Below are 116,604 nucleotides of genomic sequence, written 5' to 3'. Positions count from 1 at the left end.
CATTGCCCATTGCCAGTTTTATCTTTCACAGAAATTTATAATATAAATGATCGTGGAATTGAATTACATGGGGTTTTGGGTTTTAAGAAAAGATATCACTGCCTCTCTGGATGTCTTGAGCACGTTGAGAGGTAGAATGATAGGGGCAGGGAAGCATTCTTTGAAAATTGAGAATTTCATGATGATAATTTCTTATTCTATTTTCTTGGTTCTAATCTATGATGATATTGAAACTTGTTTATCTTGTTTTCTCGTTATAGTGTCCACAAAAATTCTTTCAGCGACACAATTAAAACCCAAAATACCACAGGGTTTTAACTAGTCATAAACCTGAGATTTGGTGATCCCATGGCTTATAACCGTTCGATTTTATCTCAGGGACTGAAAAACCCATTGATGAGACATTCATCTGACTGGGGAGTGCATTGACAGTAGCATCGGCACAACATTTATAAGAGACCAAGCCCTATCAGACGCCAAAATCTGCGGTAGCTACTTCATATCTTTTTTTTTTAAATTGGGTATTTGATTTTTTTTTTTGAACAATAAAGAGAGGAAATTCATGCATGCATGTATACAGAAGAAGACGTATCCAAGTTAAATTCACAAATTCTTTCAAAAAAAAAAAAGAAAGCATAAGATAAAATGTATTGTGATAAAATATCTGCCGTCAACTATTTTTATCGAACAGAATCGAACAACTGATCGAGGCAAGCCCATTAAGATAATAGCGATGGGCAGATATAGGTGTAGTAATGTCCAAATGGGGCCGCCTTCCAAGTCCAATATTTCAACTTACAAGTAAAGATGGGTCAACTTAGGCCCTCTTTTATTATGATTTTTGGATTAGGCTGGGCTCACAGCAGAGGCTTAATGATGACCAAAAAACCAAAAAAAAGAAAAATCTCAGGCTATTAATGTTACGAGCCTAGGGCCAAAAAAAAACTTATTCAAGAGTCAAGACACTATCATTTATCAACATGCTATTAAATTATAAATTAGAATTTGTTGCCCATGTTGTATATAGTATTGATATTGAGAAGGGAAACCTCAAATTTTTTTATGATCCAATTTTTCATCATTTTTTTTATTTGAATTTCATGATCACATAATCAATTAATATTCCCAATATAATCAATTATATTTGCATATCAAATAATGCTAGCACATCATCTCACATCAATTATATCAAATAATGTAGTCTATAGTTTTATGATAAAATAGTGCTAAATATTCCATATTAGTTATTTCATCAAAATCATCTAAAAAACCATATAAATTGAAAAGAATCAAGTACACATATTGAAGTTCTTCAATAAAACTTTTGAAATTATATTTATACGTATTACCACAAAATCCGAGCATTCAAAATTAATATTAGAAATGAATATGCTTGCATGTCAAGCATGCAATCCCTCCACCCACTATCCACTCTCTTGTATTCAAAATTGTTTCCTCAATTTACCAATAAGCTCGACTTTAGATAGCACTTTTTCTTATTTCAGCTTAAAGTTGACATCTCAATTTGTTCTGATAAGTTTTGATTCAATTCGATCTTTTAAGATTGATTTTTTTTTTTTTTATAATCAAATTTCAAATCGAGTTAAATAATAATAATAAAAAATTAAAATCAAGTTTTCGATAAATCCGACTTAACTTGATATATATTAAAATTTATTTTTTAGTTATATATTATATATTTATATTAAAAATAATATTTTATATTTAAAAGTAATATTTTATTAATTTTAAATTAGATCATATCAAATACGATTTATACAATATCATATTAAATCAAATTCAAATATAAAAAAAAATTTTAAAAATCTTTAAATTTAATCAAATTCAAATATTATAAATATAAAATTAAATCAAATTTAAAACGAATAAAACTCACCTCAATCCACCCCATTATTTTTCCTGTTCCAACCACTTCGTTGATATGTTCTTATTAGTAATAAACACATCACGTGAACAGTCCATCACCCACATGTATTATTTTTCCCAATAACATGACGTGAAAAAGGCTTTCTTTTCCTATTACTTTTTTTTTTTTTATATATATCGACCATTCGACATCAATTACAATCCCTTTCAATACAATCTTATAGTTACAAGTTAAGTCAATTGGAACAATAAATATATTATAGTTCACCAAAATTTTATATGAAACCTAAAATCATCCCCGCACCCATAAATAGGGCATCTATGCGCCATTTATATTTGAGATTCATTCAACAATTGTGAAAATAGTAGTAAATGAATTGTAGTTAATTCGCTATTGATGTAGAAAGTTATAGTTGGCCAAATTTTGAAGAATTTGCTTTGAATGGATGATGAGTTACGGTGAAAAATGATTTATCTAAGATATTAAGTATTTAATTTAAAATAATTATTAATAAAATAAAAAAGTTTAATTTAAATATAAAATTATAAAATATTTAATATTTAATAGCTGTAAAATAATATTACTTTAACATGATAAATCCTGAATTTCAAAATAATTTCTCATTGAAACAAACTGTAATGAACAAATTAATATTCAAGTTTAGGACCAGTTTGGCAGTACTGATAACTTCGTATATTGACTTCGACGCTAATAAATTTTAATGTGAAGGTTGTGATAGACCCAGCTGATGTATCAATTTTGTAATTGATGTAACGTGCAATAAAAGTATAATCGAACGAGAGGAATTGATATAGTAAAAATTTTAAACTTGAACTTGATTGTAAATTTAATTTAAATTTGATTAAATTTTAATTTTTAAATTTAAATTTAATTTAAAATAAAAATTAATTATTCGATTAAATTTAATTATTTACTAAAAAATTTTAATTCTTACATTCAACTTCAAACTCAATTATTTATATATAAATTTGAGTTTAAATTCAAATTAATAAATATATAAAGATAAAAAAAACTTTATTAAAGTTCACACTTAATTTTATCAATTTATCAATTTTAATTTTTTATTAAAATTTTTATTATATTAATTGAAAAAAATCACAAATTTTACTTGAAAAATTTTATCTTACTTTTGTCCTTTAATTTATAATTATTTGATAAATTTGTGCTAACTATTCAATATTAAGTATATGATCAAAATCACCTAAAAATTCATAAATTAATATTTATAACGCATTGGGCGTGCACTTATTGGGGTTCTTTGAAAAAACATGTAAAGTTATATTTATATGTGGCAGCCACTAATCCAAGCTTGCGAAATTAATATTAAAAATCAGAAACGAATAAGCTTGCAGTTGCTGGACCTCCAACACTTCCCGCTCTCCAGTCCCTTGGATTCAAAATTGGTTCCGCAATTTGTCAGTAGGCTCGATTCTACCTATCATGTGAAAGAACATCACTGGACACCACGTGCAATCTTACTCTTATACGCTAAGTAAATCTCAAATATAAATTTATAATGAAACAGTTGTAGATATTAAATTTTATTTTTTAATATTAAAATTAATTAATAATTAAATATATTAATAAAAAATAAAAAAAGAGATAGAAGTGATAATGATGCCTTACATGATATCACTGGCCACCCATCCCACTGCCCATACCCATACCCTATCTAGTTCTCTCACCAAAACCCTATAACTACCCTTACAGTCATTCCCATATCCTGCAAACTTTGTTTACCCCTTGCTTTTTAGAGCCGTGGCCCCAAAAAGGCAAGCCTTTTTAAAGCATCAAACCTCTCATAGGCATAAAGAAAAAAAAAAAAAAACCTTCATTTAGCCACTACTAGGAACCTGACCACCATACATCATTTCCCATTGAACTCTCCACCCTTCCAAAAACCAAAAAAAAAAAAAAAAAACAACAACAATCCTCCCCATGTGAGGAACACAGTGCCAAGCTCCCCGTAAAAATAAATGAAACACATTAGTTTTGATTTTTTTTTAAAAAAGAGAAGAAACAGAAAATTTTAAACTTCAATCTACATTGATTGGGGTTACTTTTGGTGAAAATAAGACTAGATCTGAAAAGATTTCCTTTAAAAAAGCTTCTGAAAGTTTTTTTGGATTTTTTAGTGATCCACAATCGACCATTGAAGACGATGACCAACATAGCTATCGGTCGATTCGTCTAGAGGGAGAAGCTATGAGAAAATGAGAAAGGTAGAGAGAGAGATGAGTGAAAATTTTTTTTAGTTTTTATAAAAGGCTAAAACTCAAAACGTTGTCATTTAGGGAAATGGTTGAAACATCGTTTTGAGCCAAAAAGATTTGCGCATCTACTCGTGGTCCGTGCAACCCGATATTCGACCCGCTTCTACTTTAGCTTTAGATCGATCAAATTGAATTGGTATTGAACCATCAGAAACCTAATTTGAACCGTCGAACTAATCAGATCGACCCAGACCAACGTTGATCGATTTAGTTCAGATATTTTATATTTTTTTATTCTTTTTAAAATTTTTAATTTTTTTTATATATTATTATTTTTGTTATTTTGAGCTTTATTATTAATATTTATGCATGATAAAATTTTAAATTTATTAGAATAAATATTTGATTTTTTTAATAATAATAAAAATGAAAACAATAAATAATAATAATAATAATAATAAATAATGATAATAAGAATAAAATAATATTTTTTTATTTTCCTTGCCTAGATGTTGAAGGGAATAAAAACCTCAAATCTTAAAATATAATTCAGCCTAGATGTCGGGAAATTAAAAAAAAAAATTTTAAAAATAATAAATTGATAATAAAAAAAATAATTTTTCGTAAAAAAAAAAATATATGAAAAATTTTAATTAATTTTTAAAAATTATAAAAATCGAACTTACTCCCAAAATCAACTTAAATATTGAGGATTTTTAAAGATATTTTTATTTTTTTTAATTAAAAAATCTAAACCATAAAATCCTAACCTTTGAACCAAAACTCTAAAATCTCAAACCCTAAAATTAAAAATCCTAAACCTTAAATTCTCCAAACCTAAAATCAAAACCCTAAGCACCTAAAACCTCAAACTTCCAAATCTCAAACCCTGAAACTAAAAACCTAAACCTCAAACCTCAAACTCCAAAATCAAAACCCTAAAATCTAAAATCCCAAACCTTAAAATTTAAAACCTAAGAATTCTAAATTCTAAAAATCTTAAATTTGGCACATAATCTCAAATCATCACCTGAAAGTCATTAAATCTTAAAACTTCGATCTAAACTTATATTTAAAACCATTTTGAAACTCTAAAGATACATGTAAAAATCTCAAGTAGAATAATTTATTCTCGAATATCGTCTAGATGATGAGGTATTTAGAAAATTTTATTCCATTAAGTTTTTTAAGTGGGTCCTTAATTCGTTTTAACAATGGGGTTAATAACTTATTGATAATAAAAGTATACTAATAAAATGAAATATTAAATATAAATAATCACACCTAAACTCTACTTAGATATTGAAGAGTCAAGATGATTTCATTATATTTAGGAATCCATTTTTTAAATTGCATTTTGCACTTGCTTTGCATATTTATGCCTTTAATTTTTATTCACTATATGATAGTTCCATCATTTACTTTTTCACACAAATTTTTTACTTTAAACGCATGAATTTATAAAATAAAACAAAATTAGCATTTTGAATAAAATAATTATTAATTATTTATCTAGATATTAGAGAGTCACTAATAATTATTTACTAAAAAAATATTATTTTCATTTTACAAAATATTGTATTAAATTTTAAGTGAAAAGAGTTATTTTAAAATTTGCTTAGATGTTGAAGAATTTTAAGATAATTTTTAAGCTTAAAGATTTCTTCAATATTCCTAAGTAAAATAGTTAAATTTATTTTTTTAATAAAAGAAACTAATATTAAATTTCAAAATAAAATCATTTCATCCAACACTAAAAATAACATATGATTAATTGGTACCAATTTATGGATGTTATGGAGGTATCAATCATTTCCTATACGTAACCGACTATTGAGCCCAACTTGATTTTTCATAGATCAAACTTTATCTTTTTTATAAACTTTAAACTTAATTTTATAATTTTATTAAGAAGATAAATTTTTGGGTGATCAATCACATCTTAAAAAAATATTAATGACAACTCTTTTTTTTTTTTTAATTTTAAAATTCTTACATCTAGCGGTTCTAAAATTATTACGATAACAATTACATACTTCATTAATAAAATATTAATTATTAATTTTAATAATTTAAATTTTAAATATAAAAATATAAATTATGTTAGTCGACTAAAATTTTATACAGAACTTAAAATCATCCCCACACCCATAAACAGGGGATCCCTACGCAATTTATATTAAAAGATTAAACAACTGTGGAAAATGCTGTAAACGATTAACTCACCATTGATATAGAAAAAGCTACAGTAGGCATAAAATTGAAGCATTCGCTGTGAATAGATTATTAGCTAAGGATAGAAAATGATTCATTCAGTCAATAATCATTTGGATTATTAGTAAAGTATTAAATTTTTTATTTTAATGATTATGATTCAAATTTTAATAATTTTAAATAAAAATAATTTATTTAACAAATCTCTGATTTCGATATAATAAATTTCTATTGGACCAAATTGTTATTCAAGTTTAGAACAGTTCGGCAATACTGACAACTTTGTATATTGACTTCGACGGTAATAATTATTAGTCTGAAGATTCTGATGAGGAAATATAGACCCAGATGCAATGTGTACACAATGCCTTATGGTTTCCTTGACACGGGGCACATGCGCTGCCATGTTTATAGCTGGTGCTACGGTCTGCTTTAAAAACCTATGCAAGAAAAAATCATGGAAATGATTTAGGGTATTCTTATTGATCTACTAACGTTCGACGGTCATTCGTGGAACCAAACTCATAAATGATAATTTGCACATAAGCAAGAAAGTACGTTTTAGTTTTTTTTTTATTATTTAAAGTTGTTGTAGGATTTAATTTCAAATTTTATTTGTGTTAGTTTGGTTTAAATTTATATTGAATTTATTTGATTATATTTTAATTTATTAGATAGTTTATTTATTTAATTATTCAATGATTATAGATATAATATTTGATTAATATTATAATTTTAAAAAAAAATTCTATTAACATGTTATACTTGACGTAGTTTTTGTTGTTAAATTTTGTGAAAAAAGTTTGTACAAATGAAAATAAAAAATTTACAATTTATGGCCTACATGTTAAAAAGAAGTTACATAGTATATGTTTAATAATTACTTTGCGTCACTCTAAGGAAGGATTTGACTATATACTTAAAAGCTGTCTATTAAGGGATTAATTCAAAGAGTTGTTATGAACGGAGCAGATGAAACGTTATTGAATCTCACCAAACCATACTCGAGTCAAATAATAATGTCAGAGCAGGATTTTAATGTTTAAAACGAGCAGGAAAGATAATGCCAGATAAAAAGAAATACTGGAAACCAAAAATTAGTGAAGATGAAGTTCCACAAAAGCACGATGGAATTTTGTAGACTTTTGCCACAACAAACCCATAATCTTTCCACCGACTTGAATGATGTTTTAATGTGGCATATATAATTGCCAGTAGGACTTGGGAATTTTTTGGTTTTCTGGCTCGTGAAAGCGTGTTGACTTGGCTCCAACCTTGACACTTGGTACGCACTGATCATGGTGAAATAATCCTAAACAAAATTCAATTCTCGACGCTTCCTCCACTATTTATGAGCTTCCATATATACACCTCGGCAAAGACTGCAAGTCAACTTGTACATGATTTTAATTTTAAATAACCGTCACCTACTACAGCCCACTTGTCCTGAAGTTCTAGTCCCAACTATCAGGTTGCAATAATATATATTGGATCGTCCTTGTCTTCCAATTAATGGCTTTGTCTACAAGCAAAATAAATTACCAGAATATCAGTTTCACTTATACATATTAGGCTTAACTAAGACCAAACAAGTAAAGAAAAAGGAACCCAAGGAAAGGCAAAATAATACCTACATTAAATATTACTGTTAGAAACAAAGACAAGATAAAAGAGTTAAAAACTATTACTATCAAATACTAGAAGAAGTTACTAAGAAATAACGTTTTCAAAAGCCCTTAACTTCAAAGCATTTAAACCTATTGTTGCATTTCTTGTTATTAGCCCCTTCTAGGCTACTCAAGTATATAAGGTGTGAATTCCCAGTTGCATTTACAGCTGACAAATTAATTATATAACCAAGCAAAATTTCATCAACCTTCCAACCATACCAATGCTTTATTCTACAAAAAGAAACGAGTTTCGGGAGCTTCTCCTATTCGAATGCCTTTTCCTATTGGCTGTTATGGTGAGTTGCAGCCCTCCAGAGGAGCCTGTCAAATGTTCCTCAAAAAATTCGAACTGCACAATCACAAACTCTTATGGCACTTTTGCGGATCGAGCCGTTTGCCGAGCAGGCAACGTGGCATACCCAACCACGGAACAAGAGCTCGTTTCGATTATATCAGCAGCAACCAAAGCCAAAAGGAAAATGAAAGTGGTAACACGTTTCTCTCATAGCATTCCCAAATTGGTCTGCCCCGACGGCCAAGACGGGTTGCTTATTAGCACGAAATACCTCAACCATGTAGTAAAAATCGATGCGGCGGCAATGACATTTACTGTGGAGAGCGGTGTCACGTTGAGGCAACTGATTCAAGAAGCCGCCAAGGCTGGCTTAGCATTACCGTATGCACCGTATTGGTGGGGACTAACCATTGGAGGCCTTTTAGGGACGGGAGCTCATGGGAGCTCGTTGTGGGGGAAAGGAAGCGCAGTTAATGATCATGTTATAGAGATGAGAATTGTAAGCCCCGCAGGACCCGAAGAAGGATATGCTAAGGTCAGGGTGCTGACTGATCGGGACAAAGATCTTGATGCAGCTAAGGTTTCACTCGGAGTGCTTGGTGTAATTTCACAGGTACTTAATTCTCTGCTCCCCATTTTCTTCTTGTTTTTTGTGCTTGTTTTGGCTTCATGCTGCTGCTGCCTTCTCCCCTGCTATGTCTTTTGGTTGGGGCCAGATTGAAGGCAAGTTTTTACGCATTGATTGACACTACACAACAAAAAACTACCTTAATCTGATCGATTTCCGGTCACCAACTCTAGGGATTTTCTCGGTTGGATGATATGAAGTAAACTATTCTTTCGACCAAAAGGATTTTCGGATTGCGAAATTTTTCTCTAGAAGCTTTCGATCGGTTCCTTACTGATTAATTTCCCTTCCACAACTTGTACCTGACAGTTCGGACAGAAAATTCAGGATGATTCAGCATAGTTAGTTGTCGCCTATAATTTTCTCAATAAATGGTAGTGTTTAGGAAAATAGTGAAAAAATCATTCTCACACATACCAAAAAAAAAAAAAAAAGATAGTAAAAATTTTGTAAAAGCAAATATAAAAAAACAGATTTATTAGCTGGAGAAAAGTACTTTTTTATACTATTTTCTTCGTGTCAGATTTTTGTAAAATAAATCCCAAGCTGACCTTAGACCTCCCCCAAGATATACTATATATTTAATCTGACAAACATAAATAAGATAGAAATTCGTGCTACTAGTTTTAATAATAATAATAATAATAATAATAGGCGGTCCTTTAATCGATTAAGATATTAAAAGAATAAAAGAAAACTAACTTTTTATAGAAATAAGAACTCCAATGGATACAACAAAAAGGGAAATTGCAATGGTGGAGAAATGCAACTAACTTTGATAAAAAGCCGAATTAAAAGTATAAATTAACAAAATATTTGTAATCATTTATAAAAAAAAATTTAAGAGATAAGATAATAAAAATAATTCTTGATCGGTTCGTACTTACATGAGTTCAAAAATATAAATTTTCTTTTGCTTAAAGTTTTACACACATATATATAATTATATTTTAACCAAAATTAATCATGCGTCGCGAGTGACGCGAGATCCATCAATTGCGAAAGGAAGCAGGTAAGTGGCAAAGGTGGGGAGGAGAGGAAGATTGATTCTGTTTTTTTCTTTAAACAAATAAAATTGCAAATGAAAGATTGAACTCAATATTTTGAATAAAAAATATTATACATACATTTATATATCCTTTTATTGGCATTTTGGCTTCATTATGATAAATGCTCGGCTTCGATATAAAAAAATCCAAAAATAAAATTAAAAAATGATTTTTAAAAAATAAGATTATATGATATAATTTGAATGAAAAATATATATTGACATTTCAAATACATATACAGAGGCTGGATTAAGTTATATCGTGTAATTTTTTTTTAATTTTATATATTTTTTAATAATTAATTTTAATAGATATAAAATTAATTTTTTTATTTTTTACTTATTTCTTTTATCTTTTAAATTTATTAAAACTAAGAGTTAAAAAATTTATACTGTGTAAATTGGTATGATTTCCTCAACTGTTATATGCAATATTTTTTCATTAAAAAAAAGGGTGTGACACCCTTTCCTCAACTGTTTATATGCTACAATAAGATGATCTAATTACCAGAAAATGAGCCTAAAGTGCCAGTCGTATCCACATGAATCACGATTGTAATGCATGCGGAAGTTCCACTGCCCAACAATCTAACTCCAACAAAAAATATACATTATTCCCCCACCATATAATTAAACCTAGAAAAAAACAAATTAAGCATCAGATTTTAAATTTTAAAAATTAACTACATAATTTAATTTTTTTGGGAAACAGATTTATTCAATGTACTGGTTAGGGAACCATCGAAATCAACTACAGAATTTGACAAGTATTTCCTATAAATAGTAAACTGGAAGCTGGGAGCTGGGTGGAATTGAAGCCCTAGACTAGGAACAGGAGTACCATTATTGCTCGACGTGGACATATATATATATATATTTATATAAATTGGCGAGAAAACTCATAAGTAAGCTTCTTGCAAAAGCTTTTGATGGTCCTGTTTTTTAATTGTCATGACTCAAAAACTTAGCCACCAAATTAAGCCAATGGAAAATTTTCATGTAGTAGCAGTAGTATCGAGCATGTTTTATTCAATGAAAAAACAGATTACTTAATTCCTTTTATCATTTTTCCTTTTCTTCCAACTTCTCACAAGGCAAATCAAAGAGCCTAAAAAAATGGCATAAACAGGATAAAATGATAGAAAAATAAAACAAATTGGACTATACAAATGTGGGGGATTATATATGGATCAAATATTGCAGTCTTAGGCATGGACATATGTGCACTACTTATGAATATTAATTTAGAATCATTTTCTCATCCATATATATAATTAATAACTTTTCCTTCTGATTTGGGTTTTTCTCCCTCTTCATATAGGTGACTTTCAAACTTCAACCCCTTTTCAAACGATCCATTACTTACGTGACAAAGGACGATACAGATTTGGGAGATGAAGCCATAACATTTGGCAAAATGCACGAGTTTGCTGACATATTTTGGTACCCTAGTCAACGCAAGGCTGTCTACAGAATCGACGATCGGGTCTCCTCTAATGCATCCGGAAATGGTCTCTATGATTTTACTCCATTTCGCTCCACTCCTTCACTTGCTTTGGCACTTGTCAGAAGTACCGGTTAGTTGACGATCAGCATGCACTTAATATTATTACTACTACTACTATAAATGAACTTCAACTAATATTCAACCCAATATATGTGCTTATAATGACTTCAATGAATCAGAGGAAACCCAAGAATCCTTGAGAGACGCTGATGGGAAGTGCCTCAGTGCGAACCTACTCACATCCACGCTACAAATGGGTGCCTATGGATTAACAAACAACGGTGGGAATTATGCAAAACTGAATTCTATATCTAGATATTAAATGTTGGTGTTGATGGCAAGCCATAAGTTCATAAACTGGACCCCTCCTTCAAAAGGCTAACTAGAGAGTAGATAAATAATTTGTTTGACTGCAAAATAATAGTTGCAAGTTATACATGATTGACAAATTTATTTTAGGTACATTTCATTCATTTTCGTATCTTTGTTTCTTTTTGTTTGAGGTAGGTATAATTTTTACGGGCTATCCGGTAATTGGATTCCACGACCGTCTCCAATCATCGGGGACCTGCCTGGATAGCCTAGATGACTCGGTGATCAACGCATGCGCTTGGGACCCAAGAATCAAGGGTGAGTTCTTTCAACAAACTACATTCAGCATTGGTTTGTCAGTAGTGAAAAGCTTCATTGAAGACGTGCAGACACTAGTAGCACTGGAGCCTAAAGCATTTTGTGGCTTAGAACTTTACAATGGAATCCTCATGCGTTACGTCAAGGCTTCAAGCGCTTACTTAGGCAAACAAGAAGACGCAATAGATTTTGATATCACTTATTATAGGAGCAAAGATCCCATGGCTCCTAGGCTTTACCAAGATATTTTAGACGAAATTGAACAAATCGGGCTGCTCAAATATGGAGCGTTGCCACATTGGGGGAAGAATCGGAACCTGGCATTCGATGGGGTGATCAAGAAATACAAAAATGCTGGAAAATTCTTGAAGGTTAAGAATATGTACGATCCATCTGGACTATTTTCCAGTGAGTGGACTGACCAGATTCTTGGTTTGACAAATGAAGTCACAACATTGAAGGAAGGATGTGCTCTGGAAGGTTTGTGTATTTGCTCACAAGACATTCACTGTGCTCCAAGCCAAGGCTATTTGTGTAGACCAGGAAAAATTTTTCAAAATGCAAGTGTTTGTACTCTTGTCAATCCCAAGTAGAATTTAGGTGTAGCAGGACAGAACCCTGATCATGAGACCCATAAGTTTGCTGTTAATTAGGGCTTGGCTTGATTATTTATTAATTTCAAAAAGAATATATGAAAAATAAATCTACCGATCAAATTCTCCTTTGAACCACAGGATCAAAATATAACAACTAGTTATCATAATATTTGTTAGTGTAAAGAATCATGGAATAAATTGATATATGGTAATTCAGTAATTTTTTTTTTTTTTTTTTTTAATTTCGAAGAGAAAGATTCGAGCCCAAGAATTTGTATGTTAATGCGCCATTGCTTCTAACAAGACACAAATCAGTTAAATATTTCGGAATTATGCTGCGTAAAAAGGGCAAATAAGATGTGCTAAGCAATAGCTTAGCAACATGCTCGCTGGGATGTGGCAATCGCCATATAATCAATCGCAGTGAAATTTTCTGTTGTATTCTGACTCAGCCCATGAACCTTTATGGCCAGGTTTTTATAGCTTTTTTTATTTATTTATTTATATTGGGCTCAATTCCTGTAAATTTTTAGATTAACAACATGAAATAATTTCTTATCTAATAAATTTTACTCTCTTGCTAGTAATTATATCTCTATTAGTAAAATATTGAATTTTTTTATAAAAATGTTAAATTTTTTATTTTAAGAATTAGAATTTAAATTCTATAATGTTAAATTTAAAATTTTCTCTATTCACTTTTTATATTTTATATATGCTATAACGATTTTAAAATTAAAATGTTCAAAACTAGTTACATTTTTAACATTCCATTTTTAATTAATGTTTACTTAGAGTTGAACATAAAACTTTATCACATTAAGATGGAAAAAAAATCAGTAACATGAAATTTAAATTTCCAAGTCAACTTATTGAAGGTAACTATAAAGATAGAAGAAATCATTAAAAAGATATATTTATTTATAAAAGAGATTACAATTTAAAAATAAAAAAAATTATAAATATTAAAATTTAAATTTATTAAATATCACTTATTAAATATAAATTCATAAATAAACGGATTTAAATCATAAAATCCTTTAAATATACATTTTTAATAATATAAGTACGGAGAAATCATTCAACTTTTGAGAATAATTTTTTTAAAATGTTTGGAACAGTAGATCAACTGGCCCAGCCCAACAAGTCTTTAGAAATTTCAATGGATAAATGAACAAATACCAACATGTCAAATACGTGGCTAAGCTTGATAGGTCAATCCCGCAGTGGCAGCAAAACTCGAACCGCAGACTATTCCAATTCGTTGTGGTTCTGGAACGAAGAATCACACTCGTTAGGTAGTCCGATTATAAATTCTCGTAAGAATACTCATTGGAGAAAAAAAAAAAAACAGCCAAAATTTCAACCTAATTATATTTGTCAAACCCCACTCCCAGATAGACAAAAACCCATCAAATCTAAAGTGACAAAGCCAATAAATTATCAATTGGTAAGCCCAAATTTCACTCTCTTTTATTTTATTTTCTTTTGCTAATTTTTTTTTTTTTTTGTACTTCTTTTGTTCTAAACTATCCCAAAATCTTATTATTTTTACCTCATTTTGATTAGATTTTGTCACATTTACATCTATTTTGTAGTTTACATTTGTTTGCATATTGTTTAGTGTTACAATTTTGTTATATTTTGCATGGGGATTTAAATGAATATGTAAAGTCGTATTCTTTCGCCTAAATTGGATTTTACGTTTTTGGCATTGAAAAGTTTTCAACTTTCTTTAATTTCTTTCTGGGTTGTTAGGGTTTATGTGAATTGGGTATTCCCTTTTCTGTTAACCCATTTTCTAGCCCCTGTTTCAATTTTGAGGCAGATTGATACCTGGGTTGCTACTTTATTTAATAGTTCGTTTCTTTTATTTTAAATTTTAGAATTTGATGTTCGCTTTGACGTTGGAATTCTTTGAGGGTAATTTGTTCCTTTTAACGCTTCAGTTTTATTTTAATGTCAGTAAAGCTCTGTTCGGTTGCTGAGAAATCAAAGATAATAATTTTCACTTTTTTTTCTTCCTTCTTTTGGGCTATTTTTTCAGCTCTTTATTCGATCATCTGTTTTTTTTTTTTTTTTTTGCTTTTAACTTTGTAGACTGAAATATTTTAGATGTTATCAATATTCATTTGTAACTGTAACTCACCGGAACTTGTTTTTGTAAAAGTATATACATATAATGTGGTTTCTTATGCAGTTATTTGATGAGCTGAATTGGGCCACGAACCATTCATGGCGGAGAATGCAGAAGTTGATGAGAGGGTGGATCTTGACGACAATTACATGGAGGAAGAGGATGATGATGTCGAAGAACATCTAGATGAGGACGGAGTGGATAATGTTGGTGATGGAAATGGGGAAGAAAATGATGAAGAGGAGTATGAGGACTCAAAATCTGGGGTGGATGGAAAAGATCAATCATCGGAAGTAGAAAGAAGCCACGATGAAGCGGAGCATGTGGAAGATGAAGAAAAGCCCATGGTTTCTGTTAGTGAAGAAGAAAAAGCAAAGCATGCTCAACTTCTTGCCTTGCCTCCCCATGGTTCTGAGGTTTTCATTGGGGGGCTTCCAAAGGATGCCTCAGAAGAAGGCTTGAGAGAACTTTGTGAACCAATAGGAGAAATTTTTGAGGTTGCAACATTGTGCCTGTGATCTACAAGCTCTTTTTTTTTTTTTGTTTGGTAATTTAGGATTTTCACAGTTAACAGTAAATTATTTTGCAGATACGATTAATGAAAGATAAGGAATCTGGTGAAAGCAAGGGTTATGCTTTTGTGGCATTCAAATCGAAAGAGGTTGCACAAAAGGCAATTGAAGAGTTGCATAGTAAAGAGTTCAGGGTAATTTTGATGCCTCTTGCATTTGCTTTAGATGGCTTGTTGATGCAACATATTCACCTCCATTGTTTTCTTTTTAACAATGTAGTTAGGTATTTCATTTTAATATTCATAATAATTTCTGCAGGGTAAATCAATAAGGTGTTCACTCTCTGAAACTAAGAACAGATTATTTATTGGTAATGTTCCAAAGAGCTGGACTGAGGATGAGTTCAGAAAAGTCATTGATGGTGTTGGTCCTGGAGTTGAAAATATTGAACTCATAAAGGTTGAATTTCGAACTAGATGATACTTTTATATTTAATAAGTGTGAATATCGGAAAATCCATTTACCTTTTCAATTTGTGAATTACAGGATCCTCAGATTACGAGCCGTAATCGTGGTTTTGCTTTTATCTTGTACTACAACAATGCCTGTGCTGATTATTCTAGGCAGAAAATGTCAAGTGCAAATTTTAAGCTGGATGGCAATACCCCTACCGTCACCTGGGCTGATCCAAAGAGTACACCTGATCATTCTGCTGCTTCACAGGTAGATTCTAATGGAATTATAACAACATAAAACATGAGATATATTTTGAATTGCCATCTTGAGGAACCATCATTGGGTTTCTTCTCCATCCCTCTCTACCTCCACCCCCTCCTCTTTAGGCAGGTGGGGGGGGGGGGGGGGGGGGAGGGGGGGAAGCTTTGTGAGCTGCTTGTTTGTATTTAATTGCCAAATGATGATAATTGGATGTACATAACCTCTTATAAGTACACGACTAAAGCAAAGATCTGATTTTCATGTTGTAACTGCTTGGTCTGACTATATTACATGTTTTGGAATTACCAGGTGAAGGCTTTGTATGTGAAAAACATTCCTGATAACACTTCTACTGAGAAACTGAAGGAAGTATTTCAGCGCCATGGGGAAGTAACAAAAGTGGTTATGCCACCTGGCAAGGCTGGGAAGCGGGATTTTGGGTTTATACATTATGCTGAAAGGTCAAGTGCTTTAAAGGCTGTCAAAGATACTGAGAAATATGAAATAGATGGTAATTTTCTCGTGCATTACCTCATACTCTTTTTGAAGACAAAATTATAAGTTTGATTGGTTTGGCTGGTGCTTAAATCATTCAGGCTGTATTCAAAATATTTAAGGAAAAAAAGGGTGCAATGCACTTTCTGATATACTCTCTTTATTGCATGTAATCAACTCTGGGTGAACTGATTTTGAGAGTGCTGAGATAGCCATCATTTTGGAAAATTGAGGATTCTAATTAAGATAAAGAAATTAAATTATCTAATAACATCAGAGGAATGTACTTGGAAATAGTTTGCCTTATGAAATATTTCTGGAAAAACTACCTTCCATTGATATCAGGATTTGTTTAGAGTTGGTTTCTTATATCAACATTATTAATTTTGGCATACAAAGGATCCCTTAGTTTGGTTTTCTATGAGATTTGGCTTTTGAAGTTTGTTTTATCAGCTACAAGGGTTGCCTTTTTTCTAAAAATGTCTCGACTGTCTTTGACTGTAGGCCAAGTCTTGGAGGTTGTCCTTGCCAAACCTCAGACTGATAAGAAAACTGATGCAGCATATCCTTACAGTGCTGGGCTCCACCCAAACCTTCTTCCTCATCCTGGTTATGGTGGTTTTACTGGAGCTTCATTTGGTTCTGTAAGTTCTGGTTTTGGTGTTGCTACTAGTTTTCAGCAGGTACTTTGGTTGATTTGTAATTTTCTTCTTAGATGCATGCCCTTTATTGGTAAAAGTAATGCGTAATTATGCACATGAACAGCCAGTAATATATGGAAGAGGGCCAATGCCAGCAGGGATGGCTATGGTACCCATGGTTCTACCAGATGGCCGAATAGGATATGTCCTGTAAGTTACCTCTTGTTAAAATTATAATTGTTTACTTGAATGACAACACATTTATAGAAATTGCTTCTACTCTTCTGGAATTTGGGCAGTCAGCAGCCTGGAGTGCAGATGCCAACCCCTCGCCCTCGAAGAGTTGATCGGAGCACTGGTCCAGGTGGGCCAGCAGGCCGAGGTGGAAGTAGTGGTAGTGATGATGGCAACCGCAGCAGAAGGTATCGACCCTATTAGTTTGTAAAAGTGTAGAGACATATGTTGTAGCTTTTCGGAAACAGGAGACATTATAGTTGGATGACTGATTATGTGGACGAATAACAAACTCCTTAACCACCCTCGGTCTCTCTCTTTCACTCTCTCCTCCCAAGTCCATCACCAAAAATCAAGGAGAAAAACAAAATAGAAAGAGTGAAAACAATGTTGGAATCGGGAAACTGGAGCATCATGTAAAACTTGAATGTTTTTAGGAGAGGCTTTTGAATTATTGTTTGACAAGTTTAATTGTACTTCGTGGTATTGTTTTATTGGCACATAGCACGAAACAGAAGTTGGCTTTTGTCCCAAGGGCTGTTCAGGCTCTAGTCCACAATCCAAGTTAAAAGTCTATTCCTTGTAGTTTTCTTGGTTTAATGGATGGCCGAATTGGTTTTGGGTAAATCTCAACAATTTTTTTTTTTTTTTGGTGCAGTCTTCATCTTTGTTAATCTTTTTCTTCTGCATTACCTTTTTTTGCTAGCTTGTCTTGTCTTTTCAGATCTTAAAGGAAAGAGTTCAAGACTTCAAAGTAATTTCAGTAGCGAGTATACATGGATAAAAATTATTGTCTAGAAGTTTGAATCAGATGAAAATGTTGTTTTTCTGTTTCAATTTTTGTCCAGCAGTTCAGCGGCTTTATATTACCTGAGAAAAATCCTAAGAGGTACCTTTGTTGTTTACGGCTAAGGGAAATTTTTCCATGAACATGACACATTGCAAAGTTCATTAAGTACTTCAAACGGGAACTGAACCAACTTCACGATCTAGCCTTGTTAGATAAAAGAAATTGACTCCAGAAAGATCTGAATGGACAATAATGAGGTGCCGCAATAAGCAAAATTATCATTGCATGGAAAGGATGCCATCTATTTTGGATTTATTTTCCTCCAATCGAATCGAACTACGCGAAGACAGTTAATTGATTACAGGAAGAAACATAGAAGAATCCAAATCATGTTCAGTGGCCAAACAAGAACCAAGATCGAACCATTAAACCATCGAAGTGGGTCAAGTACAGCTATCAAAGAAAAAGGCGAAACAAGAAAATTATGCAATTTTGCAAATTAAATATCAAGTTTCAGGGCCAAGATTTTAGGAATAGACTTTAATGTTTAAACTGTAATAACAGCTTGCAGATAAATTAAAGATCAAGAAGAAAAAAAAGAAAAAGAAAGTGAATTCAAGTGGTCTCTTCCAGCTCCTGAAGACGCTTTTCCAGCTCATCCAACTTAAGACTCCACTCATTCTTTATTTGCAAGGGCCTAACATTACCGTAATCAGTGCCATCCTTTTCTCTATGACTACCTTTAGATGGTGCTGATCCCTTTTTCTTTCTCTTGGCTTTCTTCTTCTGGGCGGCTGCTCTCTGCAAAGCCCAAAGCACGTCTGACCCACTTATCTCTTTCCCCTCTTCTTGCTTGAAGTTGTTGCCTCTGTTGGAGGCGGCTGGCTGACTAGATAAACGGAAATTGGCTGAGACGTTGTGAGGTTGGTGTTTGGTGGGTTTGGGTATGGGCATGGGAACCGGAAAGTATGGTCCGACAGGAGTGAGAGACGTAGCCCACCACATACTTGTTTTACCCTTTCTAATTATTTTTGGGGTCGGTCCTCTTTGTTTATGTTACATACTAATTGGGCATTTTTCATCCGTAAGCTGGGCGCGGGAATGGACCTGCAATTTTTAATGAAATTCTGTTTTCCTTTATTTTAGTAAGTTTTTATTATTACGTAAACAAAACTGTGTTAATAAGTGAGAGACGCCATTAACAGGAATTTGATTTTATCCTTAATTCCAACTAAAAAGAAAAGATTTTTAGTGTTATCCAGCGTAGCTAATCCACGAATTGGGCAATTCATACATTTCAAGCTAGTAAATGACAAACAGATTATTAACACAAAATCAAATGATAATAAGGATAAGGATTATGATAACCATAAAAACAAAGTACACAAATACTAGATGAAGTACAATTTATTAGTCTTTTTTTTTTTAAAGGATTGCTCTGTGGAGGAATTGTTAGGTTTTTGTGTTTTCCTTAACTTACAAAGAAAGGATTACTTAAAGGGTGAATTTTTTGAAAACGTACGAGTTTGAAGTTCATTCATCAATTAAAGAAGAATATTTTTCACATGACATTATGAATAAAAAACTGATCTCAAGACGTACTCTTATTCACCATCTTATCTTATTATAATTAAGACAGTCACTGATTAAAGGAAACAACTTTTTTTTTTCTTTTTTTTTTTTGTTAAATATAAATTGAAGGTTTAACGAAGAGAAATAGAAAAGAGTAATAAATATATACGAAATTTTATCAAATTGATTTGTATGAAGGAAAGATTAGGATTCGTAATAGCAATACCTAAAAAAAAAGATGAAAATAATCCTTGTTGGAAAGTTTGATGGTGAACCCAAAAGTTGAATATGTAAAGCATTTCATCAATTCTAGAAAGTTTCTATTCTACCTTCAAAAAATTTCAGAATCTGACCACAAATATCAGAATGAATTTCTAAATATAACAGTACCGTACCTATCCAACTCTCTTTCGCCTCCATGAAGCAAGGTCCAACTGGAAGACAGCTAAGAAGCCCCAATTTTCCTCTCTCTCTCTCTCTCTCTCTCTCCCTTTCCCAGACAGTAAACTCTGTCGTCTCTTTTAAGTTTTATAAATCAAATTAAGAACCTAACCATTTAGGAGACCATTGCAAACTTCAAATTGGGACATTTACCAGTTTTCTCACATGTTATATATTTTTTCTGATATAATATTTATAATATGATAAAAAATATATAATTTAAAATTTTACTAAAATATATATATATAAATTTAATAAAAATAAAAAATATATTTTTATAATTTTTATATTAATATAAATATATGAATTATTAAATCTAAATAATATTCGTGACGGTGGCTTACACAAGTTGCTGTAGCTACGGAAATTAGCTTGGTTAATCATCCCATGTCGCATTAATAGAGAATTCCTGAACTTCCAACCAATTTGAATCAAAGGTCTTTATCAAAACCAACGGTATTGTATGGCAAGTGGCAAATGATTACCACACAAAATCTATGATTTTTTTTTATAACGATAGTAATATTATGTGTGTACCTGCTTTGCTGCCACTTATCATTCTAAATAAATTATGCAAGTATCAAATTTGTCTAAATAAATTAAAATTTTCATGTGTCCTATGTTAGGCTGTTCTAGAATAGTCATCTTTTTCATCAAATGATTATAAAACAAATTACTATAAAAATGGTTACTATATTATAAGTTTACAGCAATATATATTGTAAATGCGAGATAATAACGGCCCCTTTATGAATATTATTCTAATTGTGTCTTTTTTTTTTTGGTGGGGGTAATGGAAATATACAAATGAGAGTAAATTGACTCGTTCAAATCGGGTGCGAGGTTAATTTTTTTTTTTTTTTTTTTCTGTTTTTCTTTTCAACGTATACTGATTAAATTACCGAGTAAATCATGATTCTGGTACAATACGAAATTACAAAAGAGGACACAGAGATTAGAAGAGCACAAGAATAAAATAGAAGGAACCCCACATCCCACAGCCAGGTCACGTTCATATGCTTCACAGCCAATTAATTGACAACACTGGAGAATATTAAGCATGGGGAACCTTCAACGGGTACTTGTCCATTTCATCCTTCCAAGGGTTACCCCTTGACTCACTCATGGGAGTCGACCTAAGCGCTCTCCAAATAGCACTATTGCACTTGAAACCCGATCCAAATGCAATCTGCCACACCCGGTCACCGCCCGAGACCCGACCCTTAGCCTCCGTATAAGCCAGTTCATACCACAGTGAACTACTTGAAGTGTTTCCAAATCTATGTAGAGTCATCCTTGAAGGCTCCATATGCCAATCTGTTAGCTGCAAATTTTTCTGTAATTCATCCAAAACCGCCCTTCCACCAGCATGGATACAGAAATGCTCGAAAGCAAGCTTGAAATCAGGTATATAAGGCTTAACTTTGGCTTTGAAAATCTTCTTTCGAACAAGGGTGGCAAAGAACATGAACTGTTCTGTGAATGGTAAAACAAGGGGACCCAGAGTGGTGATATTGGTTTTCAATGCGTCTCCAGCTACAGCCATTAATTCACGAGCCAATGAAACCCCAATAATTCCTTTGTCATCCTCTCTTTGGTAAACGCAGTTGTAATGTTTATCATCCGCGCCTTTATGGGTTCGAACCAAGTGAACCAGCTGATACTTGGAACGAGCCTTGTCTCGTGACTTGTTTGATAAGAGCACAGCGGCTCCACCCATGCGGAATATGCAATTGCATAGCAACATGGACCTGTCATTGCCGAAATACCAATTCAGAGTAATGTTTTCAGTGCTTACCACTATGGCATACGTGTTAGGATTGGCTTGAAGGAGGTTTTTAGCAAGCTCAATTGATATAAGGCCTGCGCTGCAGCCCATTCCTCCAAGATTGTAGCTCTTGATATCCGTACGAAGCTTGTAATGGTTGACTATCATAGCTGAGAGAGACGGGGTTGGATTAAATAAGCTACAATTTACGATAAGGATGCCAATATCCTTTGGTTTGACTCCGGTTTTCTCAAAAAGTGAGTCGAGTGCTCCGAACATGACAGCTTCAGCTTCAGATCGAGCCTCTTCCACGCACAGATTTGGTGGTGTAGATGTTATCCCTCTTGGGAAATACGTCTCATCGCCTAGCCCAGACCTGGTTGATATCCTTCTTTGAAATTGAAGCGTGTCCTCCGTGAAAGCTCCACTATCTTCGGTCATCTTCAGGAAGGAGTCAACTGACATTTTACGATCATCTTCAGGTTTGTAACATGCGAAGTCGATGAGATAAACTGGCCTGGACCGCTTCGCATAGTAGAGACCAAAGAGGAAGAATAGGATTAGTGAACCAGTTAGTCTTGTAGCAGCATCAATGCTCTCAAGTCGAAGGGCTTGGTTGGTCCATAACTCAGAAATCCGGTCCAATTTCAGACCAGTTAACTGAACCAAAGTGGCAACGAAAAGTGGTAGGATTAGAGCAAACATAAGTATGGTGGCGGGGTTACATGAATAACCATAGCCTAACTTTACATACTTAAGCTTTACAGATTGCAGGAAATCAGGCAATCTTTGCCGGATTTTGATGACGGCGGAGGAGGAGTCTTTGAATGCCATTTCCGCCGTCAGCCGCTCGTTATCCATCTCTATGCTATCCCTATCCATATTGTCTCTCTAACACTATTTTTGGGGGCTCTTAAAAAATATGGGTTTGTTGTGTTGTCTATGAGGAGCTGAACTAAAATCACCCAAACAGAAATTTGCTTATATAAAAACAAAAAGGAGTGAGAGAAAGCAAGAGAAAATTAGCTCTGAAACGCAAGGGACGGGGAAGCTAGACCACAAGAGTTAATATAACAACAACCCAAGAAAAAAAAGGAAAGAAAGCTGGAAGGAGTATGTTGAATTAATGACGGGTAGTTCCGAGAAAGGATAGATAGCTCAACCACCGTAGGAGTATAGTATGGGATTAGTATTGAGAAATCAAATAAAAAAATAAATAAAGGACTAAAGCCCTATATCTCTTTGAGTCAAAAAGTGCAAAATTCAGGTTGGAGGAAGAAGAGATGTTGGTATATTTTGTCAATGGGATTGTGGGGGAAATTGCCTGTGCCACCATGTGAGATTGCGAGGTTTCTTTCAAGAAAGCTCAAAGAGTCTTTATTAAGGTCTTTCCATTTACCATTGCATGACGTTTTGGTTATTGCCAAGAAATCATCAATGGTTTTTTTATGAACATCACGTGGCCTTCAAAGAAAGGGAGGAAATGCCTAAAAGTCAAAAGAGAGAGAAGGGTAGTAAGGGAGAAATGAGGGAATTGGCGGGTGGTTTATAGGTGACTGGCAATGAGACAACAACAAATAGAGGGGTCAAAAAAGGTTGCCGCTAACCCCTCCAAATTCCCAGCATAGAAACAGACGATTTTTGGTTCCCAACTTCAGTCTTCTTCACAAATCACAATTTTATATTATAAAAAATCCTTCGGTTACCCAAAAAAATAACACTACAGCTGCCAAAGTACTGAAAAGAAAAAACTTGAATTTAGGCACGCATTCCTTGCCCAAGAGCTCCCACTCTCTATTTCTATCTGTTTTCAATCTCAGAGAAATCCTACTGCAGATTTCCTTTCAGTACATTTTCGTCGAGATCATGACTGTAGTAATTGATGCTTTGTCGAAATTTTTAAATATCATTATAATCTTTGTAGATAGTAAATATTTATTATTACGAGTGATGTTACTTGTTCTATTAATTTTATTTATTTATTTTTTTTTGTATTTTTAACATATCATATATTTATTGGATAAATTCCAATACTAGGTGTACAATTATGAATAAATCAATTACTTCATTACAATCAAATCAATAACAGGACAAAAGTAATAGAACAAATAATATTTTCCTAATTATTACTATTTTTCAATGCCTCCACAACATTGAATTTAAATAATTAACATTAAAATTTCAAAAATCTATCAATATATCATTGATATTTTTATAAGTATTTAAACATGAATCGTCGCACAATTAAACTTATAGACATTTCATTGTCAATAATCAAAATTCAAGCTTTTGGATTCAATTACGATTTGCTTTTGAATATTGGAAATTATTGTTTTATAACAATTGGTACAATTAATCGTTAGGTCTTACTTTGCCCCCCCCCCCCCCCCCCCCCCAAAAAAAATCAATGGGTCTCAACAGAGACTTTGATGATGTTATGTTGTTACTATTGCATTCTTTAAAAAAAAAAAAAAGGCTTTTGATAGCAAAACATGACAGCCAACTGAACTTTCAATTGAAACCTCAATGAAAAATGATATAAAAACTCAAATTTAATATAACATTATAAATTATAGATTTCAAGGTGCATGTAGTCTTCAAGCAACGTAGTACTCGAACGTTGTTGTTATTTCGCCATCCAATATTCAATAATCAGTTCATGACTTCAAAATTAAGATATTACTTCTATTCATGATGACAAATCCCAAGTACACGACTTTAGTTTTCGATATTACACTTGACATCTATTTTCGATCCTCCATATCTTCTTTATTATTATTATTATTATTATTATTATTATTATTATTATTATTGTTTCTAATTTAATCTTCTTTTATTCATTTACAAACGTCCAAAAAAATATTCGATGCATGTTTATATAAAATTTCATTACTCGAATCCATTTCGTTTGATAATCTAATTTTGATTGCATAAAACCTGAGCCGAAGGAAATCAAAGGAACATTTGTAACGATTAATGCTTGATATTTAGAATTCTTGAAGAAAAAATTTAGATTTATAGAATTATAAATTATTAGTATGTTGATTAGGAAGAAGGTTGAATGCAATGAGTAACACCTGTTTTAATTCACGTCGTCGAATGAGTAATAAGGTTCTCTGTCCTAGATTGAACTCAAAAAGTGAAAAAGTACAAAGTTTGCGTGGCAGCTAGCAGTCTGCGAGGACGACGGGTTGTCAGGAAATAGTCATTTTCCGGGCTACACACAGGCCCATCCGTAATTAAATCCATCAAACCCCTAACGATGAACTAATTCAATCAATGAATGATTGGATATCGAGGGGGTTCAACCACCTTTTTCTGAATTATATTCTAATCAGTAAATTCCCAATCTGATTGTAAAACAATTAGTTGCCAAAATGCTACATCAAATCTTGTCACTGGCTATCCTTCCAACTGAATTTTAGACCTTCCATCTAATCATAATTCATAGGATATAGGACGTGGCATATTCTTGGACCACACATATTTGATCAAGACCGAACGCTTTGTATGACAACAAAAAACCATTTTTTATTAAAAAGTTGTTCGTCTCAAGCGGGACATTTTCCCTATCACTTGCTTTTGTGCTGCCAAGACCACCATATGGAAATTACCAGCTTTATTCATCTCATGTTTCACCCGACCTGGTAGCAACCCTTCAATAATCCTCCTAGTAAAGGCATTACAAAGCGCTTTGTATCAAGCAAAGCTTAGCTGCGGAGGTGGTGGTGGATGATGGCCAAGCCTTCACAACAATTTCCATTTACAAGAAACGGTGGGTTCAGCAAAGAAAAATACTGAAGAGACCCAAGACAAAGTATCAATCTAGATATACTCCAAATGCGAGACCTAAAGTCTTTGCTTTTTAAGTTTTGTACATTATTTTTGTCTCCACGATTTTTAAACTCCGACCATTTAGCACATCTCAGAAGAAATTATAACTTGGAAATACAAGTAATCAAATGGCAGCAGTTCCCAAAGCTCAATTATGTTTATGTCCTAGAAAGTAACAAACTGATGGACAGAATATAAACATATAAACAAGTTTTTTCATGATGAATAATAATGGACCATTGGACTATTAACTTATGAAACCTGAAATGCCCTTTTAGACATTTTGGGCTCTGAATGTAAGGTATATTGTAAATCAGTAATTTTTATATCAAATAATCAAACTATTTAAAATTTTTTTAACTTTAATAAATGATTCAGTTTACCTAGTTAATTTTAGGCTAAACCAATAAAAGGAACTTAATTGGAGACTGGGAAATCTATTAGTTTTTTTTTTTCTTTTTTAAATTATAATTTTTGTTTACAAGACCACAAAATTATCATTATACTTACTCACTTTTCATCATTTTATCATTATACTATGTTACCCATTTTTTCCCATCATATTTATCAATCATTTACTATTATATTATCCATTATTTCTGAACCATATGAAATTAACCTGCTAAGTTCACACCTTTCAATTTTTAAAAGTATAGTTAGAGTGAAGTGTTACAAAGATAATCACATATGTAAAAGTGTAAGAATTTTGTTACGCTTGATTAATAATTTAATTATAAAAATTTTCTTTCTTTTGTTTAACGAGAGTGGAGCTTATTTAACTATGTGACAATTGAGATATAATACAAGTTACAAATTTGAGGATAGTTAGTGATTACTTTATGATTATTAAAATTTATATCAGATGTTTCATTTTAAACCATAATAGTTTAATAAAACGAACATGTTCTCCAAATACAGCATTTGATAGAGCATTTTTCCATCAAATGAACAGCAACCTATTTGCAAAATTTCAATGGATTTGGTTACTTCCTAAAGAAATAAAAATGAACCCCCTTTATGTAAGGAAAAGGACAATGAACCATTGCCTCACGTTTTGAGGTATCTAATTCACATATCTTCCCCAAAGGAGAACCAACAATATACACGATCAACTCTAAGAAATAAACCAGCAGTTCAACCCAAATGCTCGTCACAACAGTAACATAAAGTGGGGGGAGGAGGGGACAGAGATCACCTTTACTCAGCAATTTCTTCAGATTTCCAGACTATATCTTTCAATCCCGATGCAAAATTTTTGTAGAACTGTCATTAAAAGAAGAATTAATGTACGAAATTTAACTTGCAAAATCTTCACAATAAAGATATCAGATAAGAAAGAAAATCATTCAATCATCCATTTATATTGCAATAAAATAGGGGAAGGAAAAGACACAATTGGACATCTTATTAAACACAAAAAGACATTCAAATCGATATTTGGCTCAGACAAGAAAGATCCCAGATAATATGGGTTACTAAATAATGGGATTCAAAATATTTTCTCACGAACAAAGCTAGAATTAAATGCAACTACTATACATGTATACCTTGTGAAACTCCAACGTGTCTCCACCGGTTTTCCGAAGCTCCACCATATGTAAGGAGGGAGCCACCTCAAACACCTGAGTTTGAAGAGCAATGAGTTTTCCATGTTTCACTGATGGTATAATCTAAGAATGGATGCTGAGAATTGGAAAACCTTTTGCATTGCTTGGCTACATCTAGAAAATTTCTATTGATTTTAAGCCCTTCAATTGGTTAGCTTTTGGGCAGAGGGAGTATTATTTAAGATTAAAAACCATGTGCTAATAATTTAATACAACAGCATACATTCGAGGGGAATCAGTTCTGGAGCTTAGATCTTAAATCCTTTCAAGAGAAGTTCAGAAATGTTACTTAGGTCAAACCTGGTGCAAGACCGGCTTGAGACTTAACATATTTGAGTAAAATCATAATCCAGCATTGCCAGTCATACGATTACATTATTCAAAATGATGCAGACTCTAAATAAGAAATATGTAACTAATGTGCCTTCATTCAATCAACAGCATTGTATTTTAAAGAAATTAAAAAGGTGCTTGAATGGTTAGGATTAAGTACCTCAGTAGCTACAGAAAGTTGGCCCTTTCTCCCACTTTTGTCACCTTTCAACTTCATCTATGACAATGTGAATATAACAAATACATGAGAGTTGAAACAGAATTTACAAACATATGAACTAGCAGTTTTGCTTAAGCAAAAATCCATATCATATCATCGAAAATCAGAGCAAACACACCAGCTTGTGCAACATAGATGAAGATAAACCAAACCTTGTAGTTTTGCTTGTGAACATTAAAGCCCAAAGGCTTTGCGGCTTCCTCGATTTTGGAGATAATTTCATTAGGAGGAAATTGGGAAGCAAAACTGGTTTCCCGCTTCGCAAGACCCTATAGTTTCAATTCACACCAACAAAGAAAAAAAAGAAAAGACTCAGCTAAGAAAGAATTTCTTTCATAATTATAACTTGGAAAGTGGAGATCCATGTTAAAAACATTTGATACAAGGAATTGTTCAATTGTTCAATTAACACAACATTTAATATAGGGAAAGCTAAAGGGTTCTTAATTACATACCGTCTGCTTCTCAAACAAATTGTCAAGACTAAAGCTTTGCGACCTAGAGATAAGCTCAAAAGCATTCATGGACACGGGTTTCTCTTTCCTTTCTGTTACAAGGTGTTCCTGCAAAATAAACAAACGATGAGTAGTGTCAGATGAGCTTCGTTCTTATTTTATTCTTTCATTTTGAGTAGATAGTCTGCAAAGCAATAGACACAAACCAAATGCACTCGTTTAACACTCCATTTTGTCTGGGGATTTTTTGAAATTCATTAGGTTTCAAATTTTAATTTTGATTGTGCAATAAGTGAATTTTAGACCCAAAAATTAAGTCTTAAATTTTATTTGTATTTTAATATTTTAGATTAATTTTTTGTTTAATTTTTATTTTTTTAGTCAAAAGAGTCAAAGTCAATTGGTAAAAAATTAAAAATAAAAGGTAAAAATAATTAAAATAAAATGTAAAATTTTGCATGAAAAATATTGGATTCAATTCAACTCTTGAATTCTATATCAGATTTTAACTTTAATCGTTGAATAATTTTGAAAAAACTTGGGACTTAATCTATTGAAAAAGGAAAGATTATACAGAGAATAAAATTTGGAGAAAAATCCTAGATTTGGTTGAATTAATTTCTTCCAAATCGAAAGAGATTCAATCACTATATAAGGATCTTGAATCTAAGATCAAAAGGAGAGACCTCACAACAATTAACTTCAAAATCAGAGGTCGTTGAAAAGAGAGAAAATTTGAACAAAATTTTGAATCAATAAGGAAGAAGCAATTATCTTTGATAAGATTTAGGTAAGATAATACGTAATTAATTTGGTATCGATTTTGGGTATAAAGGGATGTTAATAACTTTCCTGTGCATAATCAACTCTTGAACCTTGATTCTAATGATATAGGCCCAAACCTATTCGTTTTAGGGACATTAGCTTAGGTTTAAGATAACCTTAAAGATGATAGATTCACATAAGTAGCTAATCACACCTAGGTAAAAAAAAAATGATGACGACTCCATGATTTTTTTGCGACTAATGGTAGTTTCTCTTAATCTAAACGTTATGACAGAGGGTCGGCCAAAAATTTTGGACAACAAAAAACAGTCTATCATCTCACATTGTAAAGTGGTTGTAAGAGGTATGCTTATAATAGACCTCTTTTGCCAGAGAAACAAAAAGACAGCAATACAAAATGTGTTACCATTGAGTCATTAAAAACAGCATCTATGTCATCAAGATTTACATCCTCTTCCTGCTCAAATTGTGGTGGCTTGTACCCTTTCTTGAACCATTCATCTTGTAAAATTTCTGGAATAGTTATACGCTGCAACAAATAACATGCAGAGTTTCAATGGAAATGCACACTTTATTATAAGAAAGAGAGAAAAAAGATGAAGTTAATTGCTCCGTATGCCTATTACCATTTAAGAATATAACCAATGCCAAGGCTGAAGATAGAAAGTGATCAATAAGTTTCAAAGCATGAAAGGATTTAGGAACTTACAGTAAGAGGGTTTGGATCAAGAATGCGCTTTATCAATTTCCTTGCACCAGATGAAAACCATGAAGGACAAGCGAAATCAGCCTTCCAGATCTGAATTATATCAACATGAACCAACAGTTTTAATGAAGTTCTCATCTAAAAAGAGAAGTCAAATATGGGACAACTCACTTTTTTATACAAGGCTATAAGGTTTGGCTCATCGAAAGGCAAATAACCAGCCATAAGTACAAAGAGTATAACTCCGCAAGACCAAATATCAGATGCTGTACCATCATAACCTTGATCTTTGAGCACCTGATAAGAAAGATGTCAGATACCAGAGTGACGAAAAAGTTGCTGCATTACAGCTCACTATCTCAATAAAGTCATGAGTGAATACCTCTGGAGCAACATAATTTGGAGTCCCACAGGCCGTGTGAAGTAACCCATCCTCCTACACTTAGAAGAATGTTAAAAAGGTTTGCATCCATATTAAAGAAAAAGAAAGATTACACTACTAAACGTGGAGTTTTTCCTTTTTCTTTTCTGCCATTCTTGATAGTTAGCATTTATAGAATCTCAATTGCCAGCTAAAAGCCTCGACCAACTGTTTCAAGCATTTTCCCAGCATATATGGTTAACTACATGGATATTGTGTCACTATATATTTTCAATCATGTCTAGTCTTTCCCTCCCTCTTTTGACATGGATATTTTCCATTAAATCAAAACTTTGCTTAAAAATAAAGGATTAGACAGTGTATTTGTAAAAATGATGACCCATTTAGCTGAAGAATTATATTCTGAATTCAATGGTCAAGGGTAAACCTATCTGTCATACAGCATCGTTGATTGTATATTATGAATGCAATGCCCCTACATAATGGCTGGCATCCCACATGCCTTTCCTATTTCCAAGCTATCCTTAGAATGTGCGTTATATGCAATCACATTTATAACTTTCGGTATAAAACACTATTATAAGTCCAGATTTCAATTTCAAAAACCATAATGGCCAATAAAAAAAATTCATAAAACCATCTTAGTCAATAACTAGACAGTACATGCTCACCCGAACTTGCTGTGAGAAAGCACTCAATCCAAAATCTGAAATTTTAAGAATACCATAGGAGTCCAGAAGAAGATTCTCAGGCTGCAAAAAAGGAAATTGGATGATTACATATAAATTAGGATGTAGAACCCACATTGAAGAAACTTCTCCAATTTCCAAAGTCAAAAACTTTGAAACAACTGATGAATCAGTTAATAAAGAGAAACTTCAAACCTTCAAATCTCTATGGTAGACGCCTCTACTATGGCAGTAATCAACAGCATTAATAAGCTGATGGAAATAGCTTCTAGCCTCATCCTCTTTAAGTCTTCCGCGCTTGGCCTACAACAAATATCAAAGATTTTTAGTACCATAAACAATACACCACCTACTATTGTTTTATTATACATCCAAACAAAAACTCCATGAGCGGTTATAGAGTTTTTTTTTTTTTAAACATGTTCATTAAACTATAAATATCCGCAAGTAAATTAACGACAGTTCCTTACAATTTTGTCGAAAAGCTCGCCTCCATCAACAAACTCGATCACGATATAAATCTTTGTCTTGCTTGCCATAACCTATGCACAATTCATTCGAAGCAAAGAATTTTCAATTAAATATATTATTATCAGCGATACTTAACTGAATAAACAATACAATACAATCCAGGGATTAGTTTTTTGACCTCAAATATCTTAATAACATTGGGATGCTTGATAAGCTTCATAGTTGATATTTCTCTTTTTATCTGCCCCAACAAAATCATCATTAAAGGAAAAAAAAAAAAACTCAAAAATGTTAATGCTTGAATAGTTTATTAAACGGTCAAAACAAATTAACCAAAGACTTTGAAACAAAATATAATCATAACCGAGATTCGATAATCCCGACGCTTGAGCAGTGGACCCACATTAAACATGGGTGTCAGCGGTGGTCCCACTTTTTGTAATAAGCAAAAATGTTAGGTCGACGTTCATTGATGGCCGAGATCTCTTTCAATGCAATTCTTTTAATGTTGTTTATGTGCATGGAGGAGACTGAAGGGGAAGTTTTTACCTGTTCGACCATGCGGTGACGAAGAACTTGGTCACGGTCCAGGATTTTAATGGCCACACATTCGCCGGTCTCAACATTCTTAGCGAACTTTACCTTTGCAAAACTTCCTTCACCTAAGGTTCTTCCAAGTTCGTACTTACCTACACGCGTCCTCGTAGTCTGAAACTGCGCCGTCTTCTTCTTCTTCGTGCTCATTCTCCCGCCTTCAACCGTCCGATCAGATTACCAGATTTCAACTTTTCTTGATTATATTTTTCTTCTGTTTGTTGGCAGTAAATTGAAATTTCAGGTGACGCAGAATTGGCGAGAGAAAAGAGAGGGAAAAGTGGGACAAAAAGATAGGAAGAGAAAGGAAATAGGAGGCGTGATGAAGGAAAGGATAGGAAGTATTTGAATGGTGGCATACGTTCATTGTTGTGGGGAATGGGGTCCACGAGAAGATGTGTGTACCCGGAAATATCCCGTGTTTCTTCCGTAGCTCCCCTTGAATTTACCGATCCCTCCCTTTTAAATCTTACGTCATATCTTATCCAGCTTTTCATTTTTTTTATTAAGATAAAGATTCAAGTAAATAGAGAGTAAGTTGTACATTTGCTCCCGAAAAGCGTGTTTGAGAGAACCAGGCCAAGACAAGAATCCCCTCCCAAGCTTTCTTAAAGAATATCTATTCATGGCGGTATATCCCAAATTTCCTGTGTTTAGTATTGAATGAAAATATTCTTGGTGCATTTAATGGAATAATTTCCACTACTTTTTACCCTAAGTATTGTACTCTTTAATTTAATATATAATTATTTGTTTTATTTTAATATTTCATTAATTTATTTATTCATGAATTCGTAAATCTGATTTTTTAAATTTATCTAATAATTATATATCATGTTAGAAGGTTCAAATATTTTGAACAAAATCGATGAGCAAGTCAAATAGCATGATTCTTATACTATATAATGATTAATAATTCTATTTGATACAATCAACAACAATCTACTAGTAAAATGTTAAATTTTTAATTTTGTAATTATTATTTAATTTTTAATAACTTCAAATAATAATAAATAAGATAATTTTTACAAATTTAAATTTATACCATTTGTTGTCTACTCTATAAATTATGACTCAATTGGCCACGAAAAAGCTTATCATAAATAAGATACAGAGCTTAGCATTGGAGTTGTGGAGGGTAACGTAGTAATTGAAGAAGAAATAAGGATGGGGTGAAGGGCATTCATGATAGAGTGACTGAAATTAGCAAAATTGATCATCAATAATTGAGAACGTCCAAAAGACCTAAACCACAAAGATGAAGTCTAAAATTATTCGAATGAAAAGGGAGAGTTTGAGATGGAGGTTGCTTCTTCGAAGGTTTTAAAATGGCCTCTCTCTTTCTCTCTCTCTCTCTGCATGCACGTGTAGCACAAGAGCCTTATCTTGTAACTTTCAATTGACGTGGAACAATGGAACTCCGTCCACAAAGGAATCGAGTGGGGCAGCTTTTTGGTTATGCACCTACCCATTATCTGCTCACATGTTTGGTCTCCCTAAGTTACTTTGTTGTCCGTCTAATTGTTTTTATTACTTTTTTTCGTTTTAATCATGTGATTTGTACTCATCCAACGTCATTCATTATTATTAATTATTTAGGCCACCATTAATTAATGAATTTGTATAATACTTTATTAGAAAAATGGGTGCTACTGTCAAAATTAGGTCAAAGAGAGAATCGAAATCAAATTTCTGATTAATGAAATATTAGTAATGTATTTCAAACCAGATTTTATGAAACGTGACCTTTAACTAATAAGAGATTGTAAAAATTTTGAAAAAAATAATTTTTTAAGTGTTTGAGTAAAAATTTTGAAATATTTTGAAATGCAGGTACTTTAAAATGCCTTATTGTAAATGTGTGTATTTATAATTATTTTGTTGATATAAATATTTTTTTAACAAAATTAGGTTATTAAAATTTCATGAGATAAAAATAATTATAATAGAAAATAACAATATTAAAAATAAAAAACATATATAATAAATAATATAGATATTATTAGAATTCTAAAAAATTATACTATTAATAATGTAAAATATATTAAAGTTAAATAAAATGATATTTTATTTTGGAGTTTTTATTTTATAATTGATGAGAAAAGATTTGAAAATTTTTTGAAAATCCACCTTTCTAAACAAAATATTAAGAAAAAAATTAAAGTTCTTAAATTTCCTCCTAAAATCTCTCATAAGTTTTGAAAATTTTCGTAACTTATATTCAATTAAATAAATTTATTTTTAGATTTTCAGAAAATGTAGGCTTCATCAACTGCAATCCGACCAAGGTAGATGACTATCTTAAAGAGCCCAAATCCGCTCCAAGGTAAAATAGGCCTGAGAGGTAAGATTATAGCTTTGGGCTTATGGGCTATTCAGGACATTTGTCATAACCATAGCGGATGCTAGAATATTCAAAACAGACTAGTCTTACCACCAGTCATGATTGAGTCGTTTAGGAGCTTATGTTCATTTCCCTTGCAGAAACTATCATCCTCCCCCTTCTCTCTTCTTTGGATACGTTTTCTTATGTTCGTTTCCCCTGCAGAAAGCCAACCCGTCTCAAAATTTTGAACACGCAGCGACAAACCAACAAGAGGTTTTTTTTTTTTTTTTTTGTGGGTGAGATATTGCAGCCCCATATATGGATTACAACCCAATACTTTTCAGTTTAGAAGAAAAACGAATAGTAGATGTGAGGCAAGACTACAAAGACCCTGGGATGAACCGGAGCCACTCAAGGGATCTTCTTCCCCCGCTATATATATAAACTGTTTAGTTTATAACTATCAGAAAGTGAACGCCCACTTTGCCACTGAAATTAAAATACTACACTACTAAATATGCATTGGATATGTCCCCACGATGAAATTAATTTTGTCACGTTAGCTCAAAATCTGGCATATATTACAAGTAGCAAGGTTTCCTAGAGTCAAGCCTGTAAGGAAACTTCATTTTCAATGCCTGGCTGGATATAATCTAACAAATAAAATCAGTTTCAACAATACGTGACTGTACCATATGTAGCTGCTTTTACTTTAATTAATTGATCACGCGTTTATTTTACAGGTGTTTCCTTTGGTTGCCCTGGAACTGTTTAAATACAATAAAATTTCTCTGCAACCAAACAATGCACCTGTCCATTTACAAGACGCAAATTGAATCTACCCCAGATACATCCATGCATCAGTAGGAGTGATAAAAGCTGAAACGCAATCATTATCTTCTTTACATTTTTTTCTGTTACTTGCTATCCTCAAACAACGACTTTGATAAAAAGGCGGGCCTGATTGGTACTTCAATTAATCTTACCTGGACAGGTATAGCCTAAATTCAGGTTCGAAGTCATGGGAATCTTGCGCTCCTAGCTTTATTTAGTCTTCTTTTTCCAGCTCTTTGTTCTTCCTCTGCCATACCTTCTCAGCAGGTTTTCAGCACATCCAAACAACAACTAGTAACATCCAAAGGATCTACTTCTTCTTCTTCTTCTATCATCGATTTAACCTTGGTAGGTTAAACTAACAAGTTTTTCAGTTCTCGTGTAGTTAGCTGGGCTATATAAGTCTAATTCGTTGTGTTTTATGGGAATTCAGGGCCAAAAGAGAGAGGTTTTGTCTGTGGGTTTGTTGCTAGGGGTGCTGATAAAGAAGAGATATTTGAGACCAAGATGAAGGAACCGAAGAAGATTGTGAACATATACATGGCTTGCTTATGGTCCTTTTTATTGAGTTTGACAGGAGGTCTGATGTTGGCATGGTGGGAACATAAATATCATCCAACAAATAGGCAGCTGTGGATGGTGCCCTTTGGTCTTATTCTGTTTACTACTCCACTCATCATTTGGTTCGCCATTTTCGTTTCTGATATCTGCAGTTTTTCAGAGGAAGTAAGGCCGCCAAATAGCTCAGTTCATGACCCAGAAAAGATGATCAAGCAAGTTATTTCAACTTCCTATTGATTGTTTCTATAAAGCTTTAAATTTTTCTTTTCTTTTTTTTTGGATAAAACTTTACAAGAATTACAAGCAATATCAGATCGCCCTTCTGCGTCATCTTTGTACAGTTTTAGATTACTTGTTATAATTGCTTCATGTGAATTATTAACAATTCTTTTGATACAGTCAACTGAGTACCATTGGCAGCGGTAGTTGCTTGGTAATCAGATTGCATACTTAAAGAGTTTAGATTAATTAGTTGGGAGTGCATTTCTTTGAGAAGGCTCTTTGGATTGGCTTGATTAAAGCATATTCTATATAGATTAAATGATGATATATATTCCAGGCAAAGACAGCTAAGTTCTTTTTTTTAAATGAGCACAGATTAAAAATCTAAAGCATGAAGTAATGATAGGTATCAACATGGAGGGGTCTTTTATGATTAAACAATGAATGGTGTAGGAGAAATCAATGAGAATCAAGAATATGATGAAGAAACCAAAGGCAAACTATGATTAGAATGTTGCCTTCCCCAGTTCTAGTCAGTATCTGCCGTTCATTTTACCTATATCATTCTGTGCATTATTAATATCAAAGTTAATTAGCTTTGGAAACCAACAGGCATCAACATGTCGTAATAATGACAAAACAATAATAAAGGTAGAATGTGTGCTGAAACCCCTAGTTTTTAATTCGGGGAGATAAATCTTTCTTCTTTATTTATTTATTTATTTTTGATAAAAAAAAAGGCGATAAACCTTCTTAGTGAAAGCAAGATTGTAATAAAATAGTATCCAAGCTTCAAAGAAAAAGAACGAAACAATTAAAGAATTACAGACCACACGCCCAACTTCACGCCAGCCTTTTTTTTTTTTTTTTAAATTAAAGAAAACCCCACGGCCGAATGCTTCTTGTGGGCTGGAACAGTTGACATTGGGTCCTCCAATCGAGCCATCTATATTTATTTTCCATTATTTGTCGGCTACTCGGCCGGCTTTTTGATTTTTGACAAAATGTCGAGTTGGTTCAACGACAACAGAGCCTTCAAGCATGAAACATGCATGGGGTTGAGGAACAAAAGTTGGCAGGGATTTTTTTTATGTTTAAAATCTTATTTCCATTCCATAGGAACTAGGGAAATTCGCTTCATTCTTGTCATGCTTCACCTATAAAAATCTCATTTCAAAAAGCTTTAGCACCGTCGGGAAACTGGTTCTAATGAAATATACCATCGATAAATGAATTTTCAGAGATCGGCAATACGCTTCTGGTCGGCATATTATCACCTTGCAGCAAGATGACCGTCTTTACCGTCAACCTTCATTAACAAAGAAACATGATCTAAGCCAACAACCACATTAAATTCTTAATTTCAGCGATTAAATTCAAATCTTAACAGCTTCAAATATTAAAAAAAAAAAATGATCCAAAACATTTATTTACGTTCCCTTAAAGCCAGCATCAAAACAAAATCGAATCAAACATAACGTCAGTTGCATCCTTTCAAACCGAACAAGTAAACATAAAAGAACCAGAATGCAATATGATACACAGGCAGTCACTTTGAATGCCAGAATTGAGATAGACCGTAATCTCAATAAAAACTCAAGCTTCAACATCTGAACGTGTTGGAAAATCTAAGCCACCAAGTGCTGGTATGTTGTGTAAATCATCTTGTGAGAACAATGGGAAGAACCACAAACTTTTCTTCGTGCCAAACACCTTAAACAAGGAAAATTGATCATTAGAAAAGTTGGAATATGCTTTCCCTTTGCCACCCATTTCCATCAAAATACATGAGATCATTTTATAGCATGATACAGCAATAACTATTGAAATGACTTGTCAGATGGGGAACAAAGGGGCATCAAGAGACTTCCTCAAATCTGCCTTTCCGAGCATGTAACTTTCATGTTAATCACTTAAGTTTTTAATTATACCAGATTATGAACCCTAGATACATCTCCAATGTTATAGATAAGTTAGTCGTCTTTCCACATATTAGTGTCCATAGATAAATAAAACAAGAAGCTAAGAGAGTATGCAAAGCAAGTACAACCTGCTCAAAATTCATTTTCCTGCCCAAGTCATATTTCCACCTGACTGTTCCTTTCTTCTCATGGACCTGAAATTTCAGAAAGGTAATATATAATAAATTAACAATCACATAAAGCCCTCACCATAAAAAGAACACACAGCCCATCCAAATGATAATACCATTACTCAACAGTGGTTGCTTCATATAGATTCTCGACAGCAGGAAGATAATACGTTAAATCATTATCCACCACTCTACCAAATGTCCAAGCAGTATAGCAAAGACACATTAACAAAATTGAAAATGGCTGTAAGAATATTAGTTGTATGTTATACCTCTACTGATGTTGTGTTGCTTGATAAAAGAGATGCATGCATGACTAGGAAACAAAGAAGACTCAGAGCAAAAGCCAAATTGAGAACTGCATCAAGGTAAAGAATCTGTAAGAAACATTAAAACAATGAGAATGCCAAACAAATATGTTGAGCTGAAAAATGATATATCAACTTGAGTTGACAACTTACCAAAGGCCAAAAAGACTAATGCTAAATTGGAAGGAGTGGAGGAGTGATTCTTGGCATCAGCAAAGAAATTGATAAAACTCGGCAGCAACACTACGGTATCCATTGTTGTCTCTAAAAATGTATACAGCTTTTATTGGGAAAAATAAATGTCAGGAAATATAGGAAAGAGGAAGTTAAAATTTTAAGGACATGGATGAACATTTACACGCATATTCTTAACTGTGATAGTAACTATATGTAAATGCACCTAGTTCTGCCCAAGGAGGACAGGAAGCAAAAACAAACCCATCCAGAAAACACAAAACATAAATTAATTGATAAGCAAGTTTGAGTCAAAGATTCGAAAAAGTTCAAGCCATGAGTTAACATTGAATATTTTCATATATCAGTAGCAGCAATTACGTAACTAAATCACTAGTGATCTAAGCATATCTTTGACCATAATAACGACAAATAATGGTTAACTTGGAGTTAAAAGGGTTGCAAAAATCGTGGCCTGGCAGAATTCTTTTTTGGACATTTCAAGAGATTACGGAAGCAAACTTTGAATAACCATTCAAACCATTCCTCCTTAGGCTTATTAAGAGTTAAATGAGAATGTTATATTTAATTACAGTCATACTTGCAAATCATGAGCTATGCTTTTCAAACACAAAATTGATAAGTCAAGTTTAACAGATCTTTCAGTCAAAATCCAGTTATGGTGAATGAATCCAAAGCACTTTTATTGTGACAGATGCAGTGGTAAGACCTCCAAACTAATTTAAAATAACTTGACAACTTTTAAACCCCTCAACTCCATTGCTAACCGAAAACTGAGAAAAAAAAAAAAGATTGAGATAATTATTAAAGTCTTATTCCATAACCACAAATTCACTAAGGGGAATGGAATGTTACCAAGAAAAGAAGAAAAAACTTGTAGTTGCGTGCTCCAACACAATTCACCACCCAGACACAATGGTGGTCCATCTTGAGAACACATCTTTGACCTACAGAAAAACAATGTAAAGGAAGTCATGTTTCATACTACCCACTTGACTCATTCTCAATTATGCCAACTAAAATCAGCAGCAATGTTCCAGAGACACAAATAATATCAGAGATGTAAAAAGTAAAAGATAATTTTGAGACTCTACAAGAAAAAGATGGCCACAGACCTAATAATCACCACTCCCCTCAATATGTTAAAATCTTCATTCTTCTCCTTGAATTAAGGTATGAGCAATTATTTTCCAATGTCGACCAAATCCAACCTCGTCCATACATATTTGCTTCATGTTCCTAACCCTAGCTACCCCTAATTTCAAAAATTCCATTCTTCATTAACAGTTAGGTATTAGCCTTTTTCAATCTAAGTTGTTCTCAAAATAAGTTTAAATCTTAGTCGTTTCTACCATTCTTATTCTTTTGAAATTCCATGGTACAAAATTTGTCCTTTAAGATAAATGGATATAATAAATCGAAAAGCAAACTGAAAGAGATTTAAATTTGAACGTACAAACAGAACAATGATGGCACCGCGGCGGCTTCCCATTCTGGCAATGGATGCAATAACCACCACGTGATCTTCTCTCAAATCCATCATCCACCGCTGCCAAAGAACTACCAACCCCCAAATTCTCCTCCGCGGAAACCGCTCTCCAATTTTCAGGTACAGAACCAGGGTCCTTAAACACAACTCTAAAATAACTCCATAATAAAAGTATAAGCTGCAAACAAAATAATAATAATGAAATAAAATTTAAGTTGCCAAACAAACAGTAAAACTAACTAACAAATTTACCAGAACGTGGAATATAATGACGATGGCGAAGGATAAAAAGGAGTGGAATCCACCGCGGAGTAACTGTGGGCCACAGGTGAGGAAAACGACGGCGTAGTAAGAAATGCCGATAATTCCGGCGACAAGGAGGATCATGAAGTAGCCGAGGACTCTGAGGCCAGAGCAAAGCTTGAATAAATTTATTTCCATCCGGAGATTGAATCGGCGGGTTATCCCGATTTGGGGAATTATTGGGAGAGGTCTTCGAGTTCGCGCCGGAAATAGACGTTTCCAGATGTCGGGAGCCAGGGTTTAAGGTTGGGATGGTTGGTGTTTTTAGATGGGGTTTTCGGTCTTCTGGTCTTTGTTTTCGTGGAGGTGTGTTCCGCGTGGAGCGGTAACTTTAGTGGCGGGATGGGGGTTGATTGGGAATTGGAATTAGGGCGTCGCATTGTTAATTGGTTGGTGGTTACCTCGAACTCGGATGGCTTGACTCGGAGTGAGTCGAAATAACAAGCCAGATGGACGTTCAATTATTCAGTTGTTTCATTTTTATTAAATTTCATTGATAAAATATTCCGAGCTTTGTCTGAATTTCTTTTAATGATTTAAGAGCATACTTATTACCTAGATCTAAATTTTGTTGAAGAATAAATGTATGTTCTAATGCAATCGTTAATTGCCCTCATTACACTAGATGAATTTATTTAATTACATATTACAAAATTACCCTTATTTAACATCTCTTCCTATTTTCATTAATTTTAAAAGGTTTAATAATTATGTAACATAAATATTTTAATTATAAATCAATAATTTAAAATATATATGTAATAAACTTTAATGTGTAGTGCGGATTTTATATTAATAAATATATATTTTAAATTATTGTAATTAAAAAATTAAAGATAATTTCCTTTAAATTAAGCAAACAAATACTTCATAAGAAAATGAATAATCCGCCGAAACTTTTCTCAAGCCATATAATATATCTTAATGTCACCCCAAAAACCATAATTTTTTATTGGTTTAAAATGAATGGATGTCATACAGGATTAAATATATTAAAACACTTTAATTTCATATTAAAAAATATATATATATTTAAATTTATAAAATATTTTTTATAAAATAAAAATTTTAAATTAAAATAAATAATATATCATAAATTAAGTATGAATCTTCTCACGTATATCCACCGGCAGCAGCAGGAGGCGGGAGGGGGGAGGGGGGAGGGAGGAGGATGGAATAAGCAGTGCCCACCTTCAAAACAACATATGTAGTCACTTGGTGTGTGATTTTCTGACGCCGCTGCGCCATGAACTTATGTCAGAAGATATGTCATCCATACATATTTATATATATACATTTTTTTTTTATAAATATTAATTAAAATTCATTCATTTGTCTTGTCCCGTCTTGTGTTGGATGACATCCAAAACAATAGGCGATCACATCACAAATTGACCACCCTCCTTCCATTTAGATATTTTGTATTCTTCAAATTACAATCAAGATCTACTGCTTTTCCCAACTTGAATGCTTCTTCCTTATTCTTGAAGCTCCATAAACGGTTTCAATTTGCTTCATTTGCAATTAAAGTTAGAAGTAATAATCAACACAATTATGATCATTACTCATTGGCTTCGTATGTAATTTCACTTTTGAATTATATTTCTTTTAATAATTTATTTATTAAAAATTACAATTAAGTTTTTAAATCTTGTTTTTATCAAACAATTTCGTCATTAAATAAAATGTTAACATGATAAATGTTGATCAATATAAATAAATATGTCAGTGTTGTTATATTATTATTTTTAACATATTAATTTATTTTTAATAAAATAAAATATAAAATAATAAAATTAGAATACTTAATCATGAATATTTTTATAAATATTAAATCATAAAAAGTAATATAAATCTACATTAACCCTTATTTATATTGTCTTGATTAAATTTATATGCGTAATTTTTGTAATAAGAATATTTACTAATTAACTTATTAAAAAAACCTCAGATCTATAAGCTCTTAAAAGTTAAAGCAATCAACAGATCCAAGAAAAGTACGTCAACGTCGGTCAAGAGATGCGAACCCAAAGCAAAGCAAAAGCCCAAAGAAACTAACAAAACCCAACTGACACAGGCAACCGTGCAAAAAACCAGTAAACTAGCACCTAAAAAAATCTCTTTCAGGTGAGTTTTGTCTTATTAACACAACACAACACAACACAACAGGACAGACCAAATCTAAGCCTCTCTTCTTCTTAAATGTATATTTTTCAGTTTATTATTATAATGTTTACTTCCCATATCTCAAATTCCACAATCATCGTCACTATCTGAAAAACCCCACTTCAAAAATTAAAGAAAATTAAAAAAAAAAATCCTCCAGTCACCTGCTCAAGCAAGGTAAAACTAGTGCATACCCTTTATTTCTTTTCATATTTTTAACATTTAGGGATATTCGATTTAGGGTTTTTTTTGGGGAAAATTCCTCAGGGTGATTAGAGTTAGGGTTTCTTTTTGGAGTAAAGTGAAGTAAAAACTCACACAAGATGCAGCAGCCACCGCAAATGATTCCTGTGATGCCTTCATTTCCACCTACTAATATCACTACTGAACAGATTCAGAAGGTATTTGTTTATATTATTTTTTTCCTTTTATTTTCGTTTAGTGTCGGTATATATTGAATTTAATGCTCGTATTTATAGTTATGGCGTTATTGAGAAGGAGATGGTGACCTGGAGCTGTTCATTTTTTTTTTTTTTGGGTTAATTTTTAATTATGGTCGAAACCTCTCTCTCTCTCTCTCTCTCTCTCTCTCTCTCTCTTTCATTTTCATGAGATAGAAGAAAAAATGAGACCCTTTTCTTGTGGATGTTTACGAACATACTGTATATGAGATGGTAGAGTTGTGCTTTTCTGTGAATTGATTGCGTCTATATTGATAATTACTTGGAATAGAACAATGATGCCGATAATGTTATAGGAGGTTGATGTTGGTTTTAAGAAGTTATGATAACAGTGATGGATAACTAGAGAGATGAATGAAAGTTATTGGCACTGGAGGGGGGATCTAATTATTCTTTTTTGTTAGATGCAATGGGGTTGATTAAATTGGTTTTTTTGTCTGTCATTTAAGTATCTGTTGTCGAAAGCAAGAGACTTCTGCCATGTTGAATGGTGAGATACATCTGGCACATTGGGTGATTGTGCTTGATTTTGGGAAGAATCAACAGTCTGATTACCCCTGTCGATTTGATTGTTAGTGTTTTATCTCTAGAATTTTATTTTTTTTTTGTTTCTTTCTGTCTTTAATGAAGTGTGTAAATGAGTTTTTTGGAAGTCATCTAACACCTTTTAGAAATTAATCTATGATGTCCACCCTTATCATAGCTTTTCTTTGCTTTTGGAGTTTTAAGGTCTGTACTGTCAGGATAAAGTAATCTCTCTTTCAATTTTTGAGTTCAACGTTATTTTCCTTTCTAAATGTTTACACTGAATGAGAAGTCATTTTTATCATGTTAATTAAACTGGTAATTTGCTGCTATTATTTAACTGGGCACCACCAGGGAACTTTAAATTACATTTTTTACTGGGAAAGGTAATATAACTTCTAATTCTTTAATGCTGTGAAATATCTTATTTGGAATATTGACATGAAAATTAAAATCGATCTCTTGGAAATTTTACTGGCATTTATATTGATCCATATTGAGGTTTTGCATATTTTATAAAAAAACATTGTTCTTTCTGATAGTAAATAGATTTTCAGAATATATCATATCTATAATCACTCAATTCCCTTTTGATTACCTTGTTTGGAAATGGCTTCGAGTTGGAGTAGCAAGACTGGTTAAACTGTCTACATGGCTCCAAACAATGATAAGTTATGGCTATTGCAGCAGAGGCTTGAATAGTGGTTAACCGGTAAAGGGCCTATGAGGCTGATTTCCTAAAGCAGTCCAAGTAGCTTTTCATCAGGTCCTTGCTTGAGTTAAATTAATTAAAGCAAGTGAAAAAGGAAGTCCTTGTATGCTTATGCCTCACCAGATTTATTTTACCTTGCATATAGAAAATCTTTATTTTATATGGAGACAGGTGATAGATTAAATCTTCTGGTTTCACTTTAGATCATTTGTTCTTATCCTTGAAAGAGTAATGCTTCTTTTAGAGGAAGAACATTAGTTATCTTATGCTGTAAATATTAAGCATCAATTTTATTAAAGAATTTATTGATATTGCCTTCTATTCCCAGAAAGTCTAATGGTTATGGCTTATGAGATGCAAGACCGGTGGTTAATTTAGCAAAACTATTGGCTGAGTTTTAGAAGGTTCTAAGCATAAGATTTGGGCTTTATATGCTAATTCTCATTGATGATTACAGTTTTTGTTTTGAACTAAGCCAAAAACTTAATAGCTATCATTTGTTCTATTGAAGGGCTCTATACTCTTGAAATCCTACTATCCTTTTTATTCAGCAACTTCCTATTTGATGGGCTATCATTTCCTGGGTCAACATCCATTTTGGGAACCCAAGGTTGCAAAAAACTTGAGAAGAATTTAAGAAGTGCTTAAATGAAAAAACTTTTGATATTGGGTGACAAGCTATCTTTGAGTAAAGTGTGTACCGTCGATTTGTAATAGATGGCTTTATTGTTTCTTTTTTTTTTTTTTCATGATTCTAGGAGAGATGTTTTAAGAGAAGAGCATAAATCTTTGCCCCTGTTGCCATCTGTTGTGCATATTCACAGCATTTGTCACTTAATGCTAAAGAATAGAATTATGATAATAGAGGCATTAAGCTGTTCTTGTGGTTTTTTTTTTTTTTAATTCTTATTGCAGTGCCTTGATGAGAACAAGAAGCTGATTTTGGCAATTTTGGACAATCAGAATCTTGGAAAACTCAATGAATGCGCCCAGTAAGTGATAAATTTCTCTTTTTCTTTTATCTACCTTTAGCGGTGCATGCAGCATTTTAAATTTACATTTGAGGTTTAGAACATGTGTTTCCTTCAAGTTTGAACTGGCTTGTCTAAACTGTTAGACGCATTAGCTTGTCAGAACTGTTGCCAGACTTTGTATCAGTAACAGCTGTTTCTACTTTGAGATTGTGGCTTTTGTAGCTAGAACTAAAGTATCTAATGTTACTGTCAATTAATTATTAATTTTTCCTTCATCCTAGATAACTGTATATGTTTCTAGTTGAAATTGGGACCAGAATTGAGAAGTCTCTAGATCCAAGTGAGATAAAGTCTTTCCTTTGTGGATATATTTGAGGTTTCTAAATGCATATAAAGATGGAACAATCCTAACTCCAAACCTAATTTGAGGAGCTAGTTTAGTGTTTGGCTTCCATTGTTCTTACTGCTTTGGGTGGCATAGACAGCTAATGATCACCATATTATTTATCATCGTGGATGTGATTAGCTTGTGGCAATAAGCCTTGTGGTGTACTTGTCTGTTTTTGGTCCCTGCATAATTCAAGCATTGTATATCTGGAGGAGGCATAATAACATGTTTTCTTTTGATTAGCAGAAGCTACAAACTTTCAGTTGTTTTATCTTGGTTTCTCTTCATAATATGCTGCCAAGGATTTATGATAGAAACCAAGTTTATTGTACCAGTATGTCTACTGTTTATTGACATTAGCACATGGTGTGGTGTCACTGATAATGCAGTGGGGTTTCCCTTTCCTACTCTCCACCCCTCCCCCATTTAGTCAATTATCTTTGTGGGTTATTGATCAAGATTGTACCAAGGAGGTGAATTTTAGAAGCCAGAGAGGAGGTTATCAACCTATTAAGCTTGTTAATTGATACAATAGAAATATTTAAATGTTAATACTGAATTGTTACAATTTCATTTTGTTCCCATAAAGTACTGTCAGTTTTTTCTTCCCATACGTGTGTTTGGTTTTGCACATCCACACATGCACATGTGCTTACATGTATGACATTTGGGCAGCATGCATATAAGGTTTTGATGATTTAGGTATCAAGCTCAGCTGCAAAAGAATTTGATGTACTTAGCTGCAATCGCTGATGCACAACCACAAACGTCAACAATGCCTCCTCAGGTTAGTGTTAATAATAAATTGTTTCTTCTAGTCTATCTGCTGTTACACTGCTTGCTCACATGTTTACCGACAACTGCAGATGGCACCACATCCTGCAATGCAACCAGGAGGATATTTTATACAACATCCTCAGGCTGCCGCAATGGCACAGCAACCTGGTATTTTCCCCCAAAAGGTGCCATTGCAATTCAATAGCCCACATCAAATACAGGATCCACAGCAGCATCAACAAGCCATGCAAGGTCAAATTGGAATCAGACCTGGAGGGCCCAATAATGGCATGCATCCTATGCACACTGATGCTACTCTTGGAGGTGGCACCAGTAGTGGTCCCCCTTTACCTTCAGGCCCAAACGGTGGACGTGGTGGAAGCAAGCAAGAGGGCTCTGAAGCTGGTGCTGATGGACAGGGCAGCACCGCTGGTGGGCACAGTGGTGGTGATGGACTGGAGGAGGCAAAGTGACTGCCTTAATCGGTTGTTTTGATTGGTTACTTGTGGCTGTTGATGGTTGGTGCCTCTTACAATTGGAGTTGTATTTCTCTGGTGATCTTTTGAGAGACGGTGTTAGAATTAAAATTTTCTTGTTGCTCTTTAATTTAACAGTTTAGGTAGGTAACTTTTGTTGAGGTTCTTGGCATGCCAATGAATTAAAAAAACAGGCGGTTAGACGATGATGGTTTACTTGTAAAAGGAGGTTTAAAGCATGTAGTCACTACCTCCAGTGCTGTAATTTTGTACCTATTAAAGCTTTGCAGCGTGTATCTGAATTGTGATCCGATTTAAGTTCCCTTAGTTGTTACTGGCAATGGTTGTGTTTAAAACCCTATGTAAATCAAGGTGTGGTCGAAATGGAACCTACCACGAGAGCTCTTAATGTCAAAAATGACTGGTCAAGTTCCAAAGTCATGTTAAGGAGCTGTAAGCAGTTGGCTTCTCATTTACAAGCAGGGGACCATGAGATGAGGCTAAGGCAATGGTTGCGCGAAGATGATGTTTCTAATCTCTATAGTTTCTAGGTGAAGGAAGTGTGCCAGAACTGTTAGCTTTACTTACCTTTTAATCATCTGAGTTGGGAGAAAATTCAATTTCCATTACTAGAAGAAATAAATGGCGCCCAACTTAGAGGAAGGAAAGGTAAAAAGAAACTAATAACAAGAGAGCAGAGGAAAAGAAAGAAATTTGTCTTCTCAAGGATCTAAAAATAACGAGAAAAGGAAATATCCATGAACATGATCATGATTCTCCTGGAACCTTTGGGTGAGAGTCTTGTATTAACTATAAGTTTGGAGATCAATCTGAAGCTGTTTTTATTAGCATTAATAAGTTGAACAAACAAAAAATCTTCCAAATGTTTGATTCAATTAGCTGGTGTATGATTTCCTGTCCATGGAACAGAGTTTAAATTTCCTTTCTTTTTTTTTTTTCAGATTAGAAAAGTTTAACAAAAAAAGGATTCGAAAGCTGTTTTTGTTAAACTCAGTAGTTTCGAATCCTTACTGAAAAAGGCTGCATCTACAAGCTCCAAACTGTATATCATCCAACCACCAAGCCATGATCAATTATGACTTTTTAATTCCTTGCATTCAATCTTTCATGCAATGGAAATAAAAAGATTTAGGCATTTCTTCAGCCGGTAGATACTCAATAACTTGATGTTGCCATTTTATCTTGTAAGATCCGAATCATAATTACAAAAAAAAAAAAAAAGGAGAACGAAAAGACGTGAGAAAATTTAAACATATTCTTTAAGTATCAGCTCTCAATCGTTGAAAATACAATTCCAATTGCTAAAAGACTTTATAAACGTTACAAAATCTGTCTCAATCTTTGGCACAAAAGAAAAGTACGAAAAGCAAAGGCCAGACCAGACTTCCCATGATCCAATCCCAACTCAAGGTCTTTTCTTTGTCCCTTTTTCTTCCCTCTTCAATACTTTGAACCTGGATTTTTCAAACGCACGATTTTTTCCGGTCTTTCTCAAACACCCATTTCTTGTAGTAAACACGCAATTTATCTCATCAATTCTTTTCGAAGATCCTATCTTTTATCTCACAATTTGATCAAACAAATCCTTCCTTTCTTTTTTTCTTTTCTTGGGTGAATAGATTAATATCTTTTGTCGTTTGCTATTGTCTTTTAAAGAAGGGTGATTTGCTAATCGTTGGTAGTTAAATTCCCTATCTTTCTTAAACAACCGACAGTTGCCTTTTTAGTATCAAAATTAAACCAAACCAAAACTTGCTCAATTTTTTTTTTTTCTCTTCAAGATTCAACCAAGAAAAGGAAAACCAAAATCGCCATGAAAGAGGACCAACGCCCTCCTCTTCACCTTCAAAACCACCAAAGAAACAAGCTTTCCATCACCAAACTCTTCACTCATACCAGCGCCTACGTTATCCTCGTCTTGCTCAGCTACACATTGGGTTACGTTTCTCACTCCTATCCTCCCCAACAACAACAACGACTACAACTACAGCTTTCCCAACTAACTCCTCCTCCTCCTTCAGTACTCCAATTCGCCAACTTACCCACCCAACTCGACAACTTTCGGGTCACCGCTCACTGCTCTAACTCGCCTCTCCCTCCCAACCTGGTCTTCCCAACGATTCTTGACCGAGTCTTCAATGGCTGCTCTCCTTACACCAATTTCCCGCCACCTCACCTTCGCTCCTTCCTTAAGCAAAAAAGAATCAAAGGCTGGGGATCCTACGGTGCCGTTTTTGAACACTTGATCAAACGAGTCAAACCCCGAGTTATCATCGAAGTAGGCACTTTTTTGGGTGCGTCGGCTCTGCACATGGTCAACGTGACCCGTAAACTCAGCCTACAAACACAGATACTCTGCCTCGACGACTTTCGTGGATGGCCAGGCTTCAGAGACCGTTTCAAAGACATTAAAATGATAAACGGCGACGTTCTGTTGCTTCAACAGTTTATGCAAAATGTCGTTTATTTCAACGCCACCGGGTCGGTTTTACCCGTTCCATTCTCAACAGGGTCGGGTCTTGAGAAGTTTTGTAAGTGGGGAATAACCGCGGATTTAATTGAGATCGATGCGGGTCATGATTTCATATCCGCTTGGGGAGATATAAACCGGGCGTTTCGGATCTTAAGACCCGGTGGGATAATTTTTGGGCACGATTATTTTACGGCGGCAGATAACCGTGGAGTAAGAAGAGCAGTAAATTTGTTTGCACAGATGAATAATCTCAGGATCCAAACAGATGATCAACATTGGGTCATTGATACTGCTTTAGCAAAACAGATTTGATAGCAAAGATAGGGTTTTTTTTTTTTTCCCTTAGAAGGGAAATAATTTTATTAGGTTTATCAACGGTAAATTGTAAAAAATTTTGTGATGGAACTTTGGTTTTTTTGTTGATTGTGTAATAATGGCATTTTCCATAGAGTTGATAATAGAAATTTTAAACAAAGATTAACGGAAGAACAAAGAAATGATTTTGGCAGGGGATTTTTTTTTACATTGGTTGTTGGTGCATCCTTGGAACTTAATTTTTGTTTGAAGTCTCTCATATATTAATGTTTGATTAAGAACCATAATTAGTCTCCATGATTATCTTGGCCAAAAAGCTTGACGTCGAAACTCATATCTATTGATTGGTTGTTAGTTGTTGCTTCTTGCTGGTTGGAAGGCAAAGTTCATAGATTTCTCTCAATCTTGTTGGATAAAGTAATATCATTTTATGATAGCAATATAGCAATTTCTTATTTGGACTAAAAACCAATCATTGAATAGTATTATAAAAGCTTTCTTTGTTTTGTAATCGTGTTGTTATTGCCAGAGTCTGATATTTTTATCAAACTATATATAGGGTTTAGACTAACAATCTAATATTATATATATAAAGTTTTTATCTAAAGTTGATAGAAAGTTGACAGAGTTAATTTGAATTTGAAAATTTTATCTAATTAATTAGAATGGTTCTTAATTTGATTACAATAATAAAATCAGCAATTTCAATTTAAATTAATTTGCAAGATTCATTCAAATCAATTATAATTAATTTAATTTAATTTAAAATTTTAATAATTTAGATCTAAAGATCCCAATATGAATATCAAACTTTAAACTGATTCAAATTTCTTTGGATCCAAAATAACTCGATCAAATCTGCCTCACCTCTAGTCTCATTTTGTAGTAGGAAGTCATCAGATTGATGGCGGTGAAATAGTAGTAGGAAGGTAGTAACCTTGTAGCAAGGTCCTCATTGTAAAAAAAACTTTTGACATTGAAGAACCAGAAACAACTTGTAATTAATACATAGTGAAGTTGGAGGTGCAAGTTTAGTGGAAATATCCAAAGATCAAACTTCAGAAAAGAAAAGGATGGAAAAATCTCATGACTTGGAACTTTGGAGCTCACGAGACATTCATTATTCTAGTTCCCCACCATGGAGGTTATAATCAAACAGCCTCGCTGCCTTGTCAACAGCAATACAGGTCCCCTCCTCTTAATCTGTGTCTTCTAAGAGACTTAGGGCCCAACTATTATTGCATTTAGGAGGATTCCGCCATTGGGCCCAAACTCTCTCTCTTCACTATCACGAACCTAACCTTATTTCTATCTCGTCCCATCGTTCGGCTCTACATCTTTGGCTTCTAACACTTGAACGAAGCAAACAAATGTTTATTGTCCTCCCATATTCATCTTAATCATATTCATATGTACGTATGTATGTATTCATGCATGCAGGTGCATGAATGTGGTTTTATCCATGAAGCTTTTGCCAGATAATGCTAATAAAATTGGCTAAGCTTGCCCGACCGGGAAAGTTGTACGCCGCTGCAATGTTTTGGGCCTAGCCTTGAAACAAAATGTGGAAAAGTCCAGTGGACTCGTACATGTATCCTATAATGAAAACCATTATTTTTGGTAGAAAGACATGTAACTAGGTGTCTTAAATTCGAATATAGGATACCAAACAATAACTGATAATTAAGACATGGAGAGAGTAGGGTAAAATACAAAACTTAGGAGTGGGATACCAAATATTAACTGATGTTAAAGCAATTTGCTACTTATTAAAAGTTTATCTTTTTTTAATCAATTCAAAAATAGCTACCTTTTTATTATTTTGATTTTTTCTACAAAATCAATTACGGTTTAAGAATAAACGAAATATTATAAATTTTAAATTTTAAATATTAAATGTCATATTTTAAAAATAATTATATAAATTAATTGATCTAAATCATACATTCTTTCAGTTTGATTTCAACTTATAATTGTAAGAAACATATTGTTTAATTAAGGTTATTTTCTGGCGAATTACATCATTGAAATTTGTCCATGTTTCCTTAATTACCAGCAGTGGAGATGTGTAACTGTCGCTTTAGATATTTAATTTTTTTTTCTCTTTCATTTTCATTACCTAACCAAGCACCGTGGTGTACTATATAAATATATATATAATTTCATATCATATAAACAATAAATATGAAAAGTGCATACCCACCCCCTTTATGTCAAATTAAGTATTTAGTTTTGAATTGAGAAAAATATTTTTGATTTTGGGTTATTTTATATTAAAATATTAAAATTTTAATTGTAATTTAAAATATTAAAAAATCGTAGGGTTTTAAATTCTGCTTTCAAGATAAGCGAAAAAAAATTTAATTATTGAGCTAAATGCTCTAGCGAAATAGAAGTTTTTATTCAGCCTAAAAACTCTTTGGCTTTTAGCGATTGGCTAATATAATAGTAACCAATAAAAATTTAAATTAAAAAAAAAAAAAGACTCCATAACTTTCATCGGGACCAAACAAATTTTTGCAATACAATGCATGATTGGAATAGTATTAGTAGTATTTTACTAGGACTATATTCAATGTTTCTTTGTTTGCATTGTTAGTCATCACGTGGTCCCCTGTCGCAAAATGCCAATTATTTCACGTGCCAATTTTTTATCCTTCTGTAAAAGCAATGCACCACGTGTTTAATACTCGTTCATGCACTTAATTTTCATGATTTTTTATTAAAAATTTGAATTGAAACCCAATTCTTAAACTCATTAAAGACTAGTAAAACAAAGATTATTTGTAAAAAAAAAAAAAAAAACAAACAAACAACAACGTACGAAATAAAATAAAATAAACTTGTCCCATTTTCCGCAATTAGGAAAAGCTTTCCTCACGAAATAAGCATGCGGCAATCTTAAAGTCCCGTCAATGGGACGATTCGAACTCTGGAACATTGAATTCTCTCCTCCTAGTCATGTAGGCGGCTGGTTGGTTTCAATCTCTTCATCCATGTCAATTTAATCTTTTGAAACTTTTTTGTTTTTCCAATAATCGAATGATTGATAGTTTTTGATTGGATTTCAAGCTGGATGATGGGCAGTTTCGCCCATTGAATCTAGCCAGAGTGACGTCATTTACAGTAAAATCCCTGGATAATTTTGATTGATGACCACGCTTCGTGATGGAATTGATTCTTTAAGTGCTACGATTAGGATTTGTTTCCAACTTTTTGAATAATAAAGTTTCCATATTATTAAGTTTCTTACGCCTACCATATGGAGAGAACCAATTCGTAGGAAATATTCATCGGAAAATTACATTTTTTTTATGTGATTAAAGAAAAATTTGCTTGGGAGAGAAAGGATTAAAGAAGGGGTAAGGCCTATAGGCCATGGCATAGGGCACCAGCAAATATAGAAAGATAGAGCAAGCACGTAAATATAGCACTCCACGACCTTGGACGTCTTTCAATTACAGCCAATAATTTTGCAAGGACAACCATTCAGCAGAAAAGCCACCGCAAATACCACTAAACATATACTTAATTGTTGGGATAATAATTAATTAAAACACAAACCCAAATTTAAAATCAGTCAACAAATATGAAAGAAATCCCCTGATGACGATTTTGACATATCATCATAACTTTGCAGAATACAACGCACAGATTTAAATGTAACCCTCTCATGACACCAATTATTTTCCCCTTAGAATGCACCGCTGGCATCCTCTGATCAGTCGTCTCGTCCCTCAAAAAATTTCACCCACCTTATCACCGATGATCCTTTTTCATCTTACCGCAGCTAAAATATGTGTTTCGAAAATCACTGGTCAATAAAAACCATCTACTACTTTTTACTAATTAAAAACTGTTAACCACGTAAAGCTACTTTACTTAAGTGGACGAAACATTATTTTGAGTTGATTTCTTTCTCGAGCCAAAACTGTAGAAATATTAAGTAAGGGGTTACTAATTTGGTTTTCATTTGAATTTAACTGGTGTCGTAATTCAGCAAGATTAAGCAATTTTTTCATGTAATTCTATCGTGATATATCATTTGGATCGTCCAGTTGAGGTTACGTGGTAGACCGTCGTTTTTCTACTGCAAAAGGAACGGTGTGATGAGCCACTGGTCCTTACTTGGAAGTGACTTGGACATTTTTGTTTTCATGAATATTTTTAATACAATTCTATCCATATATTTAAAATTTTAAAATTAAAATAATTTTAGTAAATTTAAAAAATAATATTTCATGTTTATCACATCATTATTTTTTTTATCTAATTGTATTTTTAAGTAATTAATTTTTTTTAAAATATCTCTTTAAAACATTAAACTTTAATACAAATAAATAATAAATCTACATTCATCTAAAATTAAATAAAATGAATAACATTTAATAAATAAAATTAATATACAAAGTAGTAATTAAATAATAAAATGGTAAATAAAAAAATGACAAATCAATAGATATTTAAATTTTTTTGAAAAACCATTTGAAATATAATTATATTTTTATTATTTTTAATTATTTATTAATCAAAATATTATTTGATATAAAAATAATTTTAATAATTTTCAATTGCTAAAATTAACTTTGAAATGTCAAATAATTTTAAAACTCTATTTACTATTATACACTAACCTTAGTTTGATATCTTTAAAAATTATTTATTTTCTAATTATATTTATCTCGATATTAACGTTATATTTAGATTTAACATATATTTTACCTTCTCGATCTTCTACTATGCACTTGTCCTCAACTATTGCCCAGTAGTATCGCCTTATCGGTCCCCACTTCTCAACGATTGCCCAGTAGTACGGCCTTATCAGTCCCCCCTCCCCCAACAACAGAGAAAGCCAGAAAAGATTGCTACAAGGCTACAAAGAAGTAGTACTAGTACGTTTTCGTGTATGTTTTGTCACTCTATCTGTCAAACGATTTTAAATTTGTAAGAGGCTAAATGATCAAGAACCTAAACTTAAATGCGGAGATAGATACCACATCTTACACGGGGTAGGGGAGGGGAGGAGGAGGTCCATCTTTAAATTGTTGGTGAAGGTGGGGTCGTAGATTCCTGATTCCCACCTTTTTTTTTTTTTTTTTGAGAGGGGGGGTAATACTAAATACCCACCAACCCTCGTTTTCGTTCTTTTTCTTTTTCATCCACAAATGTTATGGACACTATTAGATTTTTTGGGGCATGGAAATTTAATGGACCCAGAAAAGTTTGGAAATTTAATTTGGACACCCCTTTTACAATATATATTAAATTAGCGGTTAATAAACGTGCATGTATATATCAATATGCTTTCTTGTCCCTTTTTGTTTATATATATTTTAATTTTTAGGAGGTTCACTGGTTAAGGTTTGGTTTCCTTTCAAGCTCAAACTTGTCAGAGACTTGGGGAACAGCCACAAGAAAGATATGTAGAAAATTTAGATCAAAGAAAGTACTGCAGAAACTTTAAAAAACAAAAGCTGCTTGAATTTATCTCCTTAATTACATGTCAAGCAGAAAATAAAGCTCAAAGGGAAATCCAATGAAGCAAAAATACAAAATAAACCAAAAAGAACTTGGAGAACAAAAAATAAAGGGATATTACAAAGAAAATAAAGCATTAAAAACAGATATTCCAAACTCTTACTAGATAACCTTACTGCTCTAGCCTCCTGAGAAGATCAGATTTGAGGCCTTCTTCAGTTCTCGATCCATCAGGAATCCTGACGAGAATATCCTGGAGCATGAGCTCGTTAACACACGACATGCTTGCATGATGGACCTGAAACTCTAGATCACGAAGGGCACCCATCAACCTAGCAGCTGGATAGTTCACATTCGCTGATTGAACCCTTATCATTGCATCATTTCCCATAATCTTGATATCAACTTCAAGGCCACCAGACCCAGCAGTTCCGGATGATGAATTACTAGGCCTGGCTGCCTGGTCCACAGAAGTGGTAGTGCTTTGGTTATCCATAGCATCAACCATTTCTACCTTCACTTTCTTACACTCTCTCTGAAGCTGTGATTCCAATTCTTCAATTTTCGCTTTTAGCTCATTGATGTACGAAACAGCGTCAGATAAGAGCGATGCTTTGTCCATGCGCGACACGTTCGGGACTACAGCTCGTAGAGCGTAGAACCTGTGGTTCAGCTTCTCACGGCGTTGCCTCTCAGCTTCCACGTGGTTCAACGGTGTCTCTCTGCCGAGCCCGGGTTTTCTTCCACGTTTCTTTGGCACTCTCTTCTCTATATTATTCATGGCAAGTAACGGGCAATCAGAATCTGAATGCTCTGACTCGGCATAAGAATATTGCTCAGGTTTTGTGGAATCTTTCTTCGTTTGGTTGCTGTGGTTTTCTTGCTTGTTATCAGGGCTTTTATCTTCTTCTTGAACACCGGCTATTATGCCGATGTCTGCAAAAGAGATGTTTCTGTCAAGGAACTGGATTGGACCAGGGGTTATATTTGGATTTGGACTTGATTGCTTTGGTACCAAGCCAATGGGATCGGACCCGAATAGGGATTTCACTTGCTGGACTAAACTCCAATTTTCCCTGATCATATCTGAAGATCCTAGTTCAAGAACCCCACAAGAAGTTGGTATACAAACCAGTGTTTCAATGCCATGCATTTGTGCTTCTCGAGCTCTTTCACAACTGTAAAATTGCAACTCATGAGCACCGGTTAACCAAACCAAAGAGCCAGTACTAAGAACCTTGCCTGGAATCCCATCTCCAGCAGAGAAAGATCGAGTCAAAGACATCACGTAGAACCACTCAGCATCAGTGATATCACTGCCGTCGATCATCGACATATCTATGTCATGGTTGTCTCCAATGAGGGCTTGGATTCCTTTCATCACCTTTCTTCTTTCGTTATGTAAGCCCTGACTGTTGGAAATATTATTAACACTTAATTTTGGAGACGTATCTTTGGTGCCTTGAAAATGACCATCTCCCCAAGCCAAGATCAAACGACCGTGGTCATCGTTTGATGTCTGCCAAAATATAGCATATGTCCACCACTCTTGCTGGCTTTGGATTACAAATTGGAGCCTCTGCTGGAGAGTTGAAGGTGGAGTTTCCTGGGAAAAAGAAACCAGTGAAGAAGATGAAGATGGAGAAATTATTAGCTCTTCCATGGCCAACAGAAAAAAAATTAAGAAAGAAAGAAAAGAAAACGTGTGGACTGGAGTGGCAAGAGAAACGAATCTATAAAGCTGATGAGGGCCCGAAATAATTATTTTTTTCTTCCTTTTAGTTCTTAAACAAGAGAGATTGTAAAAAACATTAAATTTTACAATAAATGGTTGGAGAGGTTGAGGTATTTGCTTTTTGACGTGTATATATACTGATAGATTGAGGAAGGAAGCTACAGAAAGGCCAAAAATCAATTAATATGAGAGAAGGTTTCAACGATCAACGAACAAAGGAAAATTATCGTTTATTTATTCAAAGAAAAAATAGATACGGAACGGAGGGAATGGAAGAAAAATAGGGCGAGCGAGTAGAGTTTATAAGAACAGAAGCTTAGTTGGTGTGGATGGGACCAAAGTGTTCAGATTAGCCTATTAGGTTCGTCATTATTTGGCACCACTAGCACGTGAATTGATAGCGAGAGGCCCAGTGACTACTGATGGGTGTGGGGCCCTCCTCCCTTGATTACATGAATAAAATAAAATTTCTTTTTTTTTTCTTCCTCTTAGAATATAAATACAGCAATCAATCAATATTCGATACCATATACCATACTGAACCTTTTTATATATAATAATAATAATAATTTTAAGTTAATCTTAGCGGTGTCTTGGATTGACACAGGCTATTTTTGGGTAAAGTTTATAATTAGTTCATAGTTTGATGCATACGTGGTAATTTTTTCTTTTGAAAATATATATTAATTCAATAAAATAATTGTTATTTTAGATTAATTTATATATTATATTAGATAGCATATGAATTATGTGATTTATTAAAAGTCATATTTTAGTATCATATTTTTAATAAATTTTGCCTCTTGATTAATTACGTACTTTCGCGCATCTTTAGAAAATTTGGATTGCCTGAATATTAACAGATACTTCCTTCATCCTATTATTAGATGTTCACGTTGATTTTTTATCAAACAACTCAATTTTGATTATTATTTATAACAAAATTATGTATAAATTTTTTAAAATTCAGATTTTTATATTTAAAAAATAAAACAGAAAGAGTATATAAGACAACTGATAAATTAAAAACTTTTTAAAATTTTTTATGTCAATATTTAACTAATTAACTCAATAAAAAATTAAAAATAATTTACATTTGCAACATCCCGCAAACACAAGTACATTAATAAATAAATAAAACCAAAAAACTTACCAGTAGAAGTTTTGGCTTTGTGCGTGCGTGTGTTTTTTTTTTTTTCTTTCTTTCTTTCTTTCTTTCTTTTGTAGACTTGGTCCTAGTAGTACGTATGGTGTTCCAATCTCCACAACATTTTCCGTGCAATCATTTTTATTTTATCGCTTCGCCAGCTTTCTGATTAAGGCCACACAAGAAGAAAATAATTGAAATGAAATGAAGTTAAGGTAATATTTTAACGTACTATTACCTACAGGCTTAAAGTCGTGGATTGTGGTCCTATATAAAACATCTAGAAACGTGCTTCTTTTTTTTTCAGATAAAGTAGAAAAACAATGGAGATTTGAGGTTTATGCTTTTGAAATTTAGTGCAACCTTTTCATATTTCAAATCTGCACTGTCTTGTTTGTAAAAGATTTATGCTCCAACTTTTTATAAAGAGTGTATGTAATTTCCAATTTCATAGAAGCGTGGGGTTTGTCGTGCGTGTGATCCTTCCAAAAGAGAACGTGCGCAATCAGTTGCATTAATCAATTTTTTTCAAATTATATATATTTTTATATATTGTTTCATTAAGCGACAATAGGTAAGCACGCCTTCAAATCTAACAATATGCCACTATATATGGCTAGCAATCTACAAATGTACCAATGAGATATGAAAAAACTATATCAAAAGATAATTGTAGTTTATTGAAAAAAGTGAATCTCAATGTAAACAGAAAATGCAGATTATTTCATGTATAATTTTTTTTAATTCAATTTTGTAATTGATCAATTAAAAAATCTATCATTTACCACTTTCAAATATAAATTTAATATAAAATTTTAATGGAGTATACTTAATTTTGAATTGGACGTAATTGATGTAATGTAATAATTATAAATAATATATTATCTTACTTTAATATATGGAGTTAGGCAAAAATTGTCTTTCAATTTATACTTAGGATAATTTTGAATTGTACATCATTAATGTAATATAATAATTATAAATAATATGCTTTCATATTTTAATATATGAAGTTTGGTAAAATTTGTGTGGTAATAGAACATGGTTAACTGGCTTAATATGAATGCCTTAAAAGTAAAATTAGTACCACTAATTTCCATTTTGTTGGGTAGTGATGAAAATAGAAATTAATGTAATAGTACTGTAGTAGTATGGAAATAGAACTGATCAATTTCACTCCGCGTAAAACAAATTGAATGCTATAAATTGTTTATCCTCGTAGCGTTACGTCTCATCATTACGAATCATATGATTGGTTTTTTCTCGGTTCTGATGCTAGAATTAATGTTCAACAACCTAATGCTTTTTACGTGGCTTTGGTTTGGTAGTCCACTAAAACAATTTTGATTGAATAATTTATTGACACAGGTTCCAAGATCCAAGTTTTGTCATAACGGACTTTTACCTCCAGGTTTTATTAGGATTCTTGTCTGGTATAAAAGCTTAATTGTTGGCAGCTCCAGTAATGGACGAGGCGAGAGTTTGTCAGCTTGTAACGGCTGCAGAAGTATGGGTTTTCCAAGTTCTAACAACAGAGATGGTTCTTTTTTTTTTTTTTTTTCAAATTATTTGAATGATGTCCAATTGTCCATGGGAGTTTTCTCACAAGTTCTGCATCTCACATGCATTTTCCGCATTCCTATTCCAGGTTCCAGCCTTTCACTTGTACGGTACTTGACAGAACATAAAAATGTGGACAGTGAACACGAATAATTATGACTACACCGCCTTCTCTTCTCCGGCGTAGAGTACCATGTCTTTCTTGTGTTGTCAAACTGATTAATTTTTAAGCGAATCATGCATGTAACCAGGCAACTTGACGTACTTATATCATTTGCTATTTGCAAAGACTCTCAATAGATCAAATAACTGCAACAGTTATGTTTTGCTAAACCGCTTTAAAGATCACATTTGCTGGTGCATGCCGAGTTCCTAATCCGTGTATTATGGTTAGCTGAGCAATTTACTTTACCTAACTTCATTTTTCACCTTCAAATCACATGCGGTCGCCTAAAAATTAAAGATTAAAATTTACATTTGAACATTTGATTCAATGTTAAATTGATGTATTAACTGTTTTAAAACTTGAGTTTGAATCCTTTTCTTGAATTAATACTCCTCCCTTACTTAAAGGTTCTCCAAAAAAAAAATAAAAACACGTTAAAATGTGTTTTGTCTTATATATATGGAGAGTGACGGCTAAAGCCCTACGCTTGATTTTATGGGACACAAATTGGCAATAGAAACACGGATCCCTCCAATTCGACAACTTCGCATTAAAAATGAGTAGCCTCAGATTCTCCTAGACATTATTTTTTTTCAGACAACTCACATGCCCATCCCTTTTCCGCCTAACTGGAAACGGCCAATCACAATATCTACGGATCGACTAACCATGAAAATTTCTCCTAACACCGCAATAGCTTTCTTCTCAGCTCATTGCTTGCGTCCATTCCACAAATTAATTGTTGACATCCATACAATTTCTAGAATATTAGGTGAAACAAATAGAAACACCCCGTTTATATCTACTTATTACTATAACGATTGTTGAAATTCTAAACTCGCTACTTTACTGGCCTCCAAGTTTTCATATGTTGGTGAATCATGCACATCAAGTTTCCGTGTGTTTGTCATTTGATTATATTAGAGTGACAATACCCTTTTTGAAAGAGGGGGCATATGCGTTTCTTGTCAAAGGACATATGCAGTTAATTTTAATAAGAATTTAAATGTAATGTACGGAGTTTAAAAAAAAAATAAAAGAGAATCCGCTTTGACACAATGCTTTTCTAGTTTAAAAAAAAATGGAAGGTTTTAGGGTTCTCATCATTGTATAATTCAAGTTAAACAACTTCTTATACTAGACTACTAGTACATGATATATAACATTTCACAATAAAAATTGTATGTAATATTGCAAAATACGGTAAATTGCAAAAATATTTACAACAATTGTAATACATACATTTGTAATCATAAACAATATATATGCATCACTATATGCTGCAAAAAGATAATTTATAACAAAACATAAATTGGTATTGGTGCTGCAACTAATAATATTGTAATAAATACATATTCGCAATAATATAGAATATATTCATATATTTTGAATTGTTCAACAAATATTAACCCTTTTTGTTGACATATCTTTTACCTTAAGGAAGAATAATTACTATACAAGAAATATTGTAAACCCTAATACCCTATAATTTGTTCTATTTATCAAGGACAAAAAGGCCCCGCCATAATAGTGGTTCCAAGTTGCATTTTATACAAGCAATGTATGATAATGATGATGTTACATGCATCACATCAAAACGTTTAAATTACCACTAACATATATAATTAGAAAAAAAAAATTGCATATGCATCCATCAATAATACTCGAGATCAAGCGATTTCAATGATCCATGTGCCATAGGATAGTTTAGCATGCATTAATGTCACTTCATGTATTAAAAAAATATTATACGTACCTCTAAAAATTAAATTTGCAAAAATCAAACTTAATCTTAATTCCTAATAAAAGAGTTAGATTCACATTGAATGATAAAAGGCTGCTCGGCGTTACTCAGTATTAATGCTCGTGGATAGAGTGAGATAGAAAGGAGATCAGAATCAGATGAACCTAATATGTAGCTTAAACCTATATATAGCTAGCTAAGCCTAATTTGTACGAATCAAGAAAATTCCGCAAGAAAACAAATTTGTTTGAATATTAAAAAGTCAGATTCGATCAGGCACCAAAGAAAAACTTGGTGGGTGCGAGAGTAATTCGTGTATTAATTAATGATAACTTGCTTTAGACTTAATATGAAACATCGAATCAGAAAATTTGACTAGTTGTCGCACCTGGTACTAAAATCAATCACATTCAAATTACTGCATGAAAGGGGAAGAAAATTAATAACACTTGCGGAGAAGTCGAATCGCATGCAGATTCATTTTTTTAACAGGATATGTCTGCCCACAGTCATTAAATTCGTCAACCTCGTGAGCCATGCATTGAAAATTTTGCGCCACTAAAATCCATTTCATGTACACCATTCCATGAATATATTAAAGTTAATTAAATTAAGAGAAAACATGAAAAAAAGATGGGAGTAGAAAGTAGTAAAGTTTTACTTGGATTTGCCTCTTTCTTTTTTTTTTTTTTTCATTTTTTTAATCTTCGAAAATATCATGGGAATAATGAGTTAAACTAGTAAGTTTAACTTGGCTATTAGAAACGATAAATCATACTCTTCATTCATTCTCTCCCAGCTGCACATGATTTAATTTATTGTACAAAGACATAAACATTGCATGCATATTTTGATTGTGACATATGGATGAACGTTGATGTTGTCCATTACCCACACATCACATCCTTTGATCAAGTTGGCCTATGGGAGCAGCAGCTCTTTCTGAAGCTCTGGTTGTTTCTTCCTCTGATCAGTATTCAAGATAAAACCAACTACCACAAATTTCTCAAATGTGGGAACCGTGGATACAACAGGAAATATTGCAATCCTTTTCATGGAATTTAAGAAAATATTCCAAATAAAGATTAGCATTATCAATCGGGCACTCATGATTTTAAAATTATTTATTTTGCATTATTTAAACTAGATCAAGTTAGATTTCAGACATTGTATTAATTCCTTGCATCTAATTTGAAGAAAAGGACCACTAGAGTAATAATTTTGGTTCATATCTATGCATATCATATAATATATTAAAATTTATATTTGATGTAATATTAGTTCATAATATATTGTCAATAAATTATATAATGATACCTCATTAAAAATTAATTTTAAATATATTTTTAAGATTAAGTGTATTTTCTTTTTAGGATTTGAAATTTTTAAAATTAATTTTTATAAGACTTCATTTATGATTCATAACATATAATATTTATATGTACAGCACATGAAATATAAACATTAATATATGGGGATGCTACTTTGAAACGTCCTAAATTGATTTTCCATTTTCTCAACTGACAAACTGAAAACTTTTACACCAAAATGTTAACGTCCTCTTTTTTGGGTAAATGATCAAAGCTTGACGGGTCCTATTATAAACTTTCTGTTTTCTTCCATGTTCGTTCTATTATAAGATAAAGGAAATTAATGGGGTTTGTGATCTAATTTAAAGGGGGGGTTTTTCCTCTTCCCAAAAGGCAGACAATTAAATAATTAATGTCACAACCATGTCAACATTTTAAGAAAGATACACACATTTCCGGAAATATTCTTGGTTTATATATATATACTCGTATAATAAAGAGTTTTTTTCGAATTAATTTTTTATAAACAAGGTTCCATATTCGAATGATGATATATCCATCAATCAAAGCAATCACATTATTGTCGACAATAAAACAGCAAAATATTTGCAGTTCTGGTTGCCTTTCGGACACGAGGTACAATAACATTTGGCGTTACCTTGTTGATTTGATTCAACAACCAGACAGTTCTGCGTCCAAGATGAGGCATTTCTCATGAAAATATGAATAATTACCTTCCAATTTCCATTTTTATAAGTAAAATCCAATCCAAAATTTATGATCAGCTTAATGAGGACAACATATATAATTGCTTTTGCCTTTCAAATATATATATGATTGTTCTCATGACCCCCATCTCATCATTTAACAAATGTGTGTAATGAAAAGTTATGAATCACAAAATAGATTATGCGTTTGATGCTTCATAAACATTATATCCAAATGGCATTTGCAAATTGATCATTTGATGCTTGCCGTGACAACTTTGCATTGAAGCAATTGTTTGTATATAATAGAGGAGAGATCCTCATATGATGTTACCTTCATTTTCCTCCTCTGCTTTCACTAAATTAATATGGAAAGTCCTTATTTATCAACTTAGGACAAAACTATTCCTTTCAATCTATTTTTCTAATTAATTTAATTAAGAGGTCGATTATTGATTGAATTTTAAAAGCTTATCGTACCATCTATATATAATCATCTAATAAATGTATGTAATCAAAACACACAACACAAATTCTAATAAATATCATATTAATTGAATTAATAATATCTTCAAATCCAATGAAAATTACAGAGATTTTGTATAAAGTACTGTATAATATTATTTATTTTGCTAATCGCAATTAAACATGAGTCTTAATACTTTACCACTTATTATTGAAAATTACTAGAATTTGTATTTATTATTATATATATAGTTTTGCTTCAATTATATGCATGGGAGGCAAAGAAGGAATAAGCAAACAAAAATTGACCCCTCCCCCCCCCCCCCCCCCCCCCACTTGTTCATGAATAATCAATCCTGTACTAAGGATAGAAGACAAGTACCTTCCCGCTATCCGCTCTTTCACTCTCTTCTCGGAGGGTGTGTAATAAATTGCAATGGAAATGCATCATTTTAATTGCAATTCATCAGCTCAACGTCACTTCGTTTTCTTGAGGCTATCCTTCACAATCATTTTGCATTGCTAAGATATTATATCCATACATCATTCCCTTTTCGCCCCCACCTCTCTCTTTAATTTTAATCTTTTCATGATTTCGATAGAAATCGCCACCATGTTCATTGAAAGGAGCTATCCCCTTGTAAACACAATTTGTATTTTATTATTATTATTATTATTATTTATTTGTTTTTTTCTTTTTTTTATTTTTTATTTGGTTCAATTTAAAAAAAGTATGCGTGTATTAAATCATCATCACCGAAAGTCTAAAATTTCAACCACCGTTACCATCGACAGCTGCCTAACATCCTGCCTAACTTGGCATAGTAGATTTTGACTTAAAAATCTGAGATTTGAATCCCATAAAATTTTGTAAATAGAGCTTGATTTTGACACCAAAAAAAAGGAATGATTGAAAAAACTGCCAAAAAATTTTCAAAATAAAAAAAAAAAGCTTTCTATAAAAAAAAATGATACCTTCCAAAAAAATTTTAAAAAAAGTAAAAAAATCTAGAAACACAGTCTCCTGGAACGGAGAGCCCAATGCCTAAAGCCCCTACAAACAAAAAAAAAAAGAAAAGTCAGTAAAAAAAATGAAAGTCAAAATAAAAAAAGATAAGGTTTGGTCGAAAGTTTGAAAGTTGATCTAAGCCGTTTGAGATACTTTTAGGTGAAACCAAGCTCAGATTTTTGCTCAAAGGGCAAAGGGAAATTTTTTAGGAGTTTTTGGGATTTTTCAATAGCCGATGACTTTTTCAACAGTCAACCACCTTTCCAACGGTCGATGACTAACGATCGATGATCAACATGACAGCCGACACAACGAAGCAGTCGTCAGATTCTAGGCTTAGAGAGAGAAAAAAAGTGTCTGAGAAAAAGAGAGAGAAACAACACCGTTTTAACCTAGAAGATCCGCGCGTCAACCTGAGATTTGATCTGGAGTTCGCACACCCAACCAGAAGACCTATCTTTTCTTTGATTCCTGATCGATTCAACTGAATCAACCCAGATCGAACTAGACCGATGCCCAACCGTTGAACAGTCCGGACCAACGTTGATCGGACCGTTGACTGATCCGGTTCAAGTAAATTTTTTTTTACTTTTTTATATTATTTTTATTATTTTAAATTTTATTATTAGTAGTTATGCATGTTAAAAAATTTAAATTTGTTAGAATAAATTTTTATGTAGATAACATTTTTATAATTTTGTTAATTTTTTTAAAATAATTTTTTTAAAAAAAAAGAGAAATAAAAATAAACTTTACAAAATTAATAAAAAATATAAGAAAAGAAAATTTTTATCCGACGATGAGATTCAAAGGTACTCTGTATAGTGATACCTATGAAATCTCTAGGTGAGAAGATTTATAAAAGTTTTCAATATAATAAAAAATTTCTTTTAATAAAAAACAAAATTGAATAATTTATAAAAAAACTAAAATAAAGTGATAAAAAATGAGAATAAAAGAAATTTTATCTAATGATGGGACCCTAAAAGTATTCCGAGTAGTGATACTTTACGAAATTCCTAGGTGAAAATATTTTTTTAAATATTATCAGTGTATTGAAATATTTATAAAAAAACTTCAATATAATAAAAATTCTTTTTTTTTCTTCAAAAATTCAAATAAAAAAAGAAATCAAATAAAATTAATAAAATTTTCAAATAAAAATATAAAATAGTTGCATTAGCATATCAGCATTTTGCATTGCATGCTTAATAAAATTTTTACAAAAAGTAAATTCGAGCCCCCAATGATGAAATTCTAAGGTATTTTGAGAAACGATGCCTAAAAAATCTTTAGGTGATAAAGAGTTCTTCTAATGTTACTAACGTATTGAAATATTTTAAGAACTATTTCAACAAAATGGTTCTGATTTATTTTTCTCAAATAAAATTTGAATAATAGATATGAAACAATAAAATAAAAAAAATCCAACTTCCAATAAATAAAAAAATCTAAAAAAATTATTTTTCAAACAACGAAAATAATACTATTTTTATCAAAATCAATGGATAACATATAGTTAATTTGTACTATTTTAAACGGGCGCTGTAAAGGTACTAATCATTTCTCACGTGTAATCGACTCTCGAACTCATACTGCTTCATAAATCATAAAATTATCTTTTTAATAAATTTTAATTAATTTTAAAATCTTATTGAAATGATAAATTTTAATAGGTGGCCAATTGCATTAAGCAAAAAAATATTAATGGCGACTCCATATTTTTTTTTTTTCAAATTCATCGGGCGGACACAAAACTGTTACGATAGCTTGGCAACTTCACTAGGGATGCCTTTTGTTTTCAAGAGTCAGGCTAAAATTAACTATGTCTTATCCTTAAATTTTGATTTAAATAGTCATAATCGATTTCTTAGATTTTTATTTTTCATTTTTAACAAAAAAAAGTAAAAAAAAATCAAAAACAAAAAGGAAAAAATTCAGACACGTTTCTTTTACTATGCCTTTTATGCTTTATTTATATATATATATTACTCTCAATAAATTAAGATATATTTACGGATACAATAACACGATGCATTTCATACATGAGCTTTATACACAAGCTTCGTTCCTTATAGGAGAAAGTAGAGTACCTATGCTCTCGTGAGGTAATAACCTTCGTAATGGTAAGTGAAATACTTTCACTCAAATTGAACCATTTTCGTTCGCAGTCTGTAATGGGTGAGGATCGAGGTGTCTTACTAGTCCAACGTGGATGATAGTGAGGAATAATTTGGAAACCTTTAGACACGTGTCAATTTAAACCCAGCATGTAATAAGCCTAGGAAACCAACCTTAGGTAGAGCCTCGTCCACCTTCTTGCAGGAAATACCTAAGAATAAAAGTTGTGTAATACAAAACAAAACAAAACAAAACAAAAAATCTCAAAATTTTAAAAAAACATTTTTTCTCAAACCATATCCTCACACTAACTCAATTTTGTTTCATTTTTTTTCTTTTTTGCATTAATCATATATTACATTTCTCCATCGAGATATTTACTTTAGGATATATTTCTCTCAATAAGTCTTCATATATCCCATAGAGCTATAAATTTGCTCATCCTCAGTTAATATCTCATGTGAGTTGTATAATTAAGTACATGTTTGATCGAAAGAAGCCTAATAAAAGAATTGAGATTGCTTGCCTATCGATTTTGTGTCTAAGTTGCCTGAGAATGTGCATTTGAATCTTACACAGAATGATTTAAAAAATTTAACCATTATCTAAGGTCAGTTAAATGAAGAAAAAAAATAAAGCTTTTGCAAGAAGTATTGGTAGATTGCATCTCTCATTTCAGTAGTGATTGATGAATAGCTAGTCAGGGTAGCTATATAGTTTTGGGATCCATCCTATAGATGTTTTACTTGTAATTAAGAGGATTTGGTGTCAACTATTGAAGAGTATTCGATTTTGCTTGAGATAAAACTATAGTGTCCAAATAAAGTGTTTACCCGAAAGTCAAAATTAGGTTATCGTAAAAAGTTGACTAAGCTTATGAGAGTTAAAGTAGAAACTATTGATTCTTTTGCAAAACCTAAAGGTGAACATCTCGACATTCGTTGGGACTTTTTTTAAGATTTTATTCAAGAGCATTTAATTGATGATCAAGGTGTGGCTGTGTTTGTTCTATCATTGTATGACATTATAATCTTTTTGAAGACTTTGGGTTATATTGAGATAATTGTGGTAAATTTTTTTTAGCAAATTGAAACCCAAGTAATTAATCTTGTACTAGCAGTTTTAGCTGAAATCATCAGGTCGTTGAATTTTTATCGACGAAATGGAAAAAAACAGTTCATATGGTGTACACCTCTATTATATGTATAGGTTAAAAGTCATTTCAAGTGTGAAAAAAATATGTTTTTAAAATCGTTTCTTTGAAATAAGACACCAATCGAAGAGTTTTACAAAAACCAATGACCAATATTGAAGACTAAAAAAGAGTGGGTTCTTTTTCTACGAAGGCTTAGTGGGGATGAAATCGAATAGATGGCACATTGGATGCCTTGAGTACCTTTGTTGTATCGTTATGGAAATGAGCCGTGGATGCCGTTATTAGGGCTATGGGGTGTTGTAAGTTATGCTCCGTTAATGGTGTTTAGGCAATTTGGTGCAAAGCAGTTTATTTTTGCCACTCATGGCCTGACCCAAGTAGAATTCATTTATGGGGAACCGAATCCACCAAAAACCTCAGAGCAGTTGATCCAAGCATGAAAAAAAATATGAAGAATGAGATTGTGGCCTCTCATCGATAAAGTCACCCCTGATTATCAAATTTGAAAATAAAGCAGTTTAGAGATATAATACTTCCTCCTGATGATAGTTCACATTGATCTGTTAATCTTTCAAAAGAAGTACAATTATTAAAAGTTGAGCTTGTGAAGAAAGAATTAAAAGCTGAAAAAGAAAAAATAAGAAAAAAAATTTAAGACTTCACGAAAAGGTAGGACAATTAAAATATAAAGCAGAGATACAAGGGAGCAAATTGAAAAAAACCATAAAAGAACAAGATGTGGCCAATAATGACTTGAAAGATCTACACTAGGAAAACAAGAGGTTACGAGTCCAATTCAAGACTGAAAAGGTCACTAAGTCTTACCTTAGTCAGTAACGCGAAATGGATAAGCTTCGAAAAGAAATGAACTAATGAAAAGGTAAAGCTCAAGAAAAGTAAGAGGAAGCTACCAGAATTTTTCAAGAATGCCAGAATTGAAAGGGGTTATATAGTACGGCTTCAGCAAGATTGATGAAATGTCAAAAAGAAAAGGAAAGGTTGAAGGCTACAGTCACAAAAAAGAGAAAAAAACACATAAAAGTACTGAATAAAAAAGAATCACTTCACCAAGTGATCCTAGGGTTAAAGCTGTAACTGTAAGACCACAAGAACCATATTTCAACAATAATATATGAGTGGCAGAGAAGGAAAAAAGATTGAATCTTCACATGTGATTTAGAAAGAGATGCTCGCATGAGATGAAAGGCAAAAAACTTAGGAAGGTAACAATATATAAAGTATCTGATTAATCAATTTTGTAAGGCAATGAAGAAAGCATGGAAAATGGTTGAAAAGGTAGAGGTATTAAGATAAAAAGTCAATCCTATAGGCGAATATGGATAGCGCCTAGTGAACTTTCTAGACTAGGTGAAAGACTATTATGAGCAAGTCAAATGCTTCTATGAATATAATTTTAGGATGATAAATCTCATGTAATCAAAGTTGTATGGAATCAATAAATATTTCTAGTGTTGAAATTTATCCAAGAGTAAATATTTCTCATTTGCATTCATGCATCATTTGCACCATTTTTGTTTTCTTTCAAAAAATTTCAAAAAATAAAATATTTTGACATGGCATTCTAATTTTTAAAAAATTTATAGTAGTAAAGGTTCAAGAATAGCTTATCCACTAAAAATTTTTACTTAACTCATTCGTTATTTATACAATACCAAGACTCATACAAGAATTATGAAATAAGAATAACTCAGTCGATTTGAGAGAATCGAAAAAGCTCAAGAAGAACTAAGAGATAGCTTAGTATAATAATGGATATGCTTAAAAAACTTGACAAGAAAAAAATAGTGGAAAGAAATCTCAGCTCTTAAAAACAATCATCAAATATGGTAGATCTTGTTTACCCTTCAAGATTTGAGTCATGACCGACCCAACCTTCTTAAAAAACTAGAGTGTAAATTTTTACTCTTGGTGGATATTCCAATTCTTATCCAGAAATGACTTCGATACTTACTCTAGGATAGTTTCAAAGTTTTTTTAATCCTGTTATGATGAAAAAACCACCTGAGCCAATCTTGGTTCATAACTTAGATGATCCCAAAGAGAGAAAAAAACTAAGAATGAAGACACTCAAAAAAGTAAAAGATACTAGTACCTATGAAAAAATGAAGTTATTAAAAAAAGGTTTAGGGCTGTAGAGAAAATTAATTTTTATGGCTCCATAGATACAATCGAGCTTTGTTTGCTCTCATATGTGATCATTTCACCTAAATTTAAAGTTTTTGAATTTGAAAAATATGATGCACGAAATGCCCAATGACTTATATCACCATGTATTATCGTAAGATGGTAGCACATGCTTATGACGATAAGTTATTAATGTATGTATTTTAGGATAACTTTATGGGATCTACAGCCAAATGATATGTTTAACTAGACAGCACTCGTATTCATTCTTGGTAAAAGCTTACAAGGGCATTTCTTACACAATATCAGTATGTCAGATATCTAGTTCCAGATTATTTACCTTTACAAAGTATGAAAAAAAAAGTAACTAAAAGCTTCAAAGAGTATACACAAAGATGAAAAGATATGGCCGTATAAGTACAACTTCCTTTCACTGAGAAAGAAACAATTGTCTTATTTGTGAACAACCTAAAAGTACCATACTATAAGAGATTGATAGGTAATGTAACTAAGAACTTTACAGATATGGTGATATCAGGTAAGATTATCAAAAATACCATAAAAAGTAGCAAGCTTAGTGCAAGAGAGAAGAGCGGACTAAAAAAAAATAAAGTTCTCAAAAAGAAAAAGAATGAAGCTCAAGTGATGAACTATGTAGGGCAATAGTTTAGAGGTTTCATGCCCTACCCTGCACCAGTCTACCAAACTCATTACCCTTTCATAAATAATATTAGATTAATTATTCATCCGTATAAGCCAAACCAACCATTACAACCACTAGCTTATCCACTTCAATTTTAGCCATCTTTTCAGACACCTACCTATTCTTATAATCGTTCTGCTGCACCTACCAAACCAAAATGAAAACCTAATCCAAATAGTGATCCAAGAGCTTCCAAAAATACCTAAGAAAAACTCACTTTTGACCCTATTTCTATAACATACACGGATTTATACCTTCAACTTATTAAGAAATATTTATTCACTTTTATTATTGTTGAACCCTTGAAACCTTCATTTTTCAAATGGTATAACCCCAATGTGCATTGTGATTATCACTATGGGAACCCAGTTCATTACACTGAGAATTACACTACTTTAAAGTGTAAAGTGCAGGGGTTAAATAATGAAAGGGTGTTAAACTTTGAGACCAACCAACAAGGGACTCCAAATGTTAATGGCAACCCTCTACCAAACCATATTAGGCCATCGATAAATGCTTCAATTGACAGGCAAGCAAGCTATATGAAAATAGGGATATAAGAGGTCAAAACTCCTATGACTAACGTGTTTGAAACTTTAGTCAAAGCTGACATGTTGAAGTCAATAGAATCCCAAAATTACTTTGAAACGATTAACTTAACTGAGAGCTATAATTATCACAGAGGTACTTTGGGGCATTCTATCGAGAATTGTCACCAATTTCGTCAAGAGGTGCAGAAGTTGATGAATATATGTCGGATAGAGTTTTATAAAGAAAAAAAAGAATTGATGAAAGCTGAAGTGTCTACTATTGATTCAAAGAATAAGTTTATACGTAGACCAGTAATAATTTATTATAATGAGAAGTCAACACTGAGGCAAAAAAAATCCATCTCCCGACCAATAGTGACAATTAAAGTTTCTAGCCCTTTTTTATACCAAAATAACAAAGCAATACTATGAAAGTACGATTGTGATATCGTAGTCAACCCAAATACTATGAACATAATGGGCGTAAGAGGTATGACTCGAAGTGGAAAAGTTATACTCTAGAAGTTTTAGAGAAAGCCAAGAAAAAGAAAACAAATGTGAGAAAAGAAGAAAAAATCAGAATAATCCTATTGTAATCTTAAATAAAAAATATCAAAAATCAATCTCTGAAAGTGAAGTTTGTGAATTTTTAAAGCTGATAAAATATAGCGAGTATAGTGTGGTAAAAAAATTGAACAAGATGCCAACAAGAATTTTACTATTATTATTATTACTAAGCTCAAAGTCACACCGTAATACTCTATTGAAAGTGCTGAATCAAGCATATGAGTCTCACAATGTTACTATTGAATACATGAAATAGCTTATGAACAATCTAACAATTTCAAACTATATCTTTTTCAATGATAAAGAAATTCTTTCTGAAAGTTAAAAAAGTACCAGGGTTCTTCATATTACTGTAAAGTGTAAGAGTAATATAATGACTAAAGTTTTGATCGATAATGGCTCATCCATCAATGTTATGCCTATGACTACTCTAGTAAAACTATCTGTGGATGAATCATACATAAAACCTAGTAATATGATAGTTTGAGCCTTTGATGAGACCCGAAGAGAGGTACTGAGAGACATAAAAATGCCATTACAAATTGACCCGTGCACTTTCAACGTGAAATTTTAAGTTATAGATATATCTCTCTCGTACAGTTATTTGTTGTGTAGGCCATTGATTCATATAATGGGAACTATTTCATTCTCATTGCATAAAAAAGTTAAATTCGTTATTGATGAAAAATGACATGTGTGGTAAGAGAAAAAGATTTATTGGTCACTCAATCGGTAAATACTCCTTATGTAAAAGCGACAGATGAAGCCTTAGAGTGCTTATATAGATCTTTTGAGAATGCTAACGTAACATATGTGGCTAAAGAAATTAAATTATATTCATCACACCTATCTACGACTACTAAAATGATCGTTCAGTAGCTCACCGAGATAAGATGACAACCTGAAACTGGACTAAAAAAGAACCTGTAAGGAATCATAGAGCCACCAGTAATATATGATAAGAAAAATAAATTCGACTTAAGATATAAGCCAACAAGAGGAGACAAAATGCATATGGTAAATAAGAAAAAAGATTAGAGAATGGCTAATCTCGAAGGATATAAGCCAGAGTCAAAGCCCATTGTTATCCCTTACTTTTATGATTCTTTCAAAAGGATATATTTACCCAGATTTACCTGGAGCCCTAAATGCAAGATTCATGGAAGAGTTTTTTGAGCTAGCCATTTAAATGGTAGATGATGAAAAAAAAAAGAGGCGAGATGAAGAGCTGTTTATGCACTTTTATCCTTCAAAGTTTGAGCTAAATAACTGGAGAATCATAGAGTTGCCTGTTGTCTTTAAAACTTCTGAAAAATAATGTATTGTAGAACTTTAATTCTCTAATTACTTTTTATGAGCATTAGATGATCTTTTGTGGTGTCTTATGTTTGTCATTTTAATAAAAGACTTAGAAGATGCATTCGTATTTTTTTTTATTATTTTCATCTTGATTTTGCTTTTCATTTTCTCTTTCTATCATTTTTTTGCCATTTTATTTTTGTGTGCCAATATTTTTTTCATTTTACCCTTTGTAAGGTCTTCAATAATGAACACGAAGATAATCATGGTAATAATATCATATTTGATTTTGAAAACTTAATTTATGTTGATGAACTTGATAATGAGGAAGATTCAGATAATTACACACTACCTCTTGATTTTTTAAAATTAATAAAATATGAAGATAAGCCAATAGAGCCTCACCAAAAAATTATCGAACTAGTGAGTTTGGGAGATTATGAAAATAGAAGAGAAATTAAAGTTGGTACATCAATTTTACCAACTGAAAGGTAAAAGCTAGAAGAGCTACTCTGAGAATATGTGGATGTGTTCGTATGATCTTATCAAGATATGCTAAGACTCAGCATCGATATTGTAGAACACAAGTTACCTTTAAAACTAAAATGTAAGCCAGTACAGTAAAAGCTAATGTGCATGAAGCCAGAGATACTATTAAAAATTTAAAAAAAAAGTGAAAAAGCAATTTGATGCTGAATTTATAAAAATGATAAAATATCCTGAATGGGTAGCCAACATAGTGTCAATTTCTAAAAAAGATGAAAAAATAAGAATATGTATCGATTATCGATACCGAAATAGGGTGAGTCTCAAGGATAACTTTCTTCTATCCCATATCAGTACTTTAGTGGATAATACTGCTAGACATTCTACATTTTCCTTTATGGATGGCTTTTTAGGCTATAATTAGAACAAAATGGCTCGAGATGATATGGAAAAAATCACATTTATGATCATGTGGAAAATATTTTGTTATAAAGTCATACCTTTTGGGTTGAAAAATACTGATGCCACTTATCAAAGAGTAATGATGACTCTCTTTCATGATATGATGCATAAAAATGAAAAATATGTTAATGATATAATTATAAAATCTCGTTAAAAAGAGGATCATATAATCAATCTCAAAAAGTTATTTGACAGGTTAAAAAGATTTCAGCTGAAGTTGAATCTTGCTAAATGTACATTTGGTGCTAAATCAAGAAAATTATTAGGCTTTGTGGTCAGTGAAAGAAGAATCGAAATGGATCTAGATAAGATACAAACCATCTAGAACTTATCTCTTCATCGTACCCCAAAAAAAATACAATGCTTCATAAGGAGATTGAACTATATTACTCATTTTATCTCTCAACTCACCTATAAGTGCGATCCCATTTTTAAACTTATTAAAAAATATGATCCAGGAGAAGGAAATGACGAATGCCAAGAAACTTTTGATAAGATCAAAGAATACTTGTCAAATCCACCTGTATTGGTGCCGCCAATCCCGAAAAAACTTTTGATTTTGTACCTAATAGTGCATGAAAATTCAATGAAAAATGTGTTAGGGCAAAGAGATGAAACTAATAAGAAAAAATGAGTAAATTTACTACTTGAGCAAGAAATTTACTGATTATAAGTCCAAGTATTCACCATTAGAGAAGATATGTTATGCATTGGCCTAGACAACTCAAAGACTCCGACAATACATACTTTATCACACTACTTGGCTCATAGCAAAGTTGAATCCTATTAAATATATTTTCGAGAAACCTTCATTGACAAGGGAGAATAATGCGATGGTAAGTTATGCTTTCAGAATATGATATTGTTTATGTGACTTAAAAGGCTATTAAAAGAAGTGCAATAGTCAAGTTTATTGTCGATCGTGCAACCGAAGATTATGAGCCAATGAAACTGAATTTTTTTTATGAAGATGTGATGGTCATTGAAGAGAATAAACATGTTGGAGAGTTTTGGAAGATATATTTTGATGGAGCTGCTAATGTTTTACGTCATGGTATTGGGGTAATTTTGATATCTCCTGACGAACACTACTGTCCTATCATAATTAGATTAAATTTCAATTGTACAAATAATGTGGTTGAATATAAGGCATGTGTGATAGGTTTACAAGTAGTAATTAAAAGAAAGATCAAAGTATTGGATGTGTTTAAAGATTCAACATTGGTCATCTATTAGTTACGAGGTGAAAAAAAAACAAGAGATTCTAAATTGATTCGATATCATAAATACATCTCTGAGTTAGTCAAGCAATTTGAAGAAATTCAGTTTAAGCATCTATCTAAAGAAAAAAACCAAATTATTGATACACTGGCTACTTTAGCTGTAATGATCAAAATAGGTGCAAATACTAAGATTCAACCCATCAAGCTGGATATGAAGAATATACCAGCATATTGCTCAAGTGTCGAAGAAAAAGTTGATGGAGGTCATGGTATCATGACATTATACAATATATTAAAAGTCAATAATACCAAAACATACAACAAAAAATGATAAAAGAACTATCAAAAAGTTGGCTATGAGTTTCTTTCTGGATGGAGATGTCCTCTATAAAAAGGGTTGAGAATAAGTACTCTTAAGATGTGTAAATACAGCTAAAGTAAATAGGATTATTGAAAAAATGCATGATAGAGTCTGTGAGACACATGCAAATGATCATATAATAGCTAGATAAATTATGAGGATTAACTATTATTGGTTGACAATAGAGGGTGACTGTATTGATTATGTTTGGAGATGCCACAGGTGTCAGATTTATGCTGACAAGATTCACGTTCCACCATCAGCATTACACGTTCTGGCTACTCTATGACCATTCTCTATATGAGGCATGAATGTCATTAGTCTCATCATTTCAAAAGCTTCGAATGGACATAGATTCATCTTTGTAATGATTGATTACTTCATAAAGTGAGTAAAAGTTGCATCATATGCTAGTTTGACCTGATTTATGATATGTAAATTCATAAAAGAAGAGATAATATGCAGATATGGGCTTCCAGAGATAATTATTTTTGATAATATCAAAAACTTGAATGATAAAATAATGAATGAAGTGTGTACCTAGTTCAAAATTCATCATCATAATTATGTACCATATCATCCAAAAATGAATTGGGCAGTGGAGGCTGCAAACAAGAATATCAAAAGAATCCTAAAAAAAATGACTGACACTTACAAAAATTGACATGAAAAGTTACCTTTTGCCTTTCATGCTTATATAATATCAGTTTGAATATCTACTGGGGCCACCCCGTTCTCTTTAGTATATAGAATAGAAGCAGTGTTATCGATCAAAGTAAAAATTTCCTAATTGAGAATCCTGATCGAGGTAAAATTAGAGAAAGCAGAATGGGTTCGAAATTGCTATGAGCAATTGAACCTTATTAAAGAGAAAAGACTTACAGCACTTTTTCATAGTCAATTATATCAAAAGAGGATGATGAGAGCATATGACAAGAAAATTTATCCCCGTCGCTTTAGGGAATGAAGCTTAATGCTGAAAAGGATCCTTCCAAATCAACATGACAATCGAAAAAAATGAACACCAAATTGAGAGGGCCTGTACGTGGTGAAAAAGGCCTTTTTCTAATGGAGCATTGATTTTGATAGAAATGGATAGAGGTGGTCTACCTATTCCAATAAATTCAGATGCTGTAAAAAAATATTTTGCTTCAAAAAGAGAACAAACAAAAATATAAATAAAAATAAAAAGTAAAAAAGAATGACATATCTAGCTGAAAACCTAAAAAAAATGGCTTGGATACGAAGGAGAAGCATCATCAAAAGAAGATCTCACAACACAGGGGTAAGTGTAGTTTGACGAACTCTGAAGAATCAAGGAAGTCATTTAATTTAGTTTTAAAAAAAAAATCTGGGAATATTTTGTTCATGATTATCTGGTAATCATTATTTGGGTGCATTTGTTCTTATCTATGCATTTAGTATTAGTTTAATGAAATTGCTATCTTTCCCTTGAAAATAACGCATATCCATTCCTTTATTTTCATTTGATATTTTTGTTCACCTTATAATTAAATAGGAGAAATGTGTGATTGTATTTTGTTTGTCTTAAACTTAAAATGATAAAAAGAAAAAACAAACACGAAAGATCTTAGCATTACTTTTTAAAAGTTGATAAAGGTAAATTAAAAAGGATGAGAAAGGCATGATAAAACATTAATGTTGCAAACTTTTGACGAAGAAAAGTATTGTTATGAAAGAATACAATAACCAGATGTTAAGAATAAATTGGTCATATAGCAATTATTGAGAATTTTGATAAAAGAAGCAAAAAGCAAGAGATTTCGAGAGCCTTTTTACTACAATGAATAATTTTGATTGCATTACATGCATTACATTTAAAGCACTCAGTACATGCATCCATGAATAGTTATAATAAGAACATAGACTTTTCATTTCCTAATGAAAAATAAGATTTTGATATTCAAATGAAGATAATAACCAAACAAAAGATTTCAAAAGAGAGAAATTTATTTGTTCAAAGATGAAAACTCGATTTCGAAAACATATGAGACTTTTAAAGTTGTTGAGCCTTTACTTATAAGAGCTTTTTCAAGATGAATTTTTAAAGTTGTTGAGCCTCTACTTAAAAAAGCCTTTTCAGATGAAATTTTTAAAGTTGTGGAGCCTTTGCTTAGAAGAGCTTTTCTAGGATGATGAATTTTAAAGTTGTTGAGCTCCTGCTTATAGGAACCTTTTTAAATTTTTTAAAGTTATTGAGCCTTTGCTTGGATGAACCTTTTTAAATTTCTTAAAGTTGTTAAGTCTCTGCTTAAATGAGCTTTTTTAAGACGAATTTTAAAGTTGTTGAGCCTCTGCTTAGAAAAGCTTTTTTAATTTTTAAAGTTATCGAATCTCTGCTTAGAGGAGCTTTTTCAAGATGAATTTTAAAGTTGTAGAGCCTTTGCTTAAAGGAGCATTTTTAAATTTTTTAAAGTTGTTGAGCCTCTGCTTAGAGGAGCTTTTTTCAAATAAGATTTTTAAAATTATTGAGCCTCTGCTTAGAGAAGCTTTTTCAGGATGATAAATTTTTAAGTTGTTGAGCCTCTACTTAAATGAGCCTTTTTAAATTTTTTAAAATTATTGAGTCTCTGCTTAGAGGAACCTTTTTCAAATAAGATTTTTAAAGTTGTTGAACTTCTGCTTAAAGGAGCTTTTTTAGGATAATCAATTTTAAAGTTGTTGAGTTTCTGCTTAGAGGAGTATTTTTTAGATAAGATTTTTTAAAGTTGTTGAACCTCTGTTTAGAAGAGTTGTTAAACCTCTACTTAGAGAAGCTTTTTTCAAATGATATTTTTAAAGTTGTTGAACCTTAGATGAGCTTTTTCAGGATGATGAATTTTAAAGTTATTGAGCCTTTACTTAGAAGAGCTTTTTTTTTTTAATTTTTAAAAATCGTTAAGATTTTGCTTAGAAGAACCTCTTTAAATTTTCAAAAGTTGTTGAGCTTTTGCTCAGAGGAGCCTTTTAAATATTTAAAAATGTCATTGAACCTCTATTTGGATGAACCCTTTAAAAAATATATTTTATGCTCAATATTTTTTTTTTCTGAACTAAATAGTTGTTTGTTTATCTTTGCCTTATTCTTAATTCTCAAAAATAGGCAAAAAGGGACAGCTGTAAACATTATTTTATTTTTTTTATTATTTTATCTTTTTTTTTCTTTTTCGATTTAGTTTAATAAAAATATGAGTACATTAAATGCACCATCATCGAAAGTCTAAAATCCTAGCCGCCACCAGTCGCCTGACACTCTATCTAACTTGACAAAGTGAATTTCAGCTTGAAAATATGAGATTTGAATCCCAAAAAGCTCTATAAATAGAGCTTGATTTTGGCACCAAAAAAGAAGGAGGATCGAAAAAACTACCAAAAAATTTTTAGAAAAAAAAAAAACTTTCTGTCAAAAAAAGGATACCCTGCAAAAAAAATTCAAAAAAAAGAAAAAAAAATCCAAAAACACAGTCCCCTGGAATGGGAAACCCAACACCTAGAGCCTTTGCAAACAAAAAGAAAAGAAAAGTCAGTAAAAAAAATGAAAGTCAAAATAAAAAAAAGAGGGTTGGATCAAAAGTTTGAAAGCTGATCTAAGTCGTTTGGGACATTTTTAGGTGAAACCAAGCCCAGATCTGTGCTCAAGGGGCAAAAAAGAATTTTTTAAGAGTTTTTAAGATTTTTCAACGACCAATGACGGTGTCGATGACCGACAACTGAACGGCCAACACGACGGTCGACACGGTGGAGTAGTCATCGAATTCTGAACTTAAAAAGAGTGTGTATGTTTGAGAAGAAGAGAGAGAAAAGAAAAGAAGAAAACTAAAAAAAAAGAGGTTGATTTGACTTTTAAATAGGTTTTCAAAATGACGTCGTTTAGGCAAAAAGCAAAACGACATCATTTTAACCCCAAAGGATCCGCGTATCTACCTGAGATCCGATCAAGAGTCCGTGCACCCGATTAAGAGACCCGCCTCTTTTTTTACTCTTGACTAGTCCAGCTGAACCGACATAGACCGACGCTAAACTGTTGAACAGCCTAGACTGGACTAGACTGACGCCAAACCACTGAACAGCCCAGACCGACGTTGATTGAACCGTTGATTGGTCCGGTTCAGGTAAAAAAAAAATTTATATTTTTTTATATTATTTATATTATTTAAAATTTTATTATTAGTAGTTATGCATGTTAAAAAAAACTAAATTTGTTAGAATAAATTTTTATAATTTTATCAATTTTTTAAAATAAATTAAAAAAAAAAGAAATAAAAATAAACTTTACAAAATTAACATTGAGATTCAAAGGTACTTCGAATAGTGATACCTATAAAATTTTTAAGTGAGAAGATTTTTTTTTAAATACTACTAGTGCATTGAAGTATTTATAAAAAGTTTTTAATATAATAAAAATTTTCTTTTAATAAAAAAAAAATTAACTAATTTATAAAAAAACTAAAATAAAGCGATAAAAAAATGATAAAAAAAATTTTATCCAATGATGGGATCTTAAAAGTATTATGAGTAGCAATACTTTATGAAATCTCTAGGTGATAAGTTATTTTAAAATATTATCAGTGTATTAGAATATTTATAAAAAAAATTTAATATAATAAAAATTCATTTTTTTTTCAAAAATTTTAAATAAAAAAGGAAATCAAATAAAATTAATAAAATTTTTAAATAAAAAAATAAAATACTTGCATCAGCATATCAGCATTTTGCATTGCATGCTTAATAAAATTTTTGCGAAAAGTAAATTCGAGCTCCCGAATATGAGATTTCTAAGGTATTCTGAAAAATGATGCCTAATAAATCTCTATGTGAAAAGGAGTTCTTCTAATGTTACCAATGTATTGAAATATTTTATGAATTATTTCAATAAAAGGGTTTTAATTTATTTTTCTCAAATAAAATTTGAATAATAAATATTGAACAATAAAAAAAAAAAAAACAACTTCCAATAAATAAAAAAATCCAAAAAAATTATTTTCCAAACACAAAAAATAAGACTATTTTTATCAAAATCAATGGATAACACATAATTAATTGGTACTATTTTAAACGGGTACTACGGGGGTGCTAATCATTCCCCACGCATAATCGACTCCCGAACCTAGATTGTTCGTAGATCATAAAATTATCTTTTTAATAAATTTTAAAATATTATTAAAAAGATAAATTTTAATAGGTGACCAATCGTATCTAGCTAAAAAAAATTAGTGACGACTCCATATTTTCCTTTTTTCAAATTCGTCGAACGGATATAAAACTGTTACGACACCCCTTATTCACTTCCAACTGCTAACTCGCCCCATCTACTCAATAAATTAATTTGCATTCCTTTCTTTTTGTTTTTCTAATTAGAATTAGATTAATTCTTATCTATCCTCTTAATTGGTTTTTTTTAATAATATGATCATGAGTATTCTCAAAATTTGTTTAAACTATTTTCTTAATTCTTTAATCATTGTTTTTTATAGAGTTAATTATATTTTTAGTACCTAAAATTTGAAAAAATGTATAAATTGATACTTAAAAAAAAATAAAATGTACAATTTGAACCATAAACTTTCAAATAATATATCATTTTAGTTTAAATTTAAATAATATAAATTTAACCTGCCTATATGGTTTCTTCCAAAAAAAAAAAAAAGTGTCCATATGATATCTAACAAACATAATTTTGTTATATACATGTTATTTGTTAAATAAAAATATTAATTATTTTTGTAAGAACATAATGTGAATATCACATAACAAATAATAATTGATCGATTTTGTTAACAATTTTTATGGTTCAGGTCAACAATATATATTTTTTAGATTTTTTTTTTTGAAAAAAATATGTTTGCAGTGTGTATGGTGAATAAATAGTTTGATAATATTTATCTAATATTATATATATAAATTGATATAGTTAATGAGATTAGAGTTTAAATTAATATGAAATATAATTTAAAAGTTTAAGGTGTAAATTGAATATTTTATGTCTTTAGATGTCCATTTATATATATTTTAAAATTCAAATAAAAAAATGTAATTAACTCTTTTTTATATTACAGGAAAAGCCGCTTGATTTTGTCAATGCTAGTATTTTATAATTAAATATCTCACGAACGGTGAAGAATAAGGGCTTTGCTAATCATGCTCAAATTAGTCCAATATTTTATTCAATCGAATGGCTAGCACATTTTTCGCATGGACCACGATATAATATATAAATGCCATTAAACTAAAACTCTAGAATATGCTCATAAAAGCAATAAGCTAATCTCTCATTAGCCGACTTAATTTAATCCGAATAAAGGTACCTCCCACTTGTTGGTGAAAGAAACTTTACTTTTTTAAGTTGATTAATGTATCATTTTTTGGATTCAAAGAACCCAAAGATAGAGCTCATGATTAACCTTGTAATAATAGGAAATACTATTACTTTACTATAATATTTCAATTTTACTGTGTTTGGAGTCAAATGTTTATCCTCCCAACCTTTTTATCACGTGTTGAAAGTAGAAAACCATAGGCACCATGCAAAGCAATTAATTAAACAATCAAAGGACCAAAACAAATAAAATATTCTAAAGTTGACAAACACAAATAAATTTTTAATTTAATTCTCAAATGATTAAATGAAGATTGAGTATTAGTGATTGGTTTGCAGAAAAAGATGTTTATTCATTTAATTTTAAGAAAATTAGTAATTAAAATGCTATGATAAAAGATATAAAAAAGTTAAGTTTAAAAGATAAAAAAATATTTAGAATATTTTATTAAAAAGTTGGATAACATATTTGTGCAAAACCCCACAATTTGCCGGCCAATATTTTAAGTTTGTGTTGCTACCCCTCGAAGGAAAGCTAATTTGCTTTAGGATACTAGCCTTTATAATTTAATCAAAGTTTTATTTTTTTTTTATTTTAATCTATACTTATCTCTTCAATTTTTATTTATTTAATTCAAAATAATATTATATGTCTTAATCTTATTGAATTGGTAATTTGAAAATTTTAATCAAAGCCAAACTTAATTAGAGTATTGCATTTTACTTCAATTATAGGAACTAATCAATTTACTCTAGACTCCAGACAAATTTTATTTTGAAAAAAAGTTACATTTATGAATTATGAAATTAATATATTCATCCCAAGTCCAAACAAAGCAAAATCTTAGTGACGGAAGATTAATTAATTAAGGGATTGCTACATATAATCTTAAAAAATATTTTAATATGAATAAAAAATATATTCAATAATATGTCACGTGTGCTACAAGGACAAACCACACCCATTCATTGCAAAAACCATGGGCTCGATTCCTATTTTTAAATAAAGTTTAATAGTAGTGGATCCTTTTCCTTTTCAAATGGCCTAAAAAAATAATTAAAAAAAACATCAATCTTCTAATTGGAGCTACCGTTTTGTTGTTAAGAATTGACCCATGCTGCAAAAAACAGTGAACAGTTTTATGCAATTTGGAACTAAATGAATTTTGCAGCTTCACCATGTGCTTTTTCTGAAACGAAATCTCAAATCTTTTTTACCAGGACCTGGTTTGCTCAGAACTCTTTTTTTTTAACCTTTCATTCTTTACATCCAAGCGAAAGTGTCAAACTAATTAGATCCTAAATCTAAATTATGATTAATTAATTATAATAAAATAATAGTAGGTGATATATTTTTCATAACACAGAATAAAAAAAATTTAAATATTTAAAATATATTTATGTACTACTTATATTGTCATTCTTAAAGTGGTGATAATAAAATAACATATCGTCTATGATACAAATCTTTTCATTTATGGTTAATTAATAGATTTCAATTTAAATTTTAAATATGATACTGTTACTTTTTATTCAAGAAAAAAATTACATAATTTTTTTAAAATCATTTATCAATTGCTAAATAAAAATTATAAATATGATACCGTATAATTACTGTATTTTTAATATGATATCAAAATTAATTTTAATAGCTATTTAATATTTTTTATGTTGCAATTCCTTGCTAACAAGAATAATGAGTGGACCTATGATGAGTGGAAACTTTAATGATTGATTAATTAACCTAGAAAACTCGGAATATAAGTTCTTTATCCATTTCAACTTCAACACGATTAAGTTTGTTTTTATGCATTATATTTTATTGTTTAGAGTTAGAAAAATGAGCAGATAAATTATAGTAGAATGATTAAAATATTTATCTATATCCTTATCCAAAAAAAATTTTCATCTATGTATAATAATAAATAATTAAATGGAAACATTTTCAACATTGATCATTATTCATGATGTTGGTTTAATCATGGGGGTTATTCTTCTTTTTTAGTAAAGTCCAAATACATAATTCTGCCTAATCATCAACTATAAATATATTTATTTATATTCTTTTATTGAAATTAAAACACAAAATTCATGTGCAATAATTTGAATAGAATTTTTTATTTCAAAAGAAAATTAATATGATGAATAATTCTTCTCTTATAATGTAAGTCTTGTAATAAGGATTTAATATACACTTATTTACATCCTATTTAATTACTTAAATTAAAAGATTCAATATATTTAGTAATTTATCACGTCATAGAATTATTTATGAATTTTTATGATTTGGTATTAGATATTTAAATGGGATTGAGCTCTTTAATTGTTTAGATAGGAATCAGACATGTCTGGATGAATTCAAAGGATGCATGACTTGCAGATCAGGAAAGGTTAATTTTTTATTATGCTCCTTCAAGAAAATAAGAAGAAAAATATATATGTTTATGTAAATCATTCATTTTATATTCTAAAGCAATTAGCACGTGAAAAAACTAATCCTGCAATGATTTGTTATTTCCTGCTTTGATTCCGACAATGCTTTTGTTTTATATATATATAAATAATGAAGTGCATATTTAGATAGAGTTCAAAAGCTTTTTTTTTTTTTTTTAGTGTAATTCAGATGCCTTTTAATACCTTATATTATAGTGATCCGTACAAGGGTCAACCCAATTCAAGCAATTATTTAATTAATAAAAATTTATTTTTTTTGTTTAATTTAAAGTATTGAAATATTAATATTTAAAAAGAAAGTCTCTAATTTTGGAAAGGGGTTTTGAAAGATTAATCAAGTTTCACTTTATTTTACCAGACCTAAAAAACAAATCTAAATTATAGTCTATAGAGTTAAAAAAGCCAATGAATGTATTGAGACAAAATTGATGAAGAGTAATATGATTTTTCTAAAGTAAAAACAAATTGATATTAAAATTGGTAGTGTATTACTGGTTTCTTGGCAAAAAGTTTAATGTGTGTTTAGTATGAACCAATGTGATGAAATGTTAGAAATATACATAAAATATGTGTATGATAATTGTAGGGCCATAATGAATCAAAAAAGATAAGATATGCCTATATCTAACCTATAGTATGACTAAGCAATAACAAATAAAATCTAAAGAATGGTAAAGTATATAAAATTATATGTTTTTACCACTAATTACTCATGTGTTATCTGTTCGATTATATTTATATTTTTAATATATTATTATAGAAGATTATAAATAATTCTAAAATAATCATAAAAAATTATTCAATCAATATAGGGGATGACAAAGGTTAGTTTTTAATTTGATATTAGTTGAAACATCATAATCCATCCACCAATTTGCATTGTCAGTTGCTGCTGGACAAATATATATATATACATATAACCAATCCAACTAAAATAACATCCCAACTGTTGGTGATAGCCACTTATCCTTTTTAATATGATCAAATTTTAGCTTTCAAGAAAGCTATATTTCTTTTTTTTTTTTTTTTTCCTTTATGTATTATGGAAGGACCGATTTCTTGTGACTAAAAGATTTGATCAGGTTGGTGCAACTATAAAATTATGTACCATTTATCCCATAGAAGACAAAGAAGGCCCAAAATTGAACAGTTGCAAACAGATCCCCTAAAATTGTTGGCCCAATTAGATTAAGTTGGTTATCGCTTTGGCCCAAGAGGCCGATAAGTCCCAAGCTTAAGGCAATCTATCAAGCCTGCTTTTCTTAAAATAATCCACAATAAAACACAACTTTGGATGTTTTGCTCTAATTCACCATGGGGGCAGAAAATTTCATTTCTATGTTTCTTTCCTTTCCCAGGAAAGAAAAAAAAAAATTTATACCCATTTATCTATACTTTCACTCTAGAAGAAGCTTTAGAATCAGACAGGCATGCATCTCAACATTTATCAATCTTTCAAACTTGGTTCTAACAAATTTTGAACACTATTATTGCACATCACACAGATAGTACAAGGATACAAAGAGAGATATTACTCTCAGAGATCATTAATCTATAGCTTCAGTTAGCGCCTCCAAACAAATCCTAGAAACTATAAATTTGGCTCAAACACCAAGAACTATACCATTATAATGCATACACAACCAGCAATCAACTCAACGATAAACAAGTAACATATAGACACTTCCTGATGTTGTGACAACGATGTATCACACCCAAGCTTCCCCACCTCCTCTAGTATTTACAATCCCAAGATTTCGTGTCTTCTTAGTCGACTTACTCAACTGAAATACGGGATGCCTGCATAACCGCCTTACACCTTTTCTTAAACTTAGTCGATCCCCATTATCATATCCACCTCCACATTCATTTTCAACGGTCCCCATTTCACATGCATTTGGCGTGCTGTTACCTGATATGGACTCAAATTCCTCTTCTGCATCATTCCTCTGCAAGCTCCATAGTTTCTCTTCAGGGCCACTGTCCAGTCTATTCAGTGTGGCAGCCCTCAAAAACTTAGCAGTGGAAGGTTCCACAGATACACATGCTTCCTGAACTTGCTCATGGGATAAGCCACTGTCTGTGGCTGCAGAATGGATGTTGGTAATGTCGGTAGGAGAACCTGAGCATGATGGCAGCAACCTGTCCTTGGCAGCTGACTCCTCTCTTTCATGAAGTGTCTTCAAGATCAGTGTTTTGAGGAAGTTCATTACTTGCACGGCATGAATCAATGCCGTCAGAGGATCAGCCAGCTGCACTAGGTAGAGGTAGCCTCTCATTTAGATTTTGACCAAAATTAGTGTTTAAAAAGAGAAATCCCAAGGGCATTGTTCCAAAAAATAGCTAATGTTGCAAAGTTCATGGCTGAAAAATCCAGCAAAAAGATGGAATAACAAAAACGTGAATCCCTATGATGGATCCATTCCAGTCCTAATTGTCCACTCTGCCATGATAAAACAATCATTGAGAGGAGTGACCTGAGTGGTGCTTCAACTCTGCATTAAAGGCCATTCATACCTTGAGCCAAAAATTCTTTAAAACACCTTGCCCCTGTTACATATTACTCCAAGGAAGGGGAAAAATGTGTGCACGCCCATGTCCACATTTTTGTCTGCCCCATTATTATCCCAAATTGAGCTGTTGTGAAACACACAACTGAACTCACCTCACCAGGTGCTCTCCCCCAGAATTATGATTTCTTCAGATTTTAGGCAGGGTGTGATATTATCCAGAAAGACACCTAACAATTATTAGACTAGTGAGACTAAAAAATGTAAGATTTAAAAGTAAAAGAAAACCTGAGTCATGTTTGGTGCAAAAACCATCGCAATGTTGCGTGCATTCATTTTGTTGTGTTGTTCATGCTGCACAACATCCGCCATCAAATTGATAGCCCAGTCAAGTAGAGCAGCTTCTGTCGAAGGAAGTAACTTCACAAGTTCAGTGCAGTCATCTTCCGTGTTGCAGTGCATCACCTGCTCTGGTGCGAGGGAATCAAGTACTCCACTAGGAAGTTCTCTAAGCCATGCCTACAAAGCATTTCATGTACAGCAACCAAATGAGAAATACTAGTACAGCTCTCCAGCATGAAAGCAAAATGTAGTTAGTAAATTTGAAAAATTATGCCATCTAAGATGAGTGACAAGACAATATCAAAGGATGTTGGTTGCATGGATTTGCAAGGCACAAATTCAACTGCCTGCAAGGTCCAAAACCAGGCATGCTTTTATAATCCTGTTTTTCTGTTAAACCTAATACTTCACTCATTCTTTCCAACGAATGAACAACGAAAGATCCAAAATTTTCATCTCAATTAAAAAGAAAGAAAGAAAAAAAAAATGCATCATATTTGATGATTCCAAAAACCTCCCAATTCAAAATTGAATCTATGCACCAGTAGGTGTACTCAGCTGAAAGGGAAAAAAAAAATTCTGTAAGAATATTTAGTACTAAAATCTAGTCAAAATCATGGGAAGAAAAGGATAAATATAGTCATGAATCATGATATTTTTACATTTAAAAACTCCATAAATAAGAGAAACTGCAAAATCAGTATTGGAAACAAAACCAAGGTAATCTAAAGTAGATATACCTTTATCAAACCTGCCAAACAATGGACATCAATTCCACGTGGTACTACACCTTTGTTTAACTTGTCTCGGACATACTCTTCTTGACTATTCTCGGCATTAATCCGGAATATTCCTTCCGCCTTCAACCAACAAAATCAACTTGGTCAAAATCTTAAGCATTTAGATTACTATTTAGTCATTAATCCAAAGCATAGGCTTAGACTTACCTTAAGGCCTCCTTCTGCATACAAACGCCTCTGCATCATAAGAAGAATTGTTGGCACACTGTTCCCTTTGTCATCATAATAACACTGCATTGACTTGGCTGAAACTCCAAAAACGCTTGCACTGGACAGTGGAAAAATGCATCTTGTATGTTTAAATATAATGAAAAGAAATATCAAATAAGGATACAAAATCATGCAAGAAAAAGATTAAAACATAAATTCCCAAAAACAGTTTCAAGCAGATTCCATAAGCAGCAGAGTATTTTTGGTTTTCCACTCTTCAAACAAACGAAATGCCACTAGCAATCAATTCTGCGCAACAAGCTTCTTGCATGATAAAAAGAAAAATCATGAATAAGTTGCTAAAATCAAGAGAAGACAAATGGCCAATATCCAGACTTTACTATGCAAATTTATCCATACCACAGTATATGCCATATCAACCACCAATTATCCTCAGAAAAGAGCTAATCTTCAAAAACTCCACATGCAGTACAGCAAATGATCAATTGATTTGTTTGAACCCATAACAAGATCTGTAATGGAACCAAGCCAACCACTACTCCATCAAACAATCCTTCGGATCGAAGGCATGAAAAAGGCCAAGGCTTATGCATGTTAGAACGATCCAAACCCAGAAGTGACATTTAAAGGATCATTTTAATCAAATTTGTTTACCATTTGACTTTGAACAGTAACAACGAAGCATGCAGACTATCCTCAGATTTCCATCGTAATCAAAGCCTCAAATTTTCTGAAAAAGCACCCATAGAAACATTTATTGCAGAACAATTCATTCCTAATCAAACGTGGCAAAAGTAGTTGGCATGTCCCCTTCTTGTACTGCTTTAATAAAAAACATCCATAAACCAAAATCTAACTTTTGACGAACAAGAGAACGACTCAATAAAGTCAGACATAATAATCAAAAACACAAATACACCTTCAAGAACAGTTGAAATTAAAGAAAAATTATTAATTCCTTTGCCGATTAATATCATAGGTATGAGTAATAGTGAAAAGATCATTAATTTAATATTATAATCCTACATTTCCCTCCAATCAAGACGTTAAATTTGTTCATAAAAATAAAAACTATATTTTTAAAGAAAACATTAGAAAATCCCAAAATCAACAAATTCAGAAGATTTAACTTGCTTAATAAATCCAACAATAAAAAAATTTCCAAAAATGGTAATGCAAATAAACCATTAAAGCCGAACAGAGTTGAAGAACGAAACCTGGCACTGGGAACCCTTCTGGGAACATGAGGCTCGAGCTCAGTAGGCAAGCCGAGGAAACCATTAAAGCGGTCGAAAGTCACGTGAGAGACGTGCCTGACTTCAGTTGGTAAGCTAATATCCATGGAAGACACGTCGTCAGTACCCATGCTGCACGTGATCAGCGACTTCCTTAACAACGCTGCCAAAATATCCAGAAACGGGGAATGGTTATTGTCTTTGGACGTTGAATTACTGTTATTCCCCTGACTACAACCATATCTCGACGTCGGGCTTATGAACGGAGTCGTAGCAATGGGGTTTCCAGCAGACCCATTTTCTTCTTCTTCTTCGTCTTCTTCAAACTCTTCCTCCTGTTCCTCTTCTTCGTCATTGGCTTCATCGTCGCTGGTTTTGGTTTGGTGGAAGAACGGAGCCGGAGGAGCATTGTTGAACTCAGTGAGTCCGACGAGTCCGCAAGATTTGGATCGAAAAAAGCCCGTCATCTTTCTCTTCTCGCTCTCTCTCTCTCTTTCAGATTTTTTAAAATTTATTTAAAAGTGAAGGGATTTAGGAGACAAAGAGAAGCAAGAAACATAGAAATATAATAATAAAGAAAAAATGAAGAAGTTAAGGCGGGTATGAAAGCAATGGAGCAAGAAATTAAGAAGTAAAAGAGTTTGTTTGGTTGAAAAGAAATGGAGAGAAGGGGCGGAGGTTGCTTGAGAGTGGAGATTCTGGATATGGTAAGGGAGTTGATAGGGACATTCGGTTTCCTTTTTGTTGTTGTTTGTGTATATGAGTGTAAAGCTGGGCGGGGGGAAGTGAATGACCAAAAAGGGAAAAGTAGAGTGGGTGTGGGGAACGCCCCGTGAGTGTGAAAGAGTATAGAAAGGATAGGAAAGGAAAGGTAGTTGACAAAGAGGAGACTCTTAGTCGACAACCAAGAGCCAACTGCGGGTGTCTTGTTTTGGACGTTTGCGTTGGTTAATATCTTTTATGTTTTGTAAAGTACGATCTTTATGTTCTTTTTTTTTTTTTTACATTTATCAATTTCAATGTGATCAAAGAGAAAGTGGCAAATTATTTGTTATGTAGGAGGTTTCTGTACTTTCATTTGTACTATATTAATGCATTTTTCTCTTGCTGCCATTATGTTATTCATACAATGATGATTATAAAAAGATTATCTTAAGAATAAATTGCCAATTAATAAAAGATAATTAATTCGATGTCATTTGATATCTACAAAATAAAAAAGCAATAAAAATGCCTACCAATGATCATAGATCTCAATCTCTCAATTTAGAATTCATTTAATTGGGTGAGCATCATCTCGTGCATGTCATTTTATGTACTACACCTTAAAATGTAGTTACAGTGTAACTAAAAGAGATCTTTAGTTTCAGTTGTTTCTAATCATTACTATAAATAAGAAAAATAAAGAAAAATAAAAACATTTTTAAAGAAAATTCAAATTTAAAATTTTATTAAATTAGAATAGACTTTCATTCTTGAAAAATAAGAGTACTTTTATTCTATGACCAAGACTTAAGATAAAAACAAAATAAATATGATCCTAAAAATAAAAATATCCAAATTGATAAAGCTTAAAAATAATATAAATAACTAATCTAGTGTCATAAGAACTTCATTCTACATTTGGTATTTGAATTAATTATTTCTCTTTAACACAAGAATTGTTAGACAATCTGTAAGACATGGGTTTTCTTTGTGCTCACAATTGGTAAAACATTTAATTGTTGATGCCCTAATGGCTAAGCTCAATAAAGGAAATATCAATTTATGATCTATGATCTTCTTTTTCTCCTGTAGGGACAGTATAACTGGCTTCGAAAATGAGGAAATTGGATGTGTTTAGCATCTGAAATTTTCTTGTATGTTCGATGTTTTTGTAATCTTGCATCCCCAATGCCCACACAATAGTCACTGGGCACATGGCAAGTGTTGCGCTTTCTTGTTGTCCCCAATTTGAAGCTTTTGTGGGTTATTTCTGCCCTAATAATAAAGCTGTTATTACAGAAGACAGAGTTTCGAGTGTATCACAAACATATTATTATAAACCGAAAAAAAAAGTACCTTTTATAATCTGTGGTCCCAGTAATCTTAGAAACATCATTTATCCTCAAAATCCTTTAATTTAAAGAGCAATCAAAAGCAGCTTGGAGTTATAAACGGTATTTAGTGGTCCTTTGTTTGGTCCAAGCATATAAAACTAGGTTTTCAGAGAGCAGGGGCAAAGGCAGACGTTGCAAGGCATCGGATTGGGATGGGGTACTACCCAGGTTAATAAATACACCATGAACACGTAAACAGGACAAGACATGTGAACTGTGAACATCTACCATGCAAAATGCAGCTAATATGACATTACTGTATACAACTGCTTGATGTTGATCCGAACTTTCCTAGTCCCAGTGCTGACGTAAGTAGAAAGTTTAACATGTGTACTGTTGCATGCCGTGGCAGTTTAGTCTGATGTTCTGGGGTTCTAAGTTCTAACTTTTAAGTCCACAAAAACTCTGATTACTTTGATTTTGATGACCAAATCAGCAGCAGCTGAGAACAACAAATGCAATAATTTTAGGTATAACTAAGTTGAATTTTAAAATTTTTTCACTTGTGCTATTGTTAAAGGGCATCATCTGCTTGTTCATGTGGAGCAATTCAACAGTTTGTTTGGCCCTGTTTTTCTTGGAAGTTTTCAAAACGGTAATTGTTTCCAAATGTCATCTTGATGGACAACACGTTCAGTCGAAGAAAACCATTACTATACTTGATTGTTTTGGATGAACTACAACAGACTAATTAATGACAGAGCCTAATACTGACAGCGAGTTAATTAATGAAACAATTTATTATTACATTAAATGAAAGGAAAGGAAAGAGTAATCAATGGCAAATCCATCTGTTTTATTTTGGCCCTTTGTCGTGGCTCCTCATGATTCTCCAAATGGATTGTAAATAAACAAAAAACAAAGACAAATGAGAAAAACTATACATCTATATTCAAAACATCTTTTCTCGGTTAGGAGTTGAAGGTTTAATTTTTTAGAACATCTTTTTCAGGTTTAGGAGTTAGGGTTTAATTTACAAAAGAAATCCCTCACCTGGGATATATATATTAAAACAGTCCAAACCAATAGCTATCATAAAAGGATAATGTATTATATTAATTAATTATTAATATGGTTATTTAATTAATTACGACTTGATTAAGAAACTTGACTGATCTACAAACAAGATCCTCCCCTCACATTATATGTTGGATTAACCTCTTATCTTGATGGATCTAAGATTTGGTTCTTTTACTGTCATGCGTTAGCCAGAGCTTTACTGGACGGAGCTGTAAGTCAAACTTCGACAGAATAAAAAATACGTAAACAAAAACAACCCACTAATCGAAAAACACAAGACATGTAGAATCACTGCGGTTCTAGAGTTAAAGCGATGAGTACAAAATGCTTTGTTCGACGTTTTATTCTGTTATTTGCATGGTGTTTGTCGTTTGCCAACAAACATGATGGGATTGTATATATGTGAAAAATGAGATTGTTGGTGATGATCTCGACGCCTCAACGACTCAATACAGGATAAATTTTCCTTTTGTACAATGCTTGCAGTGGAAGCGTTACAGATCATGCAGCGTAATTTCATGCAAAAATGGTTACAGAAATATCAGGAAGGACCGGATAAGTAAGAACAAACAAGATTTTGTATATGAACGATTAGCTATGAGTTCCTTCCAAACTACGCCAGAGAATCGATCACGCACACCCAAGGTGGTGGGCAATATTAATATATACCATATTAGATGAAATCTTGTAGTTGACGGCTTAACTAAACCACCAACTAGAATAAGCTACTTGGCAGAAATATGGTTGTGGTTTAAACCTTACGAATTGATTTAGGAATCAAGTCAGAAAGTGGGGAATGGATTTGTTAAATATTCACTTCGTGGTTTTAAAGTAGGGGCACAAGGGAGATGTCGGCATTTCATTTCTCGCACTTTTTGCATGCAATGCAGCAGAAACCAAGGATTATGTTTTAAGATATTTGATGAAGTTATATATCAGTTGAGATATGCTAATCAAGATTCAAAAGTGGTTTAATTTGCTCGGTTTTCACATCTTCTCTAAGGGTTTTCTAGTCTTTCAGTTATTAATCATTTGATTCAATTAATTTGGTTTTGACCAAGCAATAGATATGGTCTAACTAGAATGTGTGATGAGACCAATCTCTTATAGTAATACATTGTTCTTATAATTTATAGACATCCATTTACTTAATAGTTCTTTAATCTTATTATTGTATTTCATATTTTATTTATGCAGATTATGCACGTGAAATGTTAAATTAATTAAAAATATTTAATTATTTGTTTGATATAAAAAATTCAACCTTTAAATATATATTAAATACTAGTTAAAATATAACACTAAACAATTTTGCAAGGATGTAACTTGAACCATCCTCCCACATTAAGCCTAGACGTTGGTCAATGAAATGAAATAGCTCTTGTGTATTCATTTTGGGAGCTTAGGGGCTTGATCGAGTCTATTAGGCCGTAAAAAGATACCTACCTAGCGGCCCAATTACGTGACGCGAGACGAGAGTGTCATTGAGAGCGTGTAGCCTCATGGAGCTAAAATTGGGCCGTTGTCATTGCTACAAAGAATATGGTAACCTTGGCCCAAGAAGCAAAAATAAAGTATTAAAAAAACAAATTTACAGAATAAAGGTGTCTGACTAGAGGTATAAATGATACATTAGTACTCGCAAGCTACTCAGGTTCGATTTAAAAAAATTTGAATTTGGTTCGATTATTATCAAGTCGAGCTCGAGCTCGAGTAGCTTGACTTATCGATCGAGCCGAATTTGAGTATTCTTATATCCTATTCGAGTAATTCGCGAGCCTAATCGAGCTTTTATATTTAAATATATTTTTATTATTTTAATTAATAAACTATTTCGAATTCGAGTTCAAACATAAATAATCGAACTCTTATCGAGTATATGAATCGAGTTTATTTTTACCTATTAATAAAATTTAATCGAGCGAGTTTGAGTAGCTCGAATTCGATCACGAATCGAATTCGAGCTTAAAAAATAAAACTTGATTGAGTTCAAACCGAGTATCGAGCTCGAGTTGTGAGTCGAGCTCGAGCTCCAACTTCTCACTATGTCAGTTCGATTACACCCTTAACCTCGGCTTTTTAAAAAAAAAAAAAAAAAAAAAAAAAGAGGTGTCCCACCCTTTATCTTCTTGGACTTTTTCAACTTAATGTAGTTCTTATTTGATTTGGGGCCTTGACATTGTGACCAGTTATAAGTTCCACCAAAATAAACAGTTTCTCTTTTTTTTTTTTGGGTCTTATTGATTATTATTATGTAAAAAATCAATTTATGGATGTAATTGGTACATACATGTATTTTCATAGACTTTAATCTCTAAAAAAACGATAATAAATTATTGGTTTGGGGACCCTTTGGTAAGGAGTCCTATCTTGAGGTCCAACTAGATCAGTGGGTAGTCCTGTATAAATGATTTACCTAACAGAGCAGCAGTTTTGTAGGTTTCCCATCAATGGGTATCTGTTAACAGTGACTGCCCAACATTAATCAAAATTTCCCGGACTAGAAAAATGAATACCAACCAGTCAGTTAGGTTTATGAAAAATCAAGCCCAGGTATTGATCCTAGCCCATGTTAATCGACTTTGATCATACACTCGACCAAAATCTGTTTCCATCTCTGGCCAATTTTAAGCTCATGGTTCTCCTTCTTGACTCGGCTTATTAATTAGAACATTAAATTGGCCCAATTCAACAACTTATAATATTATATAGGGCTAAATTTTTTATAATATTATATATCGATCATTCCTTTTCAACATTTAAAAAAAATCATCCTATAGCCTTGTAATCTCAAGCTTGGGTCTCTCTTTGCTAATTAGAAATGAGACATTTAAATTTAAGATAGATTGTAATATTTCGATGATAAGCTAAAATTTGGGGGAATTTATGGTATATAATCTAATTCAATATTGACGAAATTTCACAGTGGGTCTTTCTCGGTTCTTTCTCACTGTTAGTTTTTTGAAAAAATTTGTTGATGCCAGATCAACCCTAAACCTTCATTGGCAATAAACTTGTTTTTTTTTTGTTTTTTTTTTGCAATTGAAGTTAAGTTTGTGAATAAAAAAATATAAATATTTTATATTTAAATATAATTTTTTTAACAAAATTATACGAATTAACTTAATTAAAATTTAATTTTAATGCATCTGTTTCACATTACAATTTGAGGGGCAAGACTGTTAGCTGGGTAAAGATGGTACTGATTTAAAGCCAACAGGGCCATTAGCTAAACATCCATTTCCTCTTTGATTGAGTTTCAAGAAACAAGAAACTTAAGTTAATCAATGGAGATAACAGTTTCCTTTTGCTTTTTCTGCAATTTTCTATACATTTTCTTCTTATTGTTTTCATTACTTTGGGTATAAGCATGCCTTAATCATTATTCACGAATCCAGTAATTAAATGCATTAATCTTTAAACGAATAAGATTAACAATTGTCAGTGTTTGATCTAAATTTATAACTTTTGCATTTTTTTTTCCTCCTCTTAGTAACATACTTTCCCAACGTAACTAAAATGAGGCAATGTTTGAAAAAGAAATATTCAATAATTTTATTACTGTCATCCAAATCTCCACATGTTAAAGACAAAATAATTTTTTTCTAAAATACTGTAAAAAAAAAAAAAAAATCACTCCTTCATTTGCTTTGCTGTTTGTCATAACTTGTGGCTCTAACCAATTAAAAGGCTTGAAAGTTGAAATTAATGTTGAGTGGAGTGGATAACTTCATACCTAATCCACTGAATAAATCTCAAAGGGATAGCCAGAATAGGTGAAGTCCACTCAATTCATAAATATTTCTCCAACGTCTAATTCTTCAGTTACTCTGAAGTTGAACCCTTGTTCTCAAAAAAAAAAAAAAAAAAAAAAAAAAGGTTCCAAAATTCCAGGCTGGATTACAGGTGATATAATTATGTTGGAGTAAATAACTGGACCTTTATCCTTTATGGTAGTAAGCTTTTTTATCATATAATACAGCCAGAGAGGGCAGTTGCTTCAATTACGCTGTCCTGCTTTGTTCTTTTCCTTATGGGTTTAACTAAAGCATTTAAGACATAGAAATTAATTGATTTCTATATTATTATTAGTATTATTTCATTTATAAATTAATTGAATTTTTCATAAATGGGTAGGCTTTACATTTAAATTTATCCTATAATTAGTATCACGTCAAAAAATTAAAAAAAAAAGAACAAAAGTAATGAGATAGGTAACATGACTCTTCCTATAAACAAAAAAAATATAAACGTGGTGTAATATTAAAAAAAAAAGGTTGAGTAAGTCAGATTATCTGCTGCCAAAAAAAATATATAATTTGTTTTAAACTAATATCTGATCAGCTTCACTCCACGACTAATTGAAAGCAACGTAAATTATATAAATTAATTTGTGTGGCCAATATTTAATCTTATTTTACCTTAATTAACATTCAAAATTAAAAATATAATTAACATCTATTATTTATTTGGATCTAATTAAACAGCTCTCATGACCTTTTTGTTGCATCGTCAACATCATTATCATCGTCATCATTATTTTGACCCTCGCTATTATCATTATTACTGCTTTACAAGGAAAAACAGAAGAGATTAGTAATAATCAAGGGAAAATTAGGGAAAATAAATTTTATAATAATAATACATTAGAAAATTAGCTACAAAATTAGCATGTTAAAATTAGTTGATTGTTCAACCAATAACTCAAATTATTTGTTGTTTTGATAATGGTGTTTGGATTAAATAACCTGTTTTTTTTTTTTTTTGTATGAAAAAATACATTAGTAAAATACAAGATTGAAAATCCCTTCTAACAAATATAAAAAATTACTAAAAATCACGTGAATTTTATTAAGTATTAGATATATGAAATGGTAGTGATAGAAGTTAAATTGATAATAGTCATTATTTTAAATACAAAAATATTAAACTTCTAATCAAATCAAAATAGGTAACCATAAAAAAATTTTATATTTAATTTTTAATTATTAAAATTAAAATTAAAATTCTAATATGTTACAAACAAATTATAGTTGACGATTAAAAGAACACGACAATAATTAACAAATTAACATCAAATAATCACTGATATAAATCTTCATTATAACATATTTTTCGAATTTAACAATTGTATGATGATTTACTAATTACATTTCTATCAATGTTTAAAGTACGCAACATTTGCATGCTTGAACTATAAGTCCATAGCCAAAAGCTCAATATTGTAAAATGTTTTTTTTTTTTTCTAGATTTAACCAAATCTCAATCATTAACGGGCAATGACGTGAGATTTCTTTCCAAAAATGAAAAAAAAAAAACCAAAATTTCATGTTTTGTTATTCATGAAAATTTGGTTATTAGTAATAAGTATAGTTTATAATTACTTAATAAATACCCCCAAAAAACATTGGATTAGAAAAGCTGGAAGAGTAATTTTATCTTATTTCAAGGGTTATTAGCAAAGAAAATTATATTTCAGATAGTGTCACGTCGAATTAAATTTCTCATCTGACTATCACTAAAGTCTCGCGTATTTCGAACCTTCGGACCATTATGTGCCTGTTTTCGACTTTTCGTCAGCTCTGATTCTCGTAAATCCTCTCCTTTGACCACTTCCCATACCATACAACTCCACAATTAAAGATATCCTTTACCATTCAAAACATACCACCTGTCCATTTGAGGGCGTTTTAGTAATATAATCATTTCCATAAAATGTCCAAAACGCTCTCAATGTCGTATTTGTAGAAGTACAGAATCAAAACTCTCTAAATTTTTTAAAAATCTCAGTATTGATTAAAAAATAATAAAATAGAAAAGTAGCAAAAGACAAAACAAAAAGCAACTTGTACAAACAGAAGAGGAAAAGAAGAGAAGAAAAAAGCAATTATTTCCCCTATTTTCGAGCTATTTTGAAAAGAAAAAAAATCGTGATTTTTCCTTTCCTTATATATAGAGAAGATTCTACAAATCCAACGTCTCAAAATTAATCCTGAAGATTTCTTTTATTTTTTTATTTTTTAATTTATAAATAATAAAAACTCTTTATAATTTCTTTGCTCAAGCTTCAACCCTTCTCTTTCTCTGTGTATCTGTCGCACTCTTTTTTTTTTTTTTCTTCTCTGACTCGAAATTCTATTTCATTCTTTTCTTTTATCGTTTTGTCGCCGCAGATCTCTTTTTATTATCAGATCAGGTGGGGAGGGAAGGAAGGTTGTTGGAACCGTCCGATGTGTAGACATTTGATTTTGTTGTGATCGGGGGGGATTTTTAGGATGGGGCAGTGTTACGGCAAAGTTAATCAAACGGGAGTAAATGAAACGACGACGTCAAATGCTACGACAACAACGACAGTGGTGGTTTCAGCCGATCGGGAACAAGCGCCGTTACAGGCGGGTAACGGCGCTGTTAATGTTCCGTCAGTGAAGAATACTCCAGCTAGGTCTTCGAACCAGAGTCCATGGCCCAGCCCATACCCTCACGGGGTGTCTGCCAGTCCGCTTCCTCCGGGAGTATCGCCTTCTCCGGCGAGGGCTTCAAGGGGTTCGACGCCGAGGAGATTCTTCAGGCGGCCGTTCCCACCGCCTTCGCCGGCTAAACACATAAAAGCGTCGCTGGTGAAGCGGCTTGGCGGGAAGCCAAAGGAAGGACCGATCCCTGAGGATCGCGGAACGGAGCCAGAGCAAGCGCTGGATAAGAGCTTTGGTTATGGCAAAAATTTTGGGGCTAAGTATGAGCTTGGAAAAGAAGTAGGGCGAGGGCATTTTGGTCACACTTGCTCTGCTAGAGGTAAAAAGGGTGAACTGAAGGATCTACCCCTTGCTGTTAAGATCATCTCAAAAGCTAAGGTACGCCGTTTTCTACTCCTTTTTACTTATTTGTTCTCAATAATTTCAGTTAATTTAAGAAATTATTTTGATATTAAGATTGTTCTCTTAATGTAGGGGTTTTTTTTGAGGTATTAGTCTTAAAATTGAATTTAATTAAAATATTCTTAAGAAAAAGTCCTTTGGTCATTGATGGTATTGCTATGTATTCCAAACATTAGATAGATATTTGTTCTTTCAATTCAAGTAAATTCAGCAGGAGTATTTCCTAGTTGAAGAAGATAAGTTACATAAGCTAGACTAATCATAGAATAATCACGTTAACGACTTTGGCACTGCCAAAATGATCATTGATATTTGGCAATTACGTGAGCTCTTAGTGACATATGTGAATTAAAAGGATACCTCTTGCTTTGATTAGCTGAATCTTTTTTGTCGGTTAGGAGGAAGCGCGATTGTGGTTGTAATTCTAGAAGACCGAAAGAAGACAAAGGTCTTTTATTTGATGATCACGTAGCGTATCTAGCAATAACACAGGGTATTTGATCAAAAGTTTAAAATGGAAATGTAACCGTAGCCACATCAAGCACAATAGAATTAGGTGGGAATGCAAACTTTGTTTCTCCAATTAGAGATTTTTTGTGTCTTATCCACGTGTTGCCGAGTATGAATTTACGGTTCTGACCTACAAAATATACAATGTTGATACCATATATATGATGACATTGTTATGGGTCGTGGCTGTTATGATTTTTAAAGAGGATACAGGTATATGACAAGACAAGACAGGATTGTGTGATTGCCTTGTTAGGGCTACCAATCTCTGATACCTTGAGTACATATGTTACTTTTTTTGTTTGAATTGCTTATAAGGAAAAACTTTACAAAGAATGAAAGGATTATTGTAGAAAAACAGAAAGAGATCCTTGCATGTGGTTTAGTATCGCACTAAAATTGTCAAGTATTTAATTAGAAACCTTTTAATTGTTTAATGCTACTATAATTTTGATATCTGATGGGAATGGTAGGTATTAACTGGAAAACATTGAATAACCAAGATATGCAATGATAAAGTCTTTAATTATTCTGCGTTATAGGTAAATGCACGCAGTTCAGATGGACCTATGCATCAAAAAGTGTTACAAGACCCATAATGAACAACCCTCTTCTCTAATGCCATAATGAGTTTACATATCAAAGTGTGCTCAGTTAAAATGACATTTAGCTATTCTGCTGCTAGAAATTAGAGGGTTTCCCAGGTGTGATATCAGCTATGGGATGAGACAAATCAAAATCATGGAGTAATATTTTCTGGATCATTAATTGTTTGCTTCATGTGAGGTAATGAGATACTTTCTCATGTATCTTACCACATGATAGGGTACTGATGTTTTGTTTGAATTTTTCTTGATAATGATCAAATGGTGATAGGAGTAGGACAAAAGAGGTATATGTTGCTGTGATGGTGGTTCTGGACATAACACAAAAAAACTTAAAAGATCAATTATCCTACAATTGATTGCAAATGAAATTTGAGGGAAATTCTGTGATACAATTTGTTTCTACCAGTTGTGGCCAAACGCAAAGGAAAATATGCTGGTGGCTTTTTGCATTTTCCAAAGAATCTAAGGGGAGGAATTTGGAGCTTCATTCAGTTTCAATTCACACCATGAGGTCATGTTAAATTTTAAATCATCTAATTACTGGAGATGTGTTATATAGTTGTCATATCTTTTAACAAGTTGCCCTATGTGTTTGTGTATATCAATTTTTATTATCCAAGCAACAAAGCTACATCCCATAGGCCATATTTCTGCCTACTTAAGAGGCTTTGTTTGACAACCTTGTTACCTTATTTTTTGTCAAAGCGATTATATCTAAATCTTTGACTTAGGATCATTCTAGCTTTTCTTTCTTTTTCTCATAATTTAAGAAGAGAACTGTTATGTTGTCTGCATTATGCTTGTAATTACTATTTCCAATTTAATTCTTTTCATTTCCCTTTTTGGTTTAGTGTTTGCTGCTATGTTCTCAAAAAGTGGTGATTAAATGTGTTGATTGGCCTCAGGGTTTGACCTGGTGTTTCCTTCTCCCTTTATTCTTTTTTGGCCAATCCTCCACTCTTTATTGGGGTAGGGTCTTTCACAGGACTAGGATCAAATCCGAGGTCTTGTATCTCTTTAAGGGGTTACACTCTTGTTCCCCAAGGGAAAAATAGAAAAGAATGAAGTGTTGATTGCACCTGCTGCATTTTAACCAGATTTATTTGACAGATGACAACAGCAATATCAATTGAAGACGTTCGAAGGGAGGTGAAAATATTAAAAGCACTATCAGGACATAACCATTTGATCAAGTTTTATGATGCATGTGAGGACGCCAATAACGTGTACATAGTCATGGAGTATGTCTTTTCTTGTTTCTGTTAAAATTTAATTTGGGAAAATGGTTTATCTTCGATAAAGCTATGTCCTTGCATTAACCTTTCTAGTTGCAGATTGTTTTATTTTTTGTCTTCAACTAGATTCCCTTCCTTTATTTTAGTAGGTTTAATTTTGTAACTTTTTGAATTTTTGTGCTTTCTAGATTTAAAATAATGATAATAATGGGCATGATTTTCTCTGTGAAAACTTGGGGAATATTCTGAATGCAGCAACGTAAAATTTTGTATTGCATTTCTAAAATTTTTGGGTCTAACATTTGTGGAATTCTGTTGCTTATCAGATTGTGTGAAGGTGGGGAGCTATTAGACAGAATTTTGGCAAGGTAACTTGGTTTTTTTGTAATATCTATGCTGTTATTCTGACGTATTCACCATTGTGTTTGAATATCATTATCTTTATAGAAACCAGAGGGTTAGATAAATGTCATCTTTTGTTATACCCTTGGATTTGTCATGTTAATGGTTGTTAATTAGGTTTTAATCCCCCCATTTTAATTCACTGACTTTTTGCCATTAGATTTGATGTGATCATACAGAAGAGTAAATGGTCACCAATGTGATTAGTTTGTTATATTGTGACATTGAGATGAGAATTTCTCTATTCCAGGGGAGGAAGGTACACTGAGGAAGACGCAAAAGCTATAGTTGTACAAATATTAAGTGTGGTTTCATTTTGTCATCTTCAGGGAGTTGTGCACCGTGACTTAAAACCAGAGGTTTTTACTTTAGCATTTTATTTTAAATGGATTGTGAAACTGAAAAGTATATGTTCTGGGATATTATCATATGTCTGATGCTATTCTTTATTGCTTGAGCTACAGAACTTCCTTTTCGCTTCTGGTGGTGAAGATGCTGACATGAAACTAATTGATTTCGGTCTTTCTGACTTTATTAGACCAGGTAATGATTGATTATCACCCATCAACTTTAGCTTGGTTCACAATGAACACACCTCCATTCATAGCTTTTGTAAAGCTATCAAACAGATTGTGAGCAGTGATGATAATCTACCACCTATATTTTGTTTGGTTCCTTTCTAGATGAGTAATGTTGTATATTCTTGTAGGATAATTGGGTATAAACATAAAAAATTGCAGAAATGTTCTAGCGCTTTTGTTCTGCTGTAAATTGGAGAAGAAATTAAGTTTTTTTTATTCATATGAAACCCTAAGCGTATAAACCCTAATGGAGCAAAATGTTGCAGTATTAACATTGACAATTGAATATGTCTGCACATGTCTGAATGGGTTACTAATTAAGAAACTAATGTAATATGAAATGGATAAATTTATACTGGATGCATATCAATTTCCATTTTCTGTATTTTATAAAGGTCATTATACAGTAGACTGGATGTCAGGTCACTGCTAATAGTCTGTTTATTTTTTTTAACTTTGTGCCGTATATGTTTGTAACAGAAGAAAGACTAAATGATATTGTTGGAAGTGCTTATTATGTTGCTCCTGAAGTTCTGCATAGATCTTATAGTCTGGAAGCAGATATATGGAGCATTGGAGTAATCACCTACATCTTGTTATGTGGAAGCCGGCCATTCTGGGCACGTACGGAATCTGGAATTTTTCGTTCTGTGCTAAGATCGGATCCCACCTTTGATGATTTGCCTTGGCCATCTGTCTCTCCAGAGGCCAAGGACTTTGTTAAGAGACTCCTAAACAAGGATTACAGAAAAAGAATGACTGCTGTTCAAGCACTAAGTAAGTTGGGACTTTGTACTAAACTGGTTAATACATGAATTTTATCCCATTGTGAAAATAATCAATTGCATTTGTCTGACAAGCCAGTCACTTTTGGTGGTAGGATTAGCACAGATCAACTGAATTATATTGCACTTTTATATCATTTCAGCGCACCCTTGGTTGCGGGATGAAAGCCGTTCCATCCCTCTTGATATATTGATCTATAAGTTAGTTAAGTCATACCTTCAGGCGACACCATTCAAACGTGCTGCACTAAAGGTACAATTTTTCTGTTTTTCTTTTTTATTTCAGAAATGTGCACAGCAACTTTCTGAACCTTTGCTGTCTTTTCTTCCTTCCCTCTCTTTTCCTCCCTCTTAGCACTTCCTTGAGGGTATTTCTTGCTTTAGCTTGCCAAAATTCTTTCTGACAAATTCTAGTAAAAAGCTGAGATTGTTATATGAAATAGCGCAGTTGAACTAATATTTTAATTTTCAACTATCCAAATATGTTAAAACTGCAAAACATCCTTTGCAACTGTAGATTTTTGTGAATAGTAGTGGTATACTTATGAAGGTTCGGAATTCTAATTGGTATTTTCAGGTGTGCGTTTTAGCTTAACTAAGATTCTTGTTATATTGCATTGGTATCATTTTCAACTGAAGTTAGGTTTTTGGTATTTTTATGTAAAAATTAAAACTCCTCAGCTAATGGAATTGAGAGAACTGTACTTTTGTAGCAATTAACCATGACGTCCAACATGATTGTTTTTGACTGGCTAGAGCATGTTGAAATATATTTGTGTGTGTGTGTGTGTGTGTGTGTATGTAAGGGTGCATGAACATGAGTTTTGCTTTGTGTCACCCACTAACTTGTATCTTCGTAATTGTTACAACTTGTAGGCTCTTTCAAAAGCATTGACTGAAGATGAGCTGGTTTATCTCAGGGCACAATTCAGGCTGTTGGAACCGAATAGAGATGGGAGTGTCTCTCTTGAAAATTTTAAAATGGTTATTGACTGCCTCTTAATCCTAACAATTCAAGTTTTGCAACTAAATTGGTTAATTATTTGAAGCTGATTTCTTTTCTGTTCATTGGTGTGACATGTTGACTTAATTAGGCAATGATGGGGTGTCTCAGTAATCTGTCCTTGTTTTCCACCTTTTTAAGGGGACCTTATCTTTGATCTCTCTGCTTTTTTATTATTTTATTTAAATTATAAAAAATTTATGACACTAGGATATCAATTTTGCAGGCACTTGCTCGAAATGCTACTGAAGCAATGGGTGAATCTAGGGTACCTGACATTCTTAATAGTGTAAGGCTCTTTCTAGAAGTTCTCCTTGGTGGCAATTTTTATTAATCGTTTTTCTCACAATTTAGTGTTTTTGGTTAGACATTTTGGCTTAAGGGTCTTCGGGCCTGGAAGAAAATGGTTTTCATTTTAAATTGCTTTATTAATATCGAAATATCCATGAACCATGGTGTTTGTATATGCTTTTACTTTTCCAAAATGTTTAAGCATCTTAATCAGCATTCATGATTTTTACCTGCTTCTATCACCTTAATTCTGCTTTGTAAGGTTTGTGTTTTTCTTAGAATACCAATAGACATCTCTCCACTCCTTTGGTTCTCATTTGTCATTTGAATTTCAGTTCCTCACGGTTGCATTATTGTTTGCTCAGATGGGATCACTTGCATACAGGAAGATGTACTTTGAAGAGTTTTGTGCAGCAGCGATTAGCACACATCAACTGGAAGCAGTTGAAGGTTGGGAGCAGATTGCCTCCACTGCTTTTGAGCATTTCGAACAGGAGGGCAATCGAGTAATTTCAATTGAAGAATTGGCACGGGTAAGTTGTTTCTTCCAAACCTCACAGCGTCATCTTGTCCTAATAACTTTTTTATGTTGTGATTCCTTTTGATTTGATTACAGGAGTTGAATGTTGGCCCTTCAGCATATTCATTCCTCAAAGACTGGATCAGTGTCTCGGATGGAAAGCTTAGTTTACTTGGGTATACAAAATTTTTACATGGTGTGACGCTTCGTAGCTCGAATACAAGACATCACTAGTTTTTTAGCCATTGATATATATAGTTCTTAAAAATTCATGGCATTCTGAATGATTTGTGATTTTTTTTTTTTTTAAATTTAATTTTCTTTTAGGGTTGGTTACAGAAAAATGTGCATAAGTGAATATTTTAGTAAGATTGTTGCGGAAATTTTACCGTGAGAATTTCTTCTTACTCGTATCCAAAATTTGCATTTAGTGCATGTATGTCGGTTTGAGTTGGAGACGCTAAAGTCATTGGTGCTGAAAGGATCAATGGAAAAAACCCAATGTCAATCTTTTCATAAAATTTACAAAATTTTTCATTATCTCGGCATTTTATAGTTATCGTCACTTCCCTCCAGAGTTTGACTTTGTCATAATAGTTGTCTAAGTCATATTTGTGCTCAAAATTTTGGTTGAATTAATTTAGAATGATTTGAAATTAAATTAATTTTATTTTAAAATTTAATCATTTGAATTTAAACTCAAAACAGTTCAAAATATCAAATTTAAAAAATTCAAACTCGAAATAATCTAATTCTGCCAGTTTGATTGACTCCTCCCTAGACTGTCGTTGCAAGCGGGCAAGGGCGGAGCATGGCTGTATGTGGTTCTGAGTAAGCTAGAGCGGCCTTTAAGCCCAAAACTTGGGCTCTAGGCTCAAGCCCGTGGGATATAATCCATTTTTGGCATAGGGAACTAGAGCCCAGAAGTCATGGTTATTTGAGGAAATAAACCAGGATATATTTACAGCCATGCGTTATATGGTGGTGAAGTTTGACTGTTCATAGATTTCTGATTCAAGCCTACAAAATACAAGAAACTTCCTTTTCAATCCAGCGCAAGCAGGTTTCAATCTGAATTCTAAATCGGAGTAGAATGCAGCCAGAAAAAAGGGCCATTTCACAATGGCAATTCCGGTTCCACCACAACATTATGAATGTGTTTTTAAAATATCGTATGCATAAATCAACGGGCTTCTTGACAAGGATTAAGGTGGGGTTAATTGAGTTGACTGGTTAGAAGTTTCTTGTCAATTGACTTACTATTACTAACCACTGTATTTTCCCATTAATCAGGGCTTCGCTTAGACGAACGGAACGTTACTTATAACAAAGGACTCCTTTTATTTCCTTTAAAGCACTATGATTTAGACATACATCTGCCGGAGTAAGTACATGTCCTTGTCCAGATTAAATTTCCTTACACCAAATGCAGGCTTAATAATTACCATATCCTTATAAAAATTCTTGCAACACACTTAGTCACGGGTTTAGAAATTTTTGGAGTGTTCATAATTTATTTATTGATGAATTGTGGATGAATTTGTTAATTTTGTCGACGAAAAATATATTTAAATTTTTTTTAATCTTTGGAGATATACGTGAATATCCAATTAATATACATAGATCCACTAATATGACAGTGCTGTACAATTGAAGCCAACATTCGAAAATATACCATGATTATTTCCATGTCTCCCAAAATAGTAAGTTACGTTTCACGTGACTCCCACCATATGGTTTTCCCAACAATTAATTTAACACATTGAAATCTCAACACTTTTTTAATTTTATTTTTTTATTAAAGGACGCACCACCCATGCATCATGCATGGCTAATCCGAGCAAAATTGAATGCAGTGCATAGCGTATTTTCATAAGTGATAAGTGATCTATTGATTAAGGTCATGAGTATCATTTCTCCATACATACATATAGAGAGAAAGAAACAACGCTAGCTTCACCAGAATTTATTGCAAAATAACATATATTTTTCTTTTTTTTTTCTTCTTTACTCCCAGCATATATATGTACCAAAAAGAAATACAAAGACAGGAGCAATCACATTTCTTATAATAATATTTCTGCGTTAACATTTCATTTCAAAAAGTAGTACTACTACAAGTCTACAACTAAAATGTGAAAAACATCATAAATGAAGCAATTAGGTCTTGCACTCAATTCTAATCCTACCTTTTTTGCTGCCTGGGCTGGTTGATTATTGGAGCTCTTTGAGATAAGATTTGGTTGTGTTCCAAATTCCAATCCTTTTCTCTTTCGTCACATTAACAAGTTGGACGCTCAGTCCAGGTCTATTAACATCACCATCTAGTTGCAACTCATCATCAATACTTTGAATGCGATAACTAGGCTCAGTGCAAAACCAAAGAAAAAAAATATAGAAAACGAAATGTTAAATTAAAGTTTTATCTTCAAATTCATTTTATTGATATTTAGTCAATTGGAAGAAGTCTGTTGATCAGAATATTACTTGAGCTAGCTATAGGAATGCTTCATACAATATTTTTAGTTCTAATTGCTAAAAACAAATACCGTATATATGGATAATTGCTTGTAAGTTGTAACTTACAAGTTCCAACTTTCCAAGCGATATTTTGTTGGTTTCAATGTCACTTTTACAATATGAAAAGAAAAACTTATTCAAGAACAGACAAATAAATTAATCCTCCATGACCCTCTTTAATTAAACAATATTGAGACAAACAAAAGCTCTTTAAATGGGTAGTGCCATTGGCATTAACTCTATCAAAACTTTTAGTGTGGTACAGTCAAACCCCACCACGACCACCCAGACCCACAAAGTTTTCTTATCTGTCGTAGCTTTAAACGTTCAATTTTCCGTAACATAGATGGTTCCAAAGGCTGCCAGTGAAGCTCGTTATTTCTGAACCATATAAACCTTAATAAATACAGTCTGAAAAAAAGTACAAACTGCCTTTGTTTGTTGTCTGGTTTTAAAGGCAGATGTGTACCCTACAAAAACATTAAAAAAGAAAAAAGCCTTGGTGTCAACGGAAGGAGTTACTTGCGTAGCCAAAGCATGGGATTGAACCTACCCTCCATTACTCATTCTCTTGACTCTATCAACACCTTTTTCAATTCCTCCTCCCATCACTTAACTCAATTCAATGCGGTCCAGACAACAAAAAAAAAAAATGTTAAACCTTAAAGCACATGTTTATGTTTTAAAAAATCTCAATTCACTCTCTCAAGTCTTTCACATCTGTTTGCATGTAGGATACAGTCTTTCACACACTTCAAAGAATTCTCATTTTTTTCGTGAATCTAAGAGAATGGTCCATTCTTTAATTTCTACAGCTTTCTTCCTGCCTACTCAGTTCTTGATAACTATGAAAACTGATTCTTCATCGGTATATAAAAAAAAAAACTAATTTTGTTGACTTACGTTTATCCCTTTGGTTAAGGGATAAGATATAATCACAGTTTATAACACAAAATCTGTATAGATAAAGATACAATAATTTGTTGCAATTTGACCATAAACAACAGTAAAGGATTAAAATTATCAGTCTTTTAATCCGATAATTAAATATATCACCGTTGTTTTTCTAAAAAAATAGTGGGTCAATTTTCTTTCTTGTAAAGTACTACTCTTTTAACTTTTGTTGCTCATTTGCTGATAAGACTTTTTGATATGAACTTCAGCAACATATCAATGTCATTTTTCAAGAGTTGGCATAGAAGGAAAAATGAAATTCCAAACATTTCATGCCTCACCACTAAATGTAAAATTTTTAGCCAGTTTAATTAACTTCATGATTACTGAGAGTGATTTCCACAGTTATCGTGCCCAATATTTCAAACTTAAAGCAAAAGCAATGACCCTACCAAAAGCTCTTGTCTATTCTACTGATGCCAGACACCATTCAATTCTTCAAAATATTCATCTTTAGCATTGAAAAGAAAAGAAAAGGAAAGAAAAGAAGAGAAAAGAATAACAAAAGAAAAGAAAAAGGCAGTTACTTCTTCTTTTTCATTGTGGTTCCTAACAAAATAACGAAGTCACTGCAATTGCAAGCAACATTTTGGTTATTATCGCATCATCTTTTATCATCATCCTTATCAACCAACCATCTAAGGTCTACCAAGAAACAGGAAAAAGCAATAAAACAAACTAAAAATGAAAAACACTCCCGAATTTACAAAACCAAGAAAAAGATTATACTACTAATTAAAATCTATTTCTTCATGGTTTAGGGCGCCCTTGTTTGGCACATAGAAAACCATAAATCATTTTTATCTTTTTTGTTCTTTTTTATCTGTTACTAACAAGAATTCAAACCCTAAAACATCCGATGTGATGTTGATGATCAAGGGACTTTTCCCTATCAATCAAGCCCCGGACATTCCTAAACTCCTCTACATGACATGGGATTGTGATCGTACCCTTCTGATCGAACCCATACTCTTCCTCAGCTTCTTTCAACAGTTGCATGAACAAGGGGTGATTAAAGTATATAACAGGCACCACAAATCTCTGTTGCTCCTCTCCTTCTGATCCAACCTTGATAGCTAAACATCCTTTTGGCACATCCCTCGCTTGCTTCTTCCCATGATGATGATGAAGGTGTGGTAGGTGTAAATGAAAGCTCCTCAAACTTTTCTCTCCACTACCCATTTCTCCAACAATTACCCAAAAAAACCCCAAGAACAAGAACCCCAAAGGCAAAAACCCTACTTTCTTTAAAGAAAAAGAAAGTTACAAGGAAGAACAAGAAAAGGGCCAAGGGTCCTTTGCAATGGGTTGTTCGAAGATGGAGAGTGAAGAGTATTTGTGAGACTTAGGGACGTTGGGCATGGTTGATAATCCACACCAACATATAAACTCATACCAACCAGAAATTAGGGAAGATAAATATATAAAAATAAATAAATAAATAAATATATATATAAAGCTAAAGAAATTAATAGAAAGGGAATTGGTAGCACAGGGAGGAAAATGGGGTTTTTGTATGCTGCGGAAAACGCCAGTGTTTTCTTGCTTTTGTGTATAAAGTTGATTCCTAGACGTTAGATCTAAAGGGAATCCGATGATGATAAAAAGGGGAAGATAAGATTGATTAGTTTATCGTCGTAACGGACGAAAATGGGTAGAAAGAATGGCAAATTGTGTAATTAATGGGGAATCGAAGAGGTAAAACACGTGGATGGAGGTAGAGATGGATGTCGATTTTTTTTTTGGTTGCAAAGGAAGTTTAAGTGTTCTTGCAAGAGGGAGAAGGGATGACGGGATCGAATTTATACCTACATAATTTTTAATTCGTCTCTTAATCACTGGGTTAAGAGGGAAAAGTCGAGGGATGTAGATTTTATAAAAGGGAATAGCCGACATACGACATGGTTAGGTGCAGACGTGTAGTTTTACAATGAGCAAAAAAGAAAAAAGATTGAGACAGCCAATAGCAGGTCTCGAACTTGTCTAAGTAAACATCAAAGAGTTGGTCTGGTCTAGTCAGCTTTGTGGTCTTGTGTAATTATCAAAGGACACTATGCCTTTTTATATCTCTACAATATGTCAATATCAAGTAATTTTTTAAAATTTTTTTTACTTTGAAAAAAAAAAAGCAACCGTATTTAAAAAAATCTTGTGGTTTTAATTTTTCTTAATTGATTTATGGATTTCTAAATTCATTTTTGGTTGCCTGCTTTAAAAAAAAAAAAGAAAAGTCTTAATTTGGTTTAAATATTTCATTAGAACTTTACTTAACGGAGTAATCTTTATATTCAAGTTCAAAAATAAATAAATAAATAATGGTAAACTTAAAAATAATGAGACATTAAAAAAATCAAGTTCATGCCAATGGATGCACAATATTTTTTTATTAATTTGATAAAATTAATAATTATTATTACATAATTTTTTAGATTCACCTATGACATGACATTATTTTAATAACATATTATAATATTTTATATTTATAAGTTAGAACTAAGTTGGAATAAATAGTTTATACTATAATTCTTAGCAGCAGTATTTTTTTTTTCCATAAAAAAGATTTTGTCAGATATAGTTTAATATGATGGGAAATTTTATCATTCCAAGAGAGGCATGCGGCAAAGCAATCTTTAATTCTTTCGCCCGTGACCGTTGGCCACTTAGGAATATCAAAAGCTCAAAATCGAAGGACAGTGGGGTCCCGGAGAGTACGTACTTGTCAGTTACAGTTAGAAATACCCCCAAAAAAGGTTAGTAAAGAGAGAAATTTTAAAATTTTATTAAACGTAAATGACCAAACTCTCCTTAATTTTCCCACTATATTTATGAAGTGGTACCATCTACAATGGCTAATGGGACCCAAAATCTGGATGGTAAGATATGGTGTTGGATTGCATTGTGAACGCTGAAACAGTTAGCAAATGTGCCAATTTAAGAAAAGCACCAAGAAGTTTGTGACCCTCCGATGATCTGTAGCCAATCAGGGTCTAGATTGGATATTTAAGCATTGATGTAGAGGGTCCATTTAAGTTGGTGGGTCAGTAGCAGAGGATTTTTTTCCTATTTTTTGAGGTTAACATTTTAGTATGCTTATTTTTTTAATATGGTAATGCCAGATTTAACTTTTTAAGAAAACGAATGGGAGGGATTTATTAAGAATATTCATTTTTAATGCTTACTAATTATCGAAGTATTTGAGAATGTTAAAAGTTGAATGATGAATTTATCGAATTTATCAAAACATAAAAGTAAGACAAGATGGAGTTAAAATTTTAAAATGCGATGTTTAAATTTATAAAATTTTTAAGAGAATGAGAAAAAAATATTTAAGGAAAATGAAATAGAATAATAAAAATAAAATAGTTGTGTGCTTTATAATATAAACTTTTATTTGATATATTATCAATATATAAATTTTATACATTATCAATGAATCAAACGATAACACTTTATTAATGAGTTAATTATTTTAATTTATATATATTTATTTTAAAAATTAATTTATATTTATTAATAAATTATCATCATCTAATTTATTATAATGTATAGAATTTATATACTGATAAAACATCAAATATAAATTTTTATAATATTTTATAAATTTTGTGAGGACGGGTCTATTTGAAAATTATGAGCAATATCACAAATAAGAATTGATGATATGACTGCCAAAATATATATATTAAAAAAAAAACTCAATTTATCAAATAAAAAGATAATTCCATTTACCGTTAAATAAAATAAAATATTTGAATTTAGATGGTATAGTATACTAAAATTAGGTCAATGGGGTTGAAGTCTACACGCGGATTACCAGGTGCGACGCATTCGGCATGGTGCACACACCACTAGCAAAGGTCAAAAATTATTCCAAAATAATGATGCATTTTAGCACATGATTGCCTGCCCCATTGCCCGAATCAGAATTTGGTCTTTGGAGAAACAACATGATCGATAGCAGAGTCCTAAATTATCTTTACTGGCCCAAACACTTTGACTTGCACTAACGTTTTGACTGAGAAATGAGAAATAAAATTAGTTTGACAATTTTAATCCTCAGGGAAATCATTGATTTTGTGAAACATATTGGTTCATTTTCTGTTCTAAATTGAATCAGGTGCGTTTTAAAGAGAGTTAATTTCAAAGTTATGGCTAGGAGAAACAAGTTGTAGCCAATCCTTCCTTTCTTTTTTAAATTTTAAATTTTAAATTTTTTGGGAAAGAATAGTGAAGGTCATTTCCCTGGATTATTATAAGACTTGGTCTGTTTCAAAACGAGTGCTAATTGAAAGCAAAACATAAAAGTCGTTAACGTGGAACAAAGGGCAAAAATTAGTGTTGTCTATGTCTTGGAAAATTCTGTTGATTTCATCATTAAAAAAGCAGGAGAATATTTCTTTGATAGTTTTTTTTTTTTTTTTTAATAAAAAACTCTGCATTCAGGAAGACTTATAACATTAGTGCTTTTCTGGATAATTTGAATCTTTCGTAAAGTCTCCAATGGAATATTTCAAAGGAGATAATCTTTCAAGTTTATTTTGGAGTTTTTAATATTTTCAAATATGCTCATGATACAAAAATAGTAATGAAATATAGTTCAAATTTCCTAATGGAAGGCTACTTTTAATTGGTTTTCATAGTTTTACACAAGTTCAATTCTCAAGGCATAAAAATGATTTAAGAATTTTATTGGATGAAAATTTGGATTGGTAATGGTGGTGAGAAAGATGCAAAGTCGAGAAGGAAGTGGGGGATGGAAACACCATCCAAAGTGGGGGAGTGAGTCCGGCTTGTTGAAGAAAGCAGAAGTTATTATTTAAAGATGTTTGTGCCTACTATTATTCTTCTCTTCCTCTTTTTTGGGGATATTCCTTGCTTCTATAAATATTTTTAAGAACATTAAATCCGAAATTTAATCCAAGTAATTAATTTTTTACTCTAAAAAATATATTAAGCATATTTAAAATTCAAATCTTATGTTTTTTTGCGGTTTATTGACACCATTTTTCAGTAAAAAAGATAAAAATAATCATGTGACTTGAACTCAATTATTTGATATATATAAAATTTATAGAGATGTAGACAGTAAGGTGAAGGGTACAAATCACTACATACGGACATATGGAATTGCAGTCAATGGAATTTATAGGCAGATATTAGGAAAATGTCATTTAGGCAAAATGTATCCATCCCCTTACCTGCAGAGCACTTGTATCAAAACAACTTATTCATTATGACTCAGAATTTTTCCACAACTGTCTTTACACATAACCTTACGCTAAAAGATTTGCTCTTTGTAGCTTTACCGTCCAAAGATATGATTCCACTTCGGAATAGAGTTATTACGTTTGGGAAGGTTCTGAATTTATTTATGGGTTATGCACATCTTCCTCCCCACCACCCCAACTCACTCAGGTTGGGTCTGCGCCGTTGCCTAACACGGATTGGCTAGGCCGATGTCTGGTCTTGGTAGGAGAAAAGGGAGGCCCAATTTGTAAAGACAAGCTTGGACTCATTGATAGTGAACATCTATTAGGCTGTAGCCTAATGTTATCAGAAATGGCGCATCAGCAATCTCTGGTCATTTTTTCAAAATTTCTTGCTGCAAGAAAAGAAGGGGGAAAACAACGCATGAAAAGTTTGCAGTAAACAAAATTTTACTATTTCAGAAAGAAGAGTAGCGGCGCTTTGTTGATTTGCATAAAACTTCTATGAACACAAAGGCTAAGAGAAGAAATGGAAGTGCAGTTTTAGGATGTCTGTTATTGTTTAACTCATTTTAGTTTATTAACTAGAATATACTGCATCGTTTACTTACTCGTACTACAAATTTCGGAAACCAAATTAACTCCAGTTTGTCGAAGGTAGTTTTGTCTGAAAAGGCTGCAATATAATCTGGAGAAATCAAAGGTGAATCTTCCTTTCTCCGTTGGATTTTTAGGAAGTCGATTACTAGAATAAGCATTTGTGTGATTTGACACTCACAACATTGGCAAATGCAAAAGAATCCTTTTTATGACAAAAACAATCATGAAGAAAGATTTCTTTGCAGAACTAGAAGATGGGTTGACAGCAGTTGCTGAAGTCCGAACTTTGCGAGCTTTGCTAATTGGTGTTGCCAGATTTATGACAGGATAGAAGGGAAAACTAAATGGTGAACTGGTTTTATCCATTTGATCATTGAAACCTAGCTCCAAATCTGGTGGTAACCAAATGCTATTATTTCTTTAACGTATGTATGGTCCATTCAAATCTGAATTTAGGAATAAGCAATGGCTAGAGGATAGAAGATAAAAAGTAAAATCCCAATTGGCAATAATGTGCTATAAGAATTGAAGACCAAGATATAATTAAGCCAGGGAAGTAAGTGAGCTGAAAGGAACCAAGACACTAGAACTTGAAACCCCAAATCTAGAAGCCGTTGTTGCTGATGAGCTATTGCCACTAACTATATATCATTGCCAGCGAGCAAGGTTTTAAATAGTGCTCGCAACGCGATATAACGGCTGTTATTTAGCGATAGTGTCGCCTACCGCTTTCGTTATTTATCCACGATGGGGCGTGATTAACAATTACACCTATAATGGTTGTTTGCGGCCATAAATAGCTGCATAATAATAAAAAAAAAGGGTTATAACGGGACATTAAAGCTGTTATTTATATTTCTTTTCATTAAATAAAATGAATACACATTCCAAAATAATAAGAAGACCATGCCCAAAGTCTAAATTATTTAGTCAAATTTAAATCCCAATCAAAATAATCATAACAAAGACAATATAATGATAAAACTCTAGTAAAGGAACCAACTTTCAAACTGTCAAACCCATTTTGCCACCTTATGGGATCTTTGAGTTTAACAACTTAAGAACTATGTGATCCCATAAAATAATTGCAAATAGCTCTCAAATCAATTTAATGGAAAGGAGAGAGTTGAAATTGCTTGAGAGAAATACAAGGAGTTTGGATAAGGTCATGGGTGACTTTGTTTTAGAATGAAAAAGCCAAGTGAACAAAGAGGGAAAGACAAGAGGGAAGTTGACGTCAAATATAAATTGGTTTTTATTTTTTATTTTGGTCATCTATTTTTTTACTTTTTGGGAAATTGGTATTTGAAATTTTTTTATGATTTGGATAAAAATTTAATAGAGTTGTTAGTTGCTAAATAGTGAATTTAATTTTTTATTATCTAAAATATAATTTTATAATAAAAATTTAATATTATTAAGTATATTTATTATTAATTTTTTTATAGCTAATATTTTTAGATAAGAAGTCTTAGAACAAAAG

At 32.2% G+C, this 116,604-nt stretch overlaps 13 protein-coding genes and 1 pseudogene across 25 annotated transcripts; 7 read left to right on the top strand and 7 right to left on the bottom strand.

The window, feature by feature from the left end:
* Positions 1-7,474: 7,474 nt before the first annotated feature.
* On the top strand, positions 7,475-12,982 carry LOC111305985 (putative L-gulonolactone oxidase 6). Of its 2 annotated transcripts, XM_022903874.2 has the most exons (4): positions 7,476-8,914; positions 11,299-11,554; positions 11,664-11,765; positions 11,992-12,980. In XM_022903874.2, the coding sequence occupies exons 1-4, from the start codon at positions 8,228-8,230 to the stop codon at positions 12,705-12,707; spliced, it is 1,761 nt and encodes a 586-aa protein (XP_022759609.2). In that variant the 5' UTR covers positions 7,476-8,227; the 3' UTR covers positions 12,708-12,980. The 2 variants fall into 2 exon arrangements, with proteins under 2 accessions (XP_022759610.2, XP_022759609.2); XM_022903875.2 differs by lacking the exon at positions 11,664-11,765 and having other exon boundaries at positions 7,475-8,914; positions 11,992-12,982.
* A 930-nt stretch (positions 12,983-13,912) lies between these two features.
* On the top strand, positions 13,913-18,073 carry LOC111304876 (heterogeneous nuclear ribonucleoprotein Q-like). Of its 3 annotated transcripts, none has more exons than XM_022901874.2 (9): positions 13,913-14,160; positions 14,911-15,344; positions 15,437-15,553; positions 15,678-15,818; positions 15,906-16,082; positions 16,386-16,587; positions 17,076-17,254; positions 17,337-17,422; positions 17,512-18,073. In XM_022901874.2, exons 2-9 carry the CDS (start codon positions 14,946-14,948, stop codon positions 17,648-17,650), a joined length of 1,440 nt encoding a protein of 479 aa, XP_022757609.2. In that variant the 5' UTR covers positions 13,913-14,160; positions 14,911-14,945; the 3' UTR covers positions 17,651-18,073. The 3 variants fall into 3 exon arrangements, with proteins under 3 accessions (XP_022757609.2, XP_022757611.2, XP_022757610.2); XM_022901875.2 differs by lacking the exon at positions 13,913-14,160 and adding an exon at positions 14,176-14,633; XM_022901876.2 differs by lacking the exons at positions 17,337-17,422; positions 17,512-18,073 and adding an exon at positions 17,287-17,322 and having other exon boundaries at positions 17,076-17,215.
* A 634-nt stretch (positions 18,074-18,707) lies between these two features.
* On the bottom strand, positions 18,708-19,437 carry LOC111304877 (death domain associated protein). Its single transcript, XM_022901877.2, has one exon. It carries the CDS (start codon positions 19,239-19,241, stop codon positions 18,852-18,854), a length of 390 nt encoding a protein of 129 aa, XP_022757612.2. The 5' UTR covers positions 19,242-19,437; the 3' UTR covers positions 18,708-18,851.
* Positions 19,438-21,147: 1,710 nt separating this feature from the next.
* On the bottom strand, positions 21,148-23,986 carry LOC111304875 (3-ketoacyl-CoA synthase 1-like). Its single transcript, XM_022901873.2, has one exon. It carries the CDS (start codon positions 22,897-22,899, stop codon positions 21,304-21,306), a length of 1,596 nt encoding a protein of 531 aa, XP_022757608.2. The 5' UTR covers positions 22,900-23,986; the 3' UTR covers positions 21,148-21,303.
* Positions 23,987-25,304: 1,318 nt separating this feature from the next.
* LOC111304872 (CBL-interacting serine/threonine-protein kinase 9-like) lies at positions 25,305-32,415 on the bottom strand. 6 transcript variants are annotated; one of them, XM_022901869.2, is made up of 15 exons: positions 32,050-32,415; positions 31,679-31,741; positions 31,500-31,571; positions 31,225-31,332; positions 31,012-31,092; positions 30,341-30,394; positions 30,130-30,255; positions 29,962-30,051; positions 29,659-29,781; positions 28,467-28,574; positions 28,164-28,280; positions 27,952-28,008; positions 27,399-27,473; positions 27,047-27,114; positions 25,305-25,814 (listed from the first exon to the last, which is right to left on the bottom strand). In XM_022901869.2, the coding sequence occupies exons 1-14, from the start codon at positions 32,242-32,244 to the stop codon at positions 27,049-27,051; spliced, it is 1,335 nt and encodes a 444-aa protein (XP_022757604.2). In that variant the 5' UTR covers positions 32,245-32,415; the 3' UTR covers positions 25,305-25,814; positions 27,047-27,048. The 6 variants fall into 6 exon arrangements, with proteins under 6 accessions (XP_022757604.2, XP_022757603.2, XP_089605862.1 ...); XM_022901868.2 differs by having other exon boundaries at positions 25,305-25,762; XM_089749736.1 differs by lacking the exon at positions 27,399-27,473.
* Positions 32,416-35,296: 2,881 nt separating this feature from the next.
* On the top strand, positions 35,297-36,283 carry LOC111304874 (uncharacterized; the record flags this gene model as incomplete). The annotated part of the gene is made up of 3 exons (XM_089751079.1): positions 35,297-35,414; positions 35,522-35,602; positions 35,688-36,283. Coding segments are annotated over 3 exons (564 nt in total), but the record flags the coding sequence as incomplete, so codon positions are not given.
* Positions 36,284-37,370: 1,087 nt separating this feature from the next.
* LOC111304873 (DHHC-type zinc finger family protein) lies at positions 37,371-41,024 on the bottom strand. Its single transcript, XM_022901872.2, has 7 exons — positions 40,374-41,024; positions 40,089-40,299; positions 39,488-39,579; positions 38,591-38,717; positions 38,402-38,487; positions 38,088-38,153; positions 37,371-37,750 (listed from the first exon to the last, which is right to left on the bottom strand). Exons 1-7 carry the CDS (start codon positions 40,560-40,562, stop codon positions 37,634-37,636), a joined length of 888 nt encoding a protein of 295 aa, XP_022757607.1. The 5' UTR covers positions 40,563-41,024; the 3' UTR covers positions 37,371-37,633.
* Positions 41,025-42,553: 1,529 nt separating this feature from the next.
* Positions 42,554-47,244, top strand: LOC111304871 (GRF1-interacting factor 3-like). Of its 2 annotated transcripts, XM_022901866.2 has the most exons (5): positions 42,566-42,767; positions 42,858-42,991; positions 45,204-45,280; positions 46,353-46,437; positions 46,517-47,244. In XM_022901866.2, exons 2-5 carry the CDS (start codon positions 42,914-42,916, stop codon positions 46,898-46,900), a joined length of 624 nt encoding a protein of 207 aa, XP_022757601.2. In that variant the 5' UTR covers positions 42,566-42,767; positions 42,858-42,913; the 3' UTR covers positions 46,901-47,244. The 2 variants fall into 2 exon arrangements, with proteins under 2 accessions (XP_022757600.2, XP_022757601.2); XM_022901865.2 differs by having other exon boundaries at positions 42,554-42,991.
* A 1,360-nt stretch (positions 47,245-48,604) lies between these two features.
* LOC111304870 (uncharacterized) lies at positions 48,605-49,920 on the top strand. The gene has a single exon (XM_022901864.2). It carries the CDS (start codon positions 48,738-48,740, stop codon positions 49,707-49,709), a length of 972 nt encoding a protein of 323 aa, XP_022757599.2. The 5' UTR covers positions 48,605-48,737; the 3' UTR covers positions 49,710-49,920.
* A 5,251-nt stretch (positions 49,921-55,171) lies between these two features.
* Positions 55,172-57,182, bottom strand: LOC111305984 (transcription factor bHLH14 pseudogene; annotated as a pseudogene). The gene has a single exon (XR_016331582.1). The product of XR_016331582.1 is annotated as a transcription factor bHLH14 pseudogene (transcript).
* Positions 57,183-75,477: 18,295 nt separating this feature from the next.
* LOC149512774 (uncharacterized) lies at positions 75,478-76,375 on the top strand. Its single transcript, XM_089751078.1, has 3 exons — positions 75,478-75,543; positions 75,739-75,994; positions 76,272-76,375. Exons 1-3 carry the CDS (start codon positions 75,478-75,480, stop codon positions 76,373-76,375), a joined length of 426 nt encoding a protein of 141 aa, XP_089607204.1.
* Positions 76,376-86,321: 9,946 nt separating this feature from the next.
* Positions 86,322-90,633, bottom strand: ROPGAP3 (Rho GTPase activating protein with PAK-box/P21-Rho-binding domain-containing protein). The gene is made up of 5 exons (XM_022901863.2): positions 89,897-90,633; positions 88,656-88,776; positions 88,449-88,568; positions 87,655-87,885; positions 86,322-87,108 (listed from the first exon to the last, which is right to left on the bottom strand). Exons 1-5 carry the CDS (start codon positions 90,379-90,381, stop codon positions 86,566-86,568), a joined length of 1,500 nt encoding a protein of 499 aa, XP_022757598.2. The 5' UTR covers positions 90,382-90,633; the 3' UTR covers positions 86,322-86,565.
* An 8,458-nt stretch (positions 90,634-99,091) lies between these two features.
* CRK3 (CDPK-related kinase 3) lies at positions 99,092-106,247 on the top strand. Of its 3 annotated transcripts, none has more exons than XR_016331662.1 (11): positions 99,092-99,881; positions 102,134-102,264; positions 102,585-102,626; positions 102,911-103,019; positions 103,125-103,203; positions 103,722-104,018; positions 104,170-104,279; positions 104,903-105,010; positions 105,121-105,318; positions 105,686-105,853; positions 105,937-106,247. XR_016331662.1 is itself a non-coding variant. In XM_022901857.2 (11 exons), exons 1-11 carry the CDS (start codon positions 99,309-99,311, stop codon positions 106,072-106,074), a joined length of 1,818 nt encoding a protein of 605 aa, XP_022757592.1. In that variant the 5' UTR covers positions 99,092-99,308; the 3' UTR covers positions 106,075-106,247. The 3 variants fall into 3 exon arrangements, 2 of the variants coding, with proteins under 2 accessions (XP_022757592.1, XP_022757593.1); XM_022901857.2 differs by having other exon boundaries at positions 105,256-105,318; XM_022901858.2 differs by lacking the exon at positions 104,903-105,010 and having other exon boundaries at positions 105,256-105,318.
* Positions 106,248-109,978: 3,731 nt separating this feature from the next.
* On the bottom strand, positions 109,979-110,633 carry LOC111305983 (SAUR-like auxin-responsive protein family). The gene has a single exon (XM_022903871.2). It carries the CDS (start codon positions 110,494-110,496, stop codon positions 110,155-110,157), a length of 342 nt encoding a protein of 113 aa, XP_022759606.1. The 5' UTR covers positions 110,497-110,633; the 3' UTR covers positions 109,979-110,154.
* Between the last annotated feature and the right edge of the window lie 5,971 nt (positions 110,634-116,604).

The sequence above is a fragment of the Durio zibethinus genome, chromosome 21 (assembly GCF_047325235.1).
Source record: "Durio zibethinus cultivar Kanyao isolate XHJ-2024 chromosome 21, ASM4732523v1, whole genome shotgun sequence".
NCBI classification, from domain to species: Eukaryota; Viridiplantae; Streptophyta; class Magnoliopsida; order Malvales; family Malvaceae; genus Durio; species Durio zibethinus.
The sequence above is the reverse complement of the archived record's forward strand: the minus strand, read 5'-3'. Positions and strand labels throughout refer to the sequence as shown.

Coding starts and splice junctions, on each gene's coding strand:
- LOC111305983 (XM_022903871.2), bottom strand. CDS start 110,496: ATGGGTAGTGGAGAGAAAAGTTTGAGGAGCTTTCATTTACACCTACCA.
- LOC111304876 (XM_022901874.2), top strand. CDS start 14,946: ATGGCGGAGAATGCAGAAGTTGATGAGAGGGTGGATCTTGACGACAAT. Junction 15,554..15,677: donor TGCATAGTAAAGAGTTCAGG/GTAATTTTGATG, acceptor TAATTTCTGCAG/GGTAAATCAATAAGGTGTTC. Junction 16,083..16,385: donor ATCATTCTGCTGCTTCACAG/GTAGATTCTAAT, acceptor TGGAATTACCAG/GTGAAGGCTTTGTATGTGAA.
- LOC111304873 (XM_022901872.2), bottom strand. CDS start 40,562: ATGGAAATAAATTTATTCAAGCTTTGCTCTGGCCTCAGAGTCCTCGGC. Junction 39,580..40,088: donor GTGCCATCATTGTTCTGTTT/GTACGTTCAAAT, acceptor GTTTTTCTGTAG/GTCAAAGATGTGTTCTCAAG. Junction 38,154..38,401: donor GCAACACAACATCAGTAGAG/GTATAACATACA, acceptor CTGAAATTTCAG/GTCCATGAGAAGAAAGGAAC.
- LOC149512774 (XM_089751078.1), top strand. CDS start 75,478: ATGGTCATTGAAGAGAATAAACATGTTGGAGAGTTTTGGAAGATATAT. Junction 75,544..75,738: donor ATTTTGATGGAGCTGCTAAT/GTTTTACGTCAT, acceptor GTCATCTATTAG/TTACGAGGTGAAAAAAAAAC. Junction 75,995..76,271: donor AAAAGTTGATGGAGGTCATG/GTATCATGACAT, acceptor GGTTGACAATAG/AGGGTGACTGTATTGATTAT.
- LOC111304877 (XM_022901877.2), bottom strand. CDS start 19,241: ATGTGGTGGGCTACGTCTCTCACTCCTGTCGGACCATACTTTCCGGTT.
- ROPGAP3 (XM_022901863.2), bottom strand. CDS start 90,381: ATGACGGGCTTTTTTCGATCCAAATCTTGCGGACTCGTCGGACTCACT. Junction 88,777..89,896: donor AGAAGGGTTCCCAGTGCCAG/GTTTCGTTCTTC, acceptor TCCACTGTCCAG/TGCAAGCGTTTTTGGAGTTT. Junction 87,109..87,654: donor TTGCACCAAACATGACTCAG/GTTTTCTTTTAC, acceptor TACCTAGTGCAG/CTGGCTGATCCTCTGACGGC.
- LOC111304870 (XM_022901864.2), top strand. CDS start 48,738: ATGAAAGAGGACCAACGCCCTCCTCTTCACCTTCAAAACCACCAAAGA.
- LOC111305985 (XM_022903874.2), top strand. CDS start 8,228: ATGCTTTATTCTACAAAAAGAAACGAGTTTCGGGAGCTTCTCCTATTC. Junction 11,555..11,663: donor GGCACTTGTCAGAAGTACCG/GTTAGTTGACGA, acceptor TCAATGAATCAG/AGGAAACCCAAGAATCCTTG. Junction 11,766..11,991: donor CTATGGATTAACAAACAACG/GTGGGAATTATG, acceptor TGTTTGAGGTAG/GTATAATTTTTACGGGCTAT.
- CRK3 (XM_022901857.2), top strand. CDS start 99,309: ATGGGGCAGTGTTACGGCAAAGTTAATCAAACGGGAGTAAATGAAACG. Junction 102,265..102,584: donor AACGTGTACATAGTCATGGA/GTATGTCTTTTC, acceptor GTTGCTTATCAG/ATTGTGTGAAGGTGGGGAGC. Junction 105,854..105,936: donor CAATTGAAGAATTGGCACGG/GTAAGTTGTTTC, acceptor ATTTGATTACAG/GAGTTGAATGTTGGCCCTTC.
- LOC111304872 (XM_022901869.2), bottom strand. CDS start 32,244: ATGAGCACGAAGAAGAAGAAGACGGCGCAGTTTCAGACTACGAGGACG. Junction 30,256..30,340: donor CAAATTATGTTGCTCCAGAG/GTATTCACTCAT, acceptor CTTTCTTATCAG/GTGCTCAAAGATCAAGGTTA. Junction 29,782..29,961: donor TTGATCCAAACCCTCTTACT/GTAAGTTCCTAA, acceptor TATTTGTTGCAG/CGTATAACTATTCCAGAAAT.
- LOC111304875 (XM_022901873.2), bottom strand. CDS start 22,899: ATGGATAGGGATAGCATAGAGATGGATAACGAGCGGCTGACGGCGGAA.
- LOC111304871 (XM_022901865.2), top strand. CDS start 42,914: ATGCAGCAGCCACCGCAAATGATTCCTGTGATGCCTTCATTTCCACCT. Junction 42,992..45,203: donor CTACTGAACAGATTCAGAAG/GTATTTGTTTAT, acceptor TTCTTATTGCAG/TGCCTTGATGAGAACAAGAA. Junction 46,438..46,516: donor CGTCAACAATGCCTCCTCAG/GTTAGTGTTAAT, acceptor CGACAACTGCAG/ATGGCACCACATCCTGCAAT.